The sequence below is a fragment of the Furipterus horrens genome, unplaced genomic scaffold (assembly GCF_987537825.1).
Source record: "Furipterus horrens unplaced genomic scaffold, mFurHor1.1.pri manual_scaffold_5, whole genome shotgun sequence".
NCBI lineage: Eukaryota > Metazoa > Chordata > Mammalia > Chiroptera > Furipteridae > Furipterus > Furipterus horrens.
Window position 1 is genome coordinate 116,282,870 of NW_028327175.1, and position 109,648 is coordinate 116,392,517.

At 42.6% G+C, this 109,648-nt stretch overlaps 3 protein-coding genes across 7 annotated transcripts; 2 read left to right on the plus strand and 1 right to left on the minus strand.

Annotated features, from left to right (window-relative positions):
• Positions 1–9,251: 9,251 nt before the first annotated feature.
• On the plus strand, positions 9,252–29,591 carry NLRC3 (NLR family CARD domain containing 3). The gene is made up of 18 exons (XM_090277126.1): positions 9,252–9,350; positions 11,066–11,267; positions 11,426–13,175; positions 14,196–14,282; positions 17,492–17,575; positions 18,042–18,125; positions 19,466–19,549; positions 20,889–20,972; positions 21,618–21,701; positions 22,389–22,472; positions 22,995–23,078; positions 23,666–23,749; positions 24,260–24,343; positions 26,171–26,254; positions 26,703–26,786; positions 27,458–27,541; positions 27,967–28,050; positions 28,344–29,591. Exons 1-18 carry the CDS (start codon positions 9,276–9,278, stop codon positions 28,432–28,434), a joined length of 3,297 nt encoding a protein of 1,098 aa, XP_090133252.1. The 5' UTR covers positions 9,252–9,275; the 3' UTR covers positions 28,435–29,591.
• A 19,269-nt stretch (positions 29,592–48,860) lies between these two features.
• Positions 48,861–101,565, minus strand: IFT38 (intraflagellar transport 38). 5 transcript variants are annotated; one of them, XM_090279163.1, is made up of 14 exons: positions 101,015–101,565; positions 96,355–96,466; positions 95,363–95,447; positions 93,991–94,170; positions 92,897–92,992; positions 85,179–85,262; positions 71,826–71,959; positions 69,004–69,145; positions 66,294–66,366; positions 65,383–65,460; positions 53,327–53,434; positions 51,055–51,110; positions 49,010–49,200; positions 48,861–48,913 (listed from the first exon to the last, which is right to left on the minus strand). In XM_090279163.1, exons 1-13 carry the CDS (start codon positions 101,034–101,036, stop codon positions 49,054–49,056), a joined length of 1,317 nt encoding a protein of 438 aa, XP_090135289.1. In that variant the 5' UTR covers positions 101,037–101,565; the 3' UTR covers positions 48,861–48,913; positions 49,010–49,053. The 5 variants fall into 5 exon arrangements, with proteins under 5 accessions (XP_090135289.1, XP_090135288.1, XP_090135290.1 ...); XM_090279162.1 differs by having other exon boundaries at positions 48,861–49,200; XM_090279164.1 differs by lacking the exon at positions 65,383–65,460 and having other exon boundaries at positions 48,861–49,200.
• A 6,514-nt stretch (positions 101,566–108,079) lies between these two features.
• Positions 108,080–109,430, plus strand: CUNH16orf90 (chromosome unknown C16orf90 homolog). Its single transcript, XM_090279168.1, has 2 exons — positions 108,080–108,540; positions 108,923–109,430. Exons 1-2 carry the CDS (start codon positions 108,108–108,110, stop codon positions 109,108–109,110), a joined length of 621 nt encoding a protein of 206 aa, XP_090135294.1. The 5' UTR covers positions 108,080–108,107; the 3' UTR covers positions 109,111–109,430.
• Positions 109,431–109,648: the final 218 nt, after the last annotated feature.

The following is a 109,648-nucleotide window of genomic DNA, read 5'->3' on the forward strand; positions in this document are numbered from 1 at the left end:
TGCTTTCCCTACCCCACCCCACCCCCCAACCTCTCTGACTTAGGGGGTGGTGATGAAGCCAGGAACCAGCAAAGCAGCTGTGGCTTATCGATTTGTCTGAGAGGCTGTTGGGTTTTGAAATCAGACAGGAAGGAGGGTTAAGGTGGAGCCAGTGCAGGAAGAGGTGAAGAGCCCAAGCTGCTGTGACAGCCAGTGGGCCTGGGGACTGCAGGAGCTGGTGGGCTGTGTCCCTGCTGCCCTGAGCAGGGCTTTACTGCTGCTCTGAGCAGGGCTTTACTCCGGCCCTGGATAGATCCTGAGGACTCAGGGCCCAGCCCACTGGCTACAGAGAGACCCAGAACATCCCCACCGCTGCCAGCTGCCTCTGTCCACTGGAACAGGGCTAAGTCTGGGAGCACTGGGATGGAGCCCCGACCAGACCCCTAGTCTTGGCCTCCCTGAGGCAAGAAGGCCCCGGAGGTAAGTTGAGTCCAGGCTGCCTCAGTGCAAGATGGGGAGCAAGAGGAGGTGGCTGGCAGGAAGGACCTTGATTTTTGAGGCTGAGCTGCTCTAGAAACGGGGGCTGGGATAACTCCAGGAAGGTGTCCCAATGGGTCCCAGGAGCTGCTGAGCAGGACTAGTTCATGCTGTAAAATAAACAAATGTGCCTAAGGATGACAAAGGGGACAAAGAACCACTCTCTAGGTACCAGTAATGGGACAGGAGGAGCAGGAAGTAGCCAGAAAGTACTGCTGCAGGCAGGCCAAAGGGATGCTGAGCCGTGCAGCCCACTAGTTAAATTCTGAGTCAGTAGACCGGAGTGCCATTCCTGCACCCCCTTCCACCAGAACATGGAGGTGACTCTACCAGGCCTACCCCAGGGTCCTGAGGGCCGAGGGGCCGTGCAGGCAGGTGGGGTTCAGCACTCAGTGCCTGCTCCACAAACGCGGCCCTTTTGTTGGGTGAGCAGCCCCAGGGGCCTCTCCCAGCCCCACCCTTGGATGGAAATGAGGTTCATATGCTAAGACGGACAGTAACCACAGAGGCCTTCTCAGAAGAGGCACCGCTGAGCTGGGTGGGCCACAAATGTCTGCTGGCCGTGGGGTCCTCCCCTATGGCCAGAGTCCTGGGGCCCCCAGGTTCCTCCTGGTCCCCTCAATGGAGGCACATGCTTTCCCCGAGCCCAGAGGCTCACTCTTGGCCATCACAGGCCACCCTATGGCTGACTTCCAGGTGAGAGTATAGATTGGGCATCCCCTCCTCTGTCCCAGAGGTGCTGGGGTCCCCAGCATCGAGCTTGTCCCCATCTTCCAACTGAGGCCCCAGGGGCCAGTGCAGTTAAGAGGGCCATGTCTTGTGGCAAAGAGGCCACCCCCTCCTCTGGGAAAGGGTGTTCGGTCTCAAGTCGGGAGAGAGGAGCATCCAGGAAGCTGTGGCCTGACATGCGAACAGCCCAGGGAGGAGGTCAGTACTGCAGGCCCCATGCAGTGACCCTGTGCAGGTGTGCAGGGCAGAGACCACAGTTCACACACAGGCCAGGCAGACAGCTAGGGCTGAGGCCCCTGGGAGGGAAGCAGAGGGCAAGATGAGACTCATTGGCAGAGTCAACAAGTAAATTGGGACCTGGGTCTTCTCAGAGATGAGGCAAATGCCAATTGTCCAGCCTGAGGAATGGGATCTGAGCGACACCAACAATAGAGAGCACATGTCCTTAGCTGTGCCTTGCCTCAAGGATGGAGCTCTGGGGGACGCATGAAGAGGGGGGACGCTCAGCTCCATGGAAGTGGCAGTGGTTTCCCAGTTGTCCATCTGGCCGTGCTTTGCACCCTCCAGCTCAGATCCTCTGCCTTTAGATCCCCAAACGTGACCTGAGGTCTACTCGCCCTCAGCCCTCCCCCCTTTAACTGGGCTTGCAGGGCCTCCTGCTCTCACTGGAGGTTATCTGCACTGGAGAGGGTCTACTGACCCTCCCTGGTGGCCTGTGGTAGGTTCCACCTTGCAGGGTGGCATCTGGGGCCAGGTAGCTACCCCACTGAGGGAGACCCCTCATCAGCCTCTGATGCTGGCCCTGGGAGATCATGGGAGTGAGGTGCTTCCTGGCTCACTTGCTAGAGTCTCCTCCTCTGTTCTTATTGAGATAAGGTGTCCAAGGTAAAGGCCCGGTTAGGGAGAAGGGGAGAAGGGGTCTTATCTGACTGGGGCCTGAGTAGGGGTGCCAGATAAAATTCAGGGCAACCTATTAAATTTGAATTTCAGATAAACAATGAGTGTTTTTTAAATCCTCACCCAAGGACATTTTTTTATTAATTTTAGAGAGAGAGAAAGGGAGAAAGAGAAACATTGACGCAAGAGAGAAACATTGATTGGTTGGCTCTCGTATGTGCCTGGACCTGGGACTGTATGTGCCCTGACCGAGGATCATACCTGCCTTGACTGGGGATCTTACACACCTGGACTGGGGGCCAAACCCACAACTTAGTTATGTACCCTGACCGGGAATTGAACCCACAACCTTTCAATTATGGGATGAAGCTCCAACCAACTAAGCCACACCAGCCAGGGCAACAATGATATTTTTTTAAAACTATAAGTGTGTCAGTCCCAAGTATTAGATAGGATATATTTATACTAAAGGAATTACTTGTTGTTTATCTGAAATTCAGATTTCACTGGGTGTCCTGTATCTTACTTTGCTAAATCTGAAAACCCTAGGCCCAAGATCAGCAGGGCAAGAAAGATGAGTTTTTGCTAAGGAGGGAGTGTTGACCCCCAACACTGAGAGGCTAATGGAACCATAGGGGAAGGGGAGTTTGCCCCTCCCACCTTCTCAGGCACACACAGGCTCTATCTTTTCCTCCCCCCTCACTCCTGTATGCCACTGTCCCTCCTTTGTGATTTCCCCTGGTTCAGTGTTTCTCAACTGTGGCTGCTCATTAGAATCACCTGGGTAGCTTTAAAACAAATCCATGTTTGGGCCATGTTCGGTTGGAGTGTCGTCTAGATGCACCAAGGTTGTGGGTGCAATCTCCCATCAGAGCAAGTGCAGAAAGCAACCAATGAATGAACAACAAATCATTCTCTCTCTTCCTCTCTCTCTCTCTCTCATCAATAAATAAAAATTTAAAAATAAGTAAATAAAATATATCCATGTTGGGGTCCTTCCCCAGACCAATTAAATCTCCAGGTGGTTGGGCTGAGCAGTGGCATTTTAAAAATACTACTTCATTAAAAAAAAATGCTCATATGATCCAGCAATTTCACTTCTGAATATATGTACCCCAAAGAATTGAAAGCAGGAACTTGAACAGATATTTGCACACCCATGTTCCTCACTGCATTATTCACAAGAGCCAAAAAATGGTAACAACCCATGTGTCCATCGACAGATGAATGAATAAACAAAATGTAGTCTTCCATAAAATGGAATATTATTTAGCCTTAAAAAGAATGAAATTCTGATATATGTTACAACACAGATGAACCTGAAAAACATTATGCTCAGTGAAAGAGGTCTGATGCAAAAGGACAAACACTGTATTATTCCAATTACATGCAGTCTCTAAAGTAGTCATATTCATGTAGAAAGGAGAATGGAGGGTGCCAGGGGCTGTGAAAGGGGGAATGGAGAGTTAGTGTTTAATGAGCAGATTTTCCATTTAGGAAGATGAAAGACTTCTAGAGGTACATGCTAGTAATGGCTGCACAACACTAGAGATGGGCTTAATGCCACTGAACTGTACAGTTAAAAAAGGTTAAAATGGTAAATTTTATGTTATGATATTTTATTACAATATAAATGAAACTAAAAATACATTTCTCCAGAAAATGTCTTGCCAGAACTGAGAAGCACTGATCCTTCTTTAACATGGTCTCTTCTTACCCTTGGCCACCACTTCACCACCAGCAAGTAGTAGCATGTTTTGTCTCCCAGTGAGTGCACCTGGCCATGGTCCACCTCTGGGCCATCCCTGATATCACCCAGTCCAAAAGAAGGACAGAGATCTTAGAAACACTAAGAAGCTGCAATAGCATTGCTTCATTTGGTTTATATACATTTGAATTTTTAGATAGCTGCCAACACAACTTAAAAAAAAAAACAAACATTTTATTTATAGAGAGAGGGGAAGGGAGGGAGAAAGAAAGGGAGAGAAACATCAGTGTGCAAGGAAAACGTCCATCGGCTGCCTTTCACATGCTCCTACCTGAGGAACTGGCCCACAACCCAGGCAATGTGCCCTGACTGGGAATTGAACCAGCAACCTTTTGGTTCACAGGTTGGTACTCAATCCACTGAGCCACACCAGCCATGGTGTAACTTTTTTTAAATTGAGGTATAATTTACAGAGAGTAAGGAGAGGTCAATGGATTTTTTATATGCATATACACCTGTGTATACATCATCCAGAGCAATATATAGAAGTTCCCAGCACACCAGAAGGCTCCCTCATGCCCTGTTCAGTAGAACTGCCCCACAAAGGGGGAATTTTTGTGTATGGTGTGAGGTAAGGGTCAAGGTTCACTTTTCCCAAATGAATATGTCATTAGCCAGCACAATTTAATGCCAAATCATCCTTTCCCCACTGAATTTCTGTGGAGCTTCATTGTAAATCAGGTGACGATATATGTGTGGGTCTGTTTCTAAACTCTGTTTTATTGCATCAGTCCCGATAGCTCTGTATTAAGTCTTGATATTGCTTAGTATAAGTTGGCCAGCATTGTTCTTTTTCAAAAATTTTTTGGTGATTTTAGGGTCTTTCACATTTACCTATATGTCTTAGAATCAGCTTGCCTATTTATCCCCTCCCCTTCCCTCAGAAACAGCCTCCTAGGATTTTTATTGGGATGTTACTCAATTTATAGGTGAATTTGGGAAGAATTGACATCTTAATAATATGGAGTCTTTCGATACATAAACATGGTAAATCCCTCCCTTAGATCTTTAATTTCTCTTAGTATTGTTTTATAGTTTTCAGTAAGAAGTCTTGCAAACTTTTTGCTAGATTTATACCTAGATATTTGATTTTAAAATGGTATTTTAAATTTTTTACTTTCGATTTGTTGCTGGTATGTAGAAATATAACTGACCTTTTTGTGCACTGATCTTGTGTCCAGAAGCCTTGCTAAGTTCACGTATTAGTTCTAATAGTTCAATTTATACATTGGATTTTCAATATATACAATCAGGTCCACTATGAACAGTGACTCTTTTATTTTTTCCTTTTCCAATCTTGATATCTTTTATTTCTTTCATTTGACTTACTGTACTAGCACCTAATGTTTTATTTAAAAAATTTTTTCTGACAATACTTTTTTTAGATTTTATTTATTTATTTTTAGAGAGAGGGGAAGGAAGGGAGAGAGAGAGGGAGAGAAACGTCAATGTGTGAGAGAAACATCGATCAGTTGCTTCTTGCATGTCCCCAGGTGGGGACTTGGCCCACAACCCAGGCATGTGCCCTGACTGGGAATTGAACTCGTGACCTTTTGGTTCACAAACCTGCACTCAGTCCACTGAATCACACCAGCCAGGATGTACCTAATATTTAAACCAAAAAAAAAAAAAAACAAAAAAAGCCCCATCAACATTAAGAGGTTACCTCTGGGGAATGGAAGCAAGGTGTACACTTACTTTTGTATTGTTTAAATGTTTTTAAGAAACAAGTATTACTTTTATAACTATGTGATCAATCTATTTATTTAATTTTAAGTATATTTTATTGATTATGTTATCACAGTAGTCTCAATTTTCCCCCTTTGCCCCCCTCTGCCTAGTATCCCCCTTCTCTCTAGCAATCCCCTCCTTAGTTTATGTCCATGGGTCATGCATATAAATTCTTTGGCTTCTCCATTTCCTATACTATTCTTAACATACCCCTGTCTATTTTGTACCTACCAATTAGGCTTCTTAATCCTTGCACCTTACCCCCATTCTCTCCCTGACCCCTCCATTTCATTTAGTTCTTTTTTCTGGGGTTTTACTCTGTTCTTTCATTTAAGCCATATTTCTTGTCTCCTTAATTTGCCAGCCTCCCTATGTTTGTTTCTGTGTATTAAGTAGAGCTTCTTTGACTCCCTGCCTTAGCACACCTGTTAAGTTGTATGGGGCTGACCTTTAGATATTTGCCAGGGCAGGGCAATCTGCTTCATTGCTTTGTGGCTCTGTATGTGGGGGAAGGGTTGGAGAGGGGACAATGCTGCTGCATGGCCACTGGAGACTTGCTTGGCTCTTGTTCCATTTCCAGTCACTTCACCCCCTTCCTATATGCAACTGGTGCCCTTCTAGCTATTGCCCTGGTGGTGGTTCCTAGGGTGGGTGGGGTTGTGCACATTCTAGTACCATGCAGGCCCTTTAAATGAACTCTCCTGAGAGACTGGCAGTTTCTTCCACTGCCCCAACCCCCACTAGTTTTTATAGCCAAAAATTACCAGGCTTTACTTTCCCAGTGCTGGAACCGTGGGCTGCAGGTCTGGCCTGGGGCTGGAACTGCTCGTTCCCAAGGCATCCCTCCCGTTTTTAATCCACCACACGTGAATGTGGGACCACCTGTCCTGCTGGCCGCCGCCGCCTCCATCTCGCCACTGCTGCCTCGCTGCTGCCACACCATATCCTCTGCACCCTGGCTCCCCATCTTTACCCCTCCTACCTGTCTGCATGAATATGGCTTCTTTAAATCCATGTTGTCATACTTCCATAAAGTTTGATTTTTCTGGTAGTTCTGGATGTTTGTTGTTTTGAGGTTAGTTTTGATCCTTCTTATGGTTGCTCGAGAAGACGAAGCATATCTACCTACACCTCCATCTTGACCAGAAGTCTGATCAATCTATCAAACTGAGAAGGAAGGAATACATATTTGTTAGAAAAGTCTAAGCAATTGAAATGGACAAAATAAGAAACAATTTCTTTAATCCTTCTGTCATATATTTCTAATTTTTCTATAGCCAGACAACAGTGGTATCCTCTAAAGAAGAAATTAGATCCCATCATAATTGTCTTCTGTACTTTAATTTTTTCACATAAAAATACATTATAAAACATCAAGGAAGCTCAACACACTCCAAGTAAGGTTAACTCAAAGAGACCCACACCGAGACAAATTATAACCAAACTTTCAAAAGACAAAGGCAAAGAGAGAATCTTGAAATTAGCAAGATAAAAGCAAATTGTCACACATGAGGGATCCTCAATTATGTTATTGGCAGACTTCTATTCAGAAACTTTGGAAGCCAGGAGACAGCAGGCTGATATATTTAAAGTATTCAAAGAAAAACACCTGCCAACTAAGAATCCTATATCCACCAAAAATGTCCTTTAAAAATAAGGAATAAATTAAGACATTCTCAGATAAACAAAAGTGGAGGGAGTTCATGACCACTAGACCTGCCCCACAGGAAACATTCATGAGAATCCTGCAGGGTGAAATAAAGAAACACTAGACAGTAGTAACTCAAAGCCATATGGAGAAATAAAGATCTCAAAAAAGCTAAATACGTGGGCAACTATAAATACTAGTATTATTGTAGCAATGGTTTTTAACTGCACTTTTTGTTTTCTATGTGATTTAAGAGATTATTACACTTAAAGAAAATAACCCCAATTATTAGTGTGCAAACTAGTACTGTATTACTGTAACTTTAGTTTCTAACTCTTTGTTTTCTACGAAATGTAAGAGACAAAAAAATTGTTTTAAAAATTATTAGTTTAGCCCTGCCCCGCGGTGCATTAAAAAAAAAATTATTAGTTTATGTTTGGGGGCACACAATGTATAAAGTGTAATATAGTGACATTAACAACCAAAAGGGGTAGGGACAGGGATGAAAAGGAGCAAGGTTTTGTATGTTATTGAAGTTAAGATGATATAAATTCAAATTAGGGTGTTATAATTTTGAGATGTTAAATGTAATCTCATGGTAATCACAAAATGAAATGAAAAAGAAAACATTTTACTACAAAAGATCAACTTTAAACAAAGACTGTAATGCAAGAAATGAGGTGAGGGAAAGCTCTAAAATATAAAGAAAACAAAGAGTACAATAACAGAAATAAGCCCCTCCTTATCAGTAGTTACTTTAAATGTAAGTGGATAGAACTCTCCAGTCAAAAGACAGAAATTGGCAGAATGGATAAAAACACATGATCCAACTGTATGCTGCCTACAAGAAACTCACTAGAGATCCAAAGACACAAATAGGTTGAAAGTGAAAGGATGGGAAAAGATATTCCATGGAAAGAGGAACCAAAATAGAGCAGGGGAGTGGCGACACAGACATTATACAAAATACACTTTAACTCAAAAGAGTTTACAAGAGACAAAGAAGGACATTATATATTAATAAAAGATTCAAACAACAAAAAGATATAATAATTATAAACATCATGTACCTAATGATAGACCATCAAAATGTATGAAGCAAAGGCATTCAGTTATGAAGGGAGAAATAGACAGACAGTTCTACAATAATAGTTGGAGACTTCAATACCCACTCACAATAATGGACAGAACAGCCAGATAGAAGACATAAGGAAATACAAGACAGCACAATACATCAACAAGATCTAACAGACATATGCAGATCACTCTACCAAATAACAAAAGAATACACATTCTTCTCTAGCGCACATGGCACATTTTCCAGGATAGAACATATATTAGGACACAAATCATCTTAACAAATTTTTTAAGATATACATCATTCCAAGGGTCTTCTCCAACCACAATGTGATGAAATTAGAAATCAGTACAGTAACCCAGGCATGTGCACTGACTAGGAATCGAACTGGTGAGGGCTCAGTCCACTGAGCCCTCACCAGCCAGGATTATCACCCTTAGTTTTAACATGTAGAAGAATAAGAGAGTGAGAACAGCCACAAGGATTCTGAAGAAGTATGAGTGACCTTGCCCTGGCCTGTTTCTAATGTTCCCAGATTAGTTCACCTCTTGCAAATTTGTTGCACTCAACTCTCCAACACCTCTATGAACTAAATGACTGAGAAATGCTATTTTACTTGTTACTGAGCTTCTTTTAGCATTTCCAAGGTAAAAAGGTTCAGCGTGAGTTAAAATGCCCAGGAACCCCAGTGCAAATCTAAGATTAGGAGTGTGTTGAATTCTTGGGGCTATAGCTTGTGAACTCCCCTTTTAAGTGAGTTACATTGAGACCCAGAGAACACAGGGCTGGAAGGCATGGTTGGACTTAGTTCAATGAGCTGCTGCACCCAAAGCCGTAGGTGTGACTTCTGCCCAGTCCTAAGTCCAGTTTTCTCTTCTAGCCCCTGGAGGAGGGATGGCCGAGCCCTGATGCCTGAATTCCTAAGGCCCTGCTGGAGGAGCTGCAGTGGGTGGACCTTGGGCCAGACATCCTGCCCGCTGCAGGTGAGAAAGGGGGTGAGGTGGGGGCAGGCTCAGAGTCCTCAGGTGTCTGCCTTAGCTGGGGGAGGGATTCACAGGGAGGCAGGAAACACAGGGCTGTAGCCAGCCTTGGCAATGGGATCCACTCACATCCCCACAGAGAAAAAAGAATGTGAGAGGGTGGGACTCAGACATGGCTTTGCCTCTTAGCACCTCTGCATCACTGTCCCCTGCAGAAAACAGTGCTGCCTGTGGGTCAGGAGCCCCTACTCTTCCAGGAGACCCCAGGAAAACAGAGTAAGAAAAGTAGCTGTACAACTGCTCCGAGAACCAACTTTCCCCTCTCTCTCTACTTCTCCATTCTTTCTTTGTTTCTATTTATTGGTTCTTCTTCGTCTTCTTTTCTTTCTTTAGAGAGCAAAATAGTGAAGAGCATCTATTTGTTGTTTCACTTATTTATACATTTATTGGTTGATTCTTGTATGTGCCCTGACCGGGGATCAAACCCATGACCTTGGCATATCAGGACACTGATCTAACCAACTAAGTTATCTGGCCAGGGCCATTCTTTGTTCTTTAAGAGAGGGAAAGAGGAACTGTGGGTACGGGAAGCATATTGGGGGGAGGTCAACAGGGAGGGGGAATGGGGAAAGGGAGGGAGATGATATAGGAATTGGGGATCAAGGTAGGAGGGAATGGAATAGACGGAGAGAGATTGGGAGGAACTGTATGCACAACTAATGGACATAATCTAAAAGAGGGGGACAACTGGAGGGAGGGGGGCCACCGGGTGGAGGGGAGCAGAGGGAAGGGAAATTGGCACAAATGTAATAATTTAATCAATAAAACACATTAAATCATTAAAAAAAAAAAAGTCACTAGACTTTTAATTATTACAGCAACTTTAGGTTTACAGAAAAATTGAGTACAGAGATTTCCATATACTTCCAGCTCCCTTCATGCACCCTCCTCCACTATAGACACACCCACCAGAGTGGCACATTTGTTACAACTGATGAACCTACACTGACACATCATTATCACCCCAAGTCCATAGTTGGCATTAGGGTTCACTCTTGGTGTTGTACATTCTATGTGCTTGGACAACTGTACAATGACATGAATCCACCACTGCAGTATATCGCACAGAGTAGTTTCACTGCCCTAAAACTCCCCTGCACTCTCCCGATTCACCCTTCCCTTCTCACCCCAACCCCTGGCAACCACTGATCTTTTTATTGTCTCCATAGTTTTGCCTCTTCCAAAATGACATAGAGTTGAAATCATACAGTATGTAGCCTTTCCAGATTGGCTTCTTTCCTTCTCCCCTTCTTGTGAGTGGGCCTGCTCATAACTGTCACCATTTCCAGGTTACAAATGAGGACACAACGGCACAGAGAGCTCAGGCGGCCTGCCCACTGTCACACAACCAGTAAGCGGCAGAGCTCAGGTTCGAACTTGGGCCTGGGTTCTTAGCAATTTGGTCCCCTGCATCTGAGCAATGCCCCTGGCATCACGGACTGTTCTCAGCATCCACAAACAAATAGCCCTTCCAGCCCCTTCCTGGAGGCCGGACAGTCCACTGCAAATCCATCAGGCCCTCCACTGGCAGGAGGCCAGACAGTGGGCCACTAGCTGGGGGAGGAGGTAGGGTGGGTCCCCAAAGGGTGAATCCCCGCACATCCCTTGCCAGTGGGCAGAGAGACAACAGGCAGCAGGTTCAGGCCATCTCTTCACAGCTCCTGGCAGCAATCCTGGACTACATGAGGAAGCAGGAGGTGCAGATGGGCGGGGAAGCTGGCCAGGGCCTCAGTGCTGGCTCCCCGGCCGAGCAGATGAAAGCCCTTGTGGACCTGCTGGCTGGAAAGGGCTGTCAGGGCCCCCAGGCCCCACACACCCCTGAGAGGACACCTGATTCCCCACAGGGGCTTCATGACAATGGTAGGTAGGTGGAGGGGTATCCCCAGGCCCTCTCCCCTTCTTTGTCCCCCTCCCAATTCTACCTCTTTTCCCTTCCTTTCACTTGCCCCTCAGTCCTTCCCCTTCCTCTTCCTTTTACCTACCCTAACCAGCCCTCCCCTATGGCCTCCATCCCGCAGACTCAAGGATACAGAGACACCGAGAGACCCTTCTGAGAAGGGCAGGAGGCAGCCTGGAGCTGGGTGGCCCCTCACCCCGGCTGACCAACCTCCTGCTGGTGGAGGGCCTGATGGACTTGCAGCTGAGGGAACACGACTTCACCCAGGTGGAGGCCACACGTGGGAGCTGGCGCTCTGCCAGGACCATCACCCTGAACAGGCTCTTCCTGCCTCTGTCGCGCGTATCCATCCCACCCCGCATCTCCATCACCATTGGGGTGGCTGGTGTGGGCAAGACCACCCTGGTGAGGGACTTTGTCTGCCTCTGGGCCCAGGGACAGGTTGGCAAAGACTTCTCATTGGTGCTGCCTTTGACATTCCGGGATCTCAACATTTATGAAAAGCTCTCTGCCGACAGACTCATCTGCTCCTTCTTTCCACATGTCGGGGAGTCTGGCCTGGAAGGGGCAGCCCTGCCCAAAGTCCTCCTTATCCTGGATGGCCTAGATGAGTGCAAGACTCCTCTGGACTTCTCCAACACCGTGGCCTGCACCGACCCCAAGAAGGAGATACAGACAGACCACCTGGTCACCAACATCATCCGGGGCAACCTCTTCCCAGAAGTCTCTGTCTGGGTCACCTCCCGTCCCAGTGCAGCTGGCCAGATCCCAGGGGGTCTGGTGGACCGGATGACTGAGATCCGGGGCTTTAACGAAGAGGAGATCAAAGAGTGTTTGGAGCAGATGTTCCCTGAGGACCAGGTCCTCCTGGACTGGGTCCTGAGCCAGGTGTGGGCCAACAGGGCCCTGTACCTGATGTGCACCATCCCAGCCTTCTGCCAGCTTGCAGGGTTAGCACTGGGCCACTTGTGCCGCCATAGGCGGGGGCCCCAGGAAACAGAGCTGTGGCCCCCAAAGACTCTGTGTGAACTTTACTCTTGGTACTTCAGGATGGCCCTCAGTGGGGAGGGGCAGGAGAAGGGCAAGGTGAGCCCTCGCATTGAGCAGCTGGCCCACAGTGGCCGTAAGATGGTGGGGACGCTGGGTCGGCTGGCCTTCCATGGGCTTGTCAAGAAGAAGTACGTGTTCTACGAGCCAGACCTGAAGGCGTTTGGTGTGGACCTTGCTCTGCTGCAGAGCACTCTGTGCAGCTGCTTTCTGCAGCGGGAGGAGACCCTGGCCTCCTCAGCAGCCTACTGCTTCACACACTTGTCCCTGCAGGAGTTTGTGGGGGCCGCGTACTACTATAGTGCATCCAAGAGGGCCATCTTTGACCTCTTCACTGAGGGTGGTGTGTCCTGGCCTCGGCTGGGTGTCCTCACACATTTCAGGAGCGCAGCCCAGCGGGCCATGCAGGCTGAGGATGGACGACTGGATGTGTTCCTTCGCTTCCTCTCTGGCCTCTTGTCTCCAAGGGTCAATGCTCTATTGGCTGGCTCCCTGCTGGCCCCGGGTGAGCACCAGGGCTCCCGGGTACCGGTGGCCCAGCTCCTGCAGGGCTGCTTACACCCCGATACAGTAGTCAGTGCGCGGGCAGTCAATGTCCTTCACTGTCTGCATGAGCTGCAGCACACAGAGCTGGCCCGCAGTGTGGAGGAGGCCATGCAGAGTGGGGGCCTGGCCAGGCTGACTGGCCCCCAACACCGAGCCGCCCTGGCCTACCTTCTGCAGGTGTCAGATGCCTGCATCCAGGAGGCCAACCTGTCCCTGTGCCTCAGCCAGGGCGTCCTCCAGAGCTTGTTGCCCCAGCTGCTCTACTGCCAGAGCCTGAGGTGGGTGCCAGGATGGGGTGTGCAGGGTGTGTGGACAGAGGAGAGAGTAGATGACCTGGAAAGAGCTTCCCCTCCACCATGACCCTCTGTGTCAGTGTTCTGGGGCTGCTGTAACCAAGAATAGCAAACTGGGTGGCTTAAAGCAATAGAAATGTATTCTCTCACAATTCTGGAGGACAGAGTCCAAAACCAAGGTATTAGCAGGGCTGTGCTCCCTCCGACCCCTGTAGAGGAGAATCCTTCCTGCCTCTCTGGCTTGTGGTGTTGCTAGTAGTCCTTGGCTTATAATTGCATCACTCCAATCTCTGCCTCCGTGGTCACATGGCCACTTTCTCCATGTCTCTGTCTTCACACAGAGCTTTCCTCACTTGTAAGGACACCAGTCATATGTGGTGACAGGCCCAACTCACTCCAGTATAACCTCATCTTATCTAATTACATCTGCAACCACCCTATTTCGAAATCAGGTCACACTCTTGAGTCGCTGGGGGTTAGAATGCCAACATATCCTTGTGGGGACACAATTCAATCCATAACACCCTGTGAACCATCCCAGTGCTGACAGAAGCCACGTCCACTCACCCTCAGCCCATCCTCTGTTCACTGCTTTGATCTTAGGAGGGGGTCGGGGGAACACCAGGGCCAGGGCCATTCGGACCTGAGAGCAGCTTCCATGTCCTCAGTAGTAGGAGAACTAGTAGAAAGTGTCCCACAGATGCACATGGTGTGTGGGGCTGCTGGGAAGACACACCCCTCTGGATAGGAACCCCAGGGCTTATGCCACTGAGCCTCCCAGTGCACCTTTGTAGAGAAACTCTGTGAGCATGGTTAGTATGCTGTGTGAGATCTCTGGGCCATATGGTGGGAGCTACATTGGGATGGAGAGAAGGGAGAAGATCACAGCCTGTGTGTATGAGTTTAGTGCCCCCTCTTGCTGCCCTGATGCCAGTCAGGGACCTCATTCAACCTGCCTGTGGGCGGTGGGTGGTACCACTCACTATTGCTGTTTCTCCCAACCAGGCTGGACGCCAACCAGTTCCAGGACCCTGTGATGGAGCTGCTGGGCAGCGTGTTGAGTGGAAAGGACTGTCGTATTCAGAGGATCAGGTAACACTGACCCAGGATACTCTGCCAGGGTGCCCACCTGTCTCTCAGGGTCTGAGGCTTCCTTTCCCAGCCTCCTTTCTACTCAACTGGCTAAGTAGTACTGCAAGGAGAGGGGTCTTTGAAACATATGTACATATGTCTAGGATGCAAACTGCTTGTTTCCACCCATTCCAGAAAGTTCCAGAGGCTCAGGTACTTATCTGTAAGAAGAGATAGAGGGTTTGGTGAGGATCAGAGGCTATTGTGGACATTGGAAGCATTTCTCCAAACACTATGTGCTGACATGGTACTAGGTCCAATTTTCTTAAAGTTTCCCCTTAAATAGTGTTCTGGGCAGAGGATTGTATTTTTAAATAAAACATAAATTTTCTCAAAAGTTTTTTAATTAAAAAATTTAAAATGTAAACATTGCATCTTTAATGTAATTAAAGTTTATATGCTGTCTTCAGAAGAGATTTTGAAATCTCTCCGGTGATAATTTCCAAGTTTGAGTAACATCCCGTTTGTAGTTGAAATGATACCGTGACCTGGGGCGGCAGAGGAGGTGCTTTTGGAGAATTAGGGAGGTGAGCGTGGAGAACAGAACCCAGAGGGTAATTTTTCATCCTCATACGATGCTTTGGGGTCTGAAATAATCTTTCTCTGAGGAAAAAAGTGCAGAATGAATCAGGAGCAAAGCAATCATGGAGGACAGTGGTTAGAGTGGGAGGCTCCGTAGGACCTTGTACAGACAGCGCTTGCCTAAGGAAGGTAAGAATGGGGTTACAACATTCTCTACCTGTGAGTTCTCAGGTCCCCATGACCACCCTCAGGTTCAGGACTCAGAAAAGCTGTCATATCTGCAGTTATGGTTCATTACACAGAAAGCGTACAGATTAAAATCTGCAAGGGGAAATGGTGAATGGGGCAGGTCCCAAAAGACCAAACATGAGGTTCTAGCTGTCCCCTCCCAGTGGAGTTGCAGCAATGATTGTGACAACACATACAAAGCACTCCAACCAGGGAAACTCATCCAAGCCTTGGTGCCCAGAGTTTTTAGTGGGGGTCAGTCATGCAGACATGCCTGACCTCCCGCATGCTAACCTTATTCTTCAGCTCCCTCTGAAGTCAAGCGAACTCTGTATGGTCCAAGGTCCCCAACATAAATTGTGACATAAGCTATTCAACAAAACCTAAGGCCTCCAGATAAGCAGAAATATTCTTATCAGGCAGGACATTACAAGGGCTTCAAAGGGTCACCTCCCAGGAGGAGGGTTGGTCAGGGTTAACCCTTTGCGAAACACTGCCTCCTAGAGTCATTGCGAAGCTCTAATGAGTTAATCAAGAAAAGTGCTTAAGAGAGGACAGGCACCGTACAAGGACTGGCTGTTATTAGCAGGACCGTCTTTGTCTTATTAGCCAGAGACAGAAGTACAATTTCTTTAAAAGAAACATGATAATGACAACTTCTCATTATTAATGATTTTTCCTTCATGGGAGCCTTCAGTAAAATAGTCAACTTTCAGTGTTTGGCCTAAAGGAGTCCAGATAGTGCTCAGAAATTTTTCTGAACAAAGCTAAACATTTCCTCTATGACCACATGCTTTTCTTTACCTCTCTGTAACTGGTCCTCAGTACCACATACCTGTGTGAAATGCCCAAGGGATCCTTCACAAAACACGCAAGGCTCATGAAATATTACTTATAAAATATTATAGAAGTCTTGGGGTGAGGGGGTGGACAGAGGCGCTCTATAACCTGAGGACATTTTTATAGAAGGTAATATGGATGGTCTTCAAATGTCTTTAAAGCATCAGAATCTTTTTTTTTTTTAAGTGACATAGCAAGCAGAACTTCAATAAGTCAAATAGACAAAGGGGGAGGAAGCTGCTGGGATTGAAAGAAGAGATGGGGGCCCAGAGTCCAGGCATTCGGCCCCCTCTCTGAGTCCTGTTGGCTCCTGAGGCTTTTCTGTGGGACCCTGGGGACCCTTGGGACCCTTGAAACATGGCTTGAAAGCACTGGGGAATCTAATTGTATCCCATGGGGCTTCCCTGCAGTTTTTAAAAAATAATTTACTTAATTGTTCGTTTGTTTTTATTTTTAGAGAGAGGGGAAAGGAGAAAGAGAGGGAGAGAAACATCACTGCGTGGTTGCCTCTCACTCGCGCCCCCAACTGGGGACCTGACATGCAACCTAGTTATGTGCCTTGACTGGGAATCGAACCAGCGACACTTGGCTTTCAGGCCGACGCTCAATCCACTGAGCCACAGCAGCCAGGGGGCTTCCCCGCAGTTTTAAATGTCTGAGAAACATTGAACTTCATCAGCTACCATTTCTGAAATTGGGTACATGAAGCAACATTAGGTTGATCCACCAGCATATTCTTGGAATTGCCCTTTCAAGGCAGATACAGATGTACTTTTTTAAACTTTAAAGTTAACTCTGTAATAATGCTATAATTTTCCTTTCTTGCATTAGAAAAAGGGCTGGCACCTGTGGTATGCTGGAACTATGAGTTTATGATAGCTGATTTTTAAAAAATTTAATCTATTGATTTTAGAGAGAAAGGAAGAGAGAGAGGAAAGGGTAAGGAGAGGGAGAGAGAGGGCGAGAGGGAGAAGTTTGTTGTTCCTCTTATTTATGCATTCATGGGTTGATTCCTGTACATGCCGAATGGGGATCAAACCCACAACCTTGGTGTATTGGGATGACACTCTAACCAACTGAGCTACCCGGCCAGGGCCTGAGAGCTGACTGTTAAACTTTCAGGAATTTTTGAAAGCTATGAGTGCCTGAAATTGGCTATAGTGGAAGTATTTACACCATAAAAATTGGCCAATGCTACAAATCAGGGTTTTTGTATTTTGGTTTTTCCTGAGAGCCAGTTTTCTGGTGCACCACTGGCTGGGGTCCATTGATAGACTTCTGTGACTGTCCACCCTCTTTCCTGTGTTGTGTAGTAGTCATTGTGCTAGATTCTGGCCAAACTTCCCTGGGACCCTTTGCTAGCGTGCAGGTCTGTCTGCCTACTCTGGTCCTGCCTTGCCTGGTTCAGAGGCTTTCCTGGGCCTGGCATTCTGTTCTAGGGCTCATCTGATCTGCCCCTGTGTCTAGGCCCTGATGATTCTGGTGGGGCTGAGGGGTCTGAATCATGAGCCTGGAGTTGAGGGAGAGGAAATGAGATTTATAGACTTAAAATAACCACTCCTTTTCCTCTCCTTGGGCAGCTTGGCTGAGAATCAGATCAGTAACAAAGGGGCCAAAGCTCTGGCCAGATCCCTTCTCGTCAACAGAAGTCTGACTACTCTAGAGTAAGTACAACACCAAAGGCCAATCTTTCACCATTGGGACAGGGAGCAATTGTGAGACATCTTGTAAAGTCAGTCCCTTGACTCCACTCTCCCCTGGGTGTGTTGGAAGAATAGCTGAGCAAACAAAGTTATGATTCCTGCTCAGCTATTCAGACTCACCCAGGAAGCACCAGAATTTCAGCCCTGAATCTGGTGTTATCATTCTCCTCTCCATACTTGGCCCAACCAAGCCCACTGGTCCATCAGATCCTATTTTCTTCTCTCCTTCACATGGGGCCACCTTCAGAAACTCCTTCCTGGTTTGCCTACATAAAATCTTTGTCCCACTTCCACCAAACATGAAATCCTAAACCCTGATATATTCTGTTCAAGAAGCATAGATTTAAAGGTCAGTGTAACTTCTGTCCCTCCTCTCCTGCCTGGGAACTAGAGGAAAGAGAACGGTTCTTTCTCCTCCTTCCTCCAGCCTCCGCAGTAATACCATCGGACCTCAAGGGGCCAAGGCACTGGCAGATGCTCTGAAGATTAACCGCACTCTGGTCTTTCTGAGGTACGTGCCACCTGCTTCCCCCTACAAAGGGACTAGAAAACCTCCTCAGGTGCCACCCATGGAGTAGGAGGTGATTCAAAATGTGGCCAGTTGGCAAGGAGAATAAAAATTAAAATTAAAATTAAAAAATGTGGCCAGCTCCCTCTCAGTGGATACCACAGGATCTTGTATCCTAAGCAAGTTTCCAGGTTATTGTGCCTGTGTTTACAGCCTGAGCAGGAGATAGAGGAGAGAGGGCGAGGTAGAGGTACATAGAGGTGGAGAGGCAAAGTAATCTATGAGGAAATCACCAAGACCACGGTGTCAGAATGTTCCCCTGAGGTGTTTTTCCAAGACACTGAAAACCCATCCTCCATAAGATTCTTACGGTTTGGTGTAGCTTGCTGTGCTCCTTTTAGGGGCCAGTGGCTATATCCATCGTTAGCTGAATGTGTACCACCATTTTGTCTTGCTTTGCTTTGCTTTCATTTATTTCTACTGAGGTGAAATTCACACAAAATTCACCATTCTGAAGTGTGTAGTTCAATGGCACATAATACATTCACAATAGTGCAACTATCACTTCTATCTAGTTCCAGAATATTTTCAGCACCCTAAATGGAGACCCATCAGCAGTCACTTCTCATTCTCCCCTCCCTTTACCAAACACCAGTCTGCTTTCTGCTCAATAGATTTGCCCATTTTGAATATTTCATATAAATGGAAGCATACAATAAGACCTTTTGTGTCTTCTTTTACTTAATGTGTTTTCAAGGTTATTCACATTTTAGCATCAGTAGTTCGTTTTATTTGGCAATGTGAATAATGTTGCTGTACACATCTGTGTGCACTATTTGAGTACCTTTTAAAATTATTTTGGGTAAATGTCTAGGAGTGGAATTTACTGGTCACATGGTAACTCTGTATTAAACATTTCAAGGAACCACCAGTCTGTTTTCTACAGCAGCCACACCATTTTACATTCCCACCAGCAATGTATGAGGGTTCCAATTTCTCTACATGCTTGCCAACACTTGGGCACTATGACTTTTAACTGTAATTAGGATTATGGATGACCTAGCTACTGTTAACCAGATGTCATGAGCACCTTATCCCCAGCCATCAGGTAAGTGCTCAGAGACCCAGAGAGAAGCCTAAGGCCAGAGCAGAAGAGGGAAGGGCTAACTGTTCCCCAGTTGCTGTGTGGTGGGCACTGAGGGCATATGTGGTCAAAGCCCCCTTTCACTGAGGTCAGCTGCTGCCCCTCCTTGGGCACTGGTGACACTGCGGTGGGGGTTCAGGCCACCATTGGGTGCCTTCGTGTGCTCCATCAGGGACACACCTCTTCCTTGCCTCCACAGCCTCCAGAGTAACAGGATCAGGGATGATGGTGCCAGGTCTATGGCTGAGGCCCTGGGAGCCAACCGGACCCTCTCTGTGCTACAGTGAGTAGACATGCTGGCCATTAAAGAGCCTCCTCTGTAATCACTCATCTCCTCCAGCAGCCTCTCTGCCTGTGTTCTGCAAGGAGGGATGGATAGGGCAAGGTCCCGAGGCTTTCTGACTTGTCTGGATGGCCCCTAGAAAACTTGACGTCCATCGCTTTTCCAGAAGACAGATGTTGGGCAAAAAATTAAAAATAAAGCCTCCTGCCACAAAATCCTCTCCACAAATGTGAGAAAGAATAAAACAGCTTAATTATTTGAATAAGCATTCAGTTAGACTGTACGTGCATCATAGGCAATCCACTGATAAGACTGCAAATACAGAAAGAAATCACACCCTTTCCCATAACAAGCATTACATGCATGTTTCCAAGACAAACAACAACATGTCCCAAGTTAGAGCACTGGACAGCACTGTTTGTCACACAGTTTATCCTAAATTAGCCTGGTACTTGGGGCAGCCATCTGTTTGTTAATAGCCTTTAGCCAAAGGAAAGTTAAAACCTTGTTTCTTCTATCTTTGTGACAAGAATGCACTTACAGCTTGGAGCCTGTACTGCCTTCTTTGATGTGTACATTTCAAAGAGATGGCTCTAAGGCCCTTACAGAAGACACTCCAAGACTATAAACCATGACAAGAGGTTTCTGTTTAGCTTTTACAAATATCTGCATACTTCTCAAAAGGACACGGAAAGGATTTACAATTGCAACAAGAAAATACACTAAAAAAAGGGAGAAGAATGTCTCTTTCTCTTTTGGAACCAGGGAAGATTCCCTTTGTCTTAGATTGTATTTAGCCTCACACAGAAGAGGTGCTGCCCTTCTGGGATGAGCACAGGGATTCTCCTGTAACATCCTCTCCTCCAGATTTAGTATAAGAGGAAGTAGCTTTTGGAGAAGAGGAACCTAAGTGGAGGAGGGGCTGCCCTAGGGAAGACTGTAGGGTTGGGAGACATGCTGCTGGTTGGTCTACATGGAGGCAGACTGTTGAGTGTTGAGAAGGTTGGTCCGGTAAGGGACCAGTGGTACTTGTACGTGGAAGTCCCCACTCAGGAAGTTGCTGGATATTATCAGTGTCTACTGATAACTGCTTTCCAGTTTTTGACAAGGGAGGGCCTCGCTGTCCTTGCCTCTTACTCTCTATATAATGTCACTCTCTTGGCATCAGTTCAGCAACAATCAGCAGACCTTTCCTGGAGGCCCATCCCCCTAGGCTGTGATACATGGATATGGCACTCAGCACTCAGTAGTCTCTGACCTTTCACCTTGAATCAGAGTATCTTTGGCCTGGGAATGGCTGTGACCAGCTTTGCTGAAGGACCCTTCTCCTCTCTCACAGCCTGCAGAAGAACACCATCGGGCCCAGGGGAGCCCAGCAGATGGCAGATGCCATGAAGCAGAACAGGAGTCTGAAGGAGCTCATGTGAGAAATGCAGAAGGGCCAAATCGGTCTCCTCAGTGACTAAGACAATGCCCGGCCCATCATAAATATTTGTGAGCATGGGGATGGATGAATGGATGGAGGGATGGGTACATGGATGGATGGATGGATGGATGGTTGGATAGACTGGTAGATGAGTGGATAGATGGGTGGATAGATGAATGGATGAGTGTGTGAGTGGATGGGTGGATGACTATGTTGGTGCAGGATAGCTGGCTTTGGACTCCAAAGCATTGTATCAGGAGAATGGAGACCTAGCTTCCCAGGATTGCTTGAGCCACAACTGTCTCAGGCTCATATTTAGCGCTTTCTTGGCTGGCAGAAGAAAATAGCATTTCCTAGCCACCTTCACATAAAGTATCACAAATACTTCTCACTAAGGGTTGGTCCTGTCCCCTAGACCCTACCACCTGCCAGGGAGCCAAGAAAGACTTTGCTACATTGATCTCTTACAGAGGGCAGGAAGTTACTTACAGAGGCCACTGGCCAGCCAGCCTCAAGCAGGAGAAACTGTATACTGGCACCCTTCAGACAACAGAGACAGCCCTCCCCTAGACCCTGATTTCTAGGCCCTCCCTGGTCCAGATGCTCCAAAAGGCTGGCTTACCCATGTCCCATCTCTAACAGGTTCTCCAGTAACAGCGTTGGTGATGACGGTGCCAAGGCCCTGGCTGAGGCCCTGAAGGTGAACCAGGGCCTGGAAAGCCTGGCGTGAGTCTGCCTGACCACCCTCCACGGTGGCTGCGGGCAGAGGGTGACTCCCCACTGTCCCACTCAGGTTCCCCATCCAGTAGGTGGGTGGGTCCTGGAGGAGGGCTGTCCATGAGGGCCACTTCCCTGCTAGAACTCAACCAACCACCAACCCTGAGCATACTATGATCTACCCTACCTGTTCCATCCTACCACATCAGCTCCATTTCCCTGGACAGTAGGGGTTGGTGTTGGTTCCAGTGTTTTCAGAATGACAACAACCACTGAGAGCCCTTTAGAAGCTGGTGCAGATAGCTAAAAAGGGGGTCAGTGGCAGTGGCCTTGGTGTGAGGTCGGGAAGCTTGGCACTGCGCCCTCCATACACACTGGGAAGACTCAACTGTTCTGCTTTCTCTGTGGGCTGCAGACACAACACATGCCCCCTCTCAAAGGCCATTTGGAGCCACCCACACTGAGGCAGAGTGTAAACTCCAGGACTGGTTGTGCTAGACCCACTGGCCCTGACCTGTCAGGGGCTGGAATGTGGGGGATGGGAGAGGAAAGAGGGATGATGAAGAGAGAAATGTGAGGTGGCACCTGCCCCAGGGATCCCCCAACTACCTGTTGAACTCAGTGCTTCAGCTGGACTGATGGCTCCCTCTGGGTCCTGAGACGCTACACCAAGTGTGCCCTCTCTTCTGTCTGCAGCCTGCAGAGCAATTCCATCAGTGACGCAGGAGTGGCAGCGCTGATGGGGGCCCTCTGCACTAACCAAAGCCTCCTCAGCCTCAAGTAAGTCCCAGCTACCCTCTCCAAATAGGTGTCCCTTTAGCCGGGGGTCTAAAGGGACTTTGGAACTTGGAAGGAAAGGCTGGCAATTGGAAGCCTATACCTAATCTCGTGGGCTGGTTATGGTGAAGACCTACGGTTAGGCAGCTTGCTTCTGGAGCTGACATCCTGTACGCTTCCTGCTTTTGGGAGGACACGGGCAGCTGTGTCCCTCAGCTGCCAGCTCTGCTGCTCCCTGCCCATACACAAGTCCTTTGGGCAGCCAAGTGTGCATGCCTGCCCTTCACAGCTCTGAGATCCCATTGTCTTATCCTCTTTCCACTGTTGACAGTCCTAAAGGGAGACACTTGGCTGCCTAGCCACCAGAACCTGGGCTTGTTGGAGGCACACACTGCACACAGATCGCTCAGGAAGGCCAGGCTGCACCAGAGGTTTCTCTGGTTCTAAAAGCCTGAACACCTGGGCTTGTGTCCCCCAGAGGCCTCATCTGCCTGGTCAGCAGCTCAGGGCCTTCTCTTTCCTCAGCCTGCGAGAAAACTCCATCAGCGCAGAGGGAGCCCGGGATCTGGCTCGAGCTCTCTGCACCAACAGCACCCTGAAGAACCTGGAGTACGTGAGTTGGGGGGCAGGTTGTGCTTCCTAAGGCTCCTTTATGCAAGGGCCTTGCCCACACAGAGCACAGGGACTGATGGGCCAGGCCCTCGTCACTGTTTCCATCACAAAAGGCTGAAGAAGGACCTGGCTGAGAGGAGGTAGCCAGAGACTTGGCCCCTGGTGGCAACCCTGACACAAGTTCCCCACTCTCACGTCATAAAATACATGACAACGAAATTAGTGGTGACTCTCTGCCTGCCCCCACTCTTGTCCCATAGCGATGGACAAGCACATGGAAGGGGCAACGTCATGAGGGACAGCACAGTACAAGGATTAGGAGTGACTCCCTGGGTACCTCTGCCATCTCCTGGTGGGTGACTTGTCATGGAACCTCACCAAGCTGAGCCTGGTCCCACTCTCCATGTGGTTGTCGGGATTCGTTGCAACAGTCCAGGGCATGTGCCTGGCACAGGCAAACGCTCCATAAGTGGAGCTGATGCAGTCCTTGGGTTGGAGAAGAGCAGTCTGGATTCCCTGAAGAGCAAGGACAGGGGACACCATGGTCGGCTTCTGCTCACTTGCCCCCATTCCCTTCCTCCCAGCCTGACAGCCAACCTCCTCCATGACGAGGGTGCCCAGGCCATCGCAGTGGCAGTGAGAGAAAACCACACCCTCATGTCCCTTCAGTAAGTCCTCGGTGCCCCCCACCCGACCCCATCCCCTGCACAGAGCTGCAGGGCTACACCCAGACCAACTGATTCAGGAGACCAAGTCCAACTTGGGCACCCCCCTACCTGGTCTCTGGGGCCTCCAGCAGGCTGCAAGTCATCACTTATAGAGGCCACCAGCCCTGCACCCTGCTCTGCTCCCTGAGGTTGATCCATGGAGAGGCCAATGGTGGGAGGTGGGTACCCATGGCTGTGCTTCTATGCCAGGTGCTTTACGCAGGGGCCATCTGGAGTCTTTTTTTGAGCCTGTCCCTGTGCTCACCTCTAACCAGAGAGTAAACGCTGACTCCTTGGGCCTAAGGCTGAGGAGGGTTGCCGGAGTTCTGCCCATCAGTGGTCCCAGAAACCTCCCTACAAGGATGGCATCCTCTGGTGTCAGACTTTCCTGGGAAGAGACCCCCTTTCTGGAGCCCCAGGACCTCCTGGGCTGCCGTGGGTCATGTAGTCATGTGGTCTGTGTCTGCCTAGCCTGCAGTGGAACTTCATCCAGGCCGGCGCCGCCAAGGCCCTGGGACAAGCACTACAGTTCAACAGGAGCCTGATCAGCCTCGAGTAAGTGGGGCCTCCATGGAGGCCATGGGAGCAAGGGAATCTGAAATCTCAGTGCCCACCTGGTGCAGGGCTCATGCCTCAGTGCACAGCCTCCTCTGCCCCAAGGTCAGCGGGCATGTTTCCAACCTCATCTGCTTAAAAAAAAAATAACAGCTTTATTGAGAAATAATCTGACCATTTAAGATGTATAATTCACTGGTTTCTAGTATATTCACAGTTACGCAGCCATCACTACAATCAAATTTAGAACATTTCTAAAGAAAACCTACATCTATCAGCAGTTACTCCCCATTCTCCTTTGCCCTAGGCAACCACAAATTTACTGTCTCAAAGAATTTACCTATCCTTGACATTTCATATAAATGAAATTATACAATATGTGGTCTTTTGTGACTGGCAACTTTCACTTAATGTTTTCAAGGTTCATCCACGTCGTAGCATGTGTCAGTACTTCATTCCCTTTTTATAGCTGAATAATATACCATTGTATGGATAAAACCACATTCACTTTATCCTTTCATCTGTTGTTGGTCATCTGGGTTGTTTCCACTCTTCGGTTATAATGAATAATGCTGCTATGAACATCCACGTACAAGTTTCTGTGTGGGTGTATGCTTTCAGTTCTCTCTGTATACAGCTGGGAATGCAATCGCTTACTCAAATGGTAACTCTGTTTAACCTTTGAGTCTCATCTGCCTGCTTCTGACACTGACTACTTCTCTCTCAGCTTCCAGGATATCCCATTTCTGTTTGACTCAATATACTGGTGTTCCTCAGGGTTCTGTCCCAGGCCATCGACCATTGAATGACACCTTTTCTGGAAGCTCTCCTCTCATAGGCTTAAGCACCCTGATGGCCCCACATCTATATCCCAGACCTCTCTCCTGAGCTCCAGACCCATGTGTCCACTACCCACTCCATCCCTTCCCTTGGGTGCCTCACTGGTACTTCAAAATGCCCAAATGATCTACCCCACAAACCTGTTTCTTGACTCCCCATTATATGAACAGAACCAGACAACCAACTGTGAGAAGTGGAAATATTGTCTTTGCTCTTTTCATTTCCAAGTCCTGTTGATTCTCTTCCCAATGCGCCTCTCCTCCCATAGCTACTGTCCAGGCCACCAGCACCACTCCCCTGCATCATTGCACAGCCTCCACATCCAGTGCATCCTCTGGTGGCGATGATCTTTCCAAAATACAAATCTGTCCCTGTCCTGGTGAGATGTTTCAATGGTACCCAGCACCTACTGAGTGGAGTCTGACCTTTCTGTGTCACACTCCAGAAACTTGGCTCAATTTCTTTGGGTTCCTTAGATGTGACAGGCCCTCTTCTCCATTTTGGTTCAGACCTATTTCTCTGGGCAGCTTCTGGGACCACACTGAAGCTTGCACTTGACCTATAGTGACTGCTCATTTAATCATGTCTCCCCACCTGGGTTCCAAGAAGGCAGAATTGGCCTTGCTAGTACACAATACACAATCAAATGTCTTTTAAATTAGTAATGCCAGATAGTAAGAATAGCCAAATGATACAGGGCTTTTAGTTTTCTAGTTGGCTTTGAAAAGCATATCCTTTTTTGTCCCAAGCCCTGTTGATAGTGCTTCCATGTGTCCCTTTTTCTTGTTTGCCTCTGATGGTCTAGACGTTTGCAGATTCCAGACACCTCTGCATGTTAATTAGAAGGCCATGGGGCTACAGGGTTGCCCTGTGTGGATAGTCTATGGTGTGTATGGTCTGAATTAAAAAGAAGGTCCAAACTCAGCACCACATGCTATAGAGCTGGCCCTGTGCCTTGTGTGCCCAGGGTTCACTCTCTGTGTTCAGTTTACAGGAGAACGCCATTGGGGACGAAGGCGCCCGTGCAGTGGCCAGTGCACTGAAGGCAAATACAGCCCTCACTGCTCTCTAGTAAGTCCTGATGTGCATGACAACCCAGGAAGTCAGCCCTTCACCATCCTTTCATATGCAAAATCCATTACTGTTTCCAAGTAAAGTATGTTTGATTTTCCTAATATTAGCAATCAGACAGAAAAAGGATGTCCAGATCATCCCTGCTCCTACAGTTCTAACAAGTAAGATTTAGGGATACAAGAAGTGTTCTCCTCCAAACTCTCTAGGAGACTACCTCTACTTCCTATATCTGTAGTATCTAGATATGTCCTAGGCAGCAGACAGTATAAGTGGAAGATGCAGCATCCTTTGGACAGATCACAGGTGAAAAATTTTCAGTGCTATTTCACCACTTTCAGCCCTAAGGGTGGTGAAAATGAAGGGCAACTATGAATGGAAGCTGGGTCCAGGCTGGAGAGGCCTGGCCTGTCTGACCTGTGCACGTTAACAGCATTTCCTCTTACAGCCTCCAGGTGGCCTCCATTGGTGTGCCAGGGGCCCAGGCACTGGGGGAGGCCCTAGTTGTGAACAGAACCTTGGAGATTCTCGAGTAAGTATTCCAGTCCCCAGCTACAGTCTCTAGCCCAACAAAATCAAGCTGTTGATTCAAGATGAATAGATATGGAGAAAAAAATGTCAATTTACATGAAACTCACACATCATTTAAATATCTTCACTTAGATCAAGCATGCCCCCAGCATCCTCATTCCTACTTCACCACTTTTCCCTGGGAATCTCTGTTGTTGGCCCCCCATTTCTTAAGTACCTGCTCTTCTTGATCTTGCTGAACATGTCCCAAAGCCCTGTTTAAAGGGTCCTTGGGGTGGTCCGTGTCCACTTATGTCAGTCTTTGAGATCCAGAAAATTGGGGCCTCAAGCACTGCGGGGCTTTTAGGCATGTCCAGGTCATCTCTGTTTCTGTGGTTCTGTGATGCTGAGTACACAAAGGCTGCTAGATGGAGTGCTACCTCTCCTGTCTCGACCCAGCTCTCTTTGGAGTGAAAAAGGAGAATGAAGACTCCAACAAAATACCTGGTTTGGGTCAGCTCACCCCCTCCTGTGTGTCCTGCTGCTACCCAGAGCTGAATTCCATTCTGTGCCTTGGAGGAAGGAAGGAGCAACCTAATACCCCATGGTTTCTGACCCCACGCTCATCTGAAAAGGTATCGTTTTCACCTCCTAGCTCTCACTGTGCCTCACAACTCCTGCCTTTTCTTACAGTTTAAGAGGAAATGCCATTGGGGTGGCTGGAGCCAAAGCCTTGGCAAATGCGCTGAAGGTCAACTCAAGCCTGCGAAGACTCAAGTGAGTGGTTGTAGAGCCTATCTGCACCCCAGAGTAGATGACTTCTCTGCTGGAACCTTCCGCATGGGATAAGATGCTCTTGATTTCCTCTGTTGCTGCTTCCTTCTGAAGAGAAATAGTTCAAATCATTCTGGTTTCTATAGTCTATATTGTGGATGGCTTTGTGCATTCTGCCTTGCTTATGTCAGAGGTAAATCACTTAACATCTGCATTTTGGGTTTTATATCCTCCAAGGCATTTGGATAGGACAACTGGCTCCATGTAGACTCTGGTCTCAGGGTTAAATGCCACCTTGATGTTGGTATGCCACCTGTGGACAAATCAGCTCCAGAATGGCCCCCAAAGATAATGCGGTGCTGCTTCCTGGGATATATTCTTCTGTCCTGAATGGCTCACTGTGGTGTCTCTATCTTTTCTCTGTCTAGTCTTCAAGAGAATTCCTTGGGGATGGATGGGGTGATATGCATTGCCACTGCACTGTCTGGAAACCACAGCATCCAGCATATCAAGTGAGTGGGGCTTGGCAGTTTCTGCCCTTTCCTGCCATTCTTGCTCACCTTTAGAACTAACTATAGGTCAGGTCCTACCTCTGCCCGATTCTCAAAGCCAGCTGACTCCCAGACCCCTCAGCAACTCTGGGGAAATACTCTGTCTAAGAGAAAGCCATTCAGAGCCTTTTCCATGAGAGGAATCCTGGAAGCACAAAGGTTGCACCCAGAGTTCTGCATTTTATGTGGTGACCATCTGCTAGTTACTAGCCCTTTAGCCAGTTTTTCAATTTGTCCTAATCCTTCTCTTCTAGTCTCCAGGGAAATCACATCGGGGAATCTGGTGCCAGGATGATCTCAGAGGCTATCAAGACAAATGCTCCCTTGTGCGCTGTTGAAATGTGAGCAAAACAAGATCCTGGTGGACTGGGCAGGAGGATGCCCAGAGACACAGCTGGAAGCCTTCAAACAAAATGACCATTTTCCAGGGTGATTTCCTGTGATTTGGGAATGACACTGACCCAACAGGCAAGCTGGTATCCTGCAAAGAGGCAGGAAAGAGGCTGCCAAAGGAGGTCACGAGCACCTACCTCTCCTGGTCCAGGGTCAGTCTAGGAAGGAATAAGATGGACACTCTGCTATCGCACACAGAGGAAAGGGTCTTCCACCAAGGGACCCAGGACTTATGCCTAAAGCTCAGCAAGAAGGTGGTCTGAGCTTATTCATACCCTGAGGTCTTCATGTGTCCCCTACTTTTAAATGATTACTGCCTTTTCCCACTCACCTGGTTAAACAGAGAGGACCTTTCTTTTCTTAAGAAGAAAAATTTAGGAGTACGACCCTTAGAGATATATGGAAAACCACGGGATTTTTTGGAAGAGAAATAAAGGCTTTAATTATAGAATTCTGGAGGCAGAGACCAAAAAAACAAACAAAAAAAACTTTCCCAAGGTTTTCACCATTTTTATCCATTACAAAATCTCTCACAGGCATGGAGTCTGGCACACTGGTTATCAATAACATGTTAAATGTTGATGCCTTAATAATGTTATTATATATTGGGTTTCCAAACCACTACTTTGGCTCCAGCTTTACTCTGAAGGCAAGGCAAGCCGAACTTCCATGTGGCATACATTCTCTCAGATGTCTTTGTTGAAAGGAAAAAGATCCCAAATGGACACTACAGCTCTCATCAACCTAAAAAAAAATTTTTAATTAAAAAAATAAAAACAAACAAGGAAAATACTTATAAAGATTATAAAGTAATCATCATTTAAAAATTTGAACAGGAAGCAATGTTACTCAAAATGTTTCTTTAAAAATGAGTATTCAGGCAAGAATCAACAATGCATACTAAAGTCATGGATGAAAGCCAACTGAGGAAGAAGATATCCATGAAGTCTCAAAATATCCCACGGTGGGTATTTAAAAGGCACCTTAAAGAAATTTTACACATGGTGCTTTAACAAAGTGATTAAACTTAATGCCACCAATAACGGGACAAATGGGCATTAGGGGCTCTGATGTGATGCACTCAGGACATATTGCTAATGTAGTATTCTTGCCAACAGAGAAGGAAAACTCTGACTCCAAAAAACCTCCGCTGCCTTGCGGCATACCTCTTCAGGGGAAAGGCTAAGGGAGTAAACCCCGACAGAAAATCCGGAGCCGGAGTCCCTAAGGCGGTTTGACGTTGTAGTCAACACCGGCAACTCCTGCGGCGCACCTGAAGCCAAGCTGTATTGACTCCGTCTTTCCCTTGGACCATTCAGCTGCGAAGAGAGGGGGGGTCTGCTGCATGGGCAACAGCAGACCCTCCATATCACCCTGCCCAGGCTCTGTAGCTTCAGCTTCACTGGAGAGGACACTCCAGCGTCATCGCAAGATGTCGATTCAACACGGGAGGAGACAGATACCGTGTCACTCCCGAGTCGGACTGCACAGCCATTCTCGGCGGTGCAGATAGACTCTTAAGAAGCTACACCATTGTCTCTCGAGACGGACGGCTGCCGACGATTCTTGCCAAGAAGGTTTACTTGAATCTAATCATGAGGGAACAATCTGACAAAATCAGAATTGAGGGGCATTCTGCAAAAAAACTTGCCTGAAATGTCAATGTCATGAAAAATAAGAAAGGCTGGGGACTGTTTTAAATTGAAGGAGACTAAAGAGACATAACAATTTAAGGCAAGATCTTTGATTGGCTCCTAGACTGGAAGAAAAAAAATCAACCATTATTTGGAAATTGGAGGCATTTGAACATGGGTCATGCGTAGTACATATCTATTGGATTACTGTTTTTAAGACATTTTTGCTGGGTATTGACAGTTTTTCTTTCAGTACTTTCAAAATGTTTCTATATACTGTCTTCTGGTTTGCACTGTTTGTGGCTGGATTGAGAACTCGACAGAAAAAGAGTTGCAGTGGCTAAATGTTGAAGAAAGCTGTGCCATGTAGGAACCTAGCCCTGGAGAAATCTCAGGGGCTGAAGCAGTGGAGTAAGAGTGTGCTCTTCAGGGACTTTGAGAGCAAGTCACACTAGAATTGGAAGGAAAGCCTCTGCTTTCTCTAAGGTCCCTCAAGCACCCTCTAATGACAAGGCTTAATTAACATCTTGCTAGCTGACAAAGGAAGGCTATTGCCAAAAATAGCACCTTTAAAACACAGCCAAAAGATGAATTTAGAGCTGAGGCAATAAATCAATAAACCAGCACAGTAGAATTTGTCTGGTTTTTCTTTTTCTTAATTATAATATATTTATTATAGTATTACAGTTGTCCCAATTTTTCCCCTTTGCCCCCCTCTACCCCTGCACCCATAACCACCACCACCCCACTCCCTCAGGTAATCCCCACCACATTGTCCATGTCCATGAGTCATGCAAGGAAGTTCTTTGGCTACTCCATTTCCTATATTGTACTTTACATTCCCATGGCTATTCTGTAACCTATTTGTACTTCTTAATCCCCTCACCTTTTCACCCATTCTCCCCCTGACCTCTCCCATCTGGCAACCATCAAAATGTTCTCCATATCCAGGATTCTGTCTCTGTTCTTGTTTGCTTAGTTTGTTTTTTAGATTCAATTGTTGATAGATATATATATTTTTTGCCATTTTATTGTTCATAGTTTTGATCTTCTTTTTCCTTAAATAAGTATCTTTAACATTTCATATAATAATGACTTGGTGATGATGAACTCCTTTAGTTTTTTCTTATCTGGGAAGCTCTTTGTCTGCCCTTTCATTCTAAATGATAGCTTTGCTGGGTAGAGCAATCTTGGCTGTAGGTCCCTGCTTTTTCATGACTTTGAGTATTTCTTGCCAATCCCTTCTAGCCTGCAAAGTTTCTTTTGAGAAATCAGCTGACAGTCTTATGGGAACTCCCCTGTTAGTAACTAACTGCTTTTCTCTTGCTGCTTTTAAGATTCTCTTGTTATCTTTAATCTTTGGCATCTTTTTAAAGTATATTTTGTTATGTTGTTACAGTAGTTCCAATTTTTTTCCCCTTTGCTCCCCTCTGCCCAGTACCCCCTTCCTTCCAGCACCCCCCCCTACTTAGTTCATGTCCAGGGGTCGTACATATAAGTTCTTTGGATTCACCCTTTCCTATATTATTATTAACATCCCCCTGTCTATTTTGTACCAACAGATTATGCTTCTTAGTCCCTGCACCATCTCCCCATTCCTCCCCCACACCCCTCCCAGCTGATAACCCTCCAAATGATCCCCATACCTATGATTCTGTTCCTATTCTGGTTTGCTTAGTTGGAGTTTGTTTTTATTTTTTAGATTCAGTTGTTGATAGTTGTGAGTTTGTTGTCATTTTAGTATTCATAGTTTTGATCCTCTTTTTCTTAAGTAAGTCCCTTTGACATTTCATATAATAATGGCTTGGTGATGATGAACTCCTTTAGCTTCACCTTGTCTGGAAAGCACTTCATCTGCCCTTCCATTCTAAATTATAGTTTTGATGGATAGAGTAACATTGGTTGTAGGTTGCTTTTCATCACATTGAATACTGCTTGCCAGTGCCTTCCTGCTTGCAAAGTGTCTTCTGAGAAATCAGCTGATAGTCCTATAGTCACTCCCCTGTAGGCAACTCTCTGCCTCTCTCTTGCTGTCCCCAGGACTCTGTCTTTATCTTTCACCTTTGGCATCTCAATCATGATATGCGTCCTGGTGTAGTCCCCTCTAGGTCCAACTCTCTTGGGACCCTCCGTGCTTTCAGGACCTGTATGTCCATCTCCTTTACAAAATTTGGGGAGTTTTCCTCATTTTTTTCAATTCCTGCTTCCTGATTCTGCACTGGTTGACTTTTTTTCTTCCTTGTGTTCCAAATCATTGATTTGAACCCCGGTTTCCTTCCCTTCACCATTGGTTTTGTGTGAATTTTCCTTCGTTTCACTTCTTCTCTTATGCGTTTCCCATATTCAAGCATATCTGTCAAGACTGTGAGCATCTTTATCACTAGTGTTTTGAATTCTGCATCTGTCAGGTTGTCTATCTCCTCATCTGTTAGGTTGGCTATCTCCTCGTTGCTTAGTTCTCCCACTGGAATCTTGATCCGTTCCCCCTTTTGGGCCATATTTCTCTGTCTCCTCGTTCTGACAGGCTCCTGTGTTTGTTTGCCTCCACATTCCAGGTAGAGCTGTCGTTCCTGTTAACGTTTAAGGGGCAGAGCCTTAGGGATTCGTCAGTACAGGGCGACCTGTTTCACAATGTTGTGGCTGTATGTGGGGGAGGAGTCAGAGAGGAAACAATGCTGCCTGCCCAGCACTCACACCTTTTTCAGGCACCTCTCCCACTTCCACACCAGACTGGTGCCCCTCTAGCTGCTTCCCTGGCCGTCATTCCCAGGGTGGGTGAGTCTGCGGATGTTCTAGGACCGTGGGGGCCCTATAAACAAGTGGACTCTGCTGAGACCCGCAGTTTCTGCCTCCATCCTAACCCCCACTGGTCTGCGCAGTCAGAAGCAATGAGGCTTGATTTTCCCCAGTGCTGGGACTGTGAGCTGCAAGGTCTGGTGAGGAGCTGGGAACGCTCCGCAGGTGTACCTCCTTTTTAAACCGTGTGACTGCGCTTTCTGCCAGCCTGCCACTGCCGCCGCCGCTGCTGCTGCTGCCGCCACCATACTGCATCCTCTCCTCCTTGACTCACCCCTCCTACTTGTCTGAATGAGTATTTCTTCTTTATATCTTTGTTTGCTGGACTTCCATGCAGCTCAGTTTTCTGGAATTTCTGGTTGTTTCTAGTTTTGAGGTAGTTGTATTCCTTCTTAGTTGTGGAGGGAGACGCAGCGTGTCTGTCTACGTCTCCACCTTGGCTGGAAGTCCTAACCTTTGGCAATTTAATTATGATGTGTCTTGGAGTGGGCCTCTTTGCATCCATCTTGTTGGGATACTGTGCTTCCCGCATGTCTATTTCCTCCACCAAAGTAGGGAAGTTTTCTTTCATAATTTTCCAAATAGATTTCCAATATCTTGCTTTCTCTTCTCCTTCTGGCACCCCTATGATACAAATGTTGGACCTCTTGAAATTGCCCCAGAGGCTGCTTACCCTATCCTCATTTTTTGGACTCTTTTTTCTTGTTGTTCTGATTGTGCGCTTTGTTTTGTTTTGTCTCCTTATGTTCTAAATCATTTATTTGATTCTCAGCTTCATCCACTCTACTTTTGTTTCCCTGTAAATATTTCTTTATTTTAATTAGTATATCCTTTGTTTCTGACTGAATCTTTGTTCTTGATGTTGAGGTCCTCGCTAAGTTCCTTTAGCATCCTTATAACCAGTGTTTTGATCTCTACATCTGATAGATTGGTTATCTCCATTTTGCTTAGTTCTTTTTCTGGGGTTTTGATCTGTCCTTTCATTTGGGCCATGTTTCTTTGTCTCCTCATTTCTATGTATTAGGGAGAGCTGCTATGATTCACTGTCTTGGTAGTGTGGCCTCCTTGTGGGCTGGGTACACCCTCCTCTTGTAGTTGAGCCTTGATTGCTGTTGGCAGGTCAATGGAAGGATTTACCCAGGCCAGTCAGCTGCAAGCACTGGCTTTGACCACTGATCACCAACCTCCAGTCCTCTGTGGAGGATCAGTTGTGTAGGAGCAGGGCAGTGGTGTTCTGACATGGTCTGTAGCTGTCCATTGGGTGCGCAGGCTCTGGGGTCTCCCAGGTGGTGCAGGCCAAGGTAAGCTCCCAACTCTGTTCTACCTGGAGCCACCCTGCATGAGCTATAAAGCAAACTTAGATGGCTGCTACTTGTGCTGGGCTTGGAGAGTCCCAGAAGAAGCCAAGCTGTGACTCTAGGCTGGCTGCTGCTAGTGCTGGGCCTGGAGCCACTTAGCAAAAGGTACAGGGTCTGGGGGTTACTGAGGCTAGCTGTTGCTGTTTGATAGGATTTAGGAAATTGTAAAGCATGAGCCAAGACCAGCCATTCCAGTCTGATGGATGTGGTTTCTTTAATTTTGTAGCTGTCAGACTTCAACTTGATTTCTGATGGTTCTGAGTGATGGTTGTTCTATATTTTAGCTGTAATTTTGATGTGGTTGTGTGAGGAGGCAAGCCATGTTTACCTATGCTGCCATATTAACTGGAAGTCTCTTCTTTTTCTTTTTCTTTTCTTTTTTTTTAGAGAGAGGGAAAAGGAGAAAAAGAGGGAGAGAAACATCACTGTGTGGTTGCCTCTCACTCACGCCCCCAGCTGGGGACCTGATGTGTAACCTAGTCATGTGCCCTGACTGGGAATCGAACCAGTGACTCTTGGTGGAAGTCTCTTGTTTTTCATTTTCAACAGTTTCTATGTTCAGGATCAGTAATATTTTCTTCTGCAGTGTCTGATCTACTCTTAATTCCAGTTTGTATTGTTTGATCTCACTTTTTTACTCTCTAGCAGTTTTGTTTGAGGCTTTCTTTATATCTTCCATACCTCTCCTTAATATGCTCATGCTTTTCTCTACCATCTGAATATATAGAATATAGTTAGAGCTATTAGAATTATCCTTTTCTACTAACTATCATCTATCTTCTGGGTCATTTCTTGGCCCATTTGTTGATTTTTCTCATTATGCCTGGTGGTTTTTTGTTTGTTTGTTTTTTCTTCTTTTTTAACAGTGAAAATTTTTTATATTTAGTATTAGTTAGCCGGACTCAATTTAGATGACCTCAATCTTGCTGGCAGTATCTAAAGCAACATAGTTGGGAGCCAGTCTAATATATGCCTTCTCTCTATGAGGCCCGATCAGGTGTTGACCTTGGCTACACCAATGTCATAGAGTTTCTTCACAGTTTCTTTGATCTGGTGATTGTTTGTCTTGATGTCCACAAAAAACACATCTGTACTGTTGTCTTCTATCTTCTTCATCGCTGACTTGGTACAGAGGTCAAGCTTGTTTCTTTCCAGGGTGCCAATCTGAGGATATTTGGCCTACCTTTGAAGCTGCAGTGTCTTCACACCTGGTAATTTTTTATTGGACACCAGACATTGGAAATTTTATCTTTCTGGATGCTAATTTCTTAAAGATTTTATTTATGTTCAGAGAGGGGAAGGGAGGGAGAAAGGGAGGAAGAGAAACATCAATGTGCAAGAAAAACATCGATCGGTTGCCTCTTGTGTGCCCCCACAACCTAGGCATGTATCCTGACCAGAATCAAACCAGCGACCTCTTGCTTTACAGGATGACCACCAACCCACTGAGTCACACCAGTCAGGGCTAGATACTATTTTTATATTCCTTAAAATACTCTTGAACTTTATTCTGGGACACAATTATTAGAAACACTTGGTTCCTTTCAAAACTTTTAAGCTTTGTTAGCCAGGATTAGCCATCCTTCGTCCTAGGGTTTCTTTGGCCCATCCTCTGAGGAAATGCCTCAATATTCTGGGTCTACCTGATGCCCAAGTCAAGAAAACTGTTTTCAGCCTACCTACAATACACTATAGAAATCTATGTGTAAAACATTGTGAAATCAACCTTTGCCTTCTTACCCCAAATAGTAGCTGCTGCCCAACTGGTTATCTGGTATGCATGTTTTCAATATAAAGTATTGAATTTAAGCAGATTTTGCTTCATCAATCTCTCTCACCGATTCAACCCCTCCCATCCCATGAGCTAGTTCCTTTCAGCTAAGAAAACTTGTTTCCCTCACATACATACATAAAATAAGAAGCCCTCGGGCCCTCCAAAATATTCTTTGAACATCCTTTTCTCTGCCAGCTCTGACCTTTTTCATTTTTTTTTTTTTTTAATCCTCACCTGAGGACATGTTTTCCCATTGCTTTTGGAGAGAGGAAGGAAGAGAGGAAAGGAGGGGAACATCGATGCAAGAGAGAAGCACCTCCCATATGTGCCCGGATTGGGGGTCGTAGGCAGTCAGACTGTGGGTCATATGCCCCTGCATCAAGACTGGGGATGTGCCCTGACTGGAAATCAAACCTGCAACTCCCTGGCTATGGGATGATGCTCCAACCAACTGAGCCACACTGGTCAGGACCAACTCTGTCCTCTTTTCACTTGTGACCATTCCCTTTCTGAAGTCATCAATACTTATCGTTTTGGCTTCAAATCCCAAACTTTCTTCAACTTATCACTCACTATCTCACTTCTCCTGGCTAATGTCCCTGATATCCTAAATGCCAACATCCATGGCCTCTCTGACTCAACCTCATTTACAATAAGGATCTAGCACTTGTTCACCTCTCCTTTCTTTGGAAATTCTCCCCTGCTTTGGCTTCTGTAACATTACAACCTTCCAACCCTCCTACCTTCTCCTTACCATTCTTCTTCAACACTCTTTGAAGAATTAAACATATTTTTCTTAATTATTAAAGTAAAATCTAGTCACTTTAGAAAACTTCCCCATTCTTTTTCTGGCTCCTTATGGACGTTTCCCCTTAGACACATGTGTTTCTCAGACTTCCACCCTTAGCTCTCCTCTCATCCAACATGTTCTCCCCTTAGGAATCTTATATGCAAATAATTCTCAAACTTAAAATTCCAGCCCTTACCCTTTTCCTGTCTGTATACGTATCTTTTTGAAAATTCAATTTCTTGAAAGTAGCATGCATAGTAATATACACAGTTTCAAAAGCCAAAGAATATTACGAGACTTATAATGGAAAACATCAGTCTTCTGTCCTTCCTGTGCCTCCCCTTTCTGAATACCTCTACTCCTAAAACTAAATATTTCACATACACTCTTGCTTTATCATTTCAGGGAGTATTGACTTTCTATTAAAAAAAATATTATGAGAAACGGCACTGGTGTATATATATATACATCACTTTATGTCCCCAATTTTGTTTCTTCCTCCTTCCAACATAGTTATAGTATGATTTGGGTTGAATCATTAGTTGGTATTTATCTTATGACTATTAGTATGGATCACCGCTGAGTCATTTTCTTCCTATATAATTGTTCTTTCTAGAATTAACAGTTGTGGCCCTGCTGGGTAGCTCAGTTGGGTAGAACATTGTCCCAATTCACCAAGGCTGTGGAGTTTGATCCCTGGTCAGGGCACACACAAGAATCAACCAATGAATGCATAAATAAGTGGAACAACAAATCAGTATTTCTCTGTCTCTCCCTCTCCCCCCTCCTTCTTCTTTTCTCTAAAATCAATAAATTAAAAGAAAAAGAATTAACAGTTGTATATTTTTAAAGTTTACTTAATTTTCTATGTCACTATGCTTGATTCTTTTGCAAACTGTCCAAGAGAAGTGTAAAATCCGAATACTACCTCTCACTGACACACTGGTTATTTTTTTCTCTAATGATACACCTTCTTGAACCCTTTGTCTTCCTGCTCCAGTCACATCCTTATTGAAAGGACTTCTGAGTAGGAGGTAGAACCTTTTAGTTCCCTTCCAGTTCAACCAGACCTGGATTCTAGCACCCACGAGTTCCCTTGGGCCAACAGCTGTGATATTTATGTAGTATGTTGCTAACCTAAAGGGACACATCTTCCCTTAAGATGTTTGACATTGATATTACAGTTTAAGATGTTAATGAAAGAGATCTTGCATTTATTCCTTCTTCCTGTTACAGCTAAAAGGGAAATAGTTCTTCAGATTTTCTATTGGAAGTCTTTGGACTTTGTTCTTGATGGCTACTACCAATAAAAAATGAGGACTTAAAAATTCCTTTATATTTTCTGTCCATGCACATATTTTAAAGCATTTTAAGAGACCCTTTAATTATACAGTAAAAAAACAAAAATCAGCAATGACCTCAATGCTAGTTTTTCATGGACCTAGTCACTCAGTCTTCTTTGGAGCCTGAGGCTGTGCTCTACTGCTTGGCTAAAACCAAATGACACCAGTTCATAAGGCACTTGCACATATTTGACTCCTGGATCCATGAGAGTTACAAAAATACATCAGTAAATATGATCGAGTACTTGCAGCTCCTTTGTTGACAGAAGCTACTGAGTAAGGAAGTGCCACACCATGGTGAGACTGCACAAAGTCAAATAACCAAGGGATCAAGGATGACCAAGAAACAGGTGAAAGAATAAATCACCCATTAGAGCTGTTGCCTCTATCCGCGTACATTTTATTTGTGGCTTGGGTTGGACTCCCATGCTAATGCCCATTAGAAGAAAGTATCACATAAGGGAAACAGAAAATAGAAACACAATTTTAGATTTTTTCAAAATATAAGATCAGACTCAGGTGAATCAAAGCTATAACATCCAAGCAGATGTAGTGACTCTTTTGCACTTTATTTTTTTATGTAATATATATATATTTAAAATATATTTTATTGATTATGCTACAGTTGCCCTAACATTTCCCCCCTTGGTCCCCCTCCATCTAGTACCCCCATTACTTCCAGCAATACCCCCATTGGTCTATGTCCATGGGTCATGCATATAAGTTCTCTAGCTTCTCCATTTCCTATACTATTCTTAACATTCCTGTCTATTTTTTACCTACCAATTATGTCTTGATCCCTGCACCTTCTCCATCCTCTCCCTTCCCTCTCCCAGCTGATAACCCTCCAAATGATCTCCAAATCTAAGATTCTATTCCTGTTGTAGTTGTTTGCTTAGTTTGATTTTTTAGATTGTTGATAGTTGTAAATTTGTTGCATTTTAATGTTCATAGTTTTGATCTTCTTCTTTTTCTTAAGTCCTTTTAACATTTCATGTAATAACGGCTTCATGACGATGAACTCCTTTAGCTTTACCCTGTCTGGGAAGCAGTATATCTCACCTTCCACTCTAAATGATAGCTTTGCTGGATAGAGTGATCTAGGTTGTAGGTCCTTGCTTTTCATCACTTTGAATACTTCTTGCCAGTCCCTTCTTGCCTGCAAAGTTTCTTTTGAGAAATCAACTGACAGTCATATGGGAACTCTTTTGTAGGTAACGCTCTGCTTTTCGCTTGCTGCTTTTAAGATTTTCTCTTTAACCCTTGGTATTCTACTTATGATGTGTCTTGGTGTGGTCCTCTTTGGGTCCAACTCGTTTGGGACTGTGTGCCTCTTGGACTTGTATGTCTACCTCCTTTGCCAAATTAGATAAGTTTTCCTTCATTAATTTTTCAAGTAAGTTTTCAATTTCTTGCTCTTCCTCTTCTCCTTCTGGCATCTCTATGATTCTGATGTTGGTACATTTGGAGATGTCCCAGAAGCACCTTATATTATCCATCGATTTTTTTTTTCTTTTTTCTTCTTGCTGTTCTGGTTGAATGTTTTTTTTCTTCCAAATTGTTGATTTGAATCCTAGCTTCATCCCCTCCACTGTTAGTTCCCTGCCTATTTTTCTTTATTTCACTTAGTGTAACCTTCATTTTTTTCCTGGGTCTTTTTATTTTTTTGCCATACTGAGTTTTTTGGGCATCCTGATCACTAGTGTTTTGAACTCTGCATCTGATAAAATTGGTTATCTCCATCTTGTTTATTTTGGGGTTTTGTTCTGTTTGTTCATTTGGGCCATATTTCTCTGTCTCCTCAATTTGGCAGCCTCCCTATGTTTGTTTCTGTGTATTAGGTAGAGCTGCTTTGACTCCCTGTCTTAGTAGCATGGGCTATTGTAGAAAAGGCACCTGTAAATTGTGTGTGGTATAGCCTTAAGTAATCATGGGTAACCCACTTCACTGCTCTGTGGCTCTGTGAGGAGGGGAGGGCTCGGAGAGGGGACAGTGCTGCTGTCTGACTTCTGGAGGCTTGCCTGGCACTTGCCCAGTTTCCAGTCACTTCACTTACTCTCCGTATGTGACTGGTGCCTTTCCAGCTGTTTCCCTGCTGCTGAATGCCAGAGGGGGTAGGTCTGCGTACATTCTAAGTCCATGTGGGTCCTTTAAGTGGAGTCTCCTGAAAATCCAACAGTTTCTTCCACCACTCCAACCCCCACTGGTTTTTACAGCCAGAGGTAATTGGGGTTTATTTTCCCAGTGCTGGAACCCTGGGCTGTGTGGTCTGGTCTGGGGCTGGGATTGCTCACTCCCAAGGTATCCCTCCCAATTTTTATCCACCACACATGAATGTGGGACGGCCCATTCCACCACTGCCACCTCTCCACCTGTCTCAGTGCCTTCTGCCCGTCAGGATGAATGTGGCTTCTTTAAATCCTTGGTTGTTGGACTTCCATACAGCTCGATTTTCTGACAGTTCTGGGTGTTAGTTGTTTTGAGGTCTAGTTGTAATTCTTTCTGTGGTTGCATAAGGAGGTGAAGTGTGTTCACCTATGCCTCCATCTTGACAGAAGATCCCTCTCTTTTGCACTTTAGAAGCCATGGCATCTGAGATGGTTATCGTGGCTCCCAACATATCTACTTCATATTTAGTTTATTGTTTGAAAGATGGCACATCTCAAATTACTGATGAATTAACTGAAAGCCTAATGTTTAAAAAAAGAGGTAATCTCATACATAAAATTTAGGAAAAGATAGGACAAAAAGCAAAGATGACAGAAATAACTGTAACAAAGTCTCCTAAAATTTACATGTAACATATTAACCTGTGAACTTTTTCAAGTAAATATTTGTTATTGGTGCAAATAAAATAATTATACTTTCAAGTAATACTTATTTAATAATGTAAAAATATGTTATTAAATACATTTATTAAGAAAAGTAACTTCAGAAATCTAATGACTTTATAATTGAAAAACAAATGAAAACTGTTCTGTGCTTTCTAAAAAACAAACAGAAAACAAAAAACACAATGCCACCTATCTGTCACTTCTCTTTTCACAACAGGGAAATTCTAATGTTCCTTACCTAATTAAATTCTGGTTTATTTTTTAAGTTAGAAACACAAATCTGTACTAATACTTTCTCCTTGATTAGCTTTCCTAAAAAAGAATGTTAACTTTCAGAGAGAGGAAGATGGCAGAGGAGTGAGGGGAGGCTGCACTTCCTGGCTCCCGAGACTCGTCTGTAGTTTTTACTAATTGCAGACAGAACATCTCAGTGAGCAGCTGGACACTGGCAGGAGTCGAGCCTTGGCACTGCTGGATTAGAGAAAACCATCTGGGAATGACCTGTTTGGTGAGGGTAGTGGAGGAAAAAGGGACGAGATGTGGTTTCTGACTGGGTTGGCTCCCCGAGCTGCAGCTGGAAGTACACAAAGGCTTATTGGCTCCCCAGAGAGGAATCGGGAGGAGAGCGGATCTCTGTCCACTGGCAGAGACAGGACTGGGCCAGGTGGCATCTGGCGCTGAAAGACAAGAAACAGCGTACTGCTGTGCATGTGAGAATGTGATTTTCTTTTATAATTTTCTCTTGTGAACTGCGGAGAGGGGAGGAAAGGTCAGGGGTGATGGGACATTCTTGAGGAGCGCAGGCGCAGAAGTCCGCTTGCCCACTCCCCAACCCTCCCCTTGAGTCACGCGGGCACGCACAGAGAAGTGCCCTCATTCACTGGCCCAGGTGCGCAGGCCACGTGTCCAGGTGCCCCTCGGACACACCCAAACAGACATAAGATCAGTGCCCCAACGGGCGCCAGGAAGGGCCTGCTGGGCACGCAGAAGACCATGTGCAGACACCCTGGCCAGTTCCAATGGGCGCCAGGCCGGAGCGCAGACCACTTGCGCGGGCTCTGCTCATGCCCACCCAGGTGGGTGTGGGAACAGCGGGCGGCGGTGACTCACAGATGCTCACTTGCACTGTGCACAAGTGTCTGGGGCCCCGCCCCAAAGGGCGAGAGACCAACTCCCAGGACACGGCTCAGCAGGCCTGAGGCTAGTGCGAAGGCCACCTTGAGCACACACGTGCACAAGCACCCCTGCCGGCTCCAAAAGGTGCCAAAGGAACACTGGCCACCGCAGGCACACACCACTGCCGCAAGGAACAGGAACCTTTGGCCTGCCTCAATAGACCAGCTGTGGATCCAGAAAAAGAAGACAACACACAAAGGCTGAGCTGAGTAAAAACTTTCCTTTTATATATTTTTTCAATTTTTATTTCTATTTTAGTTTTTTTATTTGTATTTTATTTGATTTTAACTTTTAAAAATTTCTTATATTTAATTTTAATTTTTACTTTTTAAATTTTTTTTCTTAAAAAGTCTTTGTTTCATACCATCTCTCCTTCTCATCCTTCCTCTTTAATTTTTATTTGTTTATCTGTCTAGTTCAGCCTCCCTTTCATCCTAAATAAATAGAATATAACTACTATATAAATCTTATACAATTCCACTTTCTTACTACACTCTGCATTCTTCCCTTTTTCTTTTATTGTTGACATACAATGTAAATATTACCTACTGTCTTGCATAGTCTCGACAGTACTTGCTACTATTATTAATCTATCATCCCCTCTCTCAAAAATCATATTTTTCCTCTTTAAAACCAACTCTTATCTATTCTTCCTATAGTATAATAGCCCTAATCTCTCTACATTTATATTAATAGTGGCTCATTGGCTGACGATAGCGGGATAGAGGGTGGGGGATATTTTTAAGGGTGTGGGTTTCCTGCCTGGGCTGTGTGTTTACGTTTTAAACAGCATCTCCACAAAACAACTCAAGACAAAGTGGACAGAGTGACTCTCCATAAACTAGCCAGAGGGAAGATCCTACCAAAGAGCATCTGAAATATAACCAGACAGCATAAACAAACGACATAAAGGGTAACCCAAGAACATCAGGCTCAGGAGATCAAAGAGACTGCACCACTGAAACCCCCAGATCTCCTATAAAGAATCTCATACACAAAGGTGGGAAGTCAAAGCAGACAAGCCCAAAAAACGAAAACAAACAAGAAGAATCCAACATGGCAAGACACAGAAACAACCTCTCAATGAAAAGAAAAGAGGAATCCCCAGAAAGAGAGGTAGATGGAATAGACATAGCCCAAATGTCAGACATGGAATTCAAAACAATGGTGGTGAAAAAGCTCAATATACTCAACAACCTCAAAAACAACTACGACTACCTCCAAGAAAGTTACCAGAAGCTCCAAGAAAATTACAGGGAACTTACGGAGAACTACATCAGCATAAAAAAGGACATAGAAACTATTAACAAGAACCAGGAAGAAATGAAAAATACAATCTCTGAACTGAAAAACACAGTAGAATCAATCAAAAGCAGACTAAACGAAGCAGAGGATGAGATCAGTGAGTCAGAGGACAATGTAGAAAAATATTCCCAGACAATACAACAAAATGAAAAAAGATTGACTGAGAGGGAGGGATAGTTATTTTTTACGAACCATGGGTATGGACTTGGGGGGGGGTTGCTGGGGGAGGGAGATGCTGGGTGGAGGGGAGTAAAGGGGAGAAAATTGGAACTATTGTAACAGTATAATCAATAAAATACATTAAAAAAAGATTGAAAAAATATGAAAAAGATGTGAGGGAATTACAGGATAGCATGATAAGAAATAATATCAGGATCATTGGAATAAGAGAGGGAGAAGAGGAGCATAGAATAGAAAAGCTGATAGGAGAAGTAATGACAGAAAATTTTCCCAACCTGATGAGAGAAAAAGTTATGCAAGTTCAAGAAGCACAGAGAGTCCCAATGAAAAAGAACCCCAAAAAACCCACTCCAAGGCACATCATAATTAGAATGGCAACATTCAAAGACAAAGAGAAAATCCTAAAAGCAGGAAGAAATAACATACAAGGGAGCTCTGATAAGGCTATCGACCAATTTCTCAACAGAAACACTACAAGTCAGAAGGGAATGGTCAAAAATATTTCAAACAATTAAAAACAAAGGCCTACAACCAAGAATACTCTACCCAGCAAGGCTCTCATTCAACATGGAAGGTGAAATAAGTTTTCCAGACAAAGGAAGACTAAAAGAATATATCTCCACCAAACCAGCATTGCAAGAGATGCTAAAGGGAATGTTTTAAGAAAAAAGAAGAAAAAAAGAGGAGAGAAACACAGGTACAAAGGGAAATGAATAAATACATGTAAATAATAACCTTAAATGTAAATGGATTAAATGCTCCAATTAAAAGGCATAGGGTAACGGAATGGATAAGAAAACAGGACCCATATATTTGCTGTCTACAAGAAACACACCTCTAAACAAAAGATTTACACAGACTGAGAGGAAAGGGATATAAAAAAGTATTCCAAGCAAATGGACATGAAAAAAAAGCTGGGGTAGCAGTACTCATATCAGACAAAAGAGATTTCAAAGCAAGAGCAATAAAAAGAGACAAAGAAGGACATTTCATAATACTTAAGGGAACAATCCATCAAGAAGATATAACACTGATAAACATATATGCACACAACATAGGAGTACCCAAATACATAAAGAAAATACTAGAAGACCACAAGAAGGATATTAACAGCAACACACTCATAGTAGGGGACTTTAACACTCCATTATCAACAATAGACAGATCCTCAAAGCAAAGAAACACCAAGGATATACAGGCATTGGACAACACACTAAACTGATATATATAGAACTTTTCACCCCAAAGAAGCAAAATATACATTCTTTTCAAGTGCACATGGGACATTTTCAAAGATAGACCACATGATAGAAAACAAAACAAGACTCAACAAATTCAAGAAAATTGAAATCATATCAAGCACCTTTTCAGACCACAATGCCTTGAAACTAAAAATCAACCTCAGAGAAAAAAAATCAGAGACACCCAAACTCATGGAGAATGAATAACATGCTATTAAATAATGAACGGGTTAACAATGACATCAAAGAAGAAATCAAGAAATTTCTGGAAATAAATGATAATGAACACACAACAGCCCAAAACCTATGGGACATAGCAAAAGCAGTCCTAAGAGGGAAGTTCATAGCAATACAGTATATCTGAAAAGGATAGTAAAATCTCAAATAAAAAATCTAACCCTAAAGCTACAAGAACTAGAACAACAACAACAACAAAAAGCCTAGGGCAAGAAGAAGGAAGGAAATCATCAAGATCAGAGCAGAATTAAATGACATAGAGACCAAACAAAGAATTCAAAAGATCAATGAAACTAGGAGCTGGTTCTTCAAAAAAATAAACAAAATCGACAAGTCTTTAGCCAGGCTCATCAAGAAAAAAAGAAGGCCCAAATAAACAAAATCAGTAACAAAAGAGGAGAAATCACAACTGACATCACAGAAATACAAAATATTGTAAGAAATTACTACAAACAACTGTATGGCAAGAAGTTTGACAACCTAGAAGAAATGGACAAATTTCTAGAAACATATAACCTTCCAAAACTGAATCAAGAAGTAAAAATTCTCAACAGACCAATAACAAAGAAGGAAATTGAAACAGTAATCAAAAATCTCCCAGCACACAAAAGCCCTGGACTGGATGGCTTCACAGGTGAATTTTACAAAACATTTAGGGAAGAACTAACTCCTACCCTCCTCAAACTATTCCAAAAAAATCCAAGAAGAGGGAAAAATCCCAAACTCTTTCTATGAAGCCAGTATTACCCTAATTCCAAAACAAGGTCAAGACACAACAAAGAAAGAAAACTACAGGCCAATATCACTGATGAACTTAGATGCTAAAATCCTCAACAAAATATTGGCAAACAGGATCCAGCAATACATCAAAAAGATCATACACCATGATCAAGTGGAATTCATCCCAGGGATGCAAGGATGGTTTAATATTCGCAAATCAATAAATATAATACATCACCTAAACAAAATGAAAGACAAAAATTACATGATCATATCAATAGATGCAGAAAATGCATTTGAAAAAGTACAAAACCCATTTATGATGAAAACACTAAGCAAAATGGGAATAGAGGGAGCATACCTTAACATACTTAAGGCTATATATGAGAAACTTGAAGCCAACATCATACTCAATGGACAAAAACTGAAAGCATTCCCCCTAAAATCAGGAGCAAGACAAGGCTGCCCACTCTCTCCACTCTTATTCAACATAGTGCTGGAAGTCCTAGCCACAGCTATCAGACAAGGGAAAGAAACAAAAGGCATCCAAATAGGGAAAGAAGTAAACCTATCATTATATGCAGATGACATGATAGTATACACAGAAAACCCTATAAACTCCACTAAAAGACTACTCGATATAAGTGAATTTGGCAAAACAGCAGGGTACAAAATAAATATACAGAAATCTAAGGCATTTCTGTACACCAACAATAAAATATCAGAGACAGAGACAAAAAAGAAAATACCATTTACTACAGCAACAAGAAAAATAAAGTACCTAGGAATAAACTTAACCAAAGAGATAAAAGACTTGTACTCTGAAAATTATGTAACATGGAAGAAAGAAATTAAGGAAGATACAAATAAATGGAAGCAAATACCATGTTCTTGGATGGGAAGAATCAACATCATCAAAATGGCCATACTACCCAAAGCAATTTACAGATTCAATGCAATCCCTATTAAATTACCAATGACATATTTCACAGACCTAGAACAAATATTCCAAAAATGCATATGGAACCAAAAAAGACCCTGAAGAGCCAAAGCAACCTTGAGACAGAAGAACACAGCAGGAGGAAGCACAATATCAGACATCAAACAATACTACAAAGCCACTGTGATCAAAACAGTCTGGTTCTGGCATAAGAACAGACATATAGATCAGTGGAACAGAATAGCGAGCCCAGATATAAATCCAGGAACCTATGGTCAACTAATATTTGATAAAGGAGGAAGGAACATAAAATGGAGTGAAAAGAGCCTCTTTAACAAATGGTGCTGGGAGAACTGGACAGGGACGTGCAAAAAAATGAAACTAGACCACCAACTTACACCACTCATGAGAATAAACTCAAGATGGATCAAAGACTTAAATGTAAGCCGTGACACCATAAAAGTCTTAGAGGAAAACATAGCCAGGAAAATTTCAGATATCCCACATAACAATATTTTCACGGATACATCTCCTAAGTCAAGAGAAATAAAGAAAAAAATAAACAAATGGGACTACATCAAACTAAAGTTTCTGCTCAGCAAAAGAAAACATCAGCAAGATGAAAAGGAAACCAACCAGATGGGAAAACATATTTGCCAATGATATCTCAGACAGGGGACTGATCTCCAAAATATATAAAGAGCTTATATGACTCAAGATCAAGAAAACAAACAACCCAATTAAAAAATGGGCAAAGGAACTGAACAAACACTTCTCTGAAGAGGACATACGGAAGGTCCATAGACACATGAAAAAATGCTCAACATCACTAGCCATCAGAAGAAGCAAATAAAAACCACAATGAGATACCACTTTACACCTGTCAGAATGGCCATCATCAACAAATCAACAAACAACAAATGCTGGGGAGGATGTGGAGAAACGGGAATTCTAGTGCACTGTTGGTGGGAATGCAGACTGGTGCAGCCACTATGGAAAACAGTATGGAATTACCTCAAAAAACTAAAAATGGAACTGCCTTTTGAACCAGCGATTCCACTGCTAGGATTATACCCGAAAAATCCTAAAACCCTAATTCAAAAGAACTTATGCACCCCTATGTGCATAGCAGCACTGTTTACAATAGCCAAGTGCTGGAAACAGCCTAAGTGCCCATCTGTAGATGAGTGGATCAAAAAACTGTGGTACATTTACACAATGGAGTACTATGTAGCAGAGAGAAAGAAGGAACTCCTGCCATTTGTGACAACATGGATGGAACTAGAGAGAATTATGCCTAGTGAAATAAGCCAGGCAAAGAAAGAAAAATACCATATGATATCACCTAATACAGGAAACTAAAGAACAACATAAACAAACAAACTAAATAGGACAAGGAGCAGAATAGCAGCCAATAGGGGAGAGGGGGGAGGGAGAGAAGGGGGATAAGTAAGGGAAGGGTTTAGTCAAGGAATGTGTATAAATGACTCATGGACATGGACAACAGGGAGGGATATGATTGCAGGAGATGGGATGGGCTGGGTGGCGGGGAGCAATGGGGGAAAAATGGGACAACTGTAATTGAAAAACCAAATACAAAATTTAAAAAAAAATAAAGAAATGTTAACTTTCTGAGAGAAAATAAAGACTTTATAATCTGGAGCATCTTCTGTTGACTGATTTTCAAGAAAAGTTGGTTTTCATCTTACTTCACTAACTTTCAGAAAATTTTAGTAAAATACATTTAAAGCTTGGTATTGTAAGCATGCAGAAAGAAAAATCAGACTATAAAATGAAATAAAGGCTAGAATTAACAGCCTCTAAATTGTGTAAGTGATTAATAGTCTGACATTGATTCCTAGAGTGAGTCCTTGTGTGCAGCCCCAGTGCCAGGTTTGTCTCACTGACTTTAAAAGGATATATATGACAACGATAATCAAAACTTACATAGAAACTTATTTCTCCTTGAGTTTTTGTCCTGTGGCTGTGAATCACTAAGTACACATGCATTTTCCAAGTTTTAGGAGATAAATAAAGCAAAAAAATCATCTTTGGGGTTTGCTCTGGTTCTTGTTTAAGCTCCATGAAGTTACATGTAGGATGCTAAAGCAAAAACAGGTAATACTTCATTAACAATGAGTCCAACTGGGTTAGTGAACAAAATATATTTCCTTCCTAACCTTCTACATCGCCATTTACCTACAAATCTGACGGTTTTAATCTGCATGGGTCCCTTGCTAAGGTCAGAAGTCATTGTCACTCTCTTCCAGAGGCTCAGCTTTCCGGACCTTTCGACTGGGTTTAGCTGGAGAGAGAGCAATGCTCTCATCTTCCAAATCATCATCTTCTTCATCATATTCCATGTCAATTTCACTGTCCTCTGAGTCTTCCTATAGGAAAAAGATAGTAAATATAACAGAGGGTCCCATCTCGTTCCTGACACCTTGTCAGCAAGACCCTACCTTACTTTTTTACTAGTAGCTCAATAACTAGCAACACCCCCAAGTGAAGGAAGAGCTTGGCAGAGAAGTAGTCAGGCTGTAGGGAAATAAAAATGGACCAACATCTAGAAGTTGCTGACTGGAACACAGAGATCATAGTATCATTTAACTGGTAATTTTCAAATACCAACATGCCATCCAAGGTTGGTGCCACACGGGCTGCTTCTCCACTGACGTCTCAGGACCACCACACCTGCACCAAGACTCACTGGGTGCTGCTTTGCTCCTGGTGGCCCAGAGATCCACCAGTGGATAGCAAGGAGGGTAGGGACTTGGGAGAGAGGGAAGGAGAGCTTATTCTGCTTTTGACAGATTGGGGATGGAAAACCACGCAGAAAATGGGCGTTAGAAGCAAAACAAAACAAAACAAAACAAAACAAAACCACTCTCATCCATCATCTAGATCTGGGGTGACCAACTCAGCCATGTTTTAAAACTTCAAGTCCTGTGTCCCAGGTAAACCAGGATGGCTGCTCACTCTATATAAAGCATCCCCACCAGTATACAAACACACTATAATTTCCTTCTTTTTATAAAAACAAAACATAAACCCTAAAAATGTAATCCTATCTTCCTCTCTAGCTACTTTGCCCTGTTTCCCTATTCCCCTCACAACAAAACTTCTTGAATGAGTTTTGAACTCACTGTCCCCACCTATCCCCTCACTGCCTCTTAAATACACTCGAGTCAGGCTCTCACCTCACCAATCCCTCCAAACTGCTCTTATCAAGATTAACACACTCAGCACATTCAATTACAATGGGGCAATTCTCTATCCTCCTCTTTGACCTATGGGCTCCTACTTTCCTGGCATCCACTCTTCTGTCCTCCAGAGCACCCTTCTCTTTGGGTTCTCACCCCATCTTGCTCCTCTGTCTTGTCTTGCTTGCCCAACACTCTTCATCTTCCTGACAAAGAAGGCAGGCCAGAGTGATGGATGGAAGAGCCTCAATAGCTGGGCCTGAGCAGGGACCCCTTGTTTCCCCATTCTGGTTCATTTCCCAGTCAGTTATCCACTTAATAACGTCCAAGGTGCTGCAGTCCCTTGCCCAGCCTCTCCAAGACACTGGTCTCAGGAGAGCCTCCTTTTCATGCTCCCTCCCCAGAATGGAGCTGAAGAGAGGGCTAGTCTTGACCCCAGGCCCTCAGCAGTATCCCTTCCTTTTTAGGTTATGGTTCAAGGGACAGATGGCTCCCCAACCACACCATTTCTTGTCTCTTGGCTCAGCCTTCACGCTTCCTCCTTAGCATAGGCACCTTTAGGTAATTTCACCATTCACCATTTTGAGTGGCTTTTTTCCCAGGAAACAGAAGCACCACTCTTGGGGAAGGCTCTCGCTGGCCCTGAGCAAGTGTGCGAGCGTGTACACGCATGCACACACACACATGGATAAGGTGAAAAAGAAAACCAACCTGCTTCTTGGAGCAGCTGGAAGTCTTTCATTTACCTAACAGAGCTGGTCCTCCTTCCATCTTTGGAAAGTGACAGTAGACAGAAAATGAGAAGGAAAAAAAAAGTAGGGCAAGCAGGTTCATTTGAAAAGAAAAGAGTCATTAACAAAGAAGAAAGTCCAGCTCCTTGGGAGGCCAAACTCTGCCACAAATCCGGTGATGAGCCGGACTGAGAAGCCACACCTCACATTAAGCTAGTTAGACGTGCTCAGTTCCTGGCTAATCTAGTCACTGAGGCCAGCCCAAGACCAGAAAGGACACAAGTGCTAAAGGAAGCTGCTCAGAACTCACATCATCATCAGAGTCTCCACCTCGCATCCTGCCCACGATGCTTTTGCTAGGTCTTCCTGGGGAGAACAAAAACATGGAGAAATTGAAAAAACCTTGTACAATAAGGCATGAATTGGCATCCAAGATTTGTTTTCCTTTAGAAAATTGGGAAAGAGAAGAATCATAAAAAATTACCTCAAGTAGCATCCAACTTATCAGAACTGTTAATAAATGGTAACGGGCTTTTTGCATTTCCACAGTGAAACAAGGGAAATGGCAGTAAAATGTAATCACGAAACATAAATCAGAAAAATACAGGTGCATCCTATAAATGTTTTAGGGAAGAATCACTGAATCCCATTATTAGTTTATATATAGTGGAACAGGTACAGTATCTGTTGAGAAAGAAAATATATTCTTCCCTTATGGACCCATGTCACTTGTACTTAGATCTATGTCTGAGCTTCAAAAAGAAAAAAGTTTAAGTATCACAATTAGCTCATCTTTCAAAATATCACCATTATCTGAGTAATTCTCCATTCCTCCTTTGAAAGTCAATGTTGACTAGATGTGACTTCTGCAAAAACTCAGGAGGCACCCTTCACTGAGTGGAGACAGAGAACTGCTCTCACACCTGAAGGCTGAGAAAGGAACACCGCTGACCTCAGGTCCAGGCCTCAGGGGAAAGGCAGTGAGGGTAGTTCAGAGAGGAGCTCACTCAGGACAGGGCTGATGTCACCACCAAGATCTGTTTACAAAAACTTTCCCTTGGGTCAGATAAAATGTGTATCTTTTGTTGTTTCACTTCTTCAGTGAGTGGTCAGCAGCAGAATTTAGAAGCTTTTACTAGGTTCTACTGAACTAATCACATACCTTTTAAGAGCCTTGGCTCATAACCTCTAACTTCTATTGATGTCATGAAGCTGTTAAAAAATAAAAGGAAGAAAAAGAAAATCAGAGCATCTAACTATCCTATAAAAAAGGTGACATTAATAAATAAAGATGGGTGGACCTAGCCCTGGCTGGTATAGCTCAGTGAATTGAGTGCTGGCCTGCGAACAAAAGGTCACTGGTTTGATTCCCAGTCAGGGCACACGACTGGGTTGTGGGCCAGGTCCCCAGTTGGGGAGCACGAGAGGCAACCACACACTGATGTTTCTCTCCCTCTCTTTCTCCCTCCCTTCCCCTCTCTCTAAAAATAAATAAATTAATTAATTTTAAAAAAATAGGTGGGCCTAGAAAAAGAGAAAGTAGTTAACAAAATGTAATACAAAATGATGAGAGGAAGATGATTAACTACTTATATTTAATATGTATATGAAAATGCAATTGTGCTCCAAAAATTAACAAGTGGTACGTAAGAAACATTTTTAAAGGCAAATATAGAGCAATTTAGTGTTATCTATCAGAATTTAAATTTACAAACCTTTGGCCTAAGAATTTCACTTTTAATGACACAGCCTAAAGAACCACTTGCTTATATGCAGAAAAATACATCTATAAGAAAAAGAGTAGAAATAACTTAAGTATCAATATGGGAATGCCCAAGTAAATTATAGGTACAGGCATACTGTGTAATAGTATGAAACTATCAAAAAGAAAAATGCAGATCTATATTTTACTGACACAGGAAGAGTACAATATATTTAAAATTTTTTTTTTTTAAGTAGATTGCAGAACCATACACACAGTCTGGTCCATTCAGGTTAAAAAACATTTTAGGTGATCTTTGTGTCCATGTTTGAGTATGTGTGTGTATAAAGGCAATTTGGAAGGACACACCCTTAGGCCATTGGTCATGACCCCTCTAGGGTGGGAAATCTTCCTCATGTCCCACTCCCCACTCAGATTTGCTCCACACATTTTGTTGCTTGACTCTGTTGCAGTGAGAAAGTAGAGATTAGGAGAACATTTTTAGAAGGCAGAGATGCTTGTGTAAGTCCCTTCTTTGTACATTAATTCTCTGACCATAAGCTATATAACTGCTCTGAGAGCAGTTTTGGACAGAAAAAGGGCAGGATATAGCTCAGTGGCAGAGGCAGTGCGTTCCAGTGAACTCTGTGAGAAACAGCAAGCCACAAATAAGAATTGGCCATTCTCGGAACCACATGTAAGAGCATTAGTGGCAAAGATGACAATGAGCAGTTTAAGAACCGAACCCTGATAAACAACAGGGCAGGAGAAACAGCAGGGCCACTAGCTGTGTGCTTACAGGCCTCGATACCAAGCAGCTCTGGCCATAGTGTTCCGTGACAGACACAGGGAGAAGGGCAAGCGACAGAGGCCATCGTACCTTGCATGAGCACCTCCATGGCTGTCCGTGGCTTGGACAGCCGTCTCTCTTCCAGTTCACTGTAGGATTCATCATCCTCCTGGATGTCAATGTCCGAGTCATTATTACCTGGTAGGAACACAAGTAAGCCAAATAAAATATAGGGCTGGGGGGAGTGGATCCATCATTACTTTTGAAGCAGCCTCTGTTTAGTAAGGCTGTTGTGCAAGTTCATGCACTTCTCAACCTTTCTTTTGATGCATTAGATTTTATGAGATGCTCAAGACTTGCTTATTGATACTTAGGGAAGAGTTAATGCAGATGATAGGCTGGTTTGTTTGATTTTTTGAAAAACAATTTTCCAATGCTAGAAAAAAGTAGGTCAGATATATTAGAAAGAATCACTATTCCAGTATGTGAAACTAAATAACTGAATAGCCAGTTGCCAAAGTAGTTGGGAGTTCTTGGTTAGTCGGAGAGAAAAGAAAACATTCACCATTCAGTCTTAGGCTCTGTTACCAGAACTCACACTCTTTGAGGATAACAAAGATGTCAGCGACAGAGACTTCTGGCCAAGATGAAGGTGTAGACAGACATGCTGTGTCTCCCTCCACAACTAAGAAGGAATACAACTACCACAAAACCAGAAATAACCAGAAGTTCCAGAAAATCAAAGTGCATGGAAGTCTAGCAAACAAAGATTTAAAGAAGAAATACTCATTCAGACAGGTAGGAGGGGCGGAGCCGGGGCAGAGAGGACACCGTGTGGTGGCGGCGGCGGCAGCAGCAGCAGCAGCAGCAGCAGCAGCAGCAGCAGCAACAGCAGCAGCCCAGCAGAAAGCGCAGTTACACATTCTAAAAAGTTGGGAGGGACACCTGGGGAGCATTCCCAGCCCCTCACCAGACCAAACAGCTCACTGTCCCAGCACCAGGGAAAATCAAGCCTCATTGCTTTTGACTGTGCAAACCAGTGGGGGTTGGGACGGAGGCAGAAATTGCTGGTCTTTCAGCAGAGTCCGCTTGTTTAAAGGGCCCCCACAGACCTAGAACACCTGCAGACCCACCCACTCTGGAAACAACGGCCAGGGCAGCAGCTAGAGGGGCGCCAGTCCAGTGCAGAAGTGGGAGAAGTGCCTAGAAAAGGGGCGAGTGCTGGGCAAGCGGCATTGTTCCTTCTCAGAACCCTCCCCCGCAAACAGTGCCACAGCATGGTGAAACAGGTCACCCTGTACTGACGAATTCCTAAGGCTCCGCCCCTTACAATGTAGTAGGAGTGACAGCTCTCCCTGGGATGCGGAGGCAAACAAACACAGGAGACTTCTGGCCAAGATGAAGGCCTAAAGTGACACGCTCCATCTCCCACCACAACTAAGAAGGAATACAACTACCGCAAAACCAGAAATAACCAGAAGTTCCAGAAAATAAATGGAAGTCCAATGTATGAAGTTACAAAGAAGTGGTGCTTGTCCGGACAGGTTGGAGGGGCGAAGCTGGGGAGAGCTCAAGCTGTGCTGTCTGCAGCAGCACCAGCGACGGAGACAGGACAGCAGTAAGCATAGACACCCATATTAAGGGGGAGGCGAGAAGCCCCTAGGGAGCACCCCCGGCTGCAGACCAGACCTGTCAGCTTGCGATTCCAAAGCCGGGGAAGGCAGGCCTCCATTGCCTTGGACTGTGAGGCCCGGAGTGGGTGGGGACAGAGGAGGAGACTCCTGGTCTCTCAGTGAAGAGTGAATGGCAAGAATCCATCTTGGACCCCTACTCCCGCAGAAAATGCCACAACGTGGTGAGATGGGTCGCCTGGTTATGACGAGTGCATGGGGCTCTGCCCCCTATCACATAGCCGGTGTGACAGCCCTGCCCAGGAAGCAAAGATAAACACAAAACTGTCAGGATGTCATAGATCATGATAGAGATCCTGGTGACACAGCTGACCAGACAGCAAATATCTAATCTAACGAAGCAGCAAATAGGAAATCTTTCTGAGGCACAGTTCACAGCTTTGGTTATAAGAATGCTTACAGACTTGACAGCAGATCTTAAACAAGATGGGGAAGGAATGAAGGCTAGTCCTGCTGAAATAAACAAAAACACATATGAAACGAGTGGTGAGGGAGAGAAAACGAGGGATCAAATCAACAAATCGGAACACAGGGAAGGAACAATCAGTCAACCAGTGCAGAAAGAGGAAACGAGAAGTGAGGAAAATGAGGAGAGGTTAGGTTCAGAAACTTATCGGACAGCTGTAAGAGGGTCAACATCCGAATCATAGGGTTGCCAGAAGGTGAAGAAGAACTAGAAATTGAAAAATTATGTGAAAAAATAATGAAGCAGAACTTCCCTAACTTGGTGAAGGAATAGACTTACAGGTCCAGGAAGCACAGAGAGTTCTAAATACACTGGACCCAGGGAGAACCACACCAAGACACATTATAATCAAAATGTCAAAAATTAAGGATACAGAGAGAATCTTAAAAGCAGCAAGAGAGAAGAAGAGAATTAAGTACAAAGGGGTCCCAATAACACTATCATCTGATTTCTCAAAAGAAACTCTGCAGGCAAGAAGGGACAGGCAAGATTCAAGGTAATGAAAAGCAAAAACCTACAACCACGATTACTCTATCCAGTGAAGCTGTCATTCAGAATAGAAGGGCAGAGAAAGTGCTTCCAGGACAAAGTAAAACTGAAGGAGTTCATCAGATCCAAACCACTGTTATATGAAATGTTAAAGGGAGTTGTTTAGGAGAAGGAGGATCAAAATTATGAACATCGAACTGAAAACTGTATCACAACAACCAACAACAAGCTAAGGAATTGGAACAAAAGCAGACTAAGTAGGCAATGAGAGTAGGAAAAGAATTATAGGTATGGGGAACATTTTGTGGGGAGGTCAGTGGGGAGGGGAAGGGGGGAAAGGGAGGGAGATGGTGCAAGAATTAAGAAGCATAGTAGGAGGCAGTGGAGTAGATAGGAAGATGTTGAGAAGAACTATATGCACAACCAATGGGCATGGACTAAGGGGAGAGACAACTGGAGGGAGGGGGGGTTACTGGGTGGAGGGGAACAAAGGGAAAAGAAATTGGGACAACTGTAATAGCATAAACAATAAAGCATATTAAAAAAAAAAAGATGTCAGCAACAGTACCAAAACAAGACCAGAGGCAAGGAGACCAGGCTAACGATGGCCTGAGTTGGGCTGGCATGAGATGGATGGTGACCTAGTGACTAGCAATGACAACTGGTGCTCATGATATTTTTTTACTGGAGAAAATGCATTATAAAGACATATAAAGAAAGGCCATTCTCAATACCATGGCCTTTTACATTGATTTCTTAAATACTCTTCTGGAGTTTTGTGCAAGTTGAACATTTCCTAATGGGAACCTATGGAATGAGAGTTTCCACAGAAGGGAGAAAAAGTGTTCATCACTCAGTCCCTTTCTACTCTGCACCCAGGGAGGCACACACATTTTAAGGATGGAACTGGAGGAGTTTGCAGCTGTTGCTCTGATTGACCTTAAATCAGTTTGGAAGTATGGTGAATGTTCATTTACAAAAAGGTTTTGCTTAGGCCCTGATCTAAGAGGGTAATGAAATGGTGGCTACCTCTAGCTGGGCACTGAGGGAAAACGTTCTTTTTTCTTTAGTCACAGAGAGAAGAGTTGTGCTCTATAGCAATGAGGGGCAAAGCTGGGAGCTGGAGAGAGTCAATAATAGTACCCTGCATGACTTCAACACAATTGACCTGAAAATGACCACCTTACAAAAGCCCTTACAGAGAACATGATTAAATATTCAAGCAAATCAATGACTATAAAATGAAATCACTGTTCAGCTTAGTTCACTTTTTACTTCATGCTGGAAAATTATGACATTAAATTCATACCCAATGTAACATAAATCAAATGATATCATGAATTTTAAATCTATATTAATAAAGATATCTCAGGTTCAACCTGATTTCTTCTGACAACTCAAAGCAATACACCAAGGACTAAGTTTTGGGTTGGACATAAAGTCCATATGGTTTTTTCCGTAAAAAAAAGACACATTTTTCCTTCTTACCAATAACTTTATTTATTTGGATATTTTGAGTACGTTGGCTATCTACTGCATGGTATAATGTTGGTTCTTCTCAATTAACATCTTGATTTGATCACTACCAACTTCAACTGGTCTACCTGACCATGGAACATCATCCAGTGAGAAATCTCCAGCACAAAACTTCGCAAACCACTTTTGACATGTTCAATCAGTCACAGCACTTTCTCCATACACTGCACAAATCTTTTTTTGCATTTCAGTTACGTTTTTACCTTTCTTGAAATAATAAAGCATAAATGCCAAAAATGTTATGTATTTTCTCCCATCTTCAATATTAAAATGGCTATACAAAAATTCACCAATTTTGATGTCTTTTTAAATATACACTGATATATCAACTATCACAATACAATCTAACAAAGTTGTTTCGAATGAAGTTAAAGATGACTAAGTGTTACTAGAGCCATCTTACGGAAAAAAGCCAAACAAACTTTTTGGCTAACCCAATAGGTAAATGCATGCCGATACTGAAATCACGGAGTTGTCAGTGGCATGTTAAAATTAAGTACAGACAATGGTGCTGGTAAAATTCAACATGGTGCTGGGACAACTGGATAGCTACATGCAAAAGAATGAAGTTGGATCCTCACCTCACATCATATATAAAAATTAACTTAAAATGAATCAGATACCAAAATGTAATAGTTAGAACTATAAAACTCCTAAAAGTAAACATAGGAGTCAACATTGGTGAGCTTGAATTAGGCAGGGATTTCTTACTTAGATATAACACTAAAAGCACAAGCAATCCGCACCCCCCAAAATGGACAAATTGAAATTCATTAAAACTGTGTACATCATCAAAAAAATGAAAACACAGTCTAAAGAAGGAGAAATTATTTGCAAATCACAAATCACTTAAATCACTCACAAAATACTTTATATATTCTAGTACCCAGAATACATAAAGAACTTTTACAACTCAATAACAAAAAGACAACCTAAGTTAAAAATGTGCAAAGGACTTAAATAGATATCTCTCCAAAGAAGATACACTAACAGTCAATAAGCACATGAAAAGATGCTCTGTTTCATTAGCTATCAGAGAAATTCAAATCAGAACCACAATGAGATACCACTTTATACTCACTTAAACTATAGGCAGTATCTTTATAAGTTTCTCCTATTAAATCAGCACTGTCCAACAGAAATATAATGCCAGGGATCCAGTCAAGATGGCAGCATAGGCAGACATGGCTTGCCTCTTCACACAACCACATCAAAATTACAACTAAAATATAGAACAACTATTAGCCAGAACTGTCAGAAATAGAGCTGAATGGAAGTCTGACAACTACAGAATTGAAGAAACCACAACCACAGAGACAGGTAGGAGGGGGCACACACCTACGTGTGGTGGATGAAAATTCGGGAAGGGTATTTTAGGAGTGAGGAGTCCCAGCCCCACACCAGGCTCCCCAGCCCAGGGTTCCAGTGCCAGGAAGATAAGTCCCCACAACTTCTGGCTACAAAAACCAGCAGGGATTGAACTGGTGGAAGAAACTTCTGGAGTTCCAAGCAGTTCCTCTTAAAGAACCCATGCATGGACTCACCTATTCAGACTCACACCCTCTGAGCTCCAGCACCAGGGTAGCAGCTTGAAAGGCACCAGTGGTATAAGGGAGAAACTGAAGTGTCTGGCATCAAGGCAAGCAGAGGTCATTGTCTCTTTTCTAAATGCTCCTCTCACAGATCCAGCAAGTTGGTGCCATATCTGGGACACCATCAACCTGGCTAACACTGTTTGACCTGCCTAGGAGATCCCCAGACTCTGTCCCACCCAGCTTACCGGCCCAACCATGCTGTTTTTCCATATGAATGGCTGGTCTTGGCTCATGCTTCACAACTTCCTAAATCCTCTCAACAAGGAACAGCTGGACTCAGTGAGCCCCAGGCCCAGCACTAGCAGCAGCCAGACTAGATTCATAGCTTGGCTTCACCTGGGAATCTCCAAACCCAGCACAAGTAGTAGCCACCTCAGATTGCTTTACAGCTCAGGCAGGATGCCCTAGGCAAAACACAGGTAGGGGCTGACGTGGGCCTGCACCTCCCAGGAAACCACAGGGCCAGTGCACACAGTGGACAGCTACAGACCACACTGGACTACCATCACCCTGCCTCTGCACAGCTGATCCTCCACAGAGGGTGGAGGTTGGTAGTCAGTAGTCACAAGCCAGTCCTTGCAGCTGACTGGCCTGGGTAAATCCTTCCCATTGATCTGCCAAAAGCAACCAAGGATCAACTCCAAGAGGAGGGTGTACCCAGCCCACATGGAGGGCACACCTTGAGTACCCAGCTTGGGTGATAGGGAGGCTGTGCAACTGGATCCTACAGGACACCTACTACATTAGGTCACACGACCAAGACACTGAGTCAAAGCAGCTCTACCCAATACACAGAAACAAACACGGGGAGGCTGCCATATTGAGAAGGCAAACAAATATGGCCCAACTGAAATAATAGAACAAAGCCCCAGAAAAAAACTAAATGAAATGGAGTTGGCCAACCTATCAGATGCAGAGTTCAAAACACTGGTGATAAGGATGCTCAGATAATTCATAGAGTATGGCCACAAAATAAAGGAAGAAGTGAAGGTTATATAAAGTGAAATAAAGAAAAATATTGTGAGAAATGCTCACAATAAAAACTGGGACACAGGACTTGAGCAGTAAAGCGAGGCCTTTATTCACGAGTCTGCAGAGCCGGGCGCACCCTCATAGCCAGGAGAATGTGCGCCCCAAATAGACAAAGGAACCTGGTTTTATAGTCTTAGCTTCCCCACCCTGAAACTGCCACCCTAAAGTGATTATTTTCTCCACCCTAAAATTGCCATTCTAAAGTGAGAGCGATTAGCTTCCCCACCCTAACGCAACTAGTTTCCCCTCCCCTCTCCTTCTTCCCCGTTTCTCCATGACTGGATACTCCGGAGGTACAATCTAACGCGTTCATCTAAGTGCCCCTATTGTGATTTGTGAATATGCTAATGCTGTCCACTCCCTTCTCAGAGATCCTTTAATTACATTTGCCCTTAGGACCCTTTAATTACATTTGCCCTTTGTTACCAATGACTTTGCTACTGGTTTGGGAGTCACTATGACCTTGTTTCTAACAATATTCAGGAAACCAACAGTGATGGGAAGGAAGCTGGGATTCAAATCAATGATTTGGAACAAAAGGAATAAATAAATATTCACCAGGCACAGAAAGAAAAAACAAGAATTGTAAAAAGCAAGGAGGGGATTAGGAACCTCTGGGACAACTTTAAACATTCCAACATCCAAATCATAGGGGTGCCAGAAGAAGAAGAGGAAGAGCAAGAAATTGAAAACTTCTGTGAAAAAATAATGAAAGAAAACTTCCCTAATTTGGTGAAGGAAATACATACAAGTCCAGGAAGCACAGAGAGTCCCAAATAAGTTGGACCCAAAGAGGACCACACCAAGATACATCATAATTAAAATGCCAAAGATTAAAGATAAAGAGAGAATCTTAAAAGCAGCAAGAGAAAAGCAGGGAGTTACCTACAAAGGAATTCCCATAAGACTATCAACTGATTTCTCAAAAGGAACCTTGTAGGCAAGAAGGGGATGGCAAGGAGTATTCAGAGTAATGAAAAGCAAGGACCTATGATTTAAATTATTCTATCCAGCAAACCTATCATTTAGAATGGAAGGGCAAATAAAGTGCTTCCCAGACCAGTTAAAGCTAAAGGAGTCACCAATCCATTATTATATGAAATGTTAAAGGGACTTATTTAACAAAAAGAAGATCAAAACTATGAACAGTAAAATGACAACTCACTACTATCAACAACTGAATCTAAAAAATAAAAACAAAAAGAAACTAAGCAAACAACCAGAACAGGAACAGAATAGGTATGGGGATCATTTGCAGGCTTATCAGCTGGGAAGGGGAAGGGGAAGAAAGGGGAAAATGGTACAGAGATTAAGAAGCATAATTGATAGGAACAAAATAGACGGGTAAGTTAAGAATAGTACTGAGAGGGTGAAGCCAAAGAACTTGCATGCACAACCCATGGACATGAACCAAGGGGGCAGGGATTGTTGGAGGGAAAGGGGATACCAGGCAGAGGGGGGCAAAGAGGGAAAAATTAGGACAACTGTAACAGCATTATCAATAAAATATATTATACTTAAAAAAAAAACCTAGAACAGTTTGAATTTGAAAAAAAAAATCATAATTGGTAGGAACAAAACAGACTGGGGGATATTAAGAATAGTACAGGAAAGGGTGAAGCCAAAGAACTTACATTCACGACCCATGGACATGAGCTAAGGGGGTTAGGATTGCTGGAGGGAAGAGGGGTACTCTGTGGAGGGGGGCAAAGGGAAAAAAACTGGGACAAATGTAACAGCATAATCAATAAAATATACTTTTAAAAATATATAATGCCAGCCACATATGTAATTTTGAATTTTCTATTAACTAAAGTAAAAAGAAACTGGTGGATTAATTTTAATGTTTTATTTAATCCAATATACCTAAAATGTCATTTCAATAAGTACCAATGTAAAAAATAATTAATGAGTAATTTTACTTTTCTTTCCTACCAAGTCTTCAAAATCTGGTGTATATTCTCCCCAAACAGCATGCCCCATTTTGGACTAGTCACATTTCAAGTGCTCAAGACCACACATTGCTTATGGCTAGGTAGTGAATAGTGCAGTTCTAGGCGTGGAGTTTCCCGAGTGCCTCATCCATCACTGTGGGCTGGCACAAGGCCTGATACACAGTAGGCATGCAGTGGATACCGTCCACAGCAACAGGTTTAGAGTTATTTATATGGAAAGTAATACAATAATTAATAAATAATAATACAAGAATAAACTCTGTGTTTTGAATACTCACAACTGTAAACATACTTTTGCCCTACCATGTAAATATCTGCACTCCACTACATCATAAAAACAGAATCACAGCAAGGTTACTGTGATACTGTGATTTATAATAAGAAATATGCATCTGGTCTTCATCCCTGTTTCTGACACAGAGCTCCCAAACCCTAAGGATTTTTAAAAATGATGGGAGAACTGCCTGGTGCGGCTCAATGGATTGAGTGCCGGCCTGTGAACCAAAGGGTCACCACTTCGATTCCCAGTCAGGGCACATGCCTGGATTGTGGGCCAGGTCCCCAGTTGGGGGCACACAAGAGGCAACCACACATTGATGTTTCTCTCCCTCTCTCTCCCTCCCTTTCCCTCTCTCTAAAAAATAAATTAAGACCTTCAAAAAAAATGATGGGAGCAACAGTGGTATCTCTTGTTATGTTAATAAGATGACTTTTGGATCTCACTCAAGGGTGGGGGCTGGGTGCCTGTAGGAGCCAACCATATGGTTAGAGAATTGGAACTTTCAATCCTGACTTCTGGGGAAGGGAGAGGGGCTTGAGGTTGAATCAGTCGCCAATGGCCAATGACTCAGACAATCATGACTATATAATGAAGCCTCCATAAAAACCCAAAAGGAATATCTTGCTGGCCTTTTTCAGAGAGCTTCCATGCAACACCCAAGCTCCAAAAGGACAGAACCTTCTGTCCAAGACCTTGCCCTGTGTATCTCTTCATCTGTCTGTTGATTCATATCCTGTAATATCTTCTGTAATGCATCAATTATTTAGTGAGTAAACAGGTTTTCCCATGAGCCTTTCTAGCAAATTAATCAAACCCATGGAGAGGGTTGTGGGAACTGCTGATTTATAAACAGTCAGAAGTACACGTAACAACCTGGCACCTGAAGTGGAGGGTGATCTTGTGGGACTAAGCCTTTTCTTTACTTCTGGAATCTGATTCTATCTCCAGGTAGCTAGTATCAGAATTGAGGTGAATTCTTGCACACCTTGCTGGTGTCCAAAAATTGCTTGGTGTGGAGAAGCCTACACACACACACACACACACACACACACACACAAATTGGGTCCAGGAACCCCATTCAGTTACCCAAGTGCTTTGTAGAAATTTCTAGGTCATTTTATAAATTCAGAGAGTTCCTAATGCTACAGTGAAGAATGCTACTGAGGATACAGTTATAAATTACCACCAGCAAAGAGGTTTAAAAGGACGGTGGGAAGATGAAAAGCTGCCCTTGACTTCCATTACAGGCTATCTGAACAAACTACTTTGCCTTTTTAATCTCTGGGGCCTCTATGGCATTCACCTATCTCTAATCACTCAAACTTTCTCCTCCTCAAGTCCCTTACTCTAAACCACCAAAACCAAATCCAAGATGACTTCACCTCCTGTTTAACAAAGATGGTATTGATCATATAAGAGCCCCTCAAACACATTACACCTTCCAGCTCATCTAACTTATCTGAACTTAAGTCCTGTGGGTTCACACATTTCCTCACTCAGTGAAACTTGTCCCTTCACCTGGGCTCTGGCTCCCAGACTTTCTTGGATTTTCCTCATTTGGTATCTCCTTTTCCCCCAGCTCTTCTGATTCAGTCTTCACTGGAATAGCATCTCCTCAGTGAGGCCTACCCTAATTCTCTATTTAAAACTGCAATCCTGTCATACCTTCCCTATTTCTCTCACCTGCTCCCCATGGCATTTTTCACCTTCCACATAGAGCTTGCTTGTTACTTATCTCCTAGCATGCTAGCATGTGAGATTGGTTAGAGCAAGGATTCCCGTCTTTTGTCCACTGATGTATCCTTAGCACCTGGAACAGATACTTACACTTAATAATGTTTTGCTAGGTTGAATCAGCTGCCTGAAGAGTGGCCTGAACAAGATGATCTCTTCCAGCTCATGATTCATGTCTATGGACTATTAGATTTTTCTGTTTGGAAGAATCTTTCACAGATGGAGAAGAATTCAGTCTTCCTTTATATATCTCCTCCCTGATCCCAATACTCTGAGCAATGTTCTCACATATGCAGAAAAGTAAAGAAAGAGAGGTCACCCTAAGAACCTTAAGATGAGCCCTGGCTGGTGTGGCTGAGTGGATTGAGTACCAGCCTGCAAACTGAGAGGTTGCTGGTTCGATTCCCAGTCAAGGCACATGCCTAGGTTGTGGGCCAGGTCCCCAGGTAGGAGTGTGTGAGAGGCAAACACACATTGATGTTTCTCTCCCTCTCTCTAAAAATAAATAAATAAAATCTTTTTAAAAAAAGAAAAAGAAAAAAGAACCTTAAGATGAGCAGAAATGACAATGGTCCTTCAAAAACAGGGTTGGCCAAAAAGTTTGTTCGATTTTTCTGTAAGCTGGCTCTAATAGCGCTTTGTTGTCTTTTAACTTCATTCAAAAACAATTTTGTTAGACTGCATCATGACATGCATTTAAAAACAACTTGTTAAAATTGGTGAATTTTTGTGTAGCCATTTTAATTTTGAAGATGGAAGAAAATATACAACATTTTTCACACATTATGATTTATTATTTCAAGAAAGGTAAAAACACAACTGAAACAAATGAACAAAAAGATTTGTGTAGTGTATGGAGAAGGTTCTGTGACTGATCAAATGTGCCAAAAGTGGTTTGCAAAATTCTGTCCTGGAGATTTCTCGCTGAACGAAGCTTCATGGTTGGGTAGACCAGTTGAAGCTGATAGCGATCCAATCGAGACACTAATTGAGAACAGTCAACAGGGAGACAGCCGACATACCCAAAATACCCAAGTCAATACGGTTATTGGTGAAAAGGAAAAATGTGTCTTTTATTTTATGGAAAAAACTAAACACTTTTTGGCTAACCCAATATTTTCCTAACTTCTCTGTCCACTCCAAGCTGGTTAAGTGCTATCTTTCATTAAGTTGGTTTAAACTGTAAATTTTTCTGAAAAAATTCAATCACACATTCTTCCAAGAATGTTTGTCCTTCAGGAAATCCCAAACCTATGGATCACAAAATGAAAGTGTGACTTCAGAAGAATAAAGCAAGATCAGTGAGAAAGGTCTTAATGTGCTTGCCTGGGGCAGAGTAGAATGCAGCCAACCAACTAGAGCTCTTACCTGTGCCAGGCCTCCCAGGCGGGTATAAATTCCATGCAGTCTTATCACTTGGAGAAGCTTCAGGCTCTCCTGGCTGACCTGGAACCATAAAGGTGAGGGGCTGCTTTGGCTAGAGAGGCCCTTGAAATTTCCTAACCTTACCCAAGAGGATTTCCCAGCAGTCCCTATTCTCCTTCCAGAGCTTCCTGAAATTCAGGAAAGGCACACACCAAGTACAAAAGGAGTGAGGTACAAACGGAAAAGACAAAGAGAGAGCATGCCTGATGCCCCAGATATACCACCTTCAATCATGGGAGAATAAAATACATCACCATGAAAAAAAGAGCAAAAAGAAAAGTAACTCTATGAGACAAAGCCATCAATTCAGCAGGAAGATCACGTGCTGCTATACACCTGGGGCTGATGTGACACCTTGGAGAAGTTCATGGATGAAGTGTGTTAGCCAGTCATGAAGAACATTCCTTCCAGGAATCTAGATCTTATATATAGGTTAACTCCCATTTCTCTATAGGTGATAGTTCTGCTGAAGATGGGTGGGTGTGGTGCGGGGACTATCTTTAAGCAAGTAACTTATTCACTTGCACTGCATTACGATGCCTGTTTTCCATCAATCTGCCCTAAAATAAGGAACTCTACAGACCTCCAAGACAAAATTTTCTTTTATAATTATATATATTATACATAATTCAAACTATCATTTAAAGAGAAAAACACTATTTTAGTTGGCATGAAAACCAAATGTGCTTTAAATACTATGTAATTTAATAGTCTCTTGAGTTCTTGAATGGTACCTGATATAAAAGTTGTGAGAAAATTGCCTTTTGAAAATAAATAAAATACACATATTAATTTTTCAATGCTAAAAATGCTACTCCAGAATAAACACATCTATTTTAAAAGTATAGACTTACTTCCACTCTTGAGCAGTCGCTTTTCTTCTTCCTTCAGCTTGTTCTGCATCAGACGAAGAGTATTTTCAGCTTCCTATGGAACAAGAAAAACAAGATAATGAAGAGATAACCCCTTTTTCGACATTTTATTATTCTGCATCATTTGAGTAAGTACTGTTGAGTCTGTTATATAGTACTAGAAAAAAATCTAAACTAAAGAGAGGGAAAGAGAACTAACATTGCCTGAGATACTGCTATAGTTGGGAAACTTGACACCTTTTCTCTCTATAATTGCCCAGCAGCCCTATGGAAAGAGAGGGTCTCAGAGGGACGTAACTGACCTAAGATGGGCCTGACTGGCCCCCAAATCCATGGTCCTCCCACTACACCTCAATGCCTCTGCAGAAAACTGAATGACACAATGAAATATTCATTGTGTGTGCCTACATTGATGCATCAACTATGGGCACTATAGGCCTCTTGCTCTGAAAAGAATAAAGTATATTTTATTATTTCCTGCCCTGCACAATTGTAGCCCCAAAAGACACTAAATGGTGGAACTAATCAGGATGGGAAAATAAATAAATACCAGTTTTAATTCCTAGAGGATTTTTTTTTTAAGCTAGTATTTCAGTTAGGTTACAAAATATGGTCCTGATTACTGTCAAAACAGAAAATGAGTCCTGGCTGGTGTGGCTCAGTGGATTGAGTGCCAGCCCACAAACCAAAGGGTTGTTGGTTTGATTCTTAGTCAGGGCACATACCTGAGTTGCGGTCCCCGCAACCCAGGTCCCTGGCTAGGGGCATGTGAGAAGCAACCACATATCAATGTTTCTCTCCTCTTTCTCCTTCCCTTCCCCGCTCCCTAAAAGTAAATAAATAAAATCTCAAAACAACAACAAAAAAAAAAAAAAGGGAAAGAAAACTGGCCTTTAAAAATTTGTTGTTGTTATAAAGAATGCACTGTGTTTAATGTTCAAAATATTTTGAGGGACCAGATATTAGAAGCATAGAAAGTAGGTGTGACCACAGGAGAAAAAGAGGGTAAGTACCTGTAGAAGGAAGAACATACAGGCTGAAACATGGTCTTTAGTATATTCTCTGAACCCAGATGTGGTCCCAGATGACAGTACAAAATGGTCAGTTTGTTTTCACTGGCCCTTTATTGTTGTTTCCCAGGCACCCAATGTTTAAAATGTCCTGGACTCTAGTCTCTCCCACAGCCCTCAAAATGTGCTTGTCCTATACCCCATTACTCCAAAGTCTGCCTCTGCCATACAGTAATGTTGGCAACAGGATCCTTATCAAGATAAATGTGTCCATATGAATGCAGTAGTTACTCTCAGCCAGCCCTCATGGATAGCAAAATAGTTTCATCTAATTCAAACACCAGGTTTGTAAGAAAGCTAGCATAACCTTTATACCAAAAGCTGTCAGGGACAGTGTAAGAAAGAAATTGTAAACCAATTTCACCATGAATATGACTATTCTTGGGTCAAGCAGTAATTTCCCTAAGGGATAAGGGCAATTCAAAAAGTAAGAGCAACTTGGTCCAACTTTTTTTGCTCTGAATTCCATATTTATCAAGTCACGCTGGGATCTGAAATATTCCTTTCTAAATGGCCTTAAACACTGGGATGAAAGGAACCCGTAAGACAACTGGTCAGGTTCTGGGTCACACATATTTCCCAGAATAAGGAATAAACTGCAATTCCTCCTCATAAAGCATTCTCTGATAAGCTAGTTTGGGTGATTTCATTAACCAGGGCTTGAAAAATCCTTAAGTGAACTGACCAAGTATGGAGGAGGTGCCTCGCACACCCTAGGCTCGGTAGGAAGTTGCTCTGCCCAGCAGAGGCTTTGTGACCACGGCGGAACAAACTTTTACCCAGGACACTTTGTTATGTCTGGGGAAAGGAAGGTGACTGCCTCTCTAATGGAGACCAGCAGCCAAACCTTCATCCCTCATGTCTTTTATTGAGGAGGATACATATGAAAGATACAAGGCTAAAATTCATAAATTGTCTATTGTATTCAGGTGTTTGACAGTAACAGATAACATACACTAATTTGGGAGTCACACTGACTGATCAGAGTCAAGGTCTATAAAACATTAGGACCAGGTGCAGGGTTCTATATACTCCCTGCTAAAGATAGCTTACACTACATTGCTGATAAGGAAAGCAGAGCAAGTTTTAAAGCACAGTGAGCTTAATAAGCGCTCTTTGATCTAAATCCCATGGCAACCCTCTGTTATGTTCCGCACACAGCCTTATGTTGAGACTTAGAGACAAGCACGGTCAGGATGCTGGCAGCTCATCATGCTCAGGCTGGGGCTATAGTTCCTTAAACCATGAGGAGTGGTTGCCCACAACCAAGCATGTTTTTAAACTCAAGACCAGTTACATAATTTGTGGGACTCAGTGCAAAACATAATGCACTTAAAAATTATTAAGGATTTCAAGATGGCAACAGTCAAACATTAAAGCAAGCACAGATCCTTCTAAGCTCAGTCTTGTGTGACTGCACAGGTCACATGTTAGCTTTGTCTGTAGTCCTAGTGGACCAAACCCTGGTTATAAACTAATATCAAAGATTACTTTGATAAACTAATATCCAACATTTACTGCTATTTTTTTTCACAAGGATATTTACAAACTGACTTGTCAACAGGTAGAAAGTAACACATCAGAAGGAATGGTCTGTGTAGAAGAACTGGTTAAACGCTTACCTCAAACCTCTCTTGCTCCATCCTATGATGATCCTCGAGTTGTTGTTCCAGATAAGCCAGATTTCTAAATTTCTCCAGATAAATGTCATACTGCTTTTGCAATTCCTCCTCAACCTTCTCATATTCATCCATAAAGGCTGGCCTAGAGTGATCAAATGAAATAAAAAGTGAAAGATAAATCAATATATAGTAGTTTGAAATGGTTTTCTTTGAAAAGCCTTGAATTAATCTGTGAAGGTGCTTCACTCTAACAGCTTGAAGCTAATTACCCCTTTTCTATTCCTTCCTCCCAAAACATTTTTTAAATAAAAAATATGTCATTTTTATAAACTTCAAATAATGCTGAAAGTATCAAGAATAAAGGAAAAATTACTCATAATCCCATTACCAGGTCGAGTCGAGTCGAGTCGGCAGCCGTCCGTCTCGAGAGACGATGGTGTAGCCTCTTAAGAGTCTATCTGCACCGCCGAGAATGGTTGTGCAGTCCGACTTGGGAGTGACACGGTATCTGTCTCCTCCCGTGTTGAATCGACATCTTGCGATGACGCTGGAGTGTCCTCTCCAGTGAAGCTGAAGCTACAGAGCCTGGGCAGGGTGATATGGAGGGTCTGCTGTTGCCCATGCAACAGACCCCCCCTCTCTTCGCAGCTGAAGGATCCAAGGGAAAGACGGAGTCAATACAGCTTGGCTTCAGGTGCGCCGCAGGAGTTGCCGGTGTTGACTACAACGTCAAACCGCCTTAGGGACTCCGGCTCCGGATTTTCTGTCGGGGTTTACTCCCTTAGCCTTTCCTCTGAAGAGGTATGCCGCAAGGCAGCGGAGGTTTTTTGGAATCAGAGTTTTCCTTCTCTGATTACCAGGTATAAGCACTTAATATTTGACACACTTCCTTCCAGACTTCTCTATACATAGGAAGTTATTGAAATGCACCTTTTAACAAACATTAAGTATATTACCTTAAATCAGCAATTTTCAACCAGTGTGCCATGGCACAGTGGTGTGCCACAAGAAATTTTAAAACATGTGATACCCAGCTATTTAGTCGGGGGCACTGACCTTCTTCCCTTACATTATCAAATAAAAAAATCACAACAACAGCCAACACAACAGTAGCCTTTCGGTGTAAATGAATCAAAATTACATCTATTTTTTTGTCAGATCAGCAAAAAATATAATATTTTTGGGGTGTGACACAGAATTTTAGTATATTATTTGTGCCACGAGATGAAAAAGGTTGAAAATCGCTGCCTTAAATGAAGCTCTACAGTCTTTTTTCTTACTCATTATGCCATAGATTTCAATAGAGTTTAAAAATTAGCATATACTGTACACAGCTCTCAAAATCAATATATGCATTATCTTAGTTGGGCATAATACTCTGCTGTCTGGATGTTCCAAAATTTAACTAGTTCCCTAAAAAGGGAAATGTAAATTGCTACAAATTAAAGTTAAGTTTTTAAACAATATAAAACTGAAAACCAAAACCATAACATAAGCAATTTTAACTGGTTTGCTGAACTACTGTCTTCTCTTACTAAAGGGAAAACTCTGTTCTTTTAAAACTATAAAGGTAAATTAAAAAATAATTTTATAATCTTTTGTACTAAAGAAAAACACAGAAACATAGAAACTTTTCTATTAAAAGGATTTCAGGCTTAACAAAAATGAATTTACACTTGAAAGGCAGAACTTTTTAATGAGACAAATCTATCTGGTGGCCCTGATTCGAGAGGCAGGAATGTGGTCCCTTGGCTGGGAGGAAGCCTTTAATGCTCCATGGATAACTGGCTGCTTCCCACAGGTGCTGCCTTCCCACAGACCTCAGGACAGTAGCAAAACTGGGGGCCAGTCACCAGTACCTCAAAAGAGTGAGATGCATTTAGAGTACATACAGCTTCTGGGTAGGGGAAAGAGTAAAGAGAGAAAAATAAAAGGAAACTGAAAAGAGAATGAGTAATGAAATGGGAGAAAGAACAACAACAATAAAAAAAAAAAACAGCAAGCAAAAGAGGGTAAAAACAAGAGGTAGGGAATGGGGAGATGGGGAGGAGGAGAGGAGGAAAGTAAGAGAGAAAGAGAAAGACAGAGCCCTGGCTGGTGTGGCTCAGTGGATTGAGCACCAGACTGCGAACCAAAGGGTCGCTGGTTTGATTCCCAGTCAGGGCGCATGCCTGGGTTGCAGGTCAGGTCCCCTGTTGGGGGCGTGTGAGAGGCAACCACACACATTGATGTTTCTCTCCCTCTCTTTCTCCCTCCCTTCTAAAAATAAATAAAATCTTTAAAAAAGAGAGAGAGAGATCCTAGAAAATAAGAGGAACATATTTGAAAGGCTCAAATGACCTAGAAGCTGTTCTGCACCACTGTCATCTATCCACATTCCCTGGAAAACATACTTTCAGTGAGGGAAACTCAGAAGAAAGATGAATTATTGGTGAGGAAATAAAAGTCTAAGATCTACTTAAACCAAGAAATGGAAGTGTGTTTCTATTTCCACCTAATTTACAGCAAGGCCAGATCTTAGGAGACCAAGTTGTGTATAACTTTTACCATCTGGATTTACTTACTTTGCCTTGAGTTCCAAGAAGCTATAAAAGCTGAATGTAAGTTCAAAAATTAAGCAGTTTTCCAAACATATTGAAAGGGACAGAGAATGAGTTTAGTGATGTGACTGTTTGAACAAGCAATACATGTACATTGTGAAGTAGAGAATGCAAAGCTTCTTCCACTGCTTGAAGGGTTAATATCACTGACAATATATTCTCTTAGTCTGTCTGAACTTACAAAAACAGCTTTCTATTCATTCTTTGGGTGTTCATATCTACCTGACACTCTGTAGAGTCTGGAGTCGCTTGCGGTTTCTTTCCAGTTCTAATTTCCTCTTTTCAATTTTGGCTTCTAAATTAGCTTCATCAGAGGCCACGTTATTGAGCAGGTCTTTAGTCTTCTGAACTTGTTCCTACATTTAATAGAAAATGAATGAAACAATGTGCCAATAAGGACCTCCAACTTGACACTTGGAAAGGTGGAATTTCTCAACTCCTCAGGCACAGCAATATCATGATAAACAAAAACAAAAGTAAGCAATCAGAGCGAACTCTCCCTCAAGTCATTACTTATTTAACTAGCTATTCCCAGAAGGGGAACAGCACAGGGGAACAGACAAAATTATTTATCCTCCCTGCTGCCCACCATTAGAAGAGGGTGTTTCTGCACAAGGAACCAAAGGAAGATGGAAAGAACAGTGCCCTAAGCACTGTGGAGAGATGCTCGAGGCCTCCTGTGCTACTCATTTGTTTAGACTAGTCACATATCACTAAATTGTGAGTCTGCCTCTATTTACATCTTGTCAGGCTACTCCTATAGTTACAAACATCTGACTTCTAGAACATACAGGGGTAGACAAAAATAGGTTTGTGGTTGTTTGTATGGAAAAAGGTATGCAGGTCGTGATTATTACAATAGCTTTACTAACTCAAAAGAATGTCACAATGGCACAGTGCACTTAGGTACAATTTCTTAAGAGCTCAAATTGCCGAATTTCATTATTTATATGTTTTTGCAGTCTACTTGCTATACTCAAGCATACTTTGGCACAGACTTCTTGCCTACTTTTGCCCACCCCGTATGCACACACAAGTATGGCTTTATTTAGGAGGGGACAAAAAAAACCATTAGCTGGTCACACTCTGAAACCTACTGCCTGCTGGGATTAAGATAGAAGGTTCCTTTTCTCTCTCCTTGGCCACTAAACCTTCACTACAGACTGCAAGAAACAAAGAAACCACTCTGAAGTCAGAGAGAATGTGGCTATCTCAGGCACAGGAAATCAGCCTCTGGGAGGGGGCCTGGGAAGCAGTGCGACAGAAGCCCTCGGGCAGGAGGCTGAGTAAGAAAGTGAAAGGGATGACGGATCACTGAAGAAAACCACAGGCCTCCCTGTCCTCTTGTAAGAGCAAGTTCATTTGAAGCAGGGGTAGTCGAAGTAAATGCAGTGTGCCTTCACATTCGTATTGTCTGAGAAGCTGGCCAGGTTGGGACCTGTAGTTCAGACTTGCAATCTTTGGTATTAGGAATAATGCCTGGGATGCCACCAGCTGAGTGTGGAACTGCCTTCTCCAACTTCAGGCTCTCCGACTCTACTTTAAGTTCCTGATGGCCAAGATGGGGCTATCCCCTCTAGTACTTTGCACATGTGTAGTACCAAGACAGGGAGCAACTCTATCTAATACATAGAGACAAAAACTGGGAGGCAGCCAAAATGAAGAGACAAAGAAACATGTCCAAAAAAAGAACAGGACAAAACTCCAGAAAAAAAACTAAACAAAATGGATACCAGCAATCTACCAGATGTAGAGTTCAAAACACTGGTTATAAGGATGCTCAATGAACATTGGGGAAGAGTATATGAACTGAGTGAGAACTTCAACAAAGAAATAGGAAACATAAAAACACAAACAGAAAACATTAAAGAACCAGTCAGAAATGAAGAATATATTACAGGAAATTGACAGCAGAGTAGATGAAGCAGAGGATCAAATCATCATTTTGGAAGACAAGAAAGCAGACTTCCAGCCAAGATGGAGGCCTAGAGAGACATGTTGGGTCTCCCTCCACAACTAAGAAAGAATATAACTACCTCAAAACTAGAGACAACCAGAAGTTCCAGAAAATCAAGCTGCATGGAAGTCCAACAAACAAAGATATAAAGAAGAAATACTCATCCAGACAGGTAGGAGGGGCAGAAAGGACATGGTGTGCTGGCAGCAGTGGTGGCAGTGGCAGGCTGGCAGAAAGTGCAGTCACACATTTTAAAAAGGGGAGAGGGACACTTGGGGAGTGTTCCCAGCTCCTGACCAGACCGTGCAGCTCACAGTCCCAGTGCCAGGGAAAATTAAGCCTCATTGCTTCTGACTGTGAAAACCACTGGGAGTTGGGGTAGAGGAAGAAATTGCCAGTCTCTCAGTAGTCTGCTTGTTTAAAGGGCTTCCATGGTCCTACAACGTCCGCAGGCCCACCCACTCTGGGAACAATGGCCAGGGCAATAGCTAGAGAGGCACCAGTCCCATACGAAAGTGGGTGAAGTGCCTGGAAAAGGGGCAAGTGCTGAGCAAGTGGCATGGTTCCCTCTCAGACCCCTCCCCCACATACAGCGCCACAACGTGGTGAAACGAGTCGCCCTGTACTGATGAATCCCTAAGGTTCCGCCCCTTACAATGTAACAGGTGTGACAGCTCTACCTAAAACACAAAGACAAACATAGGGAACTGTCAAGATGAGGAGGACAGAGAAGTATGGCCCAAAAGAGGGAATGGATCAAGGTTCCAGTGGGAGAACTAAGTAACAAGGAGATAGCCAACATATCAGACGTAGAATTCAAAACACTGGTGATAAAGATACAAGCTTAACAGATAAGCTTGAGTATGGCAAATGCAGAAGGGAAGAAGTGAAGGCTATGCTAAATGAAATGAAAAAAAACCCCACACAAAACCAATGGTGAAGGGAAGGAAACCAGGTTTCAAATCAATGATTTGGAACATAAGGAAGGAAAAAACAGTCAACCAGTACAGAATGAGGAAACAAGAAATGAAAAAAATGAGGAAAGGCTTAAGAACCTCTGGGACAACTAGAACACATGCCAACATCCAAGTTATAGGGGTGCCAGAAGGAAAAGAGGTAGAACAAAAAATTGAAAGCTTATGTGAAAAAATAATGAAGGAAAACGTCCCAAATTTGGCGAAGGAAAGAGACATACAAGTCCAGGAAGCACAGAGAGTCCCAAACAAGCCAGACCCAAAGAGGACCACACCAAGACACATAATTAATATGCCAAAGGTTCAAGATAAAGAATCTTAAAAGCAGCAAGAGAAAAGCAGAGAGTTACCTACAAAGGGATATCTATAAGACTGTCAGCTGATTTCTCAAAAGAAACTTTGCAGGCAGGAAGGGATTGGCAAGCAGTATTCAATGTAATGAAAAGCAAGGACCTACAACCAAGATTACTGTATCCAGCAAATCTATCATTTAGAATGGAAGGGCAGATGAAGTACTTCCCAGACAAGCTAAAGCTAAAGGAGTTCATCATCACCAAGCCATTATTATATGAAATGTCAAAGGGACTTATTTAAGAAAAAGATCAAAACTATGAACACTAAAATGAAAACCAACTCACAACTATCAACAACTGAATCTAAAAAATAAAAACAAAATCCAGCTAAGCAAAGCAGAATAGGAATAGAATCATAGGTATGGGGATCATTTGGAGGGTTATTAGCTGGGATGGGGAGAGGGGGAGAAATGAGCAAATGGTGCAGGGACTAAGAAGCATAATGGGTTGGTACAAAATAGACAGGGGGGGTGTTAAGAATAATATAGGAAAGGGTGAAGCCAAGAACTTATATGCAGGACTCATGAACATGAACTAAGGAGGGTAGGATTGCTGGGGAAGGGGGTGTTGGGAAGAGGGAAGCAAAGGGGAAAAATTGGGACTACTGTAACAACATAATCAATAAAATATACTTAAAAAACAAAACAAAGAAACAGAAAGACAAGGAAGCAGAAAACACCCAATCAGAACAGCAAAAAGAAAAAAGAATTAAAAAAAAAAAAAAGAGGCTAGTATAAGGCAGCAGTCCCCAACCTTTTCAGCACCAAGGACCACTTTTGTGGAAGACAATTTTTCCATGGATGAGGCGTAGGGGAGAGACAAGAGCAGGGAATGCAGGCGATAATACAAGCAAAGCTTCACCACTTGCCCACTACAACAACGGGAGGAGCTCAGGTGGTAATATGAGTGAAGCTTTGCTCGCTAGCCCACCGGTCACCTCCTGCTGTGTGGCCCAATTCCTAATAGGCCATAATCTGGGTATTGAGGACCCCTGATATAAGGAGCCTCTGGGACATCTTCAAGCATACCATCATTTGCGTCATGGGGCACCAGAAAAAGAAGAGAGAGTGCAAGAAATTGAAAACCTATGTGAAAAAATGACAAAAAACCTCCCTATCCTGGTAAAGGAAATAGACATATAAGTACAGAAAGTGCATGGAGTCCCAGACAAGATGAACCCTAACAGGCCCACACCGAAACACATCATAATTTAAAAATGCAAAAGGTTAAAGACAAAGAGAGACTCTTAAAAGCAGCAAGATATCAATTTTTTAAAAAAAGGACTTGAAAAGCAGCAAGAGAAAAGCAGTTAGTGACCTACAAGGGAGTTGCCATAAGACTGTCAGATGATTTCTCAACAGAAATTTTGTAGGCCAGAAGAGATTCACAAGAAATATTCAAAGTGATGAAAAGTAAAGACCTACAACCAAGATTACTCTACCCAGCAAAGCTGTCATTTAGTACTGAAGAACAAATAAAGAGCACCCCAGACAAGAAAAAGCTAAAGAAGTTTATCCTCACCAATCCACTAAAAAAAAAAAATCATAAATATGAATAATAAATGACAGTACATATCTATCAATAATTACTTTAAATGCAAGTGGCTTAAATGCTCTAATCAAAAGTCATAGGGTGACTGAATGGGTAACAAAATGTAACACTTACATATGCTTTCTACAAGAAACTCACTTAACATCAAAAGATACACACAGACTGAAAGTAAAAGGATGGAAAAAGTTATTAAAATGGAAACAAACAAAAACCAAAAAGGTGGGGTAGCAATACTTTTACCAGACAAAACAGACTTTAAAAATAAAGGCCATAACACAAGACAACCCCCCGCCCCCCGCACCCAGCAATTCCACTTCTGGGTATTTATACAAAGAAACCCAAAACACTAAATCAAAAAGACATATACATCCGTATGTTCAATGCAGCATTATTTACAGTAGCCAAGATATGGAAGCAACCTAAGTGTCCATCAATAGATGAATGAATAAAGAAGTTGTACACATGTACAATGGAATATGACTCCACCATGGAAAGAATGATATCTTGACATCTACAACAACATGAATGGACCTACATGATATTGTGCTGATTAAATTATAAGTCAGACAGAAAGACAAATGCCATATGATTTCACTTATAGGTGAAATCTAAAAAAACAAAATGAATAAACAGAACACAGACAGACTCAGATGCAGAGAACATTTTGATGGCTGCCAGATGGGAGCAGGGTTGGAGGAATGGGTGAAGGGATTAAGCAGTGCAAACTGATACAGAATACTCAGTCCTGGGGATGTAAAGTGCAGCACAGGGAATAGAGTCAATAATATTATAATAACTATTATGGTTTCAGAAGGGTACTAGATTTATCTAGGTGATCACTTCATAGATATATAAATATCTAATCACTGGGTTGTACACCTGGAACTAATACAATATTGTATGTCAAGTGTAATTTAAAAAATTAAAAAATTATCTATTAAAAAAAAAAAACCACCAGCAGAGATGTGAGTTCACTTTCACAGGAAGACAAGGTGGGTCTCCTTTCTGAACAAACAACTCAAGCTGATGGCAGTTATTTTCCTGAATCAAAGTCAATTAAGATCTAGTGAATTTACCTGACCTCAAAATAAAAACAATTTTTTAAAACATATCTGTTCCTCAAGTAAGATCAATGTGATCTTTCTGAAGTAAAAAACTCCTTTTAAGCATCCACATTGTTGTTATATTTTTGTTTTTAGAATTACCAAGTATCATAGATATTTTCCAATAATGAAAAGATATCTTTTTAAACATATACTTTTAAATTTCATTTTTCAATTATAATTGACATATTATATTAGTTTCAGGTATACAACACTGTTTAGACATTTATATATCTTATGAAGGGTTCACCATGATAAGCCTAGCACCCACCTGGCACCATTCATTGCAGTTACCATACTATTGACTGTGCTCCCTGTGCTGTACTTCCCATCCCCGTGACTATTTTTGTAACTGGCAATTTGTATGGCTTAATGCCTTTCACCTTCTTTGCCCAGCCCTGCAACCCCTCTCCCATTTGCCAACCATCAATTTGTTTTCTGTAGCTATGAATTTGCTTCTCTTTTATTGTTTTTTAGATTCCACATATAAGCGAAAATTATATGGTATTTGTCTTTCTCTGTCTGACTTGCTTCACTTAGCATAATACCCTCTAGGCCAATCCATGTTGGAAACAGCAAGATTTCATTCTTTTTATGGCTGAGTTATATTCCATTGTGTATGTGTGTGTGTGTGTGTGTGTATCACATCTTTTATATTTATTCGTCTATTGATAAACATCTAGGTTGCTACCACATCTATTATTAACTTTTAATATGTTTTATTGATTATGCTGTTAGTTGTCCCAATTTCTTTTCTCTTGTTCCCCTCCACTCAGTGACCACCCCTCCAGTTGTCGCCTTCCCTTAGTCCATGCCCATTGGTTGTGCATCTAGTTCTTCTCAACATATTCCTGTCTACTCCACTCCCTCCTACTATGCTTCTTAATTCCTGCACCATCTCCCTCCCTTTCCCCACTTCCCCCTCCCTCCTGACCTCCCCCCATAATGTTCCCCATACCTATAATTCTTTTACCACTCTCATTGCCTACTAGTTTACCTTTGTTTCAGTTCCCTAGCTTCTGTTGTTGGTTGTTGTGATACAGTTTTCATTTTAATGTTCATACTTTTGATCCTCTTTCTCCTAAACAAGTCCCTTTAACATTTCATATAATAGTGGTTTGGATCTGATGAACTCCTTCAGTTTTACTTTGTCCTGGGAGCACTTTCTCTGCCCTCCTATTCTGAATGACAGCTTCGCTGGATAGAGTAATTGTGGTTGTAGGTTTTTACTTTTCATTACTTTGAATATTTCTTGCTGGTCTCTTCTTGCCTGCAGTTTCTTTTGAAAAATCAACTCATAGTCTTATTGGGACCCCTTTGTATGTAATTCTCTTCTTCTCTCTTGCTGCTTTTAAGATTCGCTCTTTATCTTTAATTTTTGACATTTTGATTATAATGTGTCTTGGTGTGGTTCTCCCTGGGTGCAGTGTTTTTGGAACTCTGTGCTTCCTGGACCTGTAAGTCTATTTCCTTCACCAAGTTAGGGAAGTTCTGCTTCATTATTTTTTCACATAATTTTTCAATTTCTAGTTCTTCTTCTTCACCTTCTGGCAACCCTATGATTTGGATGTTGGCCCGCTTATAGCTGTCCCATAGGTTTCTGAGCCTCTCCTCATATTCCTCACTTTTCATTTCCTCTTTCTGCACTGGTTGACTGTTTGTTCCTTCCCTATGTTCCGATTTGTTGATTTGATCCCTGGTTTTCTCTCCCTCATCACTAGTTTCATATGTGTTTTTGTTCAGTTTAGCAGGACTAGTCTTCATTCCTTCCCCGTCTTGTTTAAGATCTACTATTAGGTCTGTGAGCATTCTTATAACCAAAGCTCTGAACTGTGCCTCAGAAAGATTTCCTATCTGCTGCTTCGTTAGATTAGATATTTGCTGTCTGGTCAGCTGCATCACCGGGATCTCTATCATGATCTGCGCCATCTTGAACAGTTTTGTGTTTACCTTTGCTTCCTGGGCAGGGCTGTCACACCTCCTATGCTATAGGAGGCAGAGCCCTGTGCACTCATCACAACCAGGCAACCCCTCTCATCATGCTGTGGCATTTTCTGTGGGGGTGGGCATCCAAGATGGATTCCTGCCATTCACTCTCCGCTGAGAGACCGGGAGCCTCCTCCTCCTCCGTCCCCACCCCCTCCAGGCCTCACAGTCCAAGGCAATGGGGGTCTGCCTTCCCTGGTGTTGGAATTGCAAGCTGATGGGCTTGGTCTGCAGCTGAGTGTGCTCCCCAGGCACTTCTCATCTCCCCTTAAATATGGGTGTCTGTGCTTACCACCATCCTGCTGCCATTGCCGCTGCTAGCACAGCTTGAATTCTTCATCCCAGTTTCGCCCCTCCTACCCGTCCAGACAAGCACCACTTCTTTATAACTTCATACATTGGATTTCCATGTAACTTTATTTTCTGGAACTTCTGGTTATTTCTAGTTTTGTGGTAGTTGTATTCCTTCTTAGTTGTGGAGGGAGATGGAGCGTGTCGGTTTAGGCCTCCATCTTGGCCAGAAGTCCTCTATTATTAATTTTTTGAGGGATCTCCATACTGTTTCCAGAATGGCTGTACTAATTTACAATCCTACCAACAGTGTGGTAGGGTTCCCTTTTCTCCATTTCTTCGTCAACACTTGTTTGTTGACTTATTGATAACAGCCATTCTGACAGGTGTGAGGTGATATCTCACTATGGTTTTGATTTACATTTCCCTTGGGATTAGCTATATGGAGAATCTTTTCATGTGTCTGTTCATGTCTCTTTGAAGAAATCTCAATTCAGGTACTCTGCCCATTTTTAAATTGAATTTTTTTTTTATGTTGAGCTTTATAAGTTATGTTTCAGACATATCCTTTGCAAATAACTTCTTCCATTCAGTAGGTTGCCTTATTGTTTTGTTGATTGTTTCCTGTGTGATGCAAAAGCTTCCTAGTTTGATGTAGTCCAATTTGGTTTTTTTTGCTTTTGTTATCTATTGAAATACCATCTTAAGAGGTATTCACCAAGTAATGAACTGTAGTCTCATCTGCCTGTTCTATTTTTCATATTACTTAGTGCTAAAGGTACATTCATGCCATGTTAAGTTGATTCAGCCTGAACAATGACAAGCACAAGATCATCATGTTAATATTTCCAAAATTTAGAAATGATCATAAACTTACAAACAGCTGGAGTATAATACTGAATACAAAGCACTTTTTCTTGACCTAGGTGAGTGAGTTGCTGACCTGATGGCCCATCACTTTTAGATACTTTAGTGTGGATTTCCTATGAATAAGAACTTTCTCCTACATAACCACAATAAAATCATCAGAACAGAAAATGAACACTGATGCTCTACTGCCATCTGATCCACACATCCACCCAAGTTTCCCTATTTGTCCCCATGAAGACCTTAACAGCAGATGGAAGTCACCCTTATCATTCAGTTGTCATGTCTCCTTAGCCTCCTTCAATCTGGGTTGGTTTCTGAGCCTTCCCTGGACTTTCATGACCTTTTCACTGTTGAAGAGTATAGGCCAGGTTATTTATAGGATGCCCTCAATTTGCCTTTGTCTGATTAGCTTCAGATTATGAATCCTCAGCTAGCACAGATATAACTACATTATATCACATGTGCATAATTTTGATTTGTTCCATTACTGGTGATGTTCACTTTGATCACTTGATTTAAGGGGGTGTCTTTCAGGCTTCTCCTGTGAAGTTACTTTTGGCCCCTTTGTAATTATTTGTATTTTATGGGGATCTACTTTGAACTATGTGAAAAACCAGCTATCAATATATTCACTTATTTTTTTATATCAGTGAGAACTCATGGTCTCCCATTACTATTATTATTATTATTATTATTATTATTATTTGGTGCTTAAACTATCCCTGGTTTTGCCAGGGGAAGCCCACTCAAGCTGGCTTCTGTGTCCTTTGGACAGATCCCTTTCATTCTTGGAGCACTTCTTTGCTTTCTGGAACAGGATCTTGCAATTTCTTTTCCCAGTTCTGGAGTAAGCCATTTCTCACCAAGAGCCCTGGTTCCTTTTAGCGGAGAATGGCATCTAGAAGATTGGGTGCTAGATGTGCTCAAAGCTAAGAAATGTATGGGGACTTCTGGCCAAGATAAAGGCCTAGATAGACATGCTACATTTCCCTCCACAACTAAGAAGGAATACAACTACCTCAAAACTGAAAACACCCAGAAGTTCCAAAAAATTCAGCTGCATGGGAGTCCAACAAACAAAGATATAAAGAAGAAATACTCATCCAGACAGGTAGGAGGGGCGGAGCCAGGATGGAAAGGAAGCAGTGTGGTGGTGGAGGCAGCAGTTGTGGAAAGCACAGTAACATATTTTAAAGTAGGGACACCTTGGGAGTGCTCCCAGCACCAGACCAGGCTGCACAGTTCAAAGTTCAAGAACTGGGGAAAATAAAAGCACATTGCTTCTGACTGTGAAAACCAGTGGGAGTTGGGATGGAGAAAGAAACTACTGGTCTCTCAGCAGAGTCCACTTGTTTAGAGGGCCCCCATGGTCCTACAACATCTGCAGACCAACCCACTCTAGGAACCATGGCCAGGGCAATAACTAGAGAGGTGCCAGTCCCATACAGGAAGTGGAAGGAGTGCCTGGAAAAGGGGCAAGTGCTGAGCAAGCGGCATTGTTCTCTCTAAGACCCCTCTCCCACATAAAGCACCATAATGTGGTGAAATGGGTCACCCTGGACTGACGATTACCTGAGACTCCACCCTTTACAACGTAACAGGTGCAACAGCTCTACCTAAGACAGAGGCAAAAACAGGAGCATGTCAAGATGAAGAGACCAAGAAGTAGGGCCCAAAAGAGGGAACAAATCAAGGTTCCAGTGTGGAACTAAGCAGCGAGAAGATAGCTAAACTAACAGATGCAGAGTTCAAAACACTGGTGATAAAGATGCTCACAGACTTGACAGATATGCTTGAGTATGGCAAATGCAGAAGGGAAGAAGTGAAGGTTATGCTCAGTGAAACGAAAGAAAATCCACACAAAACCAATGGTGAAGGGAAGGAAACCAGGGTTCAAATCAATGATCTGGAACATAAAGAAGAAAAAAAGTCAACCAATACAGAATGAAGAAACAAGAATTGAAAAAAGGAGGAGAGACTTAGGAACCTCTGGGATAACATTAAACGTGCCAATATCTGAATCATAGGGGTGCCAGAAGGAAAAGAGGAAGAACAAGAAATTGAAAACTTATGAGAAAAAATAATGAAGAAAAACTTCCACATTTGGCAAAGGAAATAGACATACAAGTCCAAGAATCACAAAGAGTCCTAAACAAGCCAGACCCAAAGAGGACCACACCAAGACACATAATTAATATGCCAAAGGTTCAAGATAAAGAGAGAATCTTAAAAGCAGCAAGAGAAAAGCAGAGTCACCTACAAAGGGGTGCCTATAAAACTATCAGCTGATTTCTCAAAAGAAACTTTGCAGGCAAGAATGGACTGGCAAGAGGTATTCAAAGTGATGAAAAGCAAGGACATACAACCAAGATTACTTTATCCAGCAAAGCTAACATTTAGAATAGAAGGGCAGATAAAGTGCTTCCCAGACAAAGTAAAGCTAAAGGAGTTCATCATCATCAAGCCATTATTATATGAAATGTTAAAGGGACTTATTTAAGAAAAAGATCAAAACTATGAACATTAATATGACAACAAAGTCACAAGTATCAACAATTGAATCTAAAAAAAAAACAAAATGAAACTAAGCAAAGCAGAATAGGAACAGAATCAAAGGTATGAGGACCATCTGGAGGGTTATCAGCTGGGAGGGGGAAGGGGGAGAAATGATGCAGGGATTAAGAAGCATAATTGGTAGGTACAAAATAGACAGGGGGATGTTAAAAATAATATAGGAGAGGGTGAAGCCAAAGAACTTATATGCACAACCCATGGACATGATTGCTGAAGTAAAGGGGGCTACTGGGCAGAAGGGAGGAAAGGCGAAAGAAACTGGGACAACTGTATCAGCATAATCAATAAAATATACTTTAAAAAATGTATGAATGTGTATGTGGGCATGCATATGCATGTGTGTATATAATTACTGAACATGTGTATCAAAATTTATTCCTGTATCTATCTTTACATACATTGAAAACCATGCACTTAACCAACACCTCCAATTTCATGGTTTATTCTCATTTTCTCCCTTTTCATATTTGTAACTCCCTTCTCCAACAGTGAGAAACCTGGCCTCTGTTATCTTTAATAAATAGAGTATGGGAAAAGTAGGTTTAGTTATTCGCAGAGAAAACAATAAAATAATAAAAATAATACAAGAATAAACCTTGTTTCATGTATTCACAACTATATGTACTTATTTGAATCAATCTACCTATATGTAATCAATCTCCCATCTTGGCTGCCCTCTCCTTCTTACCCAGCTATGGCTCTGGTTCCCCATGCCTGGTCTCCCAGGGGGTACTTATTACCATTTTATAACAGGGTCTTATAAAAATCTATCAATCTTAGAATTTTGTATAACTCTCAGCAAACTGTTTTATGCCTATTCCTAATTTACATATCCCCCCTGCCTGTGTCTACTGAATAAAATGAATCTTTAATGTCTGAATACCTACTATATGCCAGAGACTATGCATGACACACACTGTCATAACGAATGCTCAAAGGCACCCTATGTGGCAGGCATTGCCATTCTCCCCATTTTACAGATGAGAAAAGTGAGGCACAGAGAGGTTAAATAACATGCCTAAGATCACATGGTGGGATTCAAGCCCAAACAATCTGAGTCTAGAGTGCCCCTCATTATTTGCCTTCCAAATGGATGAGCAATAATAATTGATCAGTGGCTGAGTAGTAAAGGGTGGTGATCATTTTATTTATTACAGTGCTGTTAGAATTAAGAAAACCTAAAAATCATTTAAATGCACAGCAATGAGGAACTGGTTAAATAAAGTGTGAAGAGTCCCTAAAATTTAATAGAATTATTGAAGTATGAAAATTGACATATTTTTGCCACGCCAGGTAGCTCAGTTGGTTGAAGTCTTGTCCCAATACACCAAGGTTGCAGTTTGATTCCGTCAGGGCACATACAAGAATCAACCAATAAACACCTAAATAAGTGGTATAACAAAGTGATGTCTCTCTCTCTCCCTCTGTCTGTCTCAAATCAATTTTAAAAATTAACAAATTTTCAATAACATAAGAAGCTGCTCATATTTTTAACAACAGGAAAAATAATAGTAAGTGACTTAAGTATTCTGGAATGTTCTCTAAATTTTTCATTTCCCTACTAACATAATTTCCTTGTTACTAGGCCTAGCTTGTTCTGTCTTATGGAGGCAAGAAATCAATATTTTTGAGGCCCAGGCACAAAAACATTAAATAAAAGGAAAGCAATTAGCCCTGACCAGTGTGGCTCAGTAGGGTGGGCACCATCCTGCACAATCAAAGGTCACAGTTTCAATTCCTGGTCAGGGCACATGCCTGGCCTGCAGGTTTGGTCTCTGATCAGGGCACGTGCACGAGGCAACTGATCGATGTTTATCTCTCACATGGATGTTTTTCTCCCTCCCTTCTCCCCTCTCTAAGTATAAATAAATAAAATAAATCTTAAAAACAAACAAAAAAACCCGAAGTAATCTTACCAAAATATCTTTTATTGCAATTCTCATCACTTTTTCAGTCTCATTTATTTCTAGGGGTCTGGCGATTGCTTCTGTTCTCAGTTCCTATGGGAAAAAATGAAATAAAATTACATATATTCTCAAAGAGGAATTCTTAAAACCAGTCTCCAGATCTAGATATGGCTTATGGTCTGGCTCCTATAAGTTTCATTAAAACGTGGGTCTTATTTCCAGTCAAGATGGCAGCATAGGTAAACCCAGTACTCACCTCCTCCCACAAGCACACCTAAAATTACACCTAAACAACAGAAGAAACATCATTCAGAATTGCCTGAAATCTAGCTGACTAGAAGTCTTACAGCTAGGGAATTAAAGAAGCCACACTGAGACTGGTAGGACAGATGGAGGTACAGAAAGGGCTGGTCCCTACACCCGTACGTGGCAGACAAAAATAGAAAGGGATATCTCAGCTGCAGAGGCCCCCCCTGAAGAGTGAGAGATCCTATCTGCACACTAGGCCGCCACCCAGGGTTCCAGTGCCAGGAAGAAAAGTCCTCATACTTTCTAGCTATAAAAACCAGTGGGGATTGAAGCTGAGAAAAACAAAGTTTCAAGTGTTCTTCTTAAAGGGTTCATGCACAGACTTATACCTTGGACTCACTCTCTCTGATCTCCAGCACTGCGGCAGCAGCTTGAAAGGCACCAGGGACATATGGGGAATTGCCTGACATTGGGGCAAGAGCTGGGGGGAGGCAACTTTCTCCCATACAGAAGTGATGGCAGATGCCACTGTTCCTTTGATGAGCCCGCCCCCAACAGAACCAGCAAGTGGACACCATATTTGAGACTCCATCAACCTATCACTGTTTGCTCCACCCTAGTGATTCCCTGAGGCCCTGCCTCACCCAACTTTTGAGCCCACCCAAGCGGTTTTCAGTGGCTTTTCCATATGAATGGCCTATCTTGACTTATGCTTCAGATTTTCCTAAAATCTCTCAAATAAGCAGCATCTGGCCTCAGCATACCTCACACCTCTCACTATGTGGCCCTAGGCCCAGCACTAGCAACAACCAGCCTGGTTTGCAGCTTGGCCTCACCTGGGCACCTGCAAGCCCAGCACAATTAGCAGCCATCCTCAAATCACTTTGTAGATCATGCCAAGTGGCCCCAGGCAAAACACAGGCAGCAGAGGGCCTTGGCTTGCACCTCCCAGGAAGCACCACAGGCAGCAAAACCAATGGACAGCTTCAGATCACATCAAAGCACCACTACCCAACCAACTCCACAAGAGACACACTAAAGGGGCAGACTCAGCGGGCACCAGTGCCCCACTGAAATAAGCCCTGCTCTGTGAGATGAGCCCCAGAACAGCTGATACTCTACTGTGGTTAGAGCCAGTCCCTGTAGTTGACTGGCTGGGGAGTAAATCCCTCCCGCTGACATGCCAACAACAATCAAGGCTCAACTATGAGAAGTGTATACACAGCCCACATGGAGGGTGCACCCTGAGTGCCCAGCTTGGGTGATAAAGGAGGCTGTGCCACTGGACCCTATAGAATACCTACTACATTAGGCCACTCTACCAAGACCAGGAGATGTAGTAGCTCTACCTAATACATAGGAACAAACAGAGGGAGGTGGCCAAAATAAGGAGATAAAGAAACATGTCCCAAATGAAAGAACAGAAGAAAACTCCAGAAGAAAGAACTACACAAAATATGATAAGCAATCTATTAGATACAGAGTTCAAAACACTGGTTATAAAGATGCTCAAGAACTTAGTAAGAACTTCCATAGCATAAAAAAGGACAAGTGAGAAATGAAGGATACATTAACTGAAATGAAGAATACATTACAGGAAGTCAACAATACAGTAGATAAAGCCAATAATCAAATCAGCAATTTGGAATATAAGGAAGCAAAAAACACCCAATCAGAACAGCAAAAAGAAAAAAGAATCCAAAAACATTAGAATAGCATAAAGAGCCTCTTGGACAACTTCAAGCATGCCAACGTTTGCATCATGGGGGTGCCAGAAGGAGAAGAGAGAGATCGAGAAATTGAAAACCTATTTGAAAAAATGACAGAAAAATTCCCTAACTTGGTGATGGAAAGATACACACAAGTCCAGTAAGCACAGAGTCCCAAACAAGATGAACCCCAAGAGGCCTACTCCAAGACACATCATAATTAAAATGCCAAAGTTAAAAACTTTGCTCTTAAAAGCAGCAAGAAAAAAGCAGTTAGGTACCTACAAGAAGGCTCCCATAATACTGTCAGCTGATTTCTCAACAGAAACTTTGCAGGCAAGAAAGGACTGGCAAGAAATATTCAAAGTAATGAAAAGCTAGGCCCTACAACCAAGATTACTCTACCCAGAAAGCTGTCATTTAGAATCAAAGAACAGACACAGAATATCCCAGACGAGAAAAAGCTACAGGAGTTCATCACATCAAACCAGTATTATATGAAATATTAAAGGGTCTTCTTTAAGGAGAAAAAAAATATGAACGGTAAAATGGCAATAAATACATATCTTTTAACAACTGAATCTAAAAAACAAAATAAATGCACAAGCAGAACAAAAACAGACTCCTATATAAAGAACATTTTGACAGTTGCCAGATGGCAAGGGGTCTAAGGGAGGGATGAAAAGGTGAAAGGACTAAGGGGTACAAATTGGTTGTTACAGAGTGGCCATGGGGATGTAAAGTATAGCATAAGGAATATGGTCAATAATATTCTAATAACTATGTATGGTGTCAGATGGGTGTAATATTTATTGGGATGATCTCTTAATAAGTTACATAATGTCTAATAACTGTGGTGTACACCTGAAACTATAATAACATGTCAATTGTAATTGAAAAATAAAAAATGATTGAAAACTTTTTAAAAATGTGGCTCTCTGATGCAAAAACATTTTCACCATCACCTTCTCTAAACGTCTTCTGTAATTCAGCTGCCAACCAGGCCTCTCTCCAGTGTTCCTTTTCACCTATAGGCCCCTGGTCCCCACAGCACAATGACAACTTACCATCCCTCATCTTTTCTCCTAAGCTTGCTTCTTTACTTGCATTTTGTTTAGGTGACCCCTAAACCAAGTGCAGTTCAACTTGCTGTCCGAATCCCCTGCCAATCTCTACAATTTTTTTTACAATTAAGTTACTCTAAGCTGTCATTGGCAAGTTCAATCAATGAGAAGAGTGGCCTTGGCTCTGCCCCTAGAATCAATCATAGACCAATCAAGGGAGGCATTTGTGCTTATTATACCAGTACTTGGAAACTGAGACATGTATTTTAATGTGGATGCAGTTATGAGATTCCTAAATCACTTTATCAATCTCTGTCTTGTGCTTCCTTTATTGCATAGTGCACCTTATCTCCCCACTAGTAGAAAACTATTGAGGAAAGGGTTTAAGACTTATTCAAGGCTCAGTGCCTTGCCTGTGGTTAGTGTTGATCCTCAATGAATATTGGTTGAGTATATAAAAAACAAAACTGGCTAGGGAATCTTCCTCAGATGATTACTGTACACAGCATTTGATAAGGGTCTCACGGCTTCCATTGCAATAGTTCAGCCACTGATTGTTTCATGAACTCATTACAGGACAGTGCTAAAAGGGTCCCCAGTGGAATCTTGATTAAGTCTCACAAGGAAGCCACTGCTCCACTGACAAATAGCAAGTGATCAGCTCTTGTCTCTACAGAAAACATAGAAAGTTTGAAGTTGACTCATTAGTTATCTAAATTAGCTATTAGAGCCCTGACTGGTGTGGCTCAGAGAGTTGGAGTGTCATCCCATAGACCAAAGGGTTGCAGGTTCGATTCCCAGTCAGGACACATGCCTAGGTTGCGGGACTGGTCCTGGTCAGGGAATGTGCAAAAGGTGGTTGATTGTTGTTTCTCTTTCACATTGATGTTTCTCTCTCACATTGATGTTTCTCTCTCCATACCCCCGCCCCCACTTCCTCTTGTTCTAAAATCAATAAGCATATCTTTGGGTGAGAATTTGAATAATTAATTAATTAATTAAAAAATAAAATAAAATGAATTAGGTAGTAGACATTAGTGGTAGTTTTGTTCTGCCAACTGCACATCAGCAAGTGGCAACCATTATATGAAAGCAGACATAGTAACCTGGCATCCAAGTCTACCATTTCCAGTCTTCTAGGGCAAAAATAAAAGAGAAAAAAATACCATTATACTGTAGTAGCAAGGCCAGAACACAGGCAAGGAAGTGAAAGGGTCATCATAACTGATATCTGATGGGAATGAAATGAATTAAATGTATTTAATTTAAAAACATTAGATGAGAGCATGTATGTTTCAAGTGCCATGAAGCCTTACAGGTAGGTAATAATGAAATAATATTGCATTTCTTCTTAAACCAGTGGGTCCCAAACTCTGATACACACTGAATACAGCTTTAAAAACTGAATGCCCCTTTATGATAAAAACACTCAGCAAGTGGGAATAGAGGAAGCATATATGAAAAACCTGCTGCCAACATCATACTCAATGGGCAAAAACTAAAAGCATTTATCTTAAGATCAGGAACAAGACCGCTTTCACCACTCTTATTCAACATAGTACGAGAAGTCCTCATCAAGTGATCAGATAAGAAGAAGAAATAAAAGGCATCCAAATTGAAAAGAAGGAAGTAAAACTGTCATTATTCACAGATGATGTGACAGTGTACATAGAAAACCCTTCGGATTCCACCAAAAAACAATGTGACATAATAAGTGAATTCAGCAAAGTAGTGGGATATAAAGTCAATATTCAGAAATCGATGGCATTTTTGAACGCCAACAATGAATTATCAGAAAGAAAAACTAAGGAAAAAATCCTATTTACTATAGCAACAGCAAAAAAAAGTACCTAAGAATAAATCTAACCAAAGAGGTAAAAAGACTTGTACTTAGAAAACTACAGGACACTAAAGAAAGAAATTGAGGAAGGTACAAATAAATGGAAGCGTATACATGTTCATGGACTGGAAAAACATCATTAAAATGTCCATACTACCCAAAGCAATCTACAAATTCAGTGCAATTCCTATTAAAATAGCAATGGCATATTTCACAGACCTAGAACAAATATTCCAAAAATTTATATGGAACCAAAAAAGACCCCATACAGTCTCAGCAATCTTGAGAAAGAAGAATAAAGTTGCAGAGATCACAATACCTAATGTCAAACTATACTACAAGGCCACGGTAATCAAATCTTGGTACTGGCATATGAACAGATACATAGATCAATGGAACAGAATAGAGCCCAGAAATAAATCCATGTTTTTATGGTCAATTAATATTTGATAAAGAGGGGCACAAGCATACAATGGAGTAAAAATAGTCTCTTCAATAAATGGTGTTGGGAGAACTGAACTGGTACATGCAAAAAAATGGAATTAGACCACCAACTTACACTGTACACCAGAATAAACTCAAAATGGATAAAATACTTAAATGAAAGTGGTGATACCATAAAAATCTTAGGAGAAAACACAGGTAGTAAAATTTCAGACATCTCATGTAGCAATATTTTTGCCAATATATCTCCTAGGGCAAGGGAAATAAAGGAGAAAATAAACAGATGGGACTACAACAAATTATAAAGCTTCTGCACAGCTAAAGAAACCATCATCAAAACGAAAAGGGAACTGACCGTATAGGAGAACATATTTGCCAACAATACATCAGACAGCAGTTTAATCTCCAAAATATATAAAGAACTCATACAACTCAACATCAGGAAGACAAATCCAATAAAAATGGGCAAAGGACCTGAATAGACACTTCTCCAAGGAGGACATACAGAGGACCCAAAGACATATGAAAAAATGCTCGGCATCACTAGCCATCAGAGAGATGCAAATTAAAACCACAATAAGATATCACCTCACACTTGCCAAAATGGCTATCATTATAACTTAACAAGTGCTAGCGAGGATCTGGGAAAAAGGGAACCTTGGTGCACTGCTGGTGGGATTGCAGACTGGTGCAGCCACTATGGAAAACAGTATGAAATTTCCTCAAAAAATTAAAAATGGAACTGCCTTTTGACCCAGCGATTCCACAGCTGAGAATATAGTCTAAGAATTCTGAAACACTGAATCAAAAGAACTTATGCACCCCTATGCTCATAGCAGCGCTATTTAAATAGCCAAGAATTAGAAAAAGCCTAAGTGTCCATCAGTAGATGAGTAGATTAAAAAACTGGTACATTTACACAATGGAATACTATGCAGCAGGAAAAAAGAAAGGAGTTCCTACCATTTGCAACAGTGTGACTGTAACTGGAGACTATTATGCTATGTGAAATAAACCAGTCGGTGAAAGACAAATACCATATGCTCTCACTTACAAGAGTAATCTAATGAACAAAATATACTAATGAGCAAAACAGAATCAGAGGCATAGAATCACAGAACAGACTGAGAGCGATAAGAGGGGAGGATGGAGGAGGGGACTGACTGAAAACAGGTGAAGGGATTAGTCAAAGAACATATATGTAGAACTCATGGACAATGGTATAGGGATTGACTACGTAAGTGGGGGTGGGCTGGGTGGAGGGGAGCAAAGGGGAAAAAATTGGGACAACTGTAATAGCATAAACAATAAAACATTGATAAAAAAAATTTTTTAAAACACAAAAACTGGATGCCTGGCTCTCATCCCCAGACATTCTGAATCACTGGGTTCTGGGACAACCTGAACATCAGGTGATTTAAAAGCTCTATGGGAGTCCTCTAGAACCAGACTCTTAAACAGTTTCTTAAACATAATGGATGGAGCACACTCCTTGAATGACATTAGCTAGAAGAGGATTACAAATAAATTTAAACTGTTAACATTAACTTCAACTGATGAATAGTGACTGCCTAGATTATTGGTTTCCAAACTTCGCTATGAGTTAGAATCACACAGAAGACTTTTAAAACCTCCAATGCCCAAGTCACATTTCATACCAATGACATCAAAATAAAAGACCAGCATCAGTAGTTTTTTAAAATCCCCAGGTGGCCCTGGCCATGTGGCTCAGTTGGTTGGAGCATCATACCATACACTAAAAGGTTGTGGGTTTGATTCTTGGTTTGGGCGCATAGGAGGCAAACAATTGATGTTTCTTCTCTCTCTTTCTCTCTGATCAGTAGACAATAAATAAATAATAAAAATAATCCCTGTATGGCTCAACTGGTTGGGCATTGTGCAAAGTGAAGTAGCCAGTTCAATTCCCCAACAGGGCAAGTTCCTGGGTTGTGGGTTTGGTCCTGGTGAGGGTGTGTGTAAGAGGCAACGGATCGATTTTTCACTCCCTTTTTCTCCTTCCCTTCCCCTCTCTTTAAAAAATAAATAAGTAAAATCTTTAAAAATAAATAAATAAAAATAAACATCCCCAGGTGATTGCATTGGGCAGCAAGGTTTGGGAACTATGTATGGCTCAGAAGAGGATTCTGCTGAGAAGCATGATGATCAGAAAAGTCTCCCATGGACACAGAAGAAAAGTTTCAGCAACATATTTGCCATTCCTGAACTAGAAGTCAAAGGCATTAAAAACAGACCAGTACCCACTGGAAGCAGGAATAGCAGCTAACACTATATATTACTTTCTCATACATTATCTCATTTAATCAGGTTCAGTTCAATAAAATCAAAAGAACAGGGGGGGAAAAAAACCTTAAAATATCTGCTTAGCTGAGAAAGTATATAAGTTATCTGAGCACTGCTTACCCTCAACTCTACCTCCTTGCCCAGCAAGTCATACAGAGATGCTCCTTTGGAAGTGATTTCAGAAGCTAGCTGCCTGGCTGCTTTCAAATCTGCAATCTGGAAGAAAAATATCAAAGACAGGATCAGTGATAGGCTTTTAATAGGCATTCAGAAACAACCAGTCTATTAATAACAATCCCTACCTCCAGTCAGGACACGTGACTACAGGACTCATTTTCCACAAGACATATTCATATACTTACATCCTGAGGAAGAGAGCTCCCAGGACACCAGTTTGGGAAACACTGTTTTAAGTACAACTTAGACCAATTTAGGGTCTCTCTAAAAACCCAAATATTAAGTAAAATGCAATCTTCAACCAGGAGGTGTAGGGGGGTGAAAGTTAACATGCTTCCAATTTGGACTAGGTCACAATAGCAGACCCTGACATTGGTGGGGTGACTATAAAGGAGGGGCAATCTGATGGACACATTTCCTAGTGCAGCGTCCTGATGTCCTCTGTTTAACCCTTCTGTTCCCTCATTCTCTGCCTTTAGACTGCATTTCACAGGGCTGCTGTGAGGCTCAAATGAGTTAGCATGCAATTTTACCTGGCTCCCACAAGGGTGGCAGGCATTTCTATAAAGATGATGATGATAATTTAGCATCTAGCCCTGTGTGCAAGCTTCTTAGGATTTGCATGTTATCCCTTCTTCCTTGAATATGCTCAATTTCCAAAGAGCCCAAACAAACATTCTCCTGCTATGTTCACGCTCCCTTTCTCCTAAACAACAAATCCCCATGTCTCTTTTATTATCAAACCATCAACAACAACTCTCAATATTCATTCACAGCTGACAACTTTCTTCCGATTTCCTTAGTTCTCTGGAATTCTGTTCCCACTAGCTCTAACTTCTCCTACCTTACTAGCAGCAGGCTCTCAGTAAATAGCTGAATTAATTTATTTTGACTTCTGCTTTTATCCAAATGCTGATGAGTACAAACTGCCCTCAGTCAAGAAGGAAAGAAGTAGTTCTGCAAGTATATGACATGTTTTATTTCAGAATTATAAATACACATTCCATCCCTCACTACAAGCCTTTCACTGTCCTTACCTTTGAGCCAAGATCAAACTTGAATTTGCTGATATCATCCTCTCCTATTCTAGAGCCCTCCATCCCTTTGGTCTTCATAGCGTTATAAAGGACAGAGGTGATCTTCAATAATTCTTTCACTGCATACCCATCTGCTTGATATAGCTTCTTAGTATTGAGTTTTATATGTGCCTTGATGGCCTATTTTCAGACAAAAGAAAAAAAAAAAAACAAAAAACAGTTTAAGGCCCTTTCCATGTAAAATCTAAACCAAATCTCATGTAGGTAATTTGAAAACATCTCTGCCAACAATTGGGATATAACCTGATTGTATTAAGAGTCAAGCTTTCCAGTGACTCATACATTCCAAGTGGGTGTGCAAATGACACAATCTTGATAGAGAACAATTTTTGTGTAAATGACAAAAAATCACAAATGCACATACCTTCTGACCTAGCAATTCCAATCCTGATAATTTATCCTAGAGATGGATATACTCACAAATGAAACAAGATTTGTATAGGTTATTTGTTACAGCATTGCTTCAAAGAGCAAAGTTTGCAAACACCTAAATGCCTATCTATATAAATTGTGGTTTATCTAGGCAAGCAACACTACTCAAGTGTTAAAAGAAAATGAGCCCTGGCTGGGTGGCTCAGTTGGTTGGAGCATTGTCCCATACACCAAAAGGTTGTTGGTTTGATCCCCAGTCAGGGCACATACCTAGGTTGCAGGTTTAATCCCTGTTCAGGGCACATATGAGAGGCAAATGATCGATGTTTCTCTCTCACACAGGTGTTTCTCTCTCTCTCTCCCTTCCTTTTGCTCTAGAAATCAATAAACATATCCTCAAGTGAGGATTAAATAAGTAAATAAATAAGTAATTTTTAAAAAAGAAAATGAGGAAGTTCTATATATATTTGGGAAGTTTTCCAAAATGTACCATCAAGTGAAGAAAGCAAGATTCTAAACAGTATGCCACCATTTGTGTTAAAAGAAAGAGAAGAATATATATATATATATATATATATATATATATATATATATATATATATATATAGTCTGTTTGCTTATAAACACATCAACTCTGGAAAATATTAATAGTGATTACTGGGAATGGAATTGGGCTGATGGTAGACAGGATAAGAATTAATTTTACTCTATCATTTCATGATCTAAAAAAATATTCTAAACCATTAAATATATTACCTATTCAAAATTAAATAAAAACCTTAACAAATAATGAATTAAAAACAAAAACTTTGCTGGCAAAATGGCTCTACAGAAACCTGGTAATAAAATTGGTTTAAAAACTTGAAAGCAGCCCTATCTAGGACTCATCTCTTTCTAATGTATTTAATTTTACAACTCTGTCAAATAACAATGGACTAACCATGAACTGGGCAACTGCCTTAATGAAGAAAACTCGGTCTTGTTCCGTCTCAACATCAGAAGGGATGTCAGTCTGAGGCTCATACCTGAGACAGAGAGAAAGAGAGAGAGAAGAAACCAGTTAATTAAGTATAAAGTCCATGAAAGAGAAAGTGGGCAACTGAGAAATCAGTAATAACAGGAAGCTCTCTGAGTCCCCTGCTAAATCAATAAGATTAAGAAAGACTTCAAAAGCAACACAAAATACCAAACAACCAAGGGAGCAAGTCCTCACCCTAAGAATAGATTTATTGGATTTCAAAAATCAAATTGAGAGCTCAGCTTACAAAATTAAATCTCTCTCAGAACTCAAAGTTTAATTAAAATAATCAAAATGATTACTTTGACTGATAGCCCTTGACCCAGAGCTAACTAGTTAGCTCACTGAAGCAGCAGTTATTGGAGTTCCTTTCTTCATGTTATTGATGACCCACCAGGACTTAGCAGACTGCAGCCCTTGGCTTCTTTCTGTATAGCTTGAGAGCTAAGAAGGGTTTTTACATTTTTAAAGGATTATAAAAAATAAAACACAAGGCAGAATATATGACAGAGATCTTATGTAGCCAGTGACATGTTAAGGTTCTTAACAAAACGTTTGCCAACCCCAAATGTTAGATACTAGATTTCACACACATAATGAAGTCAAAATTATTTCTAATCCGGTGTACTCATTAGAATGTGTAGGGAGGGCCCTGTCACTCCCTGATGAAGGGGAGCGGGTGGAGAGGAAGTTGGACCCCAGTGACTGTTTCCTACTGAGAAACAGTTTCCTTTTACCTGTGCCTGGTATATTCCTTGTCCCGCAGCAGTCTTTAAATCTCAACTGATTTTTAACAGGTTACAACTAAGTCTGTCAAACTCTTCTTTTAACTTTACAACAGTATCTTGTTTCTAAGTAGATAATAAAGAATATCGAGTAGTCATTCTTAGACTTCAATGAAGTGCAATTCTAACCTTTTCACAAGCCAGAGAAGAACTTCAGATACCAGTCCAAAGTTTGGTGTGCGGAAATTTTCCATAGAAATATGTCGAGGGTATCCCAAGGCTCTCATCATTTCTGTAAAATCTATTCAAGGTAAAATACAATTCAGTCAATTCACTGTCAAACAGCAACTACTTATTAACTTTCTTTCTTTGCTTTCCCTTCTTATTCCCAGCCTATTGACAGTTTTAGGGACTATTTTATCAACTCTCAAAGAGGGAAAAAAAAAGTGGATAAAATAACTTGCTTCCTAAGCTCCCTGGGGGAAGGGGAAGCTGTACATTAAAGTGGGCTGTGAATGTCTCTTTTTTAAGGATATATTTACTGATTTTTTAGAGGTGGGCAGAGGGAGAGAAACATCGATCTGCTGCCTCTTGTATGAACCCTACCCAGGAATCAAACCTGCAACCTATGTATATGCCCATACTGAGGATTGAAGCCGCAACCTTTTGGTGTACAGGACAACACTCCAACCAAGAAACCCAGCAAGGGCAATTTCTCCCTTTGATATCTCATTTGTCTCTTGGATATCTTCTTACCACTCAAAATGAGCAATGCCTGACCTTAAAAAAATGTCATATATAAAAATATTTTTAAATATTAACAGTGTTTATTTTTTGGGGGGTGATGGTGTTAGGGTCAAATTCATATTTCTGAGTTATTTCTGATTTGCCTTTTAGTAAGCACATAAGATGAGCACAAAGGATCTTAATAACACAAATTTTAAAGGTTAGTGGCACTGTATATAGAGAAATATTAGAATGATTTAACTATAGAGCACTATTTAGATTTATTATAAAATAGATTAAGAAACAGTAATAACAGTAATACTAATACTTGTTGACACCAGAGGTTGTCACTCAGCCTTTTTAAAAAAAAATTTTTTATTTGTTTTTAGAGAGAGGGGAAAGGAGGGAGAAAGAGGGGCAGAGAAACATGGATGTGAGAGAGAATCATCAATCAGTTGCCTCTCATACATGCTCCAACTGGGGACCGAACCCACAACGTAGGCATGTACCCTGACCAGGAATCAAACCAGCGAACTTTCATTTTGCAGGAGGACATCCAGCCAACTGAGCCAATCCAGTCAATGCTGTCACTAAGCTTTAAGCAGGGCTTGGAAACGAACACAACAAACATATTTTGAGTTCCCACAATGTGCCAAGATCTATATTCAGTATGCTCATGGCTATTTAATGTCTGTCCTCACTCTTCTTGTAGGTAGATATTCAAAATGTCTCAACAACATTCACAAAGAAACTACCCAGGCATCAGAGGTTAGGTTGGATTTCACCAGACAGCAAAAGAAAAGGCATGAACAGAGGAAAGAACAATGGCACTGAGGGCCTCTGTCATGTGTTTTTTGGGAAATCTGAATAGAGTGATAGAAAATAAGGCAGCATCCAGTCAGACATTGCCTAAATACTTCTTCCCACAAAGCAGTAGTTAAGTTCTGTTCATTTTGCACTATTATTGTCAAAATGAAGACAATCTGAGTAAGATTCTTAACATAAATTGCACAATTGTACAGCATTCATTTAATGTCAAAATATTCAGAAATCCCCTTCTTGTACACTCTTCCCAATATAACTCCATTCAACATCCCCGAGCAGAGTGCTCCCTCTACACCGGGAGGGAAGGAAACTTATCTCTACAACATACAGTCACCGAGAACCTTTAAATCCCAGAAGGCATAATTCACACTATGGTGCTAGTAGGTGTAGCAACAAAATGTGACGCTTTTTCCTCTTTATTTACATTGAAGAAAAAAAGCAATTCATAACTGAAAGAAGTAATCTTTAATGGTGAAATTTCAGGCACCAGCAATTCAGTTAGAAAATTGGCCTTACAGGACTCCCAGTCAAGATGGAGGCCTAGACTGACATGCTCCGTCTCCCTCCACAACTAAAAATGATACGACTACCGTACCGCAAAACCGGAAATAACCAGAAGTTCCAGAAAATAAATGGAAGTCCAACGTATGAAGTTATAAAGAAGTAATGCTCATCCGGACAGGTAGGAGGGGTGAAGCCAGGGTGGAGAGGTCAAGCTGTGCTGGCGGCAGGACGGCGGTAAACACAGACACCCGTATTTAAAGGGAGGCGAGAAGCGCCTGGGGAGCACACTCGGTTGCAGACTGAGCCCATCAGCTCGCAATTCCAGCGCCAGGGAAGGCAGACCCCCATTGCCTTAGACCGTAAGGGCCAGAGGGCGTGGGGAAGGAGGAGAAGGCTCCCGGTCTCTCAGCGGAAAGTGAACGGCAGGAATTCATCTTGGATCCCTGCCCCCACAGAAAACGCCACAGTGTGGTGAGATGGGTCGCCTGGTTATGACGAGTGCATGGGGCTCTGCCCTCTATCACATAGGCGGTGTGACAGCCCTGCCCAGGAAGCAAAGGTAAACACAAAACTGTCAGGATGGCACAGATCATGATAGAGATCCCGGTAACGCAACTGACCAGACAGCAAATATCTAATCTAAGGAAGCAGCAGATAGGAAATCTTTCTGAGGCACAGTTCAAAGCTTTGGTTATGAGAATGCTTACAGACCTAACAGCAGATCTTAAACAAGACAGGGAAGGAATGAAGGCTAGTCCTGCTGAAATGAACAAAAACACATATGAAACTAGTGGTGAGGGAAAGAAAACCAGGGATCAAATCAACAAATCAGAACATAGGGAAGGAACAGTCAACCAGTGCAGAAAGAGGAAATGAAAAGTGAGGAATATGAGGAGAGGCTCAGAAACCTATGGGACAGCTATAAGCGGGCCAACATCCAAATCATAGGGTTGCCAGAAGGTGAAGAAGAAGAACTAGAAATTGAAAAATTATGTGAAAAAATAATGAAGCAGAACTTCCCTAACTTGGTGAAGGGAATAGACTTACAGGTCCAGGAAGCACAGAGAGTTCTAAATACACTGGACCCAGGGAGAACCACACCAACACACATTATAATCAAAATGTCAAAAATTAAGGATACAGAGAGAATCTTAAAAGCAGCAAGAGAGAAGAAGAGAATTAAGTACAAAGGGGTCCCAATAACACTATCAGTTGATTTTTCAAAAGAAACTCTGCAGGCAAGAAGGGACTGGCAAGAAAGATTCAAGGTAATGAAAAGTAAAAATCTACAGCCACGATTACTCTATCCAGTGAAGCTGTCATTCAGAATAGAAGAGCAGAGAAAGTGCTTCCAGGACAAAGAAAAACTGAAGGAGTTCATCAGATCCAAACCACTGTTATATGAAATGTTAAAGGGACTTGTTTAGGAGAAAGAGGATCAAAATTTTGAACATTAAAATGAAAACTGTATCACAACAACCAGCAACAGAAGCTAGGGAAGCGAAACAAAGGTAAACTAAGGCAACGAGAGTGGGAAAGGAATCATAGGTATGGGGAACATTTTGGGGGGAGGTCAGCTGGGACGGGGACAGGGGAAAGGGAAGGAGATGGTATAGGATTTAGGAAGCATAGCAGGAGGGAGTGGAGTAGACAGGAAGATGTTGAAAAGAACTATGTGCACAACCAACGGGCATGGACTAAGGTGGGGACAACTGGAGGGCAGGGGTGGTCGCTGGGTGGAGAGGAGCAGAGGGAAAAGAAACTGGGACAACTGTAACAGCATAATCAATAAAGCATATTTTTTTTAAAAAAAGAAAAGAAAATTGGCCTGAGTCCCCTCACATCATCACACCAAATTGAAAATCTGTGCAGGTGGAGCCAGTTAGCTGAACTATCTGATTCAGAAAATGACACGGTATAAAAAGGTAAGAGATTTTGATTCACACAGTACTATGTTTTGAGCGCTTGTTCTACCCAGTTCCAGTTGTGTGGCCTAAAACAAGCTACTGTACCTATCTGTGCCTCAAATATTTCATCCAGGAATTATACTACCTACCCCACTGTTAAGGTGAGGACTAAAATATGATAGTGAATGTTAAATGGCTGGTGTTAAAGTAATAATAACTAATTCTTTTCCCTCCATTCTTCCACTTCTCCAACCTTCCAGCAAAAGCATTTGTTTTCCCTGCCTTGGAGGTTAGACAACCTCAATTCAAACTCCAGAGCCAGCTCTTACCACCTGTGTCCCTTGACTGACTTACTTGACCTTCCTGTGCCGGTTTCCTCCTCTCTAAATACAGAAGTGCAGTTATGCAGAGGAGAAAATAAATAGATGCAAACACAAAACAGTTACTACCTAGCAGATCGTAAAAACTCAAAAAAAAAAAAAAAAGTGAGAGGCAATTATTATTCAGCAGCCCCCGTCCTCAGTTTTGTTGTTTGTTTCTCTGAGCTCTAACCTAACCCAATCCAAAAACGGCCTCTGCGTTTTCCAATTCGGTAGCGAAGAGCTCAAGTAGCTATACAAATCAATTAAAATTATATAAAATTAAAACTTCGGTTCCTCAGCCGCACAAGCCACAGCCAGTGGGCGATACAAGACTTCCCATCAACGCAGGAAAGAGCTGAGCCAGGGCTGGGGCGCTCAATTTTGGGGTGCAGCAACGGGCCAGGGACACCCCTGAGGGGCAGAGGCCCAGGAAGGGTTCTACTGAGCTCAGACAACAGGACCCGAGCGCCGGAGCCCCGAGTGTCCCGGGAGGCCCGCAGGTCACTAGGGACGGGGTTGCCTTACTGCGGAGGTCGCGGAATGACATTGTGTTCTGGTCCCCGATAGCCCGGAGCCTCGGCCGCTCTTCGCTGCTCCTCACTCAGCCTCACGTGTCTCTATGGCAACGCACGGAGTTCTCGACGGCGCGCAGCAAGAGTCAAACATGAAGAGAGGCGAAGCAGCCGAATGCGGGAGCATGCCCATGGAAGGGGCGGCAGGCATTGGGTTGTCCCAGAATCAAGGAGGGAGGTGTGGGATGTACCGGTCGACGGGGAGCTCCGAGCCGCAGGGCGTTGGGCCCCCTTCAACATTTTGCAGACAGACATCTGACGGTGGCTGGCACGTTCTGAGCACCTACTACGTGTGTGACACTGTGCTAGGTGCTCCACATACTGCTTCCCATTTCCTCCTCCATTCATCTAGAAAGAATGTACGATAACGTCACGAAGCTGAGTCTCCCTTGCTCAGCAGGCTTCTCTCTGCCACGTGAAAACTGCTAGCTGCGTCAGCGCCAGAAACCCCAGAGAAAAGACGACAGAGTTAAGGGGCAGAAGCCCGAACTATAGACGGATGGCCCCAGCTAACCGCCGTACCGCCAGAGGGCGTCCGGCCTGGACTCGAGCATGCGCACCCGGCTCGTTCGTCACGACAGGCCGGAAATCGTCCCGGATCCTGGCGCGTCGGCAGTTGTGCTGGTAACCGTGTCCTCCTTTGGAGGGGGAGCGATTGTGCACTTGGCTGAGAAACGAGAAGGCTCCAGGGTCAGGCTGTCGCACGAAGTGCGGCCGGATCACCTGGGGGAACACCCAGGAGCCTTCCCTAGGGCTGTTACGGTGGAGGACCGGCGACAAAGAAGATCTGGGAGATGAAGTAAACTGAGCTTGGAAGGGCGGGCGAAGAGGAGGGACTGCCTTCCGCTTGGATTTACTCCGCCCCCTTACTGATGTTAGCGAAGTAACAGAAACATAAATGCATGGATCCTAAAGAGAGTCCCCCAATATATCCACACATATATGGTCAGTACGACAAAGGTGACAAAGCACTTCAGTGGAGAAAGGGTAGTCTTTCAATAAATGATTTGAAATAACTGGAAATCCAAATAAATGAGCCGCTACGCTTAACCTAAATATAAAACCTATAACTCACAGGAAACTGCTGTTTATATAAAGGGCCCTATTAAGTCCTTAAGTTAAAAAAACAAAAACACCTAAAACTATCTTTTCCAGAAGAAAATGGGAAAAGTTTATGACAGGGTTAAGCAAGATTTCTTACCAAAAGTATAATCCTTAAAAAATGTTTTTTAATAAACTAGACTTATTTAAAAATTAAAACTCTTCAAGACTTTTTTAAGAAAATGAAAGGATAATCCACAGTCTAGAAGAAAATGTTCACAAAACACAGCTGATGGAAGACATATCCAGAATACATAACAAATTCTCGAAACTCAACCCAATTAGAAAGTGAGCGAACATTTTAAACATCATTTAAAGAAGATATATGGCAATTAATAAGAAAAGGATGCTCAAGGTTATTAGTCATTAGGAAAATGCATATTAAACCACAATGACATATCACTAGGCAGTTATTAGGATAGCTAAAACAACAAACGACAAAAAGCCTGGCAGTGCCAAGAGCTCAAAAGGATGTGTACCAACTTGAACTTTAATACATTATTGGTTCTACCACTTTACATTCCCACCAGTAGTGTAGAAGGGTTCCAGTTTCTCCACATCCTCATTAACATTTATCAATTTCTGTTTTCTAAAAAAACATTAATTATATCCATCCTCATGAGTGTGAAATAGTATCACACTGTGGTTTAAATTTGCATTTCCTTAATGACTAATAATGTTGAGCATCTTCTTTTGTGCTTATTGACAGTTTGTGTATCTTTGTAGAAATGTCTATTCAACTTTGCCATTTTAAAATTGGGTTGTCTTTTATTGTTGAGTTGTAAGAATTCTTTATATATTCTGAATGCTACACTCTTATCAGATACATGATTTGCTAATATTTTATCACATTCTGTAGGCTGTGTTTTGCTTCTTGATACTGCCTTTTGTGGCAGAAGTTTTAAATTTGATGAAGTCCAATTTATATATATTTTCTTTTGTTTCTTGTGGTTTTATTGTCATATCTAATAATTCATTTCCAAATCCAAAATCATAAGATTTATGTTTTTTTTCTAAGAGTTTTAGCTCTTACGTTTATGTCTTTTGATGAATTTTGAGTTAATTTTTGTATATGGTGTGAGGTAGGGGTCAACCTGCACTCTTGCACATGGCTATCCATTTGTCCTAGCACCATTTGATGAAGAAATTCTTTCCCCCATTGAATAGTCTTGGCATTCTTATTGAAAATCAAATGACCATAGATATATGGGTTTATTTCTGATTTCTCTATTCTACCCATTGGTTGAGACATCTATCCTTATGTCAGTTGCACACTGTTTTGGTTTAATTTAAATTTTTCTTTTTAAAAATTGTTTTTGGTTATTTGGGCTTCCTTGTAATTCTGTGTGAATTTTAGGATCAGCTCTTTAGTTTCTGTGTTAAAGGCCACTGGGATTTTCAAAGTATCTGTAGATCACTTTAGGGAATACTGCTGTTTTAACAATAGTAAGTCTTCAACCCATGAACATGAATATTTTTCCACTTATTTAAGTCTTCTTTATTTCTTTTTTCAGCACTGTTTCATAGTTTTCAGTGTTGTCTTGAAGCTCCTTGGTGAAATGTATTCCTGTTTTATTCTTTTTCTTTGCCAGTGATTAGAAATACAACTACTTTTTATGTTGATCTTATGTCCAACAACTTTGCTAAACTTTATTAGCTCTAATAGTTGTATTAGCTCAAACAATTTTAGTGTGAACTAATTTTTTTCTCTGAATACAGAATTGAAAACTTAACTTTTAAAAAATTTACATTGACATTCGATATATATTTCAGGTGTACAGAATAGTGATTAGATATTTACTGTATATAAGTACTCTCCCCAATAAGTCTAGTATCCACCTGACACCATACATGTATTTTACAATATTATTGACTTATACTTCCCTATGCTGTATGTTACACCTTCATGACTATTTTTTTCATTTTTACTGATTTGAGAGAGAGAGAGAGAGAGGAATGGGGAGAGAAAGAAAAAGAGAAACATCAATTTGTTGTTCCTTTTATTTATGCATTCATTAGTTGATTCCTGTATGTTGATTCGATCTGACTGGGGATTGAACTTGCAACCTTGGCATATTGGGATGACACTCTAACCAACTGAGCTACTTGGCTAGAGCCCCCATTACTATTTGGTAACAGCCAATTTCTACTTAAGCCCTTCACTTGAGGATGTTTTTATTGATTTTAGAGAGAGAAGAAGGGAGAAACACCAATGTGAGAGAGAAACATCAATCAGCTGCCTCTGCATGTGCCCAGACTGGGTATCAAACCCACAACCTTTGGGTGCCACCTGGCCTGGGTAGCCCACTTTTTATTTTTATTTTTCTTTTTTTTTAACCAAGTCTCCCAACTCCCCATCTGATTGTCAGTTTGTTCTCTATCTGAATTTGTTTTGTTCATTCGTTTTAGATCCCACATATAAATGAAATTATATGGTATTTGTCTCTGTCTGACTTGTTTCACTTATCATAATACCCTCTAGGTAGCTCCATGTTATCGTATATGGTAAGATTGCATTCTTTTTTATAGCTAATATTCCATGACATATGTACCACTTAGGTTGCTTCCATATCTTGGCTATTGTAAATAATACTGCAATGAACATAGTGTTTTGGATGTCTTTGGATAAATACCCAGAAGTGGAATTGCTGGGTCATATGATAGTTCTATTTTTAATTTTGGGGGGACTTCATACTGTTTCCATAGTGCCGTACCAATTTATAATGCCACCAACAATGCACAAATGTTCCCCTTTTTCCACATCTTCACCAACACCTGTTGACTTATTGATAATAGCCATTTTGACAGTTGTGAGGTGATAATCCCATTGTAGTTTTAATTTGCATTTCCCTTATGATTAGTGACGTTGAATATCTTTTCTTATGCCTATTGTCCTTTTTGGAGAAATGTGTATTCAGGTCCTCTACCCATTTTTAAATCAGATTATTTATCTGTTTGGTGCTAAGTTGTATGAGTTCCTTACAGAGTTTGGATATTAACTCCTTATTGATGTAACATTAGTGAATATCTCCTCCCACTCAGTAGGTTTTTTAGATGGTTTCCTTTACTGTGCAAACTTTTTAGTTTGATGTGAACTTGCCTGAGGAAACATATCCAAAAAAAATATTGTTGAGAGCAATGTCAGAGTTTACTGCCTATGTTTTCTTCTAGGAGTTTTATGGTGTCAAGTCTTACACTTCAGCCTTTAATCATCTTGAGTTTATTCTTGTGTCTAGTGTAAGAAAGTGGTCTAGTTTTCATTTTTTTTAGAAAGTGGTCTAGTTTTCATTTTTTTTGCATGCATCTGTCCAGTTTTCCAAACACCAATTATTGAAGAGACTTTCTTTACCCCATTATATATTCTTGCCTCCTTTGTCATAGATTAGTTGACCATATAGGTGTGGGTTTATTTCTGGGCTTTCTATTCTGTTCCATTGATGTATGTGTCTGCCTTAATGCCAGTATCATGTTGTTTTGAATACTATAGCCTTGTAGTGTAGCTTGATACCAGGTAGCACAATACCTTCAACTTTGTTCTTCTATTTATTTATTTTTACAAGCAAAACTTTATTTACAGTCACAGAGGTAGAAAAGGCTGGGCTGCATGGAATCAGGATACAAATTAGAGTCAAAAGAAGGGCCGTTGGAGCTTAGGAGAAATAAAGGGAAAGATAATGTGCTTAGGGGAAGAAGAGGGAAATGAACGGGTGTGCTCCAAAGAGGAGAACACCACCCAACTTTGTTCTTTGTAAGATTGCTTTGGCTATTCGGGGTCTTATGGTTCCATATAAATTTTAGGATTATTTCTCTAGCTCTGTGAAAAAATGCCATTCGTATTTTGATAAGGATTGCCTTGAAACTATAGATTGATTTGGGTAGTATGGACATTTTAACTACGTCAAATTCTTCCTATCCATGAGCACGGTATATGCTTCCATTTATTTGTATCTTTTTCAATTTCTTTTTTCAAAGTCTTATTTTCTGAATACAGCTTTTACCTCTTTGTTGAAATTTATTCCTAAGTATTTTATTTTTGATGGAATTGTAAATGGTATTCTTTCTTTAATTTCTCTTTCTGATAGTTCACTATTGGTATGTAAAAATGCAACTGATTTTTTTTAATCCTCTCCTGAGGATATGTTTTTATTGATTTTAGAGAGAGGTAGGGGCAGGGAGAGAAACATGGATGTGAGAAACATCGATTGGTTGTCTGCTTTACGCACCCTGACCAGGGATCAAACTCACAACCTAGGTATGTGACCAGACTGGGAAATAAACCTGCAACCCTTTTGGTGCCTAGGACAACATTTCAACTGAGCCACCCAGCCAGGGCAAAAATATAATTGATTTTTGAATATTAATTTTGTATCCTGCTACTTTGTTGAATTATCAGTTTTAATATTTTTTTAAATTGATCTTAGAGAAAAAGGGGAAGTGGGGGAGGGAAGGAGAGGGAGGCAGAGGGACAGAGACACATCCATTTGTTGTTCCACTTATTTAAACATTCATTCATTGATTCTTATATGTGCCCTGACCAGGGATCAAACATGCAACCTTAACATATCAGGTCGATGCTCTAACCAACTTATCTGGCCAGGATATATTTTTTCATGGACTCTTTGGGGTTCTCTACATATAGTTATCATGTCATCTGCAAATAATTAAAGTTTTACTTCTTCCTTTCCGATTTGGATGCCTTTTACTTGAAAGTTTAACTTTTTAAGAAATTGTTTCCCAGTGTAGTGGTGCCAGTTAACATTCCTACCAGCAGCATATGAGAGCTCCAGTTCCTTCATAATATCTTTTCTCACACTTGGTACAAGCCACATAATACCCCATCATTTACTTATGGGAAAATGGACAATTAAAAAAGTTGTGACTTGCCCTAACCAGTGTGGCTCAGTTGGTTGGGTGTTGTCCTGCAAAGCGAAAGGCATGGTTCAATTCCTGATCAGGGCACATGCCTGGGTTGTGGGTTTGGTCTCTGGTCCAAGCATGTATAACCGATCAGTGCTTCTCTCTCGCATTGATGTTTCTCCCCCATTCTCCTTTCTTCCCTCCCTCCCTTCCCATCTTTCTCTTAAAAAAAAAAAAAGTTGTTACTTACCCAGTCACCCAGAACCACCTTATCAGCATGCTCAAAGCACTGACCCAGGTTTCATTAAGTCTGTACCTCTAAACCTTGTTTCCCACCCACGAATGAGGAAACTGAGTGACTCAGCCTGCAAGAGCTGAGTCTCTTTTGTGTGGCCTGTCGTGAGCCAGGACCAGGGACCAACCTTAGGATTCTGCTTCCTTCCTTTTCCCTCCTCACACCCTCTCCCTGTCCTGGGCATCATCCTACCCCAAAGTCAGGGAGTCCAGTAAGGCTGGAAGTCTTCCCTGTGACATCACATAGCTGGTTGCCACAGGAGACCTGCAAACCCACTCCCTAGGCAGGGGAGTGCAAAGCCCTGCTGCACAGGAGGCTGGGCCACTCTTCCCCCACCACACTGGCCCTAAATGGAAGCCTTGGTCTGTGCATTCTCTGAGCTGCGCATAAGAGAAGGTGCCATGCTCTGGGGAGAAGTGGTAGAAAGAGAAATGTCCTCTTGTACTGACCTGGGCCCAAAGCAACCAGGGTGGCCTCAGACATGCATGCTTGGGAGACAGGAATGGCCACTGGCCCACAACACATGACCTGCACTATGTGATTCTGCACCCACTGTGCAATTTCTATACTGGCACCAGAATGCTCTTTCCAGGGTAGGGGGCAAAAGGGGCAGAAAAGGCTTGAAGTCCTGAAAGAGAATTTGGTGCCCAGAATAAGCCTTCCCAGACCTCCCTGTTAGTGGGGAGAGGAAAAAGGAGTAATATGTTGGGTCAGGGAGGCTGGAGGCAGGACATTTAGCCCATGTGACAGACAGGTAAGCTGAGGGTTGGCAGGCCGGCATGGAGACCACCACATGAACACGGAGCTGTGTTTTCCCCTCATGGTGCCGTGGCCCACTGGCCACCACCCTCCTGCCTTCCCCTCCACAGATGCAGTGAGCTGGGCCCAAGGACTCCCCAGTCCCCCTGACACACCATCCCACATCTACGAGGGCGGGCTGGGGGCCCAGCAGCAGCGGTGCCCCAGTGCCCAGGGAAGAAGCAAGCCCAAGAACTTCCGGCTGCGCCACCTCCGGGGCCTGCCGCCTTACCTGCCAGGCCAGCTGCTGCCCACTGGCCAGTATCAAAGTCACTGGCTGGGCTGGCTCATGGTCGGGGACTGCCTCCCATGGCCTGAAGGCATGGCCTGGCCCCCAGACTTGCCACAGGGGACTCTGAACTCAGATAAAAGCCACTACTCCGCCCTTCTGGAAGTTCAACTGTGCAGGGACAGCCTGGGAAATACAGGTGAGCACCTGTGCAGGTGAGGCAGAAGAGTAAGACCCAGGGAAGGGTAGGTTTAGAGACTCAGATGAACCCAGATGGGCCCTTCTCCACTCCCAGGCCTCCTGGGTTTCTATTCCATCTCTACAATTGATGAGCTCCCCTACTGCTAGGCTGGGCCTGTTGCCCCAGCTGTAAAATGAAGGGTTTGGGTTAGATGAGGGCCCTTACAACTTGATCCATGTTTTCCTCTTCCTCTTTCCTCCCTCATGGATTATCTTTAAAGAGACCCACTCCCTCCACTCCTGTTTTGAAGGATGCCAGATTTGGGGTGGGAGTCATAGGATGAGATAGGCAGCCTCCCCTGAGTCCCTCCGAGTGACTCCTCTCTCCCCCCTTTCTTCAGCTTCCAGTTCCAGCGTGGATCTAGCCAAGGGTGCCCTCTCCCAGCCTGGTACCTCTGAAGGCTTGCGGCTCAGGCCCAAGAGGTCCTGGGAGGCCTCAGAGGAGTCTAACTGTCCATTGTGCAAGAGAATCTGCTCTGGGGCTCTGGGGAGGCTGCAGGGATTCCAGTGCCTGGGCTGGTTCTCATAGCTCAAAACAGGAGGGAAAAATGCCCCAGGTGGTGACAGAGAAGGCAGGTCCGAAGAGGAATGGCTCAGCCCCACCAGCAACCCCTCCAGACTGCGACACCTGCAGCTGCCCAGCGCCAGAGCCTGGGTCAGCCTCCGGAAAACTTGAGGGCAGGGAGGAGGGGATCCTGAAGGAGGGACAGAAAAAATACAAGCCTGGGCATGCCCTTGCAGCCTGCTCTAACTCAAGTCAGCCACTTGTACCTGGGAGGCTGGGATGAGCAGAGTGGAGCTCCCAAGAGGCAGGGGAGGCCACAGATCTAATCTCAATAAAAGCCAAAGCCTGCATGCATCTCTGTCCCTTGGTTTGTCATTAGGCCAATTCAATTGGAGAAACAGCCCCTTGGCACCTGTGTTTCTGAAAGCAAGTTTCCGTGTGTCTTTGGTCCTGCTGATATTTGAAACCAGATCATTCTTTGTGGTGGGACTATCATGTGTGTCGTAGGATGTTTAGCAGCATCCACAGCCATCTACCCATTAGATACATCTAGCTCCCTTCG

Bases quoted from the DNA above. Each gene is read 5' to 3' on its own strand.
- NLRC3 (XM_090277126.1), top strand. From the start codon at position 9,276: ATGCCTGAATTCCTAAGGCCCTGCTGGAGGAGCTGCAGTGGGTGGACC. The intron at 17,576-18,041 runs GTAAGTACAACA...TCCTTCCTCCAG, and splicing joins AGAAGTCTGACTACTCTAGA to CCTCCGCAGTAATACCATCG. The intron at 20,973-21,617 runs GTGAGAAATGCA...CATCTCTAACAG, and splicing joins AGGAGTCTGAAGGAGCTCAT to GTTCTCCAGTAACAGCGTTG.
- CUNH16orf90 (XM_090279168.1), top strand. From the start codon at position 108,108: ATGAACACGGAGCTGTGTTTTCCCCTCATGGTGCCGTGGCCCACTGGC. The intron at 108,541-108,922 runs GTGAGCACCTGT...CCCTTTCTTCAG, and splicing joins GGACAGCCTGGGAAATACAG to CTTCCAGTTCCAGCGTGGAT.
- IFT38 (XM_090279163.1), bottom strand. From the start codon at position 101,036: ATGTCATTCCGCGACCTCCGCA. The intron at 71,960-85,178 runs GTAAGATTACTT...TATTAAATGTAG, and splicing joins TTGCAATAAAAGATATTTTG to GAACAAGTTCAGAAGACTAA. The intron at 49,201-51,054 runs GTGAGTTCTGAG...TTTTTCCTATAG, and splicing joins GTGGAGACTCTGATGATGAT to GAAGACTCAGAGGACAGTGA.